This window comes from Oncorhynchus keta, unplaced genomic scaffold (assembly GCF_023373465.1).
Source record: "Oncorhynchus keta strain PuntledgeMale-10-30-2019 unplaced genomic scaffold, Oket_V2 Un_contig_462_pilon_pilon, whole genome shotgun sequence".
Classification (NCBI taxonomy): domain Eukaryota; kingdom Metazoa; phylum Chordata; class Actinopteri; order Salmoniformes; family Salmonidae; genus Oncorhynchus; species Oncorhynchus keta.
The window spans coordinates 153,240-297,418 of NW_026287878.1; positions in this window are offsets into that span (position 1 = coordinate 153,240).

Here is a 144,179-nt window from a genome sequence, read left to right on the forward strand (position 1 = left end):
TAGATCTACCTGGTCTGTCATAGTATAATAGAGACAGTAGATCTAGCTGGTCCGTCATAGTACAATAGAGACATAGAGACAGTAGATCTAGCTGGTCTGTCATAATATAATAGAGACAGTAGATCAAGCTGGTTTGTCATAATATAATAGAGACAGTAGATCTAGCTGGTCTGTCAAAATATAATAGAGACAGTAGATCTAGCTGGTCTGTCATAATATAATAGAGAAAGTATATCTACTTGGTCTGTCATAATATAATAGAGACAGTAGATCTAGCTGGTCTGTCATATTATAATAGGGACAGTAGATCTACCTGGTCTGTCATAGTATAATAGAAACAGTAGATCTAGCTGGTCTTTGATAATACAATAGAGACAGTAGATCTAGCTGGTCTGTCATAATATAATAGAGACAGTAGATCTACCTGGTCTGTCATAGTATAATAGAGACAGTAGATCTAGCTGGTCTGTCATAGTACAATAGAGACATAGAGACAGTAGATCTAGCTGGTCTGTCATAATATAATAGTGACAGTAGATCTAGCTGGTCTGTCATAATATAACAGAGACAGTATATCTAGCTGGTATGTCAAAATATAATAGAGACAGTATATCTAGCTGGTCTGTCATAATATAATAGAGACAGTAGATCTACCTGGTCTGTCATAGTATAATAGAGACAGTAGATCTAGCTGGTCCGTCATAGTACAATAGAGATATAGAGACAGTAGACCTAGCTGGTCTGTCATAATATAATAGAGACAGTAGATCTAGATGGTCTGTCATAGTACAATAGAGATATAGAGACAGTAGATCTAGCTGGTCTGTCATATTATAATAGAGACAGTAGATCTAGCTGGTATGTCATAATATAATAGGGACAGTAGATCTAGCTGGTCTGTCATAATATAATAGAGACAGTGTATCTACCAGGTCTCTCATAATATAACAGAGACAGTGTATCTACCAGGTCTGTCATAATATAACAGAGACAGTAGATCTAGCTTGTCTGTCATAATATAACAGAGACAGTAGATCTACCCGGTATGTCAAAATATAATAGAGACAGTAGATCTAGCTGGTCTGTCATAATATAATAGAGACAGTAGATCTAGCTGGTCTGTCATATTATAATAGAGACAGTGTATCTACCAGGTCTGTCATAATATAACAGAGACAGTAGATCTACCTGGTATGTCAAAATATAATAGAGACAGTATATCTAGCTGGTCCGTCATAGTACAATAGAGACATAGAGACAGTAGACCTAGCTGGTCTGTCATAATATAATAGAGACAGTAGATCAAGCTGGTCTGTCATAATATAATAGAGACAGTAGATCTAGCTGGTCTGTCATAATATAATAGAGACAGTAGATCTAGCTGGTCTGTCATATTATAATAGAGACAGTAGATCTAGCTGGTATGTCATAATATAATAGGGACAGTAGATCTAGCTGGTCTGTCATAATATAATAGAGACAGTAGATCTAGCTGGTCTGTCAAAATATAATAGAGACAGTAGATCTAGCTGGTCTGTCATATTATAATAGAGACAGTAGATCTAGCTGGTATGTCATAATATAATAGGGACAGTAGATCTAGCTGGTCTGTCAAAATATAATAGAGACAGTAGATCTAGCTGGTCTGTCATAATATAATAGAGACAGTAGATCTAGCTGGTCTGTCATATTATAATAGAGACAGTGTATCTACCAGGTCTGTCATAATATAACAGAGACAGTAGATCTACCTGGTATGTCAAAATATAATAGAGACAGTATATCTAGCTGGTATGTCATAATATAATAGAGACAGTAGATCTAGCTGGTCTGTCATAATATAATAGAGACAGTAGATCTACCTGGTCTGTCATAGTATAATAGAGACAGTAGATCTAGCTGGTCCGTCATAGTACAATAGAGACATAAAGACAGTAGACCTAGCTGGTCTGTCATAATATAATAGAGACAGTAGATCTAGATGGTCTGTCATAGTACAATAGATATATAGAGACAGTAGATCTAGCTGGTCTGTCATATTATAATAGATACAGTAGATCTAGCTGGTATGTCATAATATAATAGGGACAGTAGATCTAGCTGGTCTGTCATAATATAACAGAGACAGTGTATCTACCAGGTCTGTCATAATATAACAGAGACAGTAGATCTAGCTGGTCTGTCATAATATAACAGAGACAGTAGATCTACCTGGTATGTCATAATACAATAGAGACAGTAGATCTAGCTGGTCTGTCATTTTATAATGGAGACAGTAGATCTACCTGGTCTGTCATAATATAATAGAGGCAGTAGATCTAGCTGGTCTGTCATAATGTAATAGACAGTAGATCTAGCTAGTCTGTCATAATATAATATACACAGTAGATCTAGCTGGTCTGTCATAATACAATAGAGACAGTAGATATAGCTGGTCTGTCATAATATAATAGAGACAGTAGATCTAGCTGGTCTGTTATAATATAATAGAGACAGTAGATCTAGCTGGTCAGTCATAATACAATAGAGACAGTAGATCTAGCTGGTCTGTCATTTTATAATGGAGACAGTATATCTACCTGGTCTGTCATAATATAATAGAGGCAGTAGATCTAGCTGGTCTGTCATAATGTAATAGACAGTAGATCTAGCTGGTCTGTCATAATATAATATACACAGTAGATCTAGCTGGTCTGTCATAATACAATAGAGACAGTAGATTTAGCTGGTCTGTCATAACATAATAGAGACATAGAGACAGTAGATCTAGCTGGTCTTTCATAATATAATAGAGACAGTAGATCTACCTGGTCTGTCAAAATATAATAGAGACAGTAGATTTAGTTGGTCTGTCATAATATAATAGAGACAGTAGATCTAGCTGCTCTGTCATAATGTCATATTATAATAGAGACAATAGATCTAGCTGCTCTGTCATAATGTCATATTATAATAGAGACAATAGATCTAGCTGGTCTGTCATAATATAATAGAGACAGTAGATCTCGCTGGTCTGTCATAATATAATAGAGACAATAGATCTAGCTGGTCAGTCATAATACAATAGAGACAGTAGATATAGCTGGTCTGTCATTTTATAATGGAGACAGTAGACCTCGCTGGTCTGTCATAATATAATAGAGACAGTAGATCTAGCTGGTCTGTCATAATATAATAGACAGAAGATCTAGCTGGTCTGTCATAATATAATAGACACAGTAGATCTAGCTGGTCTGTCATAATATAATAGAGACAGTATATCTACCTGGTCTGTCATTTTATAATAGAGACAGTAGATCTAGCTGGTCTGTCATGATATAATAGACACAGTAGATCTAGCTGTTCTGTCAGAATATAATAGAGACTGTATATCTACCTGGTCTGTCATAATATAATAGAGACAGTAGATCTAGCTGGTCTGTCATAATATAATAGAGACACTAGATCTAGCTGGTCTGTCATAATATAATAGACAGTAGATCTAGCTGGTCTGTCATAATATAATAGACACAGTAGATATAGCTGGGTTGTCATTTTATAATGGAGACAGTATATCTACCTGGTCTGTCATAATATAATAGAGGCAGTAGATCTAGCTGGTATGTCATAATGTAATAGACAGCAGATCTAGCTGGTCTGTCATAATATAATATACACAGTAGATCTAGCTGGTCTGTCATAATACAATAGAGACAGTAGATTTAGCTGGTCTGTCATAACATAATAGAGACATAGAGACAGTAGATTTAGCTGGTCTGTCATAATATAATAGAGACAGTATATCTACCTGGTCTGTCATTTTATAATAGAGACAGTAGATTTAGTTGGTCTGTCATAATATAATAGAGACACTAGATCTAGCTGGTCTGTCATAATATAATATAGATAGTAGATCTAGCTGGTCTGTCATAATACAATAGAGACAGTAGATCTAGCTGGTCTGTCATAATGTCATATTATAATAGAGACAATAGATCTAGCTGGTCTGTCATAATGTCATATTATAATAGAGACAGTAGATCTAGCTGGTCTGTCACATTATAATAGAGACAATTGATCTAGCTGGTCTGTCATAATACAATAGCGAGAATAGATCTAGCTGGTCTGTCATTTTATAATGGAGTCGGTATATCTACCTGGTCTCTCATAATATAATAGAGACAGTAGATCTAGCTGGTCTGTCATAATACAATAGAGACAGTAGATCTAGCTGGTCTGTCATAATAAAATAGACAGTAGATCTAGCTGGTCTGTCATAATATAATAGACAGTAGATCTCGCTGGTCTGTCATAATATAATAGACAGTAGATCTCGCTGGTCTGTCATAATATAATAGACACAGTAGATCTAGCTGGTCTGTCATAATATAATAGAGACAGTATATCGACCTGGTCTGTCATAATATAATAGAGACAGTGTATCTACCTGGTCTGTCATAATATAATAGAGACAGTATATCGACCTGGTCTGTCATAATACAATAGAGACAGTAGATCTAGCTGGTCTGTCATAATATAATAGAGACAATTGATCTAGCTTGTCTGTCATAATACAATAGCGAGAATAGATCTAGCTGGTCTGTCATGTTATAATGGAGTCGGTATATCTACCTGGTCTCTCATAATATTATAGAGACAGTAGATCTAGCTGGTCTGTCATAATACAATAGAGACAGTAGATCTAGCTGGTCTGTCATAATAAAATAGACAGTAGATCTAGCTGGTCTGTCATAATATAATAGACAGTATATCTAGCTGGTCTGTCATAATATAATAGACACAGTAGATCTAGCTGGTCTGTCATAATATAATAGAGACAGTATATCTTTCTGGTCTGTCATAATGTAATAGAGACAGTATATCGACGTGGTCTGTCATAATATAATAGAGACGGTATATCGACCTGGTCTGTCATAATACAATAGAGACAGTAGATCTAGCTGGTCTGTCATAATATAATAGAGACAGTAGATCTACCTGGTCTGTCATAATATAATAGAGACAGTAGATCTACCTGGTCTGTCAAAATATAATAGAGACAGTAGATCTAGCTGGTCTCTCATTATATAATAGAGATAGTAGATCTAGCTGGTCTGTCATAATACAATAGAGACAGTAGATCTAGCTAGTCTGTCATAATAGAATAGAGACAGTAGATCTAGCTGGTCTGTTATAATATAATATAGACAGTAGATCTAGCTGGTCTGTCATAATATAATAGAGACAGTAGATCTAGCTGGTCTGTCATATTATAATAGAGACAATAGATCTAGCTGGTCTGTCATAATATAATAGACAGTAGATCTAGCTGGTCTGTCATAATACAATAGACACAGTAGATCTAGCTGGTCTGTCATAATATAATAGAGACAGTAGATCTAGCTGGTCTGTCATAATACAATAGAGACAGTAGATCTAGCTGGTCTGTCATAATATAATAGAGACAGTAGATCTACCTGGTCTGTCAAAATATAATAGAGACAGTAGATCTAGCTGGTCTGTCATAATATAATAGAGACAGTATATCTACCTGGTCTGTCATTTTATAATATAATAGAGACAGTAGATCTAGCTGGTCTGTCATAATATAATAGAGACAGTAGATCTAGCTGGTCTGTCATAGTATAATAGAGACAGTAGATCTAGCTGGTCTGTCATAATATAATAGAGACAGTAGATCTACCTGGTCTGTCAAAATATAATAGAGACAGTAGATCTAGCTGGTCTGTCATAATATAATAGAGACAGTATATCTACCTGGTCTGTCATTTTATAATAGAGACAGTAGATCTAGCTGGTCTGTCATAATATAATAGAGACAGTAGATCTACCTGGTCTGTCAAAATATAATAGAGACAGTAGATCTAGCTGGTCTGTCATAATATAATAGAGACAGTAGATCTACCTGGTCTGTCATTTTATAATAGAGACAGTAGATCTAGCTGGTCTGTCATAATATAATAGAGACAGTAGATCTACCTGGTCTGTCAAAATATAATAGAGACAGTAGATCTAGCTGGTCTGTCATAATATAATAGAGACAGTAGATCTACCTGGTCTGTCAAAATATAATAGAGATAGTAGATCTAGCTGGTCTGTCATAATATAATAGAGACAGTAGATCTAGCTGGTCTGTCATAATATAATAGAGACAGTAGATCTAGCTGGTCTGTCATAATATAATAGACAGAAGATCTAGCTGGTCTGTCATAATATAATAGAGACAGTAGATCTAGCTGGTCTGTCATAATACAATAGAGACAGTAGATCTAGCTGGTCTGTCATAATATAATAGAGACAGTAGATCTACCTGGTCTGTCAAAATATAATAGAGATATTAGATCTAGCTGGTCTGTCATAATACAATAGAGACAGTAGATCTAGCTGGTCTGCCATAATGTCATATTATAATAGAGACAATAGATCTAGCTGGTCTGTCATCATATAATAGAGACAGTAGATCTAGCTGGTCTGTCATAATATAATAGACACAGTAGATCTAGCTGGTCTGTCATAATATAATAGAGAGAGTAGATCTTGCTGGTCTGTCATAATACAATAGAGACAGTAGATCTTGCTGGTCTGTCATAATATAATAGACACAGTAGATCTAGCTGGTCTGTCATAATATAATAGAGAGAGTAGATCTTGCTGGTCTGTCATAATACAATAGAGACAGTAGATTTAGCTGGTCTGTCATAATATAATAGAGACAGTAGATCTAGCTGGTCTGTCATATTATAATAGAGACAATAGATCTAGCAGGTCTGTCATATTATAATAGAGACAATAGATCTAGCTGGTCTGTCATAACATAATAGACAGTAGATCTAGCTGGTCTGTCATAATATAATAGAGACAGTATATCTACCTGGTCTGTCATAATATAACAGAGACAGTAGATCTCGCTGGTCTGTCATAATATAACAGAGACAGTAGATCTACCTGGTATGTCAAAATATAATAGAGACAGTAGATCTACCTGGTCTGTCATAGTATAATTGAGACAGTAGATCTAGCTGGTCCGTCATAGTACAATAGAGACATAGAGACAGTAGATCTAGCTGGTCTGTCATAGTACAATAGAGACAGTAGATCTACCTAGTCTGTCATAATATAATAGAGACAGTAGATCTACCTGGTCTGTCATAGTATAATAGAGACAGTAGATCTAGCTGGTCTGTCATAATATAATAGAGACAGTAGATCTACCTAGTCTGTCATAGTATAATAGAGACAGTAGATCTAGCTGGTCCGTCATAGTACAATAGAGACAGTAGATCTAGCTGGTCTGTCAAAATATAATAGAGACAGTAGATCTAGCTGTTCTGTCATAATATAATAGGGACAGTAGATCTAGCTGGTCTGTCATAATATAATAGAGACAGTGTATCTACCAGGTCTGTCATAATATAACAGAGACACTAGATCTACCTGGTATGTCAAAATATAATAGAGACAGTAGATCTAGCTGGTCTGTCATAATATAATAGAGACAGTAGATCTAGCTGGGATGTCATATTATAATAGAGACAGTAGATCTAGCTGGTATGTCATAATATAATAGGGACAGTAGATCTAGCTGGTCTGTCATAATATAATAGAGTCAGTGTATCTACCAGGTCTGTCATAATATAACAGAGACAGTAGATCTCGCCGGTCTGTCATAATATAACAGAGACAGTAGATCTACCTGGTATGTCAAAATATAATAGAGACAGTAGATCTAGCTGGTCTGTCATATTATAATATAGACAGTAGATCTAGCTGGTATGTCATAATATAATAGAGATAGTAGATCTACCTGGTCTGTCAAATTAGAATGGAGACAGTAGATCTAGCTGGTCTGTCATAATATAACAGAGACAGTAGATCTACCTGGTATGTCAAAATATAATAGAGACAGTAGATCTAGCTGGTCTGTCATATTATAATAGGGACAGTAGATCTAGCTGGTCTGTCATAATATAATAGAGACAGTGTATCTACCAGGTCTGTCATAATATAACAGAGACAGTAGATCTACCTGGTATGTCAAAATATAATAGAGACAGTAGATCTAGCTGGTCTGTCATATTATAATAGGGACAGTAGATCTAGCTGGTCTGTCATAATATAATAGAGACAGTGTATCTACCAGGTCTGTCATAATATAACAGAGACAGTAGATCTACCTGGTATGTCAAAATATAATAGAGACAGTAGATCTACCTGGTCTGTCAAATTAGAATAGAGACAGTAGATCTAGCTGGTCTGTCATCAAATAATAGAGACAGTAGATCTAGCTGGTCTGTCATATTATAATAGAGACAGTAGATCTACCTGGTCTGTCATAGTATAATAGAAACTGTAGATCTAGCTGGTCTGTCATAATACAATAGAGACAGTAGATCTAGCTGGTCTGTCATAATATAATAGAGACAGTAGATCTACCTGGTCTGTCATCGTATAATAGAGACAGTAGATCTAGCTGGTCTGTCATAGTACAATAGAGACATAGAGACAGTAGATCTAGCTGGTCTGTCATAATATAATAGGGACAGTAGATCTAGCTGGTCTGTCATAATATAATAGAGACAGTGTATCTACCAGGTCTGTCATAATATAACAGAGACAGTAGATCTAGCTGGTCTGTCATCAAATAATAGAGACAGTACATCTAGCTGGTCTGTCATATTATAATAGAGACAGTAGATCTACCTGGTCTGTCATAGTATAATAGAAACAGTAGATCTAGCTGGTCTGTCATAATACAATAGAGACAGTAGATCTAGCTGGTCTGTCATAATATAATAGAGACAGTAGATCTACCTGGTCTGTCATAGTATAATAGAGACAGTAGATCTAGCTGGTCTGTCATAGTACAATAGAGACATAGAGACAGTAGATCTAGCTGGTCTGTCATAATATAATAGGGACAGTAGATCTAGATGGTCTGTCATAATATAATAGAGACAGTGTATCTACCAGGTCTGTCATAATATAACAGAGACAGTAGATCTAGCTGGTCCGTCATAATATAACAGAGACAGTAGATCTACCTGGTATGTCAAAATATAATAGAGACAGTAGATCTACCTGGTCTGTCATAGTATAATAGAGACAGTAGATCTACCTGGTCTGTCATAGTATAATAGAGACAGTAGATCTAGCCGGTCTGTCATAGTACAATAGAGACATAGAGACAGTAGATCTAGCTGGTCTGTCATAACATAATAGAGACAGTAGATCTAGCTGGTCTGTCAAAGAACAATAGAGACATAGAGACAGTAGATCTAGCTGGTCTGTCATAACATAATAGAGACAGTAGATCAAGCTGGTCTGTCATAATATAATAGAGACAGTAGATCTAGCTGGTCTGTCAAAATATAATAGAGACAGTAGATCTAGCTGGTCTGTCATAATATAATAGGGACAGTGTATCTACCAGGTCTGTCATAATATAACAGAGACAGTAGATCTAGCTGGTCTGTCATAATATAACAGAGACAGTAGATCTACCTGGTATGTCAAAATATAATAGAGACAGTAGATCTAGCTGGTCTGTCATAATATAATAGAGACAGTAGATCTAGCTGGTCTGTCATATTATAATATAGACAGTAGATCTAGCTGGTCTGTTTTAATATAATAGTGACAGTAGATCTAGCTGGTCTGTCATATTATAATGGAGACAGTAGATCTAGCCGGTCTGTCATAGTATAATAGAGACATAGAGACAGTAGATCTAGCTGGTCTGTCATAACATAATAGAGACAGTAGATCTAGCTGGTCTGTCATAATATAATAGAGACAGTAGATCTAGCTGGTCTGTCATATTATAATAGAGACAGTAGATCTAGCTGGTATGTCATAATATAATAGGGACAGTAGATCTAGCTGGTCTGTCATAAAATAATAGAGACAGTGTATCTACCAGGTCTGTCATAATATAACAGAGACAGTAGATCTAGCTGGTCTGTCATAATACAATAGAGACAGTAGATCTAGTTGGTCTGTCATAATAGAATAGAGACAGTAGATCTAGCTGGTCTGTCATAAGATAATAGAGATTGTAGTTTAACCTGGTCTGTCATAATAGAATAGAGACAGTAGATCTACCTGGTCTGTCATAGTATAATAGAGACAGTAGATCTAGCTGGTCTGTCATAGTACAATAGAGACATAGAGACAGTAGATCTAGCTGGTCTGTCATAACATAATAGAGACAGTAGATCAAGCTGGTCTGTCATAATATAATAGAGACAGTAGATCTAGCTGGTCTGTCATAGTACAATAGAGACATAGAGACAGTAGATCTAGCTGGTCTGTCATAACATAATAGAGACAGTAGATCAAGCTGGTCTGTCATAATATAATAGAGACAGTAGATCTAGCTGGTCTGTCAAAATATAATAGAGACAGTAGATCTAGCTGGTCTGTCATAATATAATAGAGACAGTATATCTACCTGGTCTGTCATAATATAACAGAGACAGTAGATCTCGCTGGTCTGTCATAATATAACAGAGACAGTAGATCTACCTGGTATGTCAAAATATAATAGAGACAGTAGATCTACCTGGTCTGTCATAGTATAATTGAGACAGTAGATCTAGCTGGTCCGTCATAGTACAATAGAGACATAGAGACAGTAGATCTAGCTGGTCTGTCATAATATAATAGAGACAGTAGATCAAGCTGGTCTGTCATAATATAATAGAGACAGTAGATCTAGCTGGTCTGTCAAAACATAATAGAGACAGTAGATCTAGCTGGTCTGTCATAATATAATAGGGACAGTAGATCTAGCTGGTCTGTCATAATATAATAGAGACAGTGTATCTACCAGGTCTGTCATAATATAACAGAGACAGTAGATCTAGCTGGTCTGTCATAATATAACAGAGACAGTAGATCTACCCGGTATGTCAAAATATAATAGAGACAGTAGATCTAGCTGGTCTGTCATAATATAATAGAGACAGTAGATCTAGCTGGTCTGTCATAATATAATAGAGACAGTGTATCTACCAGGTCTGTCATAATATAACAGAGACAGTAGATCTAGCTGGTCTGTCATAATATAACAGAGACAGTAGATCTACCGGGTATGTCAAAATATAATAGAGACAGTAGATCTAGCTGGTCTGTCATAATATAATAGAGACAGTAGATCTAACTGGTCTGTCATATTATAACAGAGACAGTAGATCTACCTGGTATGTCAAAATATAATAGAGACAGTATATCTAGCTGGTCTGTCATAATATAATAGAGACAGTAGATCTAGCTGGTCTGTCATAATATAATAGAGACAGTAGATCTACCTGGTCTGTCATAGTATAATAGAGACAGTAGATCTAGCTGGTCCGTCATAGTACAATAGAGACATAGAGACAGTAGATCTAGCTGGTCTGTCAAAATATAATAGAGACAGTAGATCTAGCTGGTCTGTCATAATATAATAGAGACAGTAGATCTACCTGGTCTGTCATAGTATAATAGAGACAGTAGATCTAGCTGGTCCGTCATAGTACAATAGAGACAGTAGATCTAGCTGGTCTGTCAAAATATAATAGAGACAGTAGATCTAGCTGTTCTGTCATAATATAATAGGGACAGTAGATCTAGCTGGTCTGTCATAATATAATAGAGACAGTGTATCTACCAGGTCTGTCATAATATAACAGAGACAGTAGATCTACCTGGTATGTCAAAATATAATAGAGACAGTAGATCTAGCTGGTCTGTCATAATATAATAGAGACAGTAGATCTAGCTGGTCTGTCATATTATAATAGAGACAGTAGATCTAGCTGGTATGTCATAATATAATAGGGACAGTAGATCTAGCTGGTCTGTCATAATATAATAGAGTCAGTGTATCTACCAGGTCTGTCATAATATAACAGAGACAGTAGATCTCGCCGGTCTGTCATAATATAACAGAGACAGTAGATCTACCTGGTATGTCAAAATATAATAGAGACAGTAGATCTAGCTGGTCTGTCATATTATAATATAGACAGTAGATCTAGCTGGTATGTCATAATATAATAGAGATAGTAGATCTACCTGGTCTGTCAAATTAGAATGGAGACAGTAGATCTAGCTGGTCTGTCATAATATAACAGAGACAGTAGATCTACCTGGTATGTCAAAATATAATAGAGACAGTAGATCTAGCTGGTCTGTCATATTATAATAGGGACAGTAGATCTAGCTGGTCTGTCATAATATAATAGAGACAGTGTATCTACCAGGTCTGTCATAATATAACAGAGACAGTAGATCTACCTGGTATGTCAAAATATAATAGAGACAGTAGATCTAGCTGGTCTGTCATATTATAATAGGGACAGTAGATCTAGCTGGTCTGTCATAATATAATAGAGACAGTGTATCTACCAGGTCTGTCATAATATAACAGAGACAGTAGATCTACCTGGTATGTCAAAATATAATAGAGACAGTAGATCTACCTGGTCTGTCAAATTAGAATAGAGACAGTAGATCTAGCTGGTCTGTCATCAAATAATAGAGACAGTAGATCTAGCTGGTCTGTCATATTATAATAGAGAGTAGATCTACCTGGTCTGTCATAGTATAATAGAAACTGTAGATCTAGCTGGTCTGTCATAATACAATAGAGACAGTAGATCTAGCTGGTCTGTCATAATATAATAGAGACAGTAGATCTACCTGGTCTGTCATCGTATAATAGAGACAGTAGATCTAGCTGGTCTGTCATAGTACAATAGAGACATAGAGACAGTAGATCTAGCTGGTCTGTCATAATATAATAGGGACAGTAGATCTAGCTGGTCTGTCATAATATAATAGAGACAGTGTATCTACCAGGTCTGTCATAATATAACAGAGACAGTAGATCTAGCTGGTCTGTCATCAAATAATAGAGACAGTACATCTAGCTGGTCTGTCATATTATAATAGAGACAGTAGATCTACCTGGTCTGTCATAGTATAATAGAAACAGTAGATCTAGCTGGTCTGTCATAATACAATAGAGACAGTAGATCTAGCTGGTCTGTCATAATATAATAGAGACAGTAGATCTACCTGGTCTGTCATAGTATAATAGAGACAGTAGATCTAGCTGGTCTGTCATAGTACAATAGAGACATAGAGACAGTAGATCTAGCTGGTCTGTCATAATATAATAGGGACAGTAGATCTAGATGGTCTGTCATAATATAATAGAGACAGTGTATCTACCAGGTCTGTCATAATATAACAGAGACAGTAGATCTAGCTGGTCCGTCATAATATAACAGAGACAGTAGATCTACCTGGTATGTCAAAATATAATAGAGACAGTAGATCTACCTGGTCTGTCATAGTATAATAGAGACAGTAGATCTAGCCGGTCTGTCATAGTACAATAGAGACATAGAGACAGTAGATCTAGCTGGTCTGTCATAACATAATAGAGACAGTAGATCTAGCTGGTCTGTCAAAGAACAATAGAGACATAGAGACAGTAGATCTAGCTGGTCTGTCATAACATAATAGAGACAGTAGATCAAGCTGGTCTGTCATAATATAATAGAGACAGTAGATCTAGCTGGTCTGTCAAAATATAATAGAGACAGTAGATCTAGCTGGTCTGTCATAATATAATAGGGACAGTGTATCTACCAGGTCTGTCATAATATAACAGAGACAGTAGATCTAGCTGGTCTGTCATAATATAACAGAGACAGTAGATCTACCTGGTATGTCAAAATATAATAGAGACAGTAGATCTAGCTGGTCTGTCATAATATAATAGAGACAGTAGATCTAGCTGGTCTGTCATATTATAATATAGACAGTAGATCTAGCTGGTCTGTTTTAATATAATAGTGACAGTAGATCTAGCTGGTCTGTCATATTATAATGGAGACAGTAGATCTAGCCGGTCTGTCATAGTACAATAGAGACATAGAGACAGTAGATCTAGCTGGTCTGTCATAATATAATAGAGACAGTAGATCTAGCTGGTCTGTCATATTATAATAGAGACAGTAGATCTAGCTGGTATGTCATAATATAATAGGGACAGTAGATCTAGCTGGTCTGTCATAAAATAATAGAGACAGTGTATCTACCAGGTCTGTCATAATATAACAGAGACAGTAGATCTAGCTGGTCTGTCATAATACAATAGAGACAGTAGATCTAGTTGGTCTGTCATAATAGAATAGAGACAGTAGATCTAGCTGGTCTGTCATAAGATAATAGAGATTGTAGTTTAACCTGGTCTGTCATAATAGAATAGAGACAGTAGATCTACCTGGTCTGTCATAGTATAATAGAGACAGTAGATCTAGCTGGTCTGTCATAGTACAATAGAGACATAGAGACAGTAGATCTAGCTGGTCTGTCATAACATAATAGAGACAGTAGATCAAGCTGGTCTGTCATAATATAATAGAGACAGTAGATCTAGCTGGTCTGTCATAGTACAATAGAGACATAGAGACAGTAGATCTAGCTGGTCTGTCATAACATAATAGAGACAGTAGATCAAGCTGGTCTGTCATAATATAATAGAGACAGTAGATCTAGCTGGTCTGTCAAAATATAATAGAGACAGTAGATCTAGCTGGTCTGTCATAATATAATAGGGACAGTAGATCTAGCTGGTCTGTCATAATATAATAGAGACAGTGTATCTACCAGGTCTGTCATAATATAACAGAGACAGTAGATCTAGCTGGTCTGTCATAATATAACAGAGACAGTAGATCTACCTGGTATGTCAAAATATAATAGAGACAGTAGATCTAGCTGGTCTGTCATAATATAATAGAGACAGTAGATCTAGCTGGTCTGTCATATTATAATAGAGACAGTAGATCTAGCTGGTATGTCATAATATAATAGGGACAGTAGATCTAGCTGGTATGTCATAATATAATAGGGACAGTAGATCTAGCTGGTCTGTCATAATATAATAGAGACAGTGTATCTACCAGGTCTGTCATAATATAACAGAGACAGTAGATCTAGCTGGTCTGTCATAATAGAATAGAGACAGTAGATCTAGCTGGTCTGTCATAAGATAATAGAGATTGTAGTTTAACCTGGTCTGTCATAATAGAATAGAGACAGTAGATCTTGCTGGTCTGTCATAATATAATAGAGACAGTAGATCTACCTGGTCTGTCATAGTATAATAGAGACAGTAGATCTAGCTGGTCTGTCATAGTACAATAGAGACATAGAGACAGTAGATCTAGCTGGTCTGTCATAACATAATAGAGACAGTAGATCAAGCTTATCTGTCATAATATAATAGAGACAGTAGATCTAGCTGGTCTGTCATAATATAATAGGGACGGTAGATCTAGCTGGTCTGTCATAATATAATAGAGACAGTGTATCTACCAGGTCTGTCATAATATAACAGAGACAGTAGATCTAGCTGGTCTGTCATAATATAACAGAGACAGTAGATCTACCTGGTATGTCAAAATATAATAGAGACAGTAGATCTAGCTGGTCTGTCATAATATAATAGAGACAGTAGATCTAGCTGGTCTGTCATATTATAATATAGACAGTAGATCTAGCTGGTCTGTTTTAATATAATAGTGACAGTGTATCTACCAGGTCTGTCATAATATAACAGAGACAGTAGATCTAGCTGGTCTGTCATAATACAATAGAGACAGTAGATCTAGTTGGTCTGTCATAATAGAATAGAGACAGTAGATCTAGCTGGTCTGTCATAAAATAATAGAGACAGTGTATCTACCAGGTCTGTCATAATATAACAGAGACAGTAGATCTAGCTGGTCTGTCATAATACAATAGAGACAGTAGATCTAGTTGGTCTGTCATAATAGAATAGAGACAGTAGATCTAGCTGGTCTGTCATAAGATAATAGAGATTGTAGTTTAACCTGGTCTGTCATAATAGAATAGAGACAGTAGATCTACCTGGTCTGTCATAGTATAATAGAGACAGTAGATCTAGCTGGTCTGTCATAGTACAATAGAGACATAGAGACAGTAGATCTAGCTGGTCTGTCATAACATAATAGAGACAGTAGATCAAGCTGGTCTGTCATAATATAATAGAGACAGTAGATCTAGCTGGTCTGTCATAGTACAATAGAGACATAGAGACAGTAGATCTAGCTGGTCTGTCATAACATAATAGAGACAGTAGATCAAGCTGGTCTGTCATAATATAATAGAGACAGTAGATCTAGCTGGTCTGTCAAAATATAATAGAGACAGTAGATCTAGCTGGTCTGTCATAATATAATAGGGACAGTAGATCTAGCTGGTCTGTCATAATATAATAGAGACAGTGTATCTACCAGGTCTGTCATAATATAACAGAGACAGTAGATCTAGCTGGTCTGTCATAATATAACAGAGACAGTAGATCTACCTGGTATGTCAAAATATAATAGAGACAGTAGATCTAGCTGGTCTGTCATAATATAATAGAGACAGTAGATCTAGCTGGTCTGTCATATTATAATAGAGACAGTAGATCTAGCTGGTATGTCATAATATAATAGGGACAGTAGATCTAGCTGGTATGTCATAATATAATAGGGACAGTAGATCTAGCTGGTCTGTCATAATATAATAGAGACAGTGTATCTACCAGGTCTGTCATAATATAACAGAGACAGTAGATCTAGCTGGTCTGTCATAATAGAATAGAGACAGTAGATCTAGCTGGTCTGTCATAAGATAATAGAGATTGTAGTTTAACCTGGTCTGTCATAATAGAATAGAGACAGTAGATCTTGCTGGTCTGTCATAATATAATAGAGACAGTAGATCTACCTGGTCTGTCATAGTATAATAGAGACAGTAGATCTAGCTGGTCTGTCATAGTACAATAGAGACATAGAGACAGTAGATCTAGCTGGTCTGTCATAACATAATAGAGACAGTAGATCAAGCTTATCTGTCATAATATAATAGAGACAGTAGATCTAGCTGGTCTGTCATAATATAATAGGGACGGTAGATCTAGCTGGTCTGTCATAATATAATAGAGACAGTGTATCTACCAGGTCTGTCATAATATAACAGAGACAGTAGATCTAGCTGGTCTGTCATAATATAACAGAGACAGTAGATCTACCTGGTATGTCAAAATATAATAGAGACAGTAGATCTAGCTGGTCTGTCATAATATAATAGAGACAGTAGATCTAGCTCGTCTGTCATATTATAATATAGACAGTAGATCTAGCTGGTCTGTTTTAATATAATAGTGACAGTGTATCTACCAGGTCTGTCATAATATAACAGAGACAGTAGATCTAGCTGGTCTGTCATAATATAACAGAGACAGTAGATCTACCTGGTATGTCAAAATATAATAGAGACAGTAGATCTAGCTGGTCTGTCATAATATAGAGACAGTAGATCTAGCTGGTCTGTCATATTATATTAGAGACAGTAGATCTAGCTGGTATGTCATAATATAATAGGGACAGTAGATCTAGCTGGTATGTCATAATATAATAGGGACAGTAGATCTAGCTGGTCTGTCATAATATAATAGAGACAGTGTATCTACCAGGTCTGTCATAATATAACAGAGACAGTAGATCTAGCTGGTCTGTCATAATACAATAGAGACAGTAGATCTAGCTGGTTGTCATAATAGAATAGAGACAGTAGATCTAGCTGGTCTGTCATACGATAATAGAGATTGTAGTTTAACCTGGTCTGTCATAATAGAATAGAGACAGTAGATCTAGCTGGTCTGTCATAATACAATAGAGACAGTAGATCTAGCTGGTCTGTCATAATAGAATAGAGACAGTAGATCTAGCTGGTCTGTCATAAGATAATAGAGATTGTAGTTTAACCTGGTCTGTCATAATAGAATAGAGACAGTAGATCTAGCTGGTCTGTCATAATATAATAGAGACAGTAGATCTACCTGGTCTGTCATAGTATAATAGAGACAGTAGATCTAGCTGGTCTGTCATAGTACAATAGAGACATAGAGACAGTAGATCTAGCTGGTCTGTCATAACATAATAGAGACAGTAGATCAAGCTGGCCTGTCATAATATAATAGAGACAGTAGATCTAGCTGGTCTGTCAAAATATAATAGAGACAGTAGATCTAGCTGGTCTGTCATAATATAATAGGGACGGTAGATCTAGCTGGTCTGTCATAATATAACAGAGACAGTAGATCTACCTCGTATGTCAAAATATAATAGAGACAGTAGATCTAGCTGGTCTGTCATAATATAATAGAGACAGTAGATCTAGCTGGTCTGTCATATTATAATATAGACAGTAGATCTAGCTGGTCTGTTTTAATATAATAGTGACAGTGTATCTACCAGGTCTGTCATAATATAACAGAGACAGTAGATCTAGCTGGTCTGTCATAATATAACAGAGACAGTAGATCTACCTGGTATGTCAAAATATAATAGAGACAGTAGATCTAGCTGGTCTGTCATAATATAATAGAGACAGTAGATCTAGCTGGTCTGTCATATTATAATAGAGACAGTAGATCTAGCTGGTATGTCATAATATAATAGGGACAGTAGATCTAGCTGTTATGTCATAATATAATAGGGACAGTAGATCTAGCTGGTCTGTCATAATATAATAGAGACAGTGTATCTACCAGGTCTGTCATAATATAACAGAGACAGTAGATCTAGCTGGTCTGTCATAATACAATAGAGACAGTAGATCTAGCTGGTTGTCATAATAGAATAGAGACAGTAGATCTAGCTGGTCTGTCATAAGATAATAGAGATTGTAGTTTAACCTGGTCTGTCATAATAGAATAGAGACAGTAGATCTAGCTGGTCTGTCATAATATAATAGAGACAGTAGATCTACCTGGTCTGTCATAGTATAATAGAGACAGTAGATCTAGCTGGTCTGTCATAGTACAATAGAGACATAGAGACAGTAGATCTAGCTGGTCTGTCATAACATAATAGAGACAGTAGATCAAGCTGGTCTGTCATAATATAATAGAGACAGTAGATCTAGCTGGTCTGTCATAGTACAATAGAGACATAGAGACAGTAGATCAAGCTGGTCTGTCATAATATAATAGAGACAGTAGATCTAGCTGGTCTGTCATAATATAATAGAGACAGTGTATCTACCAGGTCTGTCATAATATAACAGAGACAGTAGATCTAGCTGGTCTGTCATAATATAACAGAGACAGTAGATCTACCTGGTATGTCAAAATATAATAGAGACAGTAGATCTAGCTGGTCTGTCATAATATAACAGAGACAGTAGATCTACCTGGTATGTCAAAATATAATAGAGACAGTAGATCTAGCTGGTCTGTCATAATATAATAGAGACAGTAGATCTAGCTGGTCTGTCATAATATAATAGAGACAGTAGATCTAGCTGGTATGTCATAATATAATAGGGACAGTAGATCTAGCTGGTATGTCATAATATAATAGGGACAGTAGATCTAGCTGGTCTGTCATAATATAATAGAGACAGTGTATCTACCAGGTCTGTCATAATATAACAGAGACAGTAGATCTAGCTGGTCTGTCATAATACAATAGAGACAGTAGATCTAGCTGGTCTGTCATAATACAATAGAGACAGTAGATCTAGCTGGTCTGTCATAAGATAATAGAGATTGTAGTTTAACCTGGTCTGTCATAATAGAATAGAGACAGTAGATCTAGCTGGTCTGTCATAATATAATAGAGACAGTAGATCTACCTGGTCTGTCATAGTATAATAGAGACAGTAGATCTAGCTGGTCTGTCAAAATATAATAGAGACAGTAGATCTAGCTGGTCTGTCATAATATAATAGGGACGGTAGATCTAGCTGGTCTGTCATAATATAATAGAGACAGTGTATCTACCAGGTCTGTCATAATATAACAGAGACAGTAGATCTAGCTGGTCTGTCATAATATAACAGAGACAGTAGATCTACCTGGTATGTCAAAATATAATAGAGACAGTAGATCTAGCTGGTCTGTCATAATATAATAGAGACAGTAGATCTAGCTGGTCTGTCATATTATAATATAGACAGTAGATCTAGCTGGTCTGTTTTAATATAATAGTGACAGTGTATCTACCAGGTCTGTCATAATATAACAGAGACAGTAGATCTAGCTGGTCTGTCATAATATAACAGAGACAGTAGATCTACCTGGTATGTCAAAATATAATAGAGACAGTAGATCTAGCTGGTCTGTCATAATATAATAGAGACAGTCGATCTAGCTGGTCTGTCATATTATAATAGAGACAGTAGATCTAGCTGGTATGTCATAATATAATAGGGACAGTAGATCTAGCTGGTATGTCATAATATAATAGGGACAGTAGATCTAGCTGGTCTGTCATAATATAATAGAGACAGTGTATCTACCAGGTCTGTCATAATATAACAGAGACAGTAGATCTAGCTGGTCTGTCATAATACAATAGAGACAGTAGATCTAGCTGGTCTGTCATAATAGAATAGAGACAGTAGATCTAGCTGGTCTGTCATAGTATAATAGAGACAGTAGATCTGGCTGGTCTGTCATGTTATAATAGAGACAGTAGGTCTAGCTGGTCTGACATAGTATAATAGAGACAGTAGATCTGGCTGGTCTGTCATAATATAATAGAGACAGTAGATTGAGCTGGTTTGTCATAATATAATAGAGACATATAGGCAGTAGATCTAGCTGGTCTGTCATAGTATAATAGAGACAGTAGATCAAGCTGGTCTGTCATATTATAATAGAGACAGTTGATCTCGCTGGTCTGTCATATTATAATAGAGACAGTTGATCTCGCTGGTCTGTCATAATATAATAGAGACAGTAGATCTCGCTGGTCTGTCATAATATGATAGATACAGTAGATCTCGCTGGTCTGTCATTATATAATAGAGACAGTAGATCTAGCTGGTCTGACATAATATAATAGAGACAGGAGATCTAGCTGGTCTGTCATAATATTATAGAGACAGTAGATCTATCTGGTCTGTCATAATATAATAGATACAGTAGATCGCTGGTCTGTCATAATATAATAGAGACAGTAGATCTAGCTGGTTTGACATAATATAATAGAGACAGGAGATCTAGCTGGTCTGTCATAATATAATAGAGACAGTAGGTCTAGCTGGTCTGACATAGTATAATAGAGACAGTAGATCTGGCTGGTCTGTCATAATATAATAGAGACAGTAGATTGAGCTGGTTTGTCATAATATAATAGAGACATATAGGCAGTAGATCTAGCTGGTCTGTCATAATATAATAGAGACAGTAGATCTGGCTGGTCTGTCATAATATAATAGAGACAGTTGATCTTGCGGGTCTGTCATAATATAATAGAGAAAGTTGATCTAGCTCGTCTGTCATAGTATAATATAGACAGTAGATCTAGCTCGTCTCTCATGTTTTAATAGGGACAGGAGATCTAGCTGGTCTGTCATAGTATAATATAGACAGTAGATCTAGCTCGTCTCTCATGTTTTAATAGGGACAGTAGATCTAGCTGGTCTGTCATGTAATAGAGACAGTAGATCGAGCTGGTCTTTCATAGTATAATAGAGACAGTAGATCTGGCTGGTCTGTCATAATATAATAGAGACAGTAGATCTAGCTGGTCTGTCATAGTACAATAGAGACATAGAGACAGTAGATCTAGCTGGTCTGTCATAACATAATAGAGACAGTAGATCAAGCTGGTCTGTCATAATATAATAGAGACAGTAGATCTAGCTGGTCTGTCATAGTACAATAGAGACATAGAGACAGTAGATCAAGCTGGTCTGTCATAATATAATAGAGACAGTAGATCTAGCTGGTCTGTCATAATATAATAGAGACAGTGTATCTACCAGGTCTGTCATAATATAACAGAGACAGTAGATCTAGCTGGTCTGTCATAATATAACAGAGACAGTAGATCTACCTGGTATGTCAAAATATAATAGAGACAGTAGATCTAGCTGGTCTGTCATAATATAACAGAGACAGTAGATCTACCTGGTATGTCAAAATATAATAGAGACAGTAGATCTAGCTGGTCTGTCATAATATAATAGAGACAGTAGATCTAGCTGGTCTGTCATAATATAATAGAGATAGTAGATCTAGCTGGTCTGTCATATTATAATATAGACAGTAGATCTAGCTGGTCTGTTTTAATATAATAGTGACAGTGTATCTACCAGGTCTGTCATAATATAACAGAGACAGTAGATCTAGCTGGTCTGTCATAATATAACAGAGACAGTAGATCTACCTGGTATGTCAAAATATAATATAGACAGTAGATCTAGCTGGTCTGTCATAATATAATAGAGACAGTAGATCTAGCTGGTCTGTCATATTATAATAGAGACAGTAGATCTAGCTGGTATGTCATAATATAATAGGGACAGTAGATCTAGCTGGTATGTCATAATATAATAGGGACAGTAGATCTAGCTGGTCTGTCATAATATAATCATCTAATATAATAACAGAGACAGTAGACAGCTGGTCTGTCATAATCTAGAGACTGGTCTGTCATAATAGAATAGAGACAGTAGATCTAGCTGGTCTGTCATAAGATAATAGAGATTGTAGTTTAACCTGGTCTGTCATAATAGAATAGAGACAGTAGATCTAGCTGGTCTGTCATAATATAATAGAGACAGTAGATCTACCTGGTCTGTCATAGTATAATAGAGACAGTAGATCTAGCTGGTCTGTCAAAATATAATAGAGACAGTAGATCTAGCTGGTCTGTCATAATATAATAGGGACGGTAGATCTAGCTGGTCTGTCATAATATAATAGAGACAGTGTATCTACCAGGTCTGTCATAATATAACAGAGACAGTAGATCTAGCTGGTCTGTCATAATATAATAGAGACAGTAGATCTAGCTGGTCTGTCATAATATAATAGAGACAGTAGATCTAGCTGGTCTGTCATATTATAATATAGACAGTAGATCTAGCTGGTCTGTTTTAATATAATAGTGACAGTGTATCTACCAGGTCTGTCATAATATAACAGAGACAGTAGATCTAGCTGGTCTGTCATAATATAACAGAGACAGTAGATCTACCTGGTATGTCAAAATATAATAGAGACAGTAGATCTAGCTGGTCTGTCATAATATAAAAGAGACAGTAGATCTAGCTGGTCTGTCATATTATAATAGAGACAGTAGATCTAGCTGGTATGTCATAATATAATAGGGACAGTAGATCTAGCTGGTATGTCATAATATAATAGGGACAGTAGATCTAGCTGGTCTGTCATAATATAATAGAGACAGTGTATCTACCAGGTCTGTCATAATATAACAGAGACAGTAGATCTAGCTGGTCTGTCATAATACAATAGAGACAGTAGATCTAGCTGGTCTGTCATAATAGAATAGAGACAGTAGATCTAGCTGGTCTGTCATAGTATAATAGAGACAGTAGATCTGGCTGGTCTGTCATGTTATAATAGAGACAGTAGGTCTAGCTGGTCTGACATAGTATAATAGAGACAGTAGATCTGGCTGGTCTGTCATAATATAATAGAGACAGTAGATTGAGCTGGTTTGTCATAATATAATAGAGACATATAGGCAGTAGATCTAGCTGGTCTGTCATAGTATAATAGAGACAGTAGATCAAGCTGGTCTGTCATAATATAATAGAGACAGTAGATCTCGCTGGTCTGTCATAATATGATAGATACAGTAGATCTCGCTGGTCTGTCATTATATAATAGAGACAGTAGATCTAGCTGGTCTGACATAATATAATAGAGACAGGAGATCTAGCTGGTCTGTCATAATATAATAGAGACAGTAGATCTATCTGGTCTGTCATAATATAATAGATACAGTAGATCGCTGGTCTGTCATAATATAATAGAGACAGTAGATCTAGCTGGTTTGACATAATATAATAGAGACAGGAGATCTAGCTGGTCTGTCATAATATAATAGAGACAGTAGGTCTAGCTGGTCTGACATAGTATAATAGAGACAGTAGATCTGGCTGGTCTGTCATAATATAATAGAGACAGTAGATTGAGCTGGTTTGTCATAATATAATAGAGACATATAGGCAGTAGATCTAGCTGGTCTGTCATAATATAATAGAGACAGTAGATCTGGCTGGTCTGTCATAATATAATAGAGACAGTTGATCTTGCGGGTCTGTCATAATATAATAGAGAAAGTTGATCTAGCTCGTCTGTCATAGTATAATATAGACAGTAGATCTAGCTCGTCTCTCATGTTTTAATAGGGACAGGAGATCTAGCTGGTCTGTCATAGTATAATATAGACAGTAGATCTAGCTCGTCTCTCATGTTTTAATAGGGACAGTAGATCTAGCTGGTCTGTCATGTAATAGAGACAGTAGATCGAGCTGGTCTTTCATAGTATAATAGAGACAGTAGATCTGGCTGGTCTGTCATAATATAATAGAGACAGTAGATCAAGCTGGTCTGTCATAATATAATAGAGACAGTTGATCTAGCTGGTCTGTCATGTTATAATAGAGACAGTAGATCTCGCTGGTCTGTCATTATATAATAGAGACAGTAGATCTAGCAGGTCTGTTATAATATGATAGATACAGTAGATCTCGCTGGTCTGTCATAATATAATAGAGACAGGAGATCTAGCTGGTCTGTCATAATATAATAGAGACAGTAGATCTAGCTGGTCTGACATAATATAATAGAGACAGGAGGTCTAGCTGGTCTGACATGGTATAATAGAGACAGTAGATCTGGCTGGTCTGTCATAATATAATAGAGACAGTAGATTGAGCTGGTTTGTCATAATATAATAGAGACATATAGCAGTAGATCTAGCTGGTCTGTCATAGTATAATAGAGACAGTAGATCTAGCTGGTCTGTCATAGTATAATAGAGACAGTAGATCAAGCTGGTCTGTCATAATATGATAGATACAGTAGATCTAGCTCGTCTGACATAGTATAATAGAGACAGTTGATCTCGCTGGTCTGTCATAATATAATAGAGACAGTAGATCTAGCTGGTCTGTCATAGTATAATAGAGACAGTAGATCTGGCTGGTCTGTCATAATATAATAGAGACAGTAGATTGAGCTGGTTTGTCATAATATAATAGAGACATATAGGCAGTAGATCTAGCTGGTCTGTCATAGTATAATAGAGACAGTAGATCTAGCTGGTCTGTCATAATATAATAGAGACAGTAGATCTAGCTGGTCTGTCATAATATAATAGAGACAGTTGATCTAGCTGGTCTGTCATAATATAATAGATACAGTAGATCTTGCTGGTCTGTCATAATATAATAGAGAAAGTTGATCTAGCTCGTCTGTCATAGTATAATATAGACAGTAGATCTAGCTCGTCTCATGTTTTAAATGGGACAGTAGATCTTGCTGGTCTGTCATAATATAATAGAGAAAGTTGATCTAGCTCGTCTGTCATAGTATAATATAGACAGTAGATCAAGCTGGTCTGTCATAATATAATAGAGACAGTAGATCTAGCTGGTCTGTCATAATATGATATATACAGTAGATCTAGCTGGTCTGACATAGTATAATAGAGACAGTAGATCTGGCTGGTCTGTCATAATATAATAGAGACAGTAGATGGAGCTGGTTTGTCATAATATAATAGAGACATATAGGCAGTAGATCTAGCTGGTCTGTCATAATATAATAGAGACAGTAGATCTGGCTGGTCTGTCATAATATAATAGAGACAGTTGATCTTGCGGGTCTGTCATAATATAATAGAGAAAGTTGATCTAGCTCGTCTGTCATAGTATAATATAGACAGTAGATCTAGCTCGTCTCTCATGTTTTAATAGGGACAGTAGATCTAGCTGGTCTGTCATGTATAATATAGAGAGCTGGTCTCTCAGTAGACAGTAGATCGAGCTGGTCTGTCATAGTATAATAGAGACAGTAGATCTGGCTGGTCTGTCATAATATAATAGAGACAGTAGATCAAGCTGGTCTGTCATAATATAATAGAGACAGTAGATCTAGCTGGTCTGTCATAATATAATAGAGACAGTGATCTAGATCTCGCTGGTCTGTCATTATATAATAGAGACAGTAGATCTAGCAGGTCTGTTATAATATGATAGATACAGTAGATCTCGCTGGTCTGTCATAATATAATAGAGACAGGAGATCTAGCTGGTCTGTCATAATATAATAGAGACAGTAGATCTAGCTGGTCTGACATAATATAATAGAGACAGGAGGTCTAGCTGGTCTGACATGGTATAATAGAGACAGTAGATCTGGCTGGTCTGTCATAATATAATAGAGACAGTAGATTGAGCTGGTTTGTCATAATATAATAGGGACATATAGGCAGTAGATCTAGCTGGTCTGTCATAGTATAATAGAGACAGTAGATCAAGCTGGTCTGTCATAATATGATAGATACAGTAGATCTAGCTCGTCTGACATAGTATAATAGAGACAGTTGATCTCGCTGGTCTGTCATAATATAATAGAGACAGTAGATCTAGCTGGTCTGTCATAGTATAATAGAGACAGTAGATCTGGCTGGTCTGTCATAATATAATAGAGACAGTAGATTGAGCTGGTTTGTCATAATATAATAGAGACATATAGGCAGTAGATCTAGCTGGTCTGTCATAGTATAATAGAGACAGTAGATCTAGCTGGTCTGTCATAGTATAATAGAGACAGTAGATCTAGCTGGTCTGTCATAATATGATAGAGACAGTTGATCTAGCTGGTCTGTCATAATATGATAGATACAGTAGATCTTGCTGGTCTGTCATAATATAATAGAGAAAGTTGATCTAGCTCGTCTGTCATAGTATAATATAGACAGTAGATCTAGCTCGTCTCATGTTTTAATAGGGACAGTAGATCTTGCTGGTCTGTCATAATATAATAGAGATATAGGCAGTAGATCTAGCTGGTCTGTCATAGTATAATAGAGACAGTAGATCAAGCTGGTCTGTCATAATATAATAGAGACAGTAGATCTAGCTGGTCTGTCATAATATAATAGAGACAGTAGATCTAGCTGGTCTGACATAGTATAATAGAGACAGTAGATCTGGCTGGTCTGTCATAATATAATAGAGACAGTAGATGGAGCTGGTTTGTCATAATATAATAGAGACATATACAGTAGATCTAGCTGGTCTGTCATAGTATAATAGAGACAGTAGATCTGGCTGGTCTGTCATAATATAATAGACACAGTTGATCTAGCTGGTCTGTCATAATATAATAGAGACAGTAGATGGAGCTGGTTTGTCATAATATAATAGAGACATATAGGCAGTAGATCTAGCTGGTCTGTCATAGTATAATAGAGACAGTAGATCTGGCTGGTCTGTCATGTTATAATAGAGACAGTAGGTCTAGCTGGTCTGTCATAGTATAATAGAGACAGTAGATCTGGCTGGTCTGTCATAATATAATAGAGACAGTAGATCTGAGCTGGTCTGTCATAATATAATAGAGACAGGCAGTAGATCTAGCTGGTCTGTCATAGTATAATAGAGACAGTAGATCAAGCTGGTCTGTCATAATATAATAGAGACAGTAGATCTAGCTGGTCTGTCATAATATAATAGAGACAGTAGATCTAGCTGGTCTGTCATAATATGATAGATACAGTAGATCTCGCTGGTCTGTCATTATATAATAGAGACAGTAGATCTAGCTGGTCTGACATAATATAATAGAGACAGGAGATCTAGCTGGTCTGTCATAATATAATAGAGACAGTAGATCTAGCTGGTCTGTCATAATATGATAGATACAGTAGATCGCTGGTCTGTCATAATATAATAGAGACAGTAGATCTAGCTGGTCTGACATAATATAATAGAGACAGGAGATCTAGCTGGTCTGTCATAATATAATAGAGACAGTAGGTCTAGCTGGTCTGACATAGTATAATAGAGACAGTAGATCTGGCTGGTCTGTCATAATATAATAGAGACAGTAGATTGAGCTGGTTTGTCATAATATAATAGAGACATATAGGCAGTAGATCTAGCTGGTCTGTCATAGTATAATAGAGACAGTAGATCTGGCTGGTCTGTCATAGTATAATAGAGACAGTAGATCTGGCTGGTCTGTCATAACATAATAGAGACAGTTGATCTTGCGGGTCTGTCATAATATAATAGAGAAAGTTGATCTAGCTCGTCTGTCATAGTATAATATAGACAGTAGATCTAGCTCGTCTCTCATGTTTTAATAGGGACAGTAGATCTAGCTGGTCTGTCATGTAATAGAGACAGTAGATCGAGCTGGTCTTTCATAGTATAATAGAGACAGTAGATCTGGCTGGTCTGTCATAATATAATAGAGACAGTAGATCAAGCTGGTCTGTCATAATATAATAGAGACAGTAGATCTAGCTGGTCTGTCATAATATAATAGAGACAGTAGATCTAGCTGGTCTGTCATAGTATAATAGAGACAGTAGATCTGCTGGTCTGTCATAATATAATAGAGACAGTAGATCTAGCTGGTCTGTCATAATATAATAGAGACAGTAGATCTAGCTGGTCTGTCATGTTATAATAGAGACAGTAGATCTCGCTGGTCTGTCATTATATAATAGAGACAGTAGATCTAGCTGGTCTGTCATAATATGATAGATACAGTAGATCTCGCTGGTCTGTCATAATATAATAGAGACAGAGATCTCGCTGGTCTGTCATAATATAATAGAGACAGTAGATCTAGCTGGTCTGTCATAATATAATAGAGACAGGTAGATCTAGCTGGTCTGTCATAGTATAATAGAGACAGTAGATCTGGCTGGTCTGTCATAATATAATAGAGACAGTAGATCTGAGCTGGTTTGTCATAATATAATAGGGACATATAGGCAGTAGATCTAGCTGGTCTGTCATAGTATAATAGAGACAGTAGATCAAGCTGGTCTGTCATATTATAATAGAGACAGTAGATCTAGCTGGTCTGTCATAATATGATAGATACAGTAGATCTAGCTGGTCTGACATAGTATAATAGAGACAGTAGATCTGGCTGGTCTGTCATAATATAATAGAGACAGTTGATCTCGCTGGTCTGTCATAGTATGATAGATACAGTAGATCTGGCTGGTCTGTCATAATATAATAGAGACAGTAGATTGAGCTGGTTTGTCATAATATAATAGAGACATATAGGCAGTAGATCTAGCTGGTCTGTCATAGTATAATAGAGACAGTAGATCTAGCTGGTCTGTCATAATATAATAGAGACAGTTGATCTAGCTGGTCTGTCATAATATGATAGATACAGTAGATCTTGCTGGTCTGTCATAATATAATAGAGAAAGTTGATCTAGCTGGTCTGTCATAGTATAATATAGACAGTAGATCTAGCTGGTCTCATGTTTTAATAGGGACAGTAGATCTTGCTGGTCTGTCATAATATAATAGAGAAAGTTGATCTAGCTCGTCTGTCATAGTATAATATAGACAGTAGATCTAGCTGGTCTCATGTTTTAATAGGACAGTAGATCTTGCTGGTCTGTCATAATATAATAGAGACAGTAGATCTAGCTGGTCTGTCATAGTATAATATAGACAGTTGATCTAGCTGGTCTGTCATAGTATAATAGAGACAGTAGATCTAGCTGGTCTCTCATGTTTTAATAGGGACAGGAGATCTAGCTGGTCTGTCATAGTATAATATAGACAGTAGATCTAGCTGGTCTCTCATGTTTTAATAGGGACAGTAGATCTAGCTGGTCTGTCATAATATAATAGAGACAGTAGATCGAGCTGGTTTGTCATAATATAATAGAGACATTGAGGCAGTAGATCTAGCTGGTCTGTCATAGTATAATAGAGACAGTAGATCTGGCTGGTCTGTCATAATATAATAGAGACAGTTGATCTAGCTGGTCTGTCATAATATAATAGAGACAGTAGATCTGGCTGGTCTGTCATAATATAATAGAGACATAGAGGCAGTAGATCTAGCTGGTCTGTCATAGTATAATAGAGACAGTAGATCTGGCTGGTCTGTCATAATATAATAGAGACAGTAGATCTCGCTGGTCTGTCATAATATAATAGAGACAGTAGATCTAGCTGGTCTGTCATGTTATAATAGAGACAGTAGATCTAGCTGGTCTGTCATAATATAATAGAGACAGTAGATCGAGCTGGTCTGTCATGTTATAATAGAGACAGTAGATCTCGCTGGTCTGTCATAATATAATAGAGACAGTAGATCTAGCTGGTCTGTCATAATATGATAGATACAGTAGATCTCGCTGGTCTGTCATAATATAATAGATACAGTAGATCTAGCTGGTCTGACATAATATAATAGAGACAGTAGATTGAACTGGTTTGTCATAATATAATAGATACAGTAGATCTTGCTGGTCTGTCATAATATAATAGAGAAAGTTGATCTAGCTCGTCTGTCATAGTATAATATAGACAGTAGATCTAGCTCGTCTCATGTTTTAATAGGGACAGTAGATCTTGCTGGTCTGTCATAATATAATAGAGACAGTAGATCTAGCTGGTCTGTCATAGTATAATAGAGACAGTAGATCTAGCTGGTCTGTCATGTTATAATAGGGACAGTAGATCTTGCTGGTCTGTCATAATATAATAGAGACAGTTGATCTAGCTGGTCTGTCATAATATAATAGAGACAGTTGATCTAGCTGGTCTGTCATAGTATAATATAGACAGTAGATCTAGCTCGTCTCTCATGTTTTAATAGGGACAGGAGATGTAGCTGGTCTGTCATAGTATAATATAGACAGTAGATCTAGCTCGTCTCTCATGTTTTAATAGGGACAGTAGATCTTGCTGGTCTGTCATAATATAATAGAGAAAGTTGATCTAGCTCGTCTGTCATAGTATAATATAGACAGTAGATCAAGCTGGTCTGTCATAATATAATAGAGACAGTAGATCTAGCTGGTCTGTCATAATATGATATATACAGTAGATCTAGCTGGTCTGACATAGTATAATAGAGACAGTAGATCTGGCTGGTCTGTCATAATATAATAGAGACAGTAGATGGAGCTGGTTTGTCATAATATAATAGAGACATATAGGCAGTAGATCTAGCTGGTCTGTCATAGTATAATAGAGACAGTAGATCTGGCTGGTCTGTCATAATATAATAGACACAGTTGATCTAGCTGGTCTGTCATAATATAATAGAGACAGTAGATGGAGCTGGTTTGTCATAATATAATAGAGACATATAGGCAGTAGATCTAGCTGGTCTGTCATAGTATAATAGAGACAGTAGATCTGGCTGGTCTGTCATGTTATAATAGAGACAGTAGGTCTAGCTGGTCTGACATAGTATAATAGAGACAGTAGATCTGGCTGGTCTGTCATAATATAATAGAGACAGTAGATTGAGCTGGTTTGTCATAATATAATAGAGACATATAGGCAGTAGATCTAGCTGGTCTGTCATAGTATAATAGAGACAGTAGATCAAGCTGGTCTGTCATATTATAATAGAGACAGTTGATCTCGCTGGTCTGTCATAATATAATAGAGACAGTAGATCTAGCTGGTCTGTCATAATATAATAGAGACAGTAGATCTCGCTGGTCTGTCATTATATAATAGAGACAGTAGATCTAGCTGGTCTGTCATAATATAATAGAGACAGGAGATCTAGCTGGTCTGTCATAATATAATAGAGACAGTAGATCTATCTGGTCTGTCATAATATAATAGATACAGTAGATCGCTGGTCTGTCATAATATAATAGAGACAGTAGATCTAGCTGGTTTGACATAATATAATAGAGACAGGAGATCTAGTTGGTCTGTCATAATATAATAGAGACAGTAGGTCTAGCTGGTCTGACATAGTATAATAGAGACAGTAGATCTGGCTGGTCTGTCATAATATAATAGAGACAGTAGATTGAGCTGGTTTGTCATAATATAATAGAGACATATAGGCAGTAGATCTAGCTGGTCTGTCATAGTATAATAGAGACAGTAGATCTGGCTGGTCTGTCATAGTATAATAGAGACAGTAGATCTGGCTGGTCTGTCATAATATAATAGAGACAGTTGATCTTGCGGGTCTGTCATAATATAATAGAGAAAGTTGATCTAGCTCGTCTGTCATAGTATAATATAGACAGTAGATCTAGCTCGTCTCTCATGTTTTAATAGGGACAGTAGATCTAGCTGGTCTGTCATGTAATAGAGACAGTAGATCGAGCTGGTCTTTCATAGTATAATAGAGACAGTAGATCTGGCTGGTCTGTCATAATATAATAGAGACAGTAGATCAAGCTGGTCTGTCATAATATTATAGAGACAGTTGATCTAGCTGGTCTGTCATAATATTATAGATACAGTAGATCTAGCTGGTCTGACATAGTATAATAGAGACAGTAGATCTGTCTGGTCTGTCATAATATAATAGACACAGTTGATCTAGCTGGTCTGTCATAATATAATAGAGACAGTAGATCTAGCTGGTCTGTCATGTTATAATAGAGACAGTAGATCTCGCTGGTCTGTCATTATATAATAGAGACAGTAGATCTAGCTGGTCTGTCATAATATGATAGATACAGTAGATCTCGCTGGTCTGTCATAATATAATAGAGACAGGAGATCTAGCTGGTCTGTCATAATATAATAGAGACAGTAGATCTAGCTGGTCTGACATAATATGATAGAGACAGGAGGTCTAGCTGGTCTGACATAGTATAATAGAGACAGTAGATCTGGCTGGTCTGTCATAATATAATAGAGACAGTAGATTGAGCTGGTTTGTCATAATATAATAGGGACATATAGGCAGTAGATCTAGCTGGTCTGTCATAGTATAATAGAGACAGTAGATCAAGCTGGTCTGTCATATTATAATAGAGACAGTAGATCAAGCTGGTCTGTCATAATATGATAGATACAGTAGATCTAGCTCGTCTGACATAGTATAATAGAGACAGTTGATCTCGCTGGTCTGTCATAATATAATAGAGACAGTAGATCTAGCTGGTCTGTCATAGTATAATAGAGACAGTAGATCTGGCTGGTCTGTCATAATATAATAGAGACAGTAGATTGAGCTGGTTTGTCATAATATAATAGAGACATATAGGCAGTAGATCTAGCTGGTCTGTCATAGTATAATAGAGACAGTAGATCTAGCTGGTCTGTCATAATATGATAGAGACAGTTGATCTAGCTGGTCTGTCATAATATGATAGATACAGTAGATCTTGCTGGTCTGTCATAATATAATAGAGAAAGTTGATCTAGCTCGTCTGTCATAGTATAATATAGACAGTAGATCTAGCTCGTCTCATGTTTTAATAGGGACAGTAGATCTTGCTGGTCTGTCATAATATAATAGAGAAAGTTGATCTAGCTCGTCTGTCATAGTATAATATAGACAGTAGATCTAGCTCGTCTCATGTTTTAATAGGGACAGTAGATCTTGCTGGTCTGTCATAATATAATAGAGACAGTTGATCTAGCTGGTCTGTCATAGTATAATATAGACAGTTGATCTAGCTGGTCTGTCATAGTATAATATAGACAGTAGATCTAGCTCGTCTCTCATGTTTTAATAGGGACAGGAGATGTAGCTGGTCTGTCATAGTATAATATAGACAGTAGATCTAGCTCATCTCTCATGTTTTAATAGGGACAGTAGATCTAGCTGGTCTGTCATGTAATAGAGACAGTAGATCGAGCTGGTTTGTCATAATATAATAGAGACATTGAGGCAGTAGATCTAGCTGGTCTGTCATAGTATAATAGAGACAGTAGATCTGGCTGGTCTGTCATAATATAATAGACACAGTTGATCTAGCTGGTCTGTCATAATATAATAGAGACAGTAGATCTGGCTGGTCTGTCATAATATAATAGAGACATAGAGGCAGTAGATCTAGCTGGTCTGTCATAGTATAATAGAGACAGTAGATCTGGCTGGTCTGTCATAATATAATAGAGACAGTAGATCTCGCTGGTCTGTCATAATATAATAGAGACAGTAGATCTAGCTGGTCTGTCATGTTATAATAGAGACAGTAGATCTAGCTGGTCTGTCATAATATAATAGAGACAGTAGATCTAGCTGGTCTGTCATGTTATAATAGAGACAGTAGATCTCGCTGGTCTGTCATAATATAATAGAGACAGTAGATCTAGCTGGTCTGTCATAATATGATAGATACAGTAGATCTCGCTGGTCTGTCATAATATAATAGATACAGTAGATCTAGCTGGTCTGACATAATATAATAGAGACAGGAGATCTAGCTGGTCTGTCATAATATAATAGAGACAGTAGGTCTAGCTGGTCTGACATAGTATAATAGAGACAGTAGATCTGGCTGGTCTGTCATAATATAATAGAGACAGTAGATTGAACTGGTTTGTCATAATATAATAGATACAGTAGATCTTGCTGGTCTGTCATAATATAATAGAGAAAGTTGATCTAGCTCGTCTGTCATAGTATAATATAGACAGTAGATCTAGCTCGTCTCATGTTTTAATAGGGACAGTAGATCTTGCTGGTCTGTCATAATATAATAGAGAAAGTTGATCTAGCTCGTCTGTCATAGTATAATATAGACAGTAGATCTAGCTCGTCTCATGTTTTAATAGGGACAGTAGATCTTGCTGGTCTGTCATAATATAATAGAGACAGTTGATCTAGCTGGTCTGTCATAGTATAATATAGACAGTTGATCTAGCTGGTCTGTCATAGTATAATATAGACAGTAGATCTAGCTCGTCTCTCATGTTTTAATAGGGACAGGAGATGTAGCTGGTCTGTCATAGTATAATATAGACAGTAGATCTAGCTCGTCTCTCATGTTTTAATAGGGACAGTAGATCTAGCTGGTCTGTCATGTAATAGAGACAGTAGATCGAGCTGGTTTGTCATAATATAATAGAGACATTGAGGCAGTAGATCTAGCTGGTCTGTCATAGTATAATAGAGACAGTAGATCTGGCTGGTCTGTCATAATATAATAGACACAGTTGATCTAGCTGGTCTGTCATAATATAATAGAGACAGTAGATCTGGCTGGTCTGTCATAATATAATAGAGACATAGAGGCAGTAGATCTAGCTGGTCTGTCATAGTATAATAGAGACAGTAGATCTGGCTGGTCTGTCATAATATAATAGAGACAGTAGATCTCGCTGGTCTGTCATAATATAATAGAGACAGTAGATCTAGCTGGTCTGTCATGTTATAATATTGACAGTAGATCTAGCTGGTCTGTCATAATATAATAGAGACAGTAGATCGAGCTGGTCTGTCATGTTATAATAGAGACAGTAGATCTCGCTGGTCTGTCATAATATAATAGAGACAGTAGATCTAGCTGGTCTGTCATAATATGATAGATACAGTAGATCTCGCTGGTCTGTCATAATATAATAGAGACAGTAGATCTAGCTGGTCTGACATAATATAATAGAGACAGGAGATCTAGCTGGTCTGTCATAATATAATAGAGACAGTAGGTCTAGCTGGTCTGACATAGTATAATAGAGACAGTAGATCTGGCTGGTCTGTCATAATATAATAGAGACAGTAGATTGAACTGGTTTGTCATAATATAATAGAGACAGTTGATCTAGCTGGTCTGTCATAGTATAATATAGACAGTAGATCTAGCTCGTCTCTCATGTTTTAATAGGGACAGGAGATCTAGCTGGTCTGTCATAGTATAATATAGACAGTAGATCTAGCTCGTCTCTCATGTTTTAATAGGGACAGTAGATCTAGCTGGTCTGTCATGTAATAGAGACAGTAGATCGAGCTGGTTTGTCGTAATATAATAGAGACATTGAGGCAGTAGATCTAGCTGGACTGTCATAGTATAATAGAGACAGTAGATCTGTCTGGTCTGTCATAATATAATAGACACAGTTGATCTAGCTGGTCTGTCATAATATAATAGAGACAGTAGATCTAGCTGGTCTGTCATGTTATAATAGAGACAGTAGATCTAGCTGGTCTGTCATGTTATAATAGAGACAGTAGATCTAGCTGGTCTGTCATAATATAATAGAGACAGTAGATCTGGCTGGTCTGTCATAATATAATAGAGACATAGAGGCAGTAGATCTAGCTGGTCTGTCATAGTATAATAGAGACAGTAGATCTGGCTGGTCTGTCATAATATAATAGAGACAGTAGATCTCGCTGGTCTGTCATAATATAATAGAGACAGTAGATCTAGCTGGTCTGTCATATTATGATAGATACAGTAGATCTAGCTGGTCTGACATAGTATAATAGAGACAGTAGATCTGGCTGGTCTGTCATAATATAATAGAGACAGTAGATTGAGCTGGTTTGTCATAATATAATAGAGACATATAGGCAGTAGATCTAGCTGGTCTGTCATAGTATAATAGAGACAGTAGATCAAGCTGGTCTGTCATAATATAATAGAGACAGTCGATCTAGCTGGTCTGTCATATTATGATAGATACAGCAGATCTAGCTGGTCTGACATAATATAATATAGACTGCAGATCTTGCTGGTCTGTCATAATATAATAGAGACAGTAGATCTGGCTGGTCTGTCATAATATAATAGAGACAGTAGATCGAGCTGGTTTGTCATACTATAATAGAGACATAGAGGCAGTAGATCTAGCTGGTCTGTCATAGTATAATAGAGACAGTAGATCGAGCTGGTCTGTCATAATATAATAGAGACAGTTGATCTAGCTGGTCTGTCATAGTATAATATAGACAGTAGATCTAGCTGGTCTGTCATAATATGATAGATACAGTAGATCTCGCTGGTCTGTCATAATATAATAGAGACAGGAGATCTAGCTGGTCTGTCATAATATAATAGAGACAGTAGATCTAGCTGGTCTGACATAATATAATAGAGACAGTAGGTCTAGCTGGTCTGACATAGTATAATAGAGACAGTAGATCTGGCTGGTCTGTCATAATATAATAGAGACAGTAGATTGAGCTGGTTTGTCATAATATAATAGAGACATATAGGCAGTAGATCTAGCTGGTCTGTCATAGTATAATAGAGACAGTAGATCAAGCTGGTCTGTCATATTATAATAGAGACAGTTGATCTCGCTGGTCTGTCATAATATAATAGAGACAGTAGATCTAGCTGGTCTGTCATAATATGATAGATACAGTAGATCTCGCTGGTCTGTCATAATATAATAGAGACAGTAGATCTAGCTGGTCTGACATAATATAATAGAGACAGGAGATCTAGCTGGTCTGTCACAATATAATAGAGACAGTAGGTCTAGCTGGTCTGACATAGTATAATAGAGACAGTAGATCTGGCTGGTCTGTCATAATATAATAGACACAGTTGATCTAGCTGGTCTGTCATAATATAATAGAGACAGTAGATCTAGCTGGTCTGTCATAATATAATAGAGACAGTAGATCTAGCTGGTCTGTCATAATATGTTAGATAGAGTAGATCTTGCTGGTCTGTCAAAGTATAATAGAGACAGTAGATCTGGCTGTTCTGTCATAATATAATAGAGACAGTAGATCTACTTGGTCTGTCATAATATTATAGAGACAGTAGATCTTGCTGGTCTGTCAAAGTATAATAGAGACAGTAGATCTGGCTGGTCTGTCATTAATATAATAGAAACAGTAGATCTGGCTGGTCTGTCATAATATAATAGAGACAGTAGATTGAGCTGGTTTGTCATAATATAATAGAGACATATAGGCAGTAGATCTAGCTGGTCTGTCATAGTATAATAGAGACAGTAGATCAAGCTAGTCTGTCATAATATAATAGAGACAGTAGATCTAGCTGGTCTGTCATAATATGATAGATACAGTAGATCTAGCTGGTCTGACATAGTATAATAGAGACAGTAGATCTGGCTGGTCTGTCATAATATAATAGACACAGTTGATCTAGCTGGTCTGTCATAATATAATAGAGACAGTAGATATCGCTGGTCTGTCATAATATAATAGAGACAGTAGATCTAGCTGGTCTGTCATGTTATAATAGAGACAGTAGATCTAGCTGGTCTGTCATGTTATAATAGAGACAGTAGATCTAGCTGGTTTGTCATAATATAATAGAGACATTGAGGCAGTAGATCTAGCTGGTCTGTCATAGTATAATAGAGACAGTAGATCTAGCTGGTCTGTCATGTTATAATAGAGACAGTAGATCGAGCTGGTCTGTCATGTTATAATAGAGACAGTAGATCTGGCTGGTCTGTCATAATATAATAGAGACAGTAGATCTCTCTGGTCTGTCATGTTATAATAGAGACAGTAGATCTCTCTGGTCTGTCATAATATAATAGAGACAGTAGATCTAGCTGGTCTGTCATAATATGATAGATACAGTAGATCTAGCTGGTCTGTCATAGTATAATAGGGACAGGAGATCTAGCTGGTCTGTCATAGTATAATATAGACAGTAGATCTTGCTCATCTCTCATGTTTTAATAGGGACAGTAGATCTAGCTGGTCTGTCATGTAATAGAGACAGTAGATCGAGGTGGTTTGTCATAATATAATAGAGACATTGAGGCAGTAGATCTAGCTGGTCTGTCATAGTATAATAGAGACAGTAGATCTAGCTGGTCTGTCATAATATGATAGATACAGTAGATCTCGCTGGTCTGTCATAATATAATAGAGACAGTAGATCTAGCTGGTCTGACATAATATAATAGAGACAGGAGATCTAGCTGGTCTGTCATAATATAATAGAGACAGTAGGTCTAGCTGGTCTGACATAGTATAATAGAGACAGTAGATCTGGCTGGTCTGTCATAATATAATAGAGACAGTAGATCTAGCTGGTCTGTCATAGTATAATAGAGACAGTAGATCAAGCTGGTCTGTCATAATATAATAGAGACAGTAGATCTAGCTGTTCTGTCATAATATGATAGATACAGTAGATCTAGCTGGTCTGACATAGTATAATAGAGACAGTAGATCTGGCTGGTCTGTCATAATATAATAGACACAGTTGATCTAGCTGGTCTGTCATAATATAATAGAGACAGTAGATCTAGCTGGTCTGTCATGTTATAATAGAGACAGTAGATCTCGCTGGTCTGTCATAATATAATAGAGACAGTAGATCTAGCTGGTCTGTCATGTTATAATAGAGACAGTAGATCTAGCTGGTCTGTCATGTTATAATAGAGACAGTAGATCTAGCTGGTTTGTCATAATATAATAGAGACATTGAGGCAGTAGATCTAGCTGGTCTGTCATAGTATAATAGAGACAGTAGATCTAGCTGGTCTGTCATAATATAATAGACAGTAGATCAGCTGGTCTGTTATGTATAATAGAGACAGTAGATCTAGCTGGTCTGTCATAATATAATAGAGACAGTAGATCTAGCTGGTCTGTCATAATATAATAGAGACAGTAGATCTCAGTAGCTGGTCTGTCATAATATAATAGAGACAGTAGATCTAATATAATAGACAGTAGATCTAGCTGGTCTGCATAGTATAATAGAGACAGTAGATCTAGCTGGTCTGTCATAATATAATAGAGACAGTAGAGCTGGTTTGTCATAATATAATAGAGGCAGTAGATCTAGCTGGTCTGTCATAATATAATAGAGACAGTAGATCAAGCTGGTCTGTCATAATATAATAGAGACAGTAGATCTAGCTGGTCTGTCATATATAATAGAGACAGTAGATCTAGCTGGTCTGTCATAATATAATAGAGACAGTAGATCTTGCTGGTCTGTCATAATATAATAGAGACAGTAGATCTAGCTGGTCTGTCATAATATAATAGAGACAGTAGAGCTGGTCTGTCATAATATAATAGAGACATAGAGGCAGTAGATCTAGCTGGTCTGTCATAGTATAATAGAGACAGTAGATCGAGCTGGTCTGTCATAATATAATAGAGACAGTAGATCTAGCTGGTCTGTCATAATATAATAGAGACAGTAGCTGGTCTGTCATAATATAATAGAGACAGTAGATCGAGCTGGTCTGTCATAATATAATAGAGACAGTAGATCTGCTGGTCTGTCATAATATAATATAGATAAGCTGCTCTGTCATAATATAATAGAGACAGTAGATCTAGCTGGTCTGTCATAATATAATAGAGACATAGAGACAGTAGATCTAGCTGGTCTGTCATAATATAATAGAGACGGTAGATCTAGCTAGTCTTTCATAATATAATAGAGACAGTAGATCTAGCTGTTCTATCATAATATAATAGAGACAGTAGATCAAGCTGGTCTGTCATAATATAATAGAGACATAGAGACAGTAGATCTTGCTGGTATGTCATAATATAATAGAGGCATTAGACCTAGCTGCTCTGTCATAATATAATAGAGACAGTAGATCTAGCTAGTCTTTCATAATATAATGGAGACATAGACACAGTAGATCTAGCTGGTCTGTCATAATACAATAGAGACAGTAGATCTAGCTGGTCTGTCATAATATGATAGAAACAGTAGATCTTGCTGGTCTGACATAGTATAATAGAGACAGTAGATCTGGCTGGTCTGTCATAATATAAGAGCGACAGTAGATCTAGCTGGTCTGTCATAATATAATAGAGACAGGAGATCTAGCTGGTCTGTCATAATATAATAGAGACAGTAGATCTAGCTGGTCTGTCGTAATATGATAGAAACAGTAGATCTAGCTGGTCTGTCATGTTATAATAGAGACAGTAGATCTAGCTGGTCTGTTATGTTATAATAGAGACAGTAGATCTAGCTGGTCTGTCATAATATAATAGAGACAGTAGATCTAGCTGGTCTGTCATGTTATAATAGAGACAGTAGATCTCGCTGGTCTGTCATAATATAATAGAGACAGTAGATCTAGCTGGTCTGTCATATTATGATAGATACAGTAGATCTAGCTGGTCTGACATAGTATAATAGAGACAGTAGATCTGGCTGGTCTGTCATAATATAATAGAGACAGTAGATTGAGCTGGTTTGTCATAATATAATAGAGACATATAGGCAGTAGATCTAGCTGGTCTGTCAGAGTATAATAGAGACAGTAGATCAAGCTGGTCTGTCATAATATAATAGAGACAGTAGATCTAGCTGGTCTGTCATATTATGATAGATACAGCAGATCTAGCTGGTCTGACATAATATAATATAGACTGCAGATCTTGCTGGTCTGTCATAATATAATAGAGACAGTAGATCTGGCTGGTCTGTCATAATATAATAGAGACAGTAGATCGAGCTGGTTTGTCATACTATAATAGAGACATAGAGGCAGTAGATCTAGCTGGTCTGTCATAGTATAATAGAGACAGTAGATCGAGCTGGTCTGTCATAATATAATAAAGACAGTAGATCTAGCTGGTCTGTCATAATATAATAGAGACATTAGACCTCGCTGCTCTGTCATAATATAATAGATACAGTGGAACGAGCTGCTCCGTCATAACATAGAGACAGAGACAGTAGATATTGCTGGTCTGTCATAATATAATAGAGACATTAGACCTAGCTGCTCTGTCATAATATAACAGATACAGTAGAACGAGCTGCTCCGTCATAATATAATAGAGACATCGAGACAGTAGATCTAGCTGCTCAGTCATAATATAATAGAGACGGTAGATCTAGCTAGTCTTTCATAATATAATAGAGACAGTAGATCTAGCTGTTCTATCATAATATAATAGAGACAGTAGATCAAGCTGGTCTGTCATAATATAATAGAGACATAGAGACAGTAGATCTTGCTGGTATGTCATAATATAATAGAGGCATTAGACCTAGCTGCTCTGTCATAATATAATAGAGACAGTAGATCTAGCTAGTCTTTCATAATATAATGGAGACATAGACACAGTAGATCTAGCTGGTCTGTCATAATACAATAGAGACAGTAGATCTAGCTGGTCTGTCATAATATGATAGAAACAGTAGATCTTGCTGGTCTGACATAGTATAATAGAGACAGTAGATCTGGCTGGTCTGTCATAATATAAGAGCGACAGTAGATCTAGCTGGTCTGTCATAATATAATAGAGACAGGAGATCTAGCTGGTCTGTCATAATATAATAGAGACAGTAGATCTAGCTGGTCTGTCGTAATATGATAGAAACAGTAGATCTAGCTGGTCTGACATAGTATAATAGAGACAGTAGATCGAGCTGGTTTGTCATAATATAATAGAGACAGTAGATCTAGCTGGTCTGTCATGTTATAATAGAGACATATAGGCAGTAGATCGAGCTGGTCTGTCATAATATAATAGAGACAGTAGATCTAGCTTGTCTGTCATGTTATAATAGAGACATAGAGGCAGTAGATCTAGCTGGTCTGTCATAGTATAATAGAGACAGTAGATCTAGCTGGTCTGTCATAGTATAATAGAGACAGTAGATCTGGCTGGCCTGTCATAATATAATAGAGACAGTAGATCTCGCTGGTCTGTCATAATATAATAGAGACAGTAGATCTAGCTGGTCTGTCATAATATGATAGATACAGTAGATCTTGCTGGTCTGTCAAAGTATAATAGAGACAGTAGATCTGGCTGTTCTGTCATAATATAATAGAGACAGTAGATCTTGCTGGTCTGTCAAAGTATAATAGAGACAGTAGATCTGGCTGTTCTGTCATAATATAATAGAGACAGTAGATCTAGCTCGTCTGTTATAATATAATAGAGACAGTAGATCTAGCTGGTCTGTCATAATATGATAGATACAGTCGATCTAGCTGGTCTGACATAGTATAATAGAGACAGTAGATCTGGCTGGTCTGTCATAATATAATAGAGACAGTAGATCGAGCTGGTCTGTCATAATATAATAGAGACATATAGGCAGTAGATCGAGCTGGTCTGTCATAGTATAATAGAGACAGTAGATCTGGCTGGTCTGTCATAATATAATAGAAACATTGAGGCAGTAGATCGAGCTGGTCTGTCATAGTATAATAGAGACAGTAGATCTGGCTGGTCTGTCATAGTATAAAAGAGACAGTAGATCTGGCTTGTCTGTCATAATATAATAGAGACAGTTGATCTTGCGGGTCTGTCATAATATAATAGAGACAGTAGATCTAGCTCGTCTCTCATGTTTTAATAGGGACAGTAGATCTTGCTGGTCTGTCATAGTATAATAGAGACAGTAGATCTGGCTGGTCTGTCATAATATAATAGAGACAGTTGATCTAGCTGGTCTGTCATAATATGATAGATACAGTAGATCTTGCTGGTCTGTCAAAGTATAATAGAGACAGTAGATCTGGCTGTTCTGTCATAATATAATAGAGACAGTAGATCTTGCTGGTCTGTCAAAGTATAATAGAGACAGTAGATCTGGCTGTTCTGTCATAATATAATAGAGACAGTAGATCTAGCTCGTCTGTTATAATATAATAGAGACAGTAGATCTAGCTGGTCTGTCATAATATGATAGATACAGTCGATCTAGCTGGTCTGACATAGTATAATAGAGACAGTAGATCTGGCTGGTCTGTCATAGTATAATAGAGACAGTAGATCTGGCTGGTCTGTCATAGTATAATAGAGACAGTAGATCTAGCTCGTCTCTCATGTTTTAATAGGGTCAGTAGATCTAGCTGGTCTGTCATGTAATAGAGACAGTAGATCGAGCTGGTCTGTCATAGTATAATAGAGACAGTAGATCTGGCTGGTCTGTCATAGTATAATAGAGACAGTAGATCTGGCTGGTCTGTCATAGTATAATAGAGACAGTAGATCTAGCTCGTCTCTCATGTTTTAATAGGGTCAGTAGATCTAGCTGGTCTGTCATGTAATAGAGACAGTAGATCGAGCTGGTCTGTCATAGTATAATAGAGACAGTAGATCTGGCTGGTCTCTCATAATATAATAGAGACAGTAGATCTCGCTGGTCTGTCATAATATAATAGAGACAGTAGATCTAGCTGGTCTGTCATGTTATAATAGAGACAGTAGATCTAGCTGGTCTGTCATAATATAATAGAGACAGTAGATCGAGCTGGTCTGTCATGTTATAATAGAGACAGTAGATCTAGCTGGTCTGTCATAATATGATAGATACAGTAGATCTCGCTGGTCTGTCATAATATAATAGAGACAGTAGATCTAGCTGGTCTGACATAATATAATAGAGACAGGAGATCTAGCTGGTCTGTCATAATATAATAGAGACAGTAGATTGAGCTGGTTTGTCATAATATAATAGAGACATATAGGCAGTAGATCTAGCTGGTCTGTCATAGTATAATAGAGACAGTAGATCAAGCTGGTCTGTCATAATATAATAGAGACAGTAGATCTAGCTGGTCTGTCATAATATGATAGATACAGTAGATCTAGCTGGTCTGACATAGTATAATAGAGACAGTAGATCTGGCTGGTCTGTCATAATATAATAGACACAGTTGATCTAGCTGGTCTGTCATAATATAATAGAGACAGTAGATCTAGCTGGTCTGTCATAATATGATAGATACAGTAGATCTAGCTGGTCTGACATAGTATAATAGAGACAGTAGATCTGGCTGGTCTGTCATAATATAATAGAGACAGTAGATTGAGCTGGTTTGTCATAATATAATAGAGACATATAGGCAGTAGATCTAGCTGGTCTGTCATAGTATAATAGAGACAGTAGATCTGGCTGGTCTGTCATAGTATAATAGAGACAGTAGATCTGGCTGGTCTGTCATAATATAATAGAGACAGTTGATCTTGCGGGTCTGTCATAATATAATAGAGAAAGTTGATCTAGCTCGTCTGTCATAGTATAATATAGACAGTAGATCTACCTCGTCTCTCATGTTTTAATAGGGACAGGAGATCTAGCTGGTCTGTCATAGTATAATATAGACAGTAGATCTAGCTGGTCTGTCATGTAATAGAGACAGTAGATTGAGCTGGTCTGTCATAGTATAATAGAGACAGTAGATTTGGCTGGTCTGTCATAGTATAATAGAGACAGTAGATCTGGCTGGTCTGTCATAATATAATAGAGACAGTAGATCTCGCTGGTCTGTCATAATATAATAGAGACAGTAGATCTCGCTGGTCTGTCATGTTATAATAGAGACAGTAGATCTAGCTGGTCTGTCATAATATAATAGAGACAGTAGATCGAGCTGGTCTGTCATGTTATAATAGAGACAGTAGATCTAGCTGGTCTGTTATAATATAATAGAGACAGTAGATCTAGCTGGTCTGTCATAATATGATAGATACAGTAGATCTTACTGGTCTGTCATAATATAATAGAGACAGTAGATCTAGCTGGTCTGACATAATTTAATAGAGACAGGAGATCTAGCTGGTCTGTCATAATATAATAGAGACAGTAGATTGAGCTGGTTTGTCATAATATAATAGAGACATATAGGCAGTAGATCTAGCTGGTCTGTCATAGTATAATAGAGACAGTAGATCTAGCTGGTCTGTCATTATATAATAGAGACAGTAGATCTAGCTGGTCTGTCATAATATGATAGATACAGTAGATCTCGCTGGTCTGTCATAATATAATAGAGACAGGAGATCTAGCTGGTCTGTCATAATATAATAGAGACAGTAGATCTAGCTGGTCTGACATAATATAATAGAGACAGTAGGTCTAGCTGGTCTGACATAGTATAATAGAGACAGTAGATCTAGCTGGTCTGTCATAGTATAATAGAGACAGTAGATCAAGCTGGTCTGTCATATTATATTAGAGACAGTAGATCTAGCTGGTCTGTCATAATATGATAGATACAGTAGATCTAGCTGGTCTGACATAGTATAATAGAGACAGTAGATCTGGCTGGTCTGTCATAATATAATATAGACAGTTGATCTAGCTGGTCTGTCATAGTATGATAGATACAGTAGATCTAGCTGGTCTGACATAGTATAATAGAGACAGTAGATCTGGCTGGTCTGTCATAATATAATAGAGACAGTTGATCTAGCTGGTCTGTCATAGTATGATAGAGACAGTAGATCTGGCTGGTCTGTCATAATATAATAGAGACAGTTGATCTAGCTGGTCTGTCATAGTATAATATAGACAGTAGATCTAGCTGGTCTGTCATAATATGATAGATACAGTAGATCTCGCTGGTCTGTCATAATATAATAGAGACAGGAGATCTAGCTGGTCTGTCATAATATAATAGAGACAGTAGATCTAGCTGGTCTGACATAATATAATAGAGACAGTAGGTCTAGCTGGTCTGACATAGTATAATAGAGACAGTAGATCTGGCTGGTCTGTCATAATATAATAGAGACAGTTGATCTAGCTGGTCTATCATAGTATAATATAGACAGTAGATCTAGCTCGTCTCATGTTTTAATAGGGACAGGAGATCTAGCTGGTCTGTCATAATATAATAGAGACAGGAGATCTAGCTGGTCTGTCATAATATAGAGACAGTAGATCTAGCTGGTCTGTCATAATATAATAGAGACAGTAGATCTGGCTGGTCTGTCATAGTATAATAGAGACAGTAGATCTGGCTGGTCTGTCATAATATAATAGAGACAGTTGATCTAGCTGGTCTGTCATAGTATAATATAGACAGTAGATCTAGCTCGTCTCATGTTTTAATAGGGACAGGAGATCTAGCTAGTCTGTCATAATATAATAGAGACAGGAGATCTAGCTGGTCTGTCATAATATAGAGACAGTAGATCTAGCTGGTCTGTCATAATATAATAGAGACAGTAGATCTGGCTGGTCTGTCATAGTATAATAGAGACAGTAGATCTGGCTGGTCTGTCATAATATAATAGAGACAGTTGATCTTGCGGGTCTGTCATAATATAATAGAGAAAGTTGATCTTGCTCGTCTGTCATAGTATAATATAGACAGTAGATCTAGCTCGTCTCTCATGTTTTAATAGGGACAGGAGATCTAGCTGGTCTGTCATAGTATAATATAGACAGTAGATCTAGCTCGTCTCTCATGTTTTAATAGGGACAGTAGATCTAGCTGGTCTGTCATGTAATAGAGACAGTAGATCGAGCTGGTCTGTCATAATATAATAGAGACAGTAGATCTCGCTGGTCTGTCATAATATAATAGAGACAGTAGATCTAGCTGGTCTGTCATGTTATAATAGAGACAGTAGATCTAGCTGGTCTGTCATAATATAATAGAGACAGTAGATCGAGCTGGTCTGTCATGTTATAATAGAGACAGTAGATCTAGCTGGTCTGTCATAATATGATAGATACAGTAGATCTCGCTGGTCTGTCATAATATAATAGAGACAGTAGATCTAGCTGGTCTGACATAATATAATAGAGACAGGAGATCTAGCTGGTCTGTCATAATATAATAGAGACAGTAGATTGAGCTGGTTTGTCATAATATAATAGAGACATATAGGCAGTAGATCTAGCTGGTCTGTCATAGTATAATAGAGACAGTAGATCAAGCTGGTCTGTCATAATATAATAGAGACAGTAGATCTAGCTGGTCTGTCATAATATGATAGATACAGTAGATCTAGCTGGTCTGACATAGTATAATAGAGACAGTAGATCTGGCTGGTCTGTCATAATATAATAGACACAGTTGATCTAGCTGGTCTGTCATAATATAATAGAGACAGTAGATCTAGCTGGTCTGTCATAATATGATAGATACAGTAGATCTAGCTGGTCTGACATAGTATAATAGAGACAGTAGATCTGGCTGGTCTGTCATAGTATAATAGAGACAGTAGATCTGGCTGGTCTGTCATAATATAATAGAGACTGTTGATCTTGCGGGTCTGTCATAATATAATAGAGAAAGTTGATCTTGCTCGTCTGTCATAGTATAATATAGACAGTAGATCTAGCTCGTCTCTCATGTTTTAATAGGGACATGAGATCTAGCTGGTCTGTCATAGTATAATATAGACAGTAGATCTAGCTCGTCTCTCATGTTTTAATAGGGACAGTAGATCTAGCTGGTCTGTCATGTAATAGAGACAGTAGATCGAGCTGGTCTGTCATAATATAATAGAGACAGTAGATCTCGCTGGTCTGTCATAATATAATAGAGACAGTAGATCTAGCTGGTCTGTCATGTTATAATAGAGACAGTAGATCTAGCTGGTCTGTCATAATATAATAGAGACAGTAGATCGAGCTGGTCTGTCATGTTATAATAGAGACAGTAGATCTAGCTGGTCTGTCATAATATGATAGATACAGTAGATCTCGCTGGTCTGTCATAATATAATAGAGACAGTAGATCTAGCTGGTCTGACATAATATAATAGGGACAGGAGATCTAGCTGGTCTGTCATAATATAATAGAGACAGTAGATTGAGCTGGTTTGTCATAATATAATAGAGACATATAGGCAGTAGATCTAGCTGGTCTGTCATAGTATAATAGAGACAGTAGATCAAGCTGGTCTGTCATAATATAATAGAGACAGTAGATCTAGCTGGTCTGTCATAATATGATAGATACAGTAGATCTAGCTGGTCTGACATAGTATAATAGAGACAGTAGATCTGGCTGGTCTGTCATAATATAATAGACACAGTTGATCTAGCTGGTCTGTCATAATATAATAGAGACAGTAGATCTAGCTGGTCTGTCATAATATGATAGATACAGTAGATCTAGCTGGTCTGACATAGTATAATAGAGACAGTAGATCTGGCTGGTCTGTCATAGTATAATAGAGACAGTAGATCTGGCTGGTCTGTCATAATATAATAGAGACTGTTGATCTTGCGGGTCTGTCATAATATAATAGAGAAAGTTGATCTTGCTCGTCTGTCATAGTATAATATAGACAGTAGATCTAGCTCGTCTCTCATGTTTTAATAGGGACATGAGATCTAGCTGGTCTGTCATAGTATAATATAGACAGTAGATCTAGCTCGTCTCTCATGTTTTAATAGGGACAGTAGATCTAGCTGGTCTGTCATGTAATAGAGACAGTAGATCGAGCTGGTCTGTCATAATATAATAGAGACAGTAGATCTCGCTGGTCTGTCATAATATAATAGAGACAGTAGATCTAGCTGGTCTGTCATGTTATAATAGAGACAGTAGATCTAGCTGGTCTGTCATAATATAATAGAGACAGTAGATCGAGCTGGTCTGTCATGTTATAATAGAGACAGTAGATCTAGCTGGTCTGTCATAATATGATAGATACAGTAGATCTCGCTGGTCTGTCATAATATAATAGAGACAGTAGATCTAGCTGGTCTGACATAATATAATAGAGACAGGAGATCTAGCTGGTCTGTCATAATATAATAGAGACAGTAGATTGAGCTGGTTTGTCATAATATAATAGAGACATATAGGCAGTAGATCTAGCTGGTCTGTCATAGTATAATAGAGACAGTAGATCAAGCTGGTCTGTCATAATATAATAGAGACAGTAGATCTAGCTGGTCTGTCATAATATGATAGATACAGTAGATTTAGCTGGTCTGACATAGTATAATAGAGACAGTAGATCTGGCTGGTCTGTCATAATATAATAGACACAGTTGATCTAGCTGGTCTGTCATAATATAATAGAGACAGTAGATCTAGCTGGTCTGTCATAATATGATAGATACAGTAGATCTAGCTGGTCTGACATAGTATAATAGAGACAGTAGATCTGGCTGGTCTGTCATAATATAATAGAGACAGTAGATTGAGCTGGTTTGTCATAATATAATAGAGACATATAGGCAGTAGATCTAGCTGGTCTGTCATAGTATAATAGAGACAGTAGATCTGGCTGGTCTGTCATAGTATAATAGAGACAGTAGATCTGGCTGGTCTGTCATAATATAATAGAGACAGTTGATCTTGCGGGTCTGTCATAATATAATAGAGAAAGTTGATCTAGCTCGTCTGTCATAGTATAATATAGACAGTAGATCTAGCTGGTCTGTCATGTAATAGAGACAGTAGATCGAGCTGGTCTGTCATAGTATAATAGAGACAGTAGATTTGGCTGGTCTGTCATAGTATAATAGAGACAGTAGATCTGGCTGGTCTGTCATAATATAATAGAGACAGTAGATCTCGCTGGTCTGTCATAATATAATAGAGACAGTAGATCGAGCTGGTCTGTCATGTTATAATAGAGACAGTAGATCTAGCTGGTCTGTTATAATATAATAGAGACAGTAGATCTAGCTGGTCTGTCATAATATGATAGATACAGTAGATCTAGCTGGTCTGACATAGTATAATAGAGACAGTAGATCAAGCTGGTCTGTCATATTATATTAGAGACAGTAGATCGAGCTGGTCTGTCATTATATGATAGATACAGTAGATATAGCTGGTCTGTCATAGTATGATAGATACAGCAGATCTAGCTGGTCTGTCATAATATAATAGAGACATTAGACATCGCTGCTCTGTCATAATATAATAGATACAGTAGAACGAGCTGCTCCGTCATAACATAGAGACATAGAGACAGTAGATCTTGCTGGTCTGTCATAAGATAATAGAGACATTAGACCTAGCTGCTCTGTCATAATATAACAGATACAGTAGATCTCGCTGCTCAGTCATAATATAATAGAGACAGTAGATCTAGCTAGTCTTTCATAATATAATGGAGACATAGACACAGTAGATCTAGCTGGTCTGTCATAATATAATAGAGACAGTAGATCTAGCTGTTCTATCATAATATAATAGAGACAGTAGATCAAGCTGGTCTGTCATATTATAATAGAGACAGTAGATCTGGCTGGTCTGTCATAATATAATAGAGACATAGAGACAGTAGATCTTGCTGGTATGTCATAATATAATAGAGACAGTTGATCTAGCTGGTCTGTCATAGTATGATAGAGACAGTAGATCTGGCTGGTCTGTCATAATATAATAGAGACAGTTGATCTAGCTGGTCTGTCATAGTATAATATAGACAGTAGATCTAGCTGGTCTGTCATAATATGAAAGATACAGTAGATCTCGCTGGTCTGTCATAATATAATAGAGACAGGAGATCTAGTTGGTCTGTCATAATATAATAGAGACAGTAGATCTAGCTGGTCTGACATAATATAATAGAGACAGTAGGTCTAGCTGGTCTGACATAGTATAATAGAGACAGTAGATCTGGCTGGTCTGTCATAATATAATAGAGACAGTTGATCTAGCTGGTCTATCATAGTATAATATAGACAGTAGATCTAGCTCGTCTCATGTTTTAATAGGGACAGGAGATCTAGCTGGTCTGTCATAATATAATAGAGACATTAGACCTCGCTGCTCTGTCATAATATAATAGATACAGTAGAACGAGCTGCTCCGTCATAACATAGAGACATAGAGACAGTAGATCTAGTTGGTCTGTCATAGTATAATAGAGACAGTAGATCAAGCTGGTCTGTCATAATATAATAGAGACAGTAGATCTAGCTGGTCTGTCATATTATGATAGATACAGTAGATCTAGCTGGTCTGACATAGTATAATAGAGACAGTAGATCTGGCTGGTCTGTCATAATATAATAGAGACAGTAGATTGAGCTGGTTTGTCATAATATAATAGAGACAGTAGAGCTGGTCTGTCATATTATGATAGATACAGTAGATCTAGCTGGTCTGTCATAGTATAATAGAGACAGTACATCAAGCTGGTCTGTCATAATATAATAGAGACAGTAGATCTAGCTGGTCTGTCATATTATGATAGATACAGCAGATCTAGCTGGTCTGTCATAATATAATAGAGACATTAGACCTCGCTGCTCTGTCATAATATAATAGATACAGTAGAACGAGCTGCTCCGTCATAACATAGAGACATAGAGACAGTAGATCTTGCTGGTCTGTCATAAGATAATAGAGACATTAGACCTAGCTGCTCTGTCATAATAAAACAGATACAGTAGAACGAGCTGCTCCGTCATAATATAATAGAGACATCGAGACAGTAGATCTAGCTGCTCAGTCATAATATAATAGAGACAGTAGATCTAGCTAGTCTTTCATAATATAATGGAGACATAGACACAGTAGATCTAGCTGGTCTGTCATAATATAATAGAGACAGTATATCTAGCTGTTCTATCATAATATAATAGAGACAGTAGATCAAGCTGGTCTGTCATATTATAATAGAGACAGTAGATCTGGCTGGTCTGTCATAATATAATAGAGACATAGAGACAGTAGATCTTGCTGGTATGTCATAATATAATAGAGGCATTAGACCTAGCTGCTCTGTCATAATATAATAGAGACAGTAGATCTAGCTAGTCTTTCATAATATAATGGAGACATAGACACAGTAGATCTAGCTGGTCTGTCATTATATAAGAGACAGTAGATCTAGCTGGTCTGACATAGTATAATAGAGACTAGCTGGTCTGTCATAATATGATAGAAACAGTAGATCTAGCTGGTCTGACATAGTATAATAGAGACAGTAGATCTGGCTGGTCTGTCATAATATAAGAGCGACAGTAGATCGAGCTGGTTTGTCATAATATAATAGAGACAGTAGATCTTGCTGGTCTGTCATGTTATAATAGAGACAGTAGATCTAGCTGGTCTGTCATAATATAATAGAGACAGTAGATCTAGCTGGTCTGTCATAACATAATAGAGACAGGAGATCTAGCTGGTCTGTCATAATATAATAGAGACAGTAGATCTAGCTGGTCTGTCGTAATATGATAGAAACAGTAGATCTAGCTGGTCTGACATAGTATAATAGAGACAGTAGATCGAGCTGATTTGTCATAATATAATAGAGACAGTAGATCTAGCTGGTCTGTCATGTTATAATAGAGACAGTAGATCTAGCTGGTCTGTCATGTTATAATAGAGACATATAGGCAGTAGATCGAGCTGGTCTGTCATAATATAATAGAGTCAGTAGATCTAGCTGGTCTGTCATGTTATAATAGAGACATAGAGGCAGTAGATCTAGCTGGTCTGTCATAGTATAATAGAGACAGTAGATCTGGCTGGCCTGTCATAATATAATAGAGACAGTAGATCTAGCTGGTCTGTCATGTTATAATAGAGACAGTAGATCTAGCTGGTCTGTCATATTATAATAGAGACAGTAGATCTGGCTGGTCTGTCATAATATAATAGAGACAGTAGATCGAGCTGGTTTGTCATAATATAATAGAGACATAGAGGCAGTAGATCTAGCTGGTCTGTCATAATATAATAGAGACAGTAGATCTAGCTGGTCTGTCATGTTATAATAGAGACAGTAGATCTCGCTGGTCTGTCATAATATGATAGATACAGTAGATCTAGCTGGTCTGACATAGTATAATAGAGACAGTAGATCTAGCTGGTCTGTCATAATATAGAGACTGTAGATCTAGCTGGTCTGTCATTTTATAATGGAGTCGGTATATCTACCTGGTCTCTCATAATATAATAGAGACAGTAGATCTAGCTGGTCTGTCATAATACAATAGAGACAGTAGATCTAGCTGGTCTGTCATAATAAAATAGACAGTATATCTAGCTGGTCTGTCATAATATAATAGACAGTAGATCTAGCTGGTCTGTCATAATATAATAGACACAGTAGATCTGGCTGGTCTGTCATAATACAATAGAGACAGTAGATCTAGCTGGTCTGTCAAAATGTCATATTATAATAGAGACAATAAATCTAGCTGGTCTGTCATAATATATTAGAGACAGTAGATCTAGCTGGTCTGTCATAGTATAATAGGGACAGTAGATCTACCTGGTCTGTCAAAATATAATAGAGACAGTAGATCTAGCTGGTCTGTCATAATATAATAGAGACAGTAGATCTACCTGGTCTGTCAAAATATAATAGAGACAGTAGATTTAGTTGGTCTGTCATAATATAATAGTGACACTAGATCTAGCTGGTCTGTCATAATATAATAGAGATAGTAGATCTAGCTGGTCTGTCATAATATAATAGACACAGTAGATCTAGCTGGTCTGTCATAATATAATAGACAGTAGATCTAGCTGGTCTGTCATAATATAATAGACACAGTAGATCAAGCTGGTCTGTCATAATATAATAGAGACAGTATATCTACCTGGTCTGTCATAATATAATAGAGACAGTATATCGACCTGGTCTGTCATAATATAATAGAGACAGTATATCGACCTGGTCTGTCATAATACAGAAGAGACAGTAGATCTAGCTGGTCTGTCATAATATAATAGAGACAGTAGATCTAGCTGGTCTGTCATAATATAATAGAGACAGTATATCTACCTGGTCTGTCATTTTATAATAGAGACAGTAGATCTAGCTGGTCTGTCATAATATCATAGAGACAGTAGATCTAGCTGGTCTGTCATAATATAATAGAGACAGTAGATCTAGCTGGTCTGACATAGTATAATAGAGACAGTAGATCTGGCTGGTCTGTCATAATATAAGAGCGACAGTAGATCGAGCTGGTTTGTCATAATATAATAGAGACAGTAGATCTTGCTGGTCTGTCATGTTATAATAGAGACAGTAGATCTAGCTGGTCTGTCATAATATAATAGAGACAGTAGATCTAGCTGGTCTGTCATAACATAATAGAGACAGGAGATCTAGCTGGTCTGTCATAATATAATAGAGACAGTAGATCTAGCTGGTCTGTCGTAATATGATAGAAACAGTAGATCTAGCTGGTCTGACATAGTATAATAGAGACAGTAGATCGAGCTGATTTGTCATAATATAATAGAGACAGTAGATATAGCTGGTCTGTCATGTTATAATAGAGACAGTAGATCTAGCTGGTCTGTCATGTTATAATAGAGACATATAGGCAGTAGATCGAGCTGGTCTGTCATAATATAATAGAGACAGTAGATCTAGCTGGTCTGTCATGTTATAATAGAGACATAGAGGCAGTAGATCTAGCTGGTCTGTCATAGTATAATAGAGACAGTAGATCTGGCTGGCCTGTCATAATATAATAGAGACAGTAGATCTGGCTGGTCTGTCATAATATAGAGACAGTAGATCGAGCTGGTTTGTCATAATATAATAGAGACATAGAGGCAGTAGATCTAGCTGGTCTGTCATAATATAATAGAGACAGTAGATCTAGCTGGTCTGTCATGTTATAATAGAGACAGTAGATCTCGCTGGTCTGTCATAATATGATAGATACAGTAGATCTAGCTGGTCTGACATAGTATAATAGAGACAGTAGATCTAGCTGGTCTGTCATAATATAATAGAGACTGTAGATCTAGCTGGTCTGTCATTTTATAATGGAGTCGGTATATCTACCTGGTCTCTCATAATATAATAGAGACAGTAGATCTAGCTGGTCTGTCATAATACAATAGAGACAGTAGATCTAGCTGGTCTGTCATAATAAAATAGACAGTATATCTAGCTGGTCTGTCATAATATAATAGACAGTAGATCTAGCTGGTCTGTCATAATATAATAGACACAGTAGATCTGGCTGGTCTGTCATAATACAATAGAGACAGTAGATCTAGCTGGTCTGTCAAAATGTCATATTATAATAGAGACAATAAATCTAGCTGGTCTGTCATAATATATTAGAGACAGTAGATCTAGCTGGTCTGTCATAGTATAATAGGGACAGTAGATCTACCTGGTCTGTCAAAATATAATAGAGACAGTAGATTTAGTTGGTCTGTCATAATATAATAGTGACACTAGATCTAGCTGGTCTGTCATAATATAATAGAGATAGTAGATCTAGCTGGTCTGTCATAATATAATAGACACAGTAGATCTAGCTGGTCTGTCATAATATAATAGACAGTAGATCTAGCTGGTCTGTCATAATATAATAGACACAGTAGATCAAGCTGGTCTGTCATAATATAATAGAGACAGTATATCTACCTGGTCTGTCATAATATAATAGAGACAGTATATCGACCTGGTCTGTCATAATATAATAGAGACAGTATATCGACCTGGTCTGTCATAATACAGAAGAGACAGTAGATCTAGCTGGTCTGTCATAATATAATAGAGACAGTAGATCTAGCTGGTCTGTCATAATATAATAGAGACAGTATATCTACCTGGTCTGTCATTTTATAATAGAGACAGTAGATCTAGCTGGTCTGTCATAATATCATAGAGACAGTAGATCTAGCTGGTCTGTCATAATATAATAGAGACAGTAGATCTAGCTGGTCTGTCATAGTATAATAGGGACAGTAGATCTACCTGGTCTGTCAAAATATAATAGAGACAGTAGATCTAGCTGGTCTGTCATAATATAATAGAGACAGTAGATCTACCTGGTCTGTCAAAATATAATAGAGACAGTAGATTTAGTTGGTCTGTCATAATATAATAGAGACACTAGATCTAGCTGGTCTGTCATAATATAATAGAGACAGTAGATCTAGCTGGTCTGTCATAATATAATAGAGACAGTAGATCTACCTGGTCTGTCAAAATATAATAGAGACACTAGATCTAGCTGGTCTGTCATAATATAATAGAGATAGTAGATCTAGCTGGTCTGTCATAATACAATAGAAACAGTAGATATAGCTGGTCTGTCATATTATAATAGAGACAATTTATCTAGCTGGTCTCTCATAATATAATAGAGACAATTTATCTAGCTGGTCTCTCATAATATAATAGAGACAGTAGATCTAGCTGGTCTGTCATTATATAATAGAGACAGTATATCTACCTAGTCTGTCATAATATAATAGAGACAGTATATCTACCTAGTCTGTCATAATATAATAGAGACAGTATATCGACCTGGTCTGTCATAATATAATAGAGACAGTATATCGACCTGGTCTGTCATAATACAGAAGAGACAGTAGATCTAGCTGGTCTGTCATAATATAATAGACACAGTAGATCTAGCTGGTCTGTTATAATATAATAGAGACAGTAGATCTAGCTGGTCTGTCATAATACAATAGAGACAGTAGATCTAGCTGGTCTGTCATAATACAATAGAGACAGTAGATTTAGCTGCTCTGTCATACCATAATAGAGACATAGAGACAGTAGATTTAGCTGGTCTGTCATTTTATAATAGAGACAGTAGATCTAGCTGGTCTGTCATAATATAATAGAGACAGTAGATCTAGCTGGTCTGTCATAATATAATAGAGACAGTATATCTACCTGGTCTGTCATTTTATAATAGAGACAGTAGATCTAGCTGGTCTGCCATAATATCATAGAGACAGTAGATCTAGCTGGTCTGTCATAATATAATAGAGACAGTAGATCTAGCTGGTCTGTCATAATATAATAGAGACAGTAGATCTAGCTGGTCTGTCATAGTATAATAGGGACAGTAGATCTACCTGGTCTGTCAAAATATAATAGAGACAGTAGATCTAGCTGGTCTGTCATAATATAATAGAGACAGTAGATCTACCTGGTCTGTCATAATATAATAGAGACACTAGATCTAGCTGGTCTGTCATAATATAATAGAGACAGTATATCTACCTGGTCTGTCAAAATATAATAGAGACAGTAGATCTAGCTGGTCTGTCATAATATAGAGACAGTAGATCTACCTGGTCTGTCAAAATATAATAGAGACAGTAGATTTAGTTGGTCTGTCATAATATAATAGAGACTCTAGATCTAGCTTGCCTGTCATAATATAATAGAGATAGTAGATCTAGCTGGTCTGTCATAATACAATAGAGACAGTAGATTTAGTTGCTCTGTCATACCATAATAGAGACATAGAGACAGTAGATTTAGCTGGTCTGTCATTTTATAATAGAGACAGTAGATCTAGCTGGTCTGTCATAATATAATAGAGACAGTAGATCTAGCTGGTCTGTCATAATATAATAGAGACAGTATATCTACCTGGTCTGTCATTTTATAATAGAGACAGTAGATCTAGCTGGTCTGCCATAATATCATAGAGACAGTAGATCTAGCTGGTCTGTCATAATATAATAGAGACAGTAGATCTAGCTGGTCTGTCATAATATAATAGAGACAGTAGATCTAGCTGGTCTGTCATAGTATAATAGGGACAGTAGATCTACCTGGTCTGTCAAAATATAATAGAGACAGTAGATCTAGCTGGTCTGTCATAATATAATAGAGACAGTAGATCTACCTGGTCTGTCATAATATAATAGAGACACTAGATCTAGCTGGTCTGTCATAATATAATAGAGACAGTATATCTACCTGGTCTGTCAAAATATAATAGAGACAGTAGATCTAGCTGGTCTGTCATAATATAGAGACAGTAGATCTACCTGGTCTGTCAAAATATAATAGAGACAGTAGATTTAGTTGGTCTGTCATAATATAATAGAGACTCTAGATCTAGCTTGCCTGTCATAATATAATAGAGATAGTAGATCTAGCTGGTCTGTCATATTATAATAGAGACAATAGATCTAGCTGGTCTGTCATAATATAATAGAGACAGTAGATCTAGCTGGTCTGTCATAATATAATAGAGACAGTAGATCTAGCTGGTCTGTCATAGTATAATAGGGACAGTAGATCTACCTGGTCTGTCAAAATATAATAGAGACAGTAGATCTAGCTGGTCTGTCATAATATAATAGAGACAGTAGATCTACCTGGTCTGTCAAAATATAATAGAGACAGTAGATTTAGTTGGTCTGTCATAATATAATAGAGACACTAGATCTAGCTGGTCTGTCATAATATAATAGAGACAGTAGATCTAGCTGGTCTGTCATAATATAATAGAGACAGTAGATCTACCTGGTCTGTCAAAACATAATAGAGACACTAGATCTAGCTGGTCTGTCATAATATAATAGAGATAGTAGATCTAGCTGGTCTGTCATAATACAATAGAAACAGTAGATATAGCTGGTCTGTCATATTATAATAGAGACAATTTATCTAGCTGGTCTCTCATAATATAATAGAGACAATTTATCTAGCTGGTCTCTCATAATATAATAGAAACAGTAGATCTAGCTGGTCTGTCATTATATAATAGAGACAGTATATCTACCTAGTCTGTCATAATATAATAGAGACAGTATATCGACCTGGTCTGTCATAATATAATAGAGACAGTATATCGACCTGGTCTGTCATAATACAGAAGAGACAGTAGATCTAGCTGGTCTGTCATAATATAATAGACACAGTAGATCTAGCTGGTCTGTTATAATATAATAGAGACAGTAGATCTAGCTGGTCTCTCATAATATAATAGAGACAGTAGATCTAGCTGGTCTGTCATTATATAATAGAGACAGTATATCTACCTAGTCTGTCATAATATAATAGAGACAGTATATCTACCTAGTCTGTCATAATATAATAGAGACAGTATATCGACCTGGTCTGTCATAATATAATAGAGACAGTATATCGACCTGGTCTGTCATAATACAGAAGAGACAGTAGATCTAGCTGGTCTGTCATAATATAATAGACACAGTAGATCTAGCTGGTCTGTTATAATATAATAGAGACAGTAGATCTAGCTGGTCTGTCATAATACAATAGAGACAGTAGATCTAGCTGGTCTGTCATAATACAATAGAGACAGTAGATTTAGCTGCTCTGTCATACCATAATAGAGACATAGAGACAGTAGATTTAGCTGGTCTGTCATTTTATAATAGAGACAGTAGATCTAGCTGGTCTGTCATAATATAATAGAGACAGTAGATCTAGCTGGTCTGTCATAATATAATAGAGACAGTATATCTACCTGGTCTGTCATTTTATAATAGAGACAGTAGATCTAGCTGGTCTGCCATAATATCATAGAGACAGTAGATCTAGCTGGTCTGTCATAATATAATAGAGACAGTAGATCTAGCTGGTCTGTCATAATATAATAGAGACAGTAGATCTAGCTGGTCTGTCATAGTATAATAGGGACAGTAGATCTACCTGGTCTGTCAAAATATAATAGAGACAGTAGATCTAGCTGGTCTGTCATAATATAATAGAGACAGTAGATCTACCTGGTCTGTCATAATATAATAGAGACACTAGATCTAGCTGGTCTGTCATAATATAATAGAGACAGTATATCTACCTGGTCTGTCAAAATATAATAGAGACAGTAGATCTAGCTGGTCTGTCATAATATAGAGACAGTAGATCTACCTGGTCTGTCAAAATATAATAGAGACAGTAGATTTAGTTGGTCTGTCATAATATAATAGAGACTCTAGATCTAGCTTGCCTGTCATAATATAATAGAGATAGTAGATCTAGCTGGTCTGTCATAATACAATAGAGACAGTAGATTTAGTTGCTCTGTCATACCATAATAGAGACATAGAGACAGTAGATTTAGCTGGTCTGTCATTTTATAATAGAGACAGTAGATCTAGCTGGTCTGTCATAATATAATAGAGACAGTAGATCTAGCTGGTCTGTCATAATATAATAGAGACAGTATATCTACCTGGTCTGTCATTTTATAATAGAGACAGTAGATCTAGCTGGTCTGCCATAATATCATAGAGACAGTAGATCTAGCTGGTCTGTCATAATATAATAGAGACAGTAGATCTAGCTGGTCTGTCATAATATAATAGAGACAGTAGATCTAGCTGGTCTGTCATAGTATAATAGGGACAGTAGATCTACCTGGTCTGTCAAAATATAATAGAGACAGTAGATCTAGCTGGTCTGTCATAATATAATAGAGACAGTAGATCTACCTGGTCTGTCATAATATAATAGAGACACTAGATCTAGCTGGTCTGTCATAATATAATAGAGACAGTATATCTACCTGGTCTGTCAAAATATAATAGAGACAGTAGATCTAGCTGGTCTGTCATAATATAGAGACAGTAGATCTACCTGGTCTGTCAAAATATAATAGAGACAGTAGATTTAGTTGGTCTGTCATAATATAATAGAGACTCTAGATCTAGCTTGCCTGTCATAATATAATAGAGATAGTAGATCTAGCTGGTCTGTCATATTATAATAGAGACAATAGATCTAGCTGGTCTGTCATAATATAATAGAGACAGTAGATCTAGCTGGTCTGTCATAATATAATAGAGACAGTAGATCTAGCTGGTCTGTCATAGTATAATAGGGACAGTAGATCTACCTGGTCTGTCAAAATATAATAGAGACAGTAGATCTAGCTGGTCTGTCATAATATAATAGAGACAGTAGATCTACCTGGTCTGTCAAAATATAATAGAGACAGTAGATTTAGTTGGTCTGTCATAATATAATAGAGACACTAGATCTAGCTGGTCTGTCATAATATAATAGAGACAGTAGATCTAGCTGGTCTGTCATAATATAATAGAGACAGTAGATCTACCTGGTCTGTCAAAACATAATAGAGACACTAGATCTAGCTGGTCTGTCATAATATAATAGAGATAGTAGATCTAGCTGGTCTGTCATAATACAATAGAAACAGTAGATATAGCTGGTCTGTCATATTATAATAGAGACAATTTATCTAGCTGGTCTCTCATAATATAATAGAGACAATTTATCTAGCTGGTCTCTCATAATATAATAGAAACAGTAGATCTAGCTGGTCTGTCATTATATAATAGAGACAGTATATCTACCTAGTCTGTCATAATATAATAGAGACAGTATATCGACCTGGTCTGTCATAATATAATAGAGACAGTATATCGACCTGGTCTGTCATAATACAGAAGAGACAGTAGATCTAGCTGGTCTGTCATAATATAATAGACACAGTAGATCTAGCTGGTCTGTTATAATATAATAGAGACAGTAGATCTAGCTGGTCTGTCATAATACAATAGAGACAGTAGATCTAGCTGGTCTGTCATAATACAATAGAGACAGTAGATTTAGCTGCTCTGTCATACCATAATAGAGACATAGAGACAGTAGATTTAGCTGGTCTGTCATTTTATAATAGAGACAGTAGATCTAGCTGGTCTGTCATAATATAATAGAGACAGTAGATCTAGCTGGTCTGTCATAATATAATAGAGACAGTATATCTACCTGGTCTGTCATTTTATAATAGAGACAGTAGATCTAGCTGGTCTGCCATAATATCATAGAGACAGTAGATCTAGCTGGTCTGTCATAATATAATAGAGACAGTAGATCTAGCTGGTCTGTCATAATATAATAGAGACAGTAGATCTAGCTGGTCTGTCATAATATAATAGAGACAGTATATCTACCTGGTCTGTCAAAATATAATAGAGACAGTAGATCTAGCTGGTCTGTCATAATATAGAGACAGTAGATCTACCTGGTCTGTCAAAATATAATAGAGACAGTAGATTTAGTTGGTCTGTCATAATATAATAGAGACTCTAGATCTAGCTTGCCTGTCATAATATAATAGAGATAGTAGATCTAGCTGGACTGTCATATTATAATAGAGACAATAGATCTAGCTGGTCTGTCATAATATAATAGAGACAGTAGATCTAGCTGGTCTGTCATTTTATAATGGAGTCGGTATATCTACCTGGTCTCTCATAATATAATAGAGACAGTATATCTGGCTGGTCTGTCATAATATAAGAGCGACAGTAGATCGAGCTGGTTTGTCATAATATAATAGAGACAGTAGATCTTGCTGGTCTGTCATGTTATAATAGAGACAGTAGATTTAGCTGGTCTGTCATAATATAATAGAGACAGTAGATCTAGCTGGTCTGTCATAACATAATAGAGACAGGAGATCTAGCTGGTCTGTCATAATATAATAGAGACAGTAGATCTAGCTGGTCTGTCGTAATATGATAGAAACAGTAGATCTAGCTGGTCTGACATAGTATAATAGAGACAGTAGATCGAGCTGATTTGTCATAATATAATAGAGACAGTAGATATAGCTGGTCTGTCATGTTATAATAGAGACAGTACATCTAGCTGGTCTGTCATGTTATAATAGAGACATATAGGCAGTAGATCGAGCTGGTCTGTCATAATATAATAGAGACAGTAGATCTAGCTGGTCTGTCATGTTATAATAGAGACATAGAGGCAGTAGATCTAGCTGGTCTGTCATAGTATAATAGAGACAGTAGATCTGGCTGGCCTGTCATAATATAATAGAGACAGTAGATCTAGCTGGTCTGTCATGTTATAATAGAGACAGTAGATCTAGCTGGTCTGTCATGTTATAATAGAGACAGTAGATCTGGCTGGTCTGTCATAATATAGAGACAGTAGATCGAGCTGGTTTGTCATAATATAATAGAGACATAGAGGCAGTAGATCTAGCTGGTCTGTCATAATATAATAGAGACAGTAGATCTAGCTGGTCTGTCATGTTATAATAGAGACAGTAGATCTCGCTGGTCTGTCATAATATGATAGATACAGTAGATCTAGCTGGTCTGACATAGTATAATAGAGACAGTAGATCTAGCTGGTCTGTCATAATATAATAGAGACTGTAGATCTAGCTGGTCTGTCATTTTATAATGGAGTCGGTATATCTACCTGGTCTCTCATAATATAATAGAGACAGTAGATCTAGCTGGTCTGTCATAATACAATAGAGACAGTAGATCTAGCTGGTCTGTCATAATAAAGCTGGTCTAGACAGTAGATCTAGCTGGTCTGTCATAATATAATAGACACAGTAGATCTGGCTGGTCTGTCATAATACAATAGTGACAGTAGTTCTAGCTGGTCTGTCAAAATGTCATATTATAATAGAGACAATAAATCTAGCTGGTCTGTCATAATATATTAGAGACAGTAGATCTAGCTGGTCTGTCATAGTATAATAGGGACAGTAGATCTACCTGGTCTGTCAAAATATAATAGAGACAGTAGATTTAGTTGGTCTGTCATAATATAATAGTGACACTAGATCTAGCTGGTCTGTCATAATATAATAGAGATAGTAGATCTAGCTGGTCTGTCATAATATAATAGACACAGTAGATCTAGCTGGTCTGTCATAATATAATAGACAGTAGATCTAGCTGGTCTGTCATAATATAATAGACACAGTAGATCAAGCTGGTCTGTCATAATATAATAGAGACAGTATATCTACCTGGTCTGTCATAATATAATAGAGACAGTATATCGACCTGGTCTGTCATAATATAATAGAGACAGTATATCGACCTGGTCTGTCATAATACAGAAGAGACAGTAGATCTAGCTGGTCTGTCATAATATAATAGAGACAGTAGATCTAGCTGGTCTGTCATAATATAATAGAGACAGTATATCTACCTGGTCTGTCATTTTATAATAGAGACAGTAGATCTAGCTGGTCTGTCATAATATCATAGAGACAGTAGATCTAGCTGGTCTGTCATAATATAATAGAGACAGTAGATCTAGCTGGTCTGTCATAGTATAATAGGGACAGTAGATCTACCTGGTCTGTCAAAATATAATAGAGACAGTAGATCTAGCTGGTCTGTCATAATATAATAGAGACAGTAGATCTACCTGGTCTGTCAAAATATAATAGAGACAGTAGATTTAGTTGGTCTGTCATAATATAATAGAGACACTAGATCTAGCTGGTCTGTCATAATATAATAGAGACAGTAGATCTAGCTGGTCTGTCATAATATAATAGAGACAGTAGATCTAGCTGGTCTGTCATAGTATAATAGGGACAGTAGATCTACCTGGTCTGTCAAAATATAATAGAGACAGTAGATCTAGCTGGTCTGTCATAATATAATAGAGACAGTAGATCTACCTGGTCTGTCATAATATAATAGAGACACTAGATCTAGCTGGTCTGTCATAATATAATAGAGACAGTATATCTACCTGGTCTGTCAAAATATAATAGAGACAGTAGATCTAGCTGGTCTGTCATAATATAGAGACAGTAGATCTACCTGGTCTGTCAAAATATAATAGAGACAGTAGATTTAGTTGGTCTGTCATAATATAATAGAGACTCTAGATCTAGCTTGCCTGTCATAATATAATAGAGATAGTAGATCTAGCTGGTCTGTCATATTATAATAGAGACAATAGATCTAGCTGGTCTGTCATAATATAATAGAGACAGTAGATCTAGCTGGTCTGTCATAATATAATAGAGACAGTAGATCTAGCTGGTCTGTCATAGTATAATAGGGACAGTAGATCTACCTGGTCTGTCAAAATATAATAGAGACAGTAGATCTAGCTGGTCTGTCATAATATAATAGAGACAGTAGATCTACCTGGTCTGTCAAAATATAATAGAGACAGTAGATTTAGTTGGTCTGTCATAATATAATAGAGACACTAGATCTAGCTGGTCTGTCATAATATAATAGAGACAGTAGATCTAGCTGGTCTGTCATAATATAATAGAGACAGTAGATCTACCTGGTCTGTCAAAATATAATAGAGACACTAGATCTAGCTGGTCTGTCATAATATAATAGAGATAGTAGATCTAGCTGGTCTGTCATAATACAATAGAAACAGTAGATATAGCTGGTCTGTCATATTATAATAGAGACAATTTATCTAGCTGGTCTCTCATAATATAATAGAGACAATTTATCTAGCTGGTCTCTCATAATATAATAGAGACAGTAGATCTAGCTGGTCTGTCATTATATAATAGAGACAGTATATCTACCTAGTCTGTCATAATATAATAGAGACAGTATATCGACCTGGTCTGTCATAATATAATAGAGACAGTATATCGACCTGGTCTGTCATAATACAGAAGAGACAGTAGATCTAGCTGGTCTGTCATAATATAATAGACACAGTAGATCTAGCTGGTCTGTTATAATATAATAGAGACAGTAGATCTAGCTGGTCTGTCATAATACAATAGAGACAGTAGATCTAGCTGGTCTGTCATAATACAATAGAGACAGTAGATTTAGCTGCTCTGTCATACCATAATAGAGACATAGAGACAGTAGATTTAGCTGGTCTGTCATTTTATAATAGAGACAGTAGATCTAGCTGGTCTGTCATAATATAATAGAGACAGTAGATCTAGCTGGTCTGTCATAATATAATAGAGACAGTATATCTACCTGGTCTGTCATTTTATAATAGAGACAGTAGATCTAGCTGGTCTGCCATAATATCATAGAGACAGTAGATCTAGCTGGTCTGTCATAATATCATAGAGACAGTAGATCTAGCTGGTCTGTCATAATATAATAGAGACAGTAGATCTAGCTGGTCTGTCATAGTATAATAGGGACAGTAGATCTACCTGGTCTGTCAAAATATAATAGAGACAGTAGATCTAGCTGGTCTGTCATAATATAATAGAGACAGTAGATCTACCTGGTCTGTCATAATATAATAGAGACACTAGATCTAGCTGGTCTGTCATAATATAATAGAGACAGTAGATCTAGCTGGTCTGTCATAATATCTACCTGGTCTGTCAAAATATAATAGAGACAGTAGATTTAGCTGGTCTGTCATAATATAGAGACTCTAGATCTAGCTGGTCTGTCATAATATAATAGAGACAGTAGATTTAGTTGGTCTGTCATAATATAATAGAGACTCTAGATCTAGCTGGTCTGTCATAATATAATAGAGACAGTAGATCTAGCTGGTCTGTCATTTTATAATGGAGTCGGTATATCTACCTGGTCTCTCATAATATAATAGAGACAGTAGATCTGGCTGGTCTGTCATAATATAAGAGCAACAGTAGATCGAGCTGGTTTGTCATAATATAATAGAGACAGTAGATCTTGCTGGTCTGTCATGTTATAATAGAGACAGTAGATTTAGCTGGTCTGTCATAATATAATAGAGACAGTAGATCTAGCTGGTCTGTCATAACATAATAGAGACAGGAGATCTAGCTGGTCTGTCATAATATAATAGAGACAGTAGATCTAGCTGGTCTGTCGTAATATGATAGAAACAGTAGATCTAGCTGGTCTGACATAGTATAATAGAGACAGTAGATCGAGCTGATTTGTCATAATATAATAGAGACAGTAGATATAGCTGGTCTGTCATGTTATAATAGAGACAGTAGATCTAGCTGGTCTGTCATGTTATAATAGAGACATATAGGCAGTAGATCGAGCTGGTCTGTCATAATATAATAGAGACAGTAGATCTAGCTGGTCTGTCATGTTATAATAGAGACATAGAGGCAGTAGATCTAGCTGGTCTGTCATAGTATAATAGAGACAGTAGATCTGGCTGGCCTGTCATAATATAATAGAGACAGTAGATCTAGCTGGTCTGTCATGTTATAATAGAGACAGTAGATCTAGCTGGTCTGTCATGTTATAATAGAGACAGTAGATCTGGCTGGTCTGTCATAATATAGAGACAGTAGATCGAGCTGGTTTGTCATAATATAATAGAGACATAGAGGCAGTAGATCTAGCTGGTCTGTCATAATATAATAGAGACAGTAGATCTAGCTGGTCTGTCATGTTATAATAGAGACAGTAGATCTCGCTGGTCTGTCATAATATGATAGATACAGTAGATCTAGCTGGTCTGACATAGTATAATAGAGACAGTAGATCTAGCTGGTCTGTCATAATATAATACAGACTGTAGATCTAGCTGGTCTGTCATTTTATAATGGAGTCGGTATATCTACCTGGTCTCTCATAATATAATAGAGACAGTAGATCTAGCTGGTCTGTCATAATACAATAGAGACAGTAGATCTAGCTGGTCTGTCATAATAAAATAGACAGTATATCTAGCTGGTCTGTCATAATATAATAGACAGTAGATCTAGCTGGTCTGTCATAATATAATAGACACAGTAGATCTGGCTGGTCTGTCATAATACAATAGAGACAGTAGATCTAGCTGGTCTGTCATAATACAATAGAGACAGTAGATCTAGCTGGTCTGTCAAAATGTCATATTATAATAGAGACAATAAATCTAGCTGGTCTGTCATAATATATTAGAGACAGTAGATCTAGCTGGTCTGTCATAGTATAATAGGGACAGTAGATCTACCTGGTCTGTCAAAATATAATAGAGACAGTAGATTTAGTTGGTCTGTCATAATATAATAGTGACACTAGATCTAGCTGGTCTGTCATAATATAATAGAGATAGTAGATCTAGCTGGTCTGTCATAATATAATAGACACAGTAGATCTAGCTGGTCTGTCATAATATAATAGACAGTAGATCTAGCTGGTCTGTCATAATATAATAGACACAGTAGATCAAGCTGGTCTGTCATAATATAATAGAGACAGTATATCTACCTGGTCTGTCATAATATAATAGAGACAGTATATCGACCTGGTCTGTCATAATATAATAGAGACAGTATATCGACCTGGTCTGTCATAATATAATAGAGACAGTATATCTACCTGGTCTGTCATTTTATAATAGAGACAGTAGATCTAGCTGGTCTGTCATAATATAATAGACACAGTAGATCAAGCTGGTCTGTCATAATATAATAGAGACAGTATATCTACCTGGTCTGTCATAATATAATAGAGACAGTATATCGACCTGGTCTGTCATAATATAATAGAGACAGTAGATCTAGCTGGTCTGTCATAATATAATAGAGACAGTATATCTACCTGGTCTGTCATTTTATAATAGAGACAGTAGATCTAGCTGGTCTGTCATAATATCATAGAGACAGTAGATCTAGCTGGTCTGTCATAATATAATAGAGACAGTAGATCTAGCTGGTCTGTCATAGTATAATAGGGACAGTAGATCTACCTGGTCTGTCAAAATATAATAGAGACAGTAGATCTAGCTGGTCTGTCATAATATAATAGAGACAGTAGATCTACCTGGTCTGTCAAAATATAATAGAGACAGTAGATTTAGTTGGTCTGTCATAATATAATAGAGACACTAGATCTAGCTGGTCTGTCATAATATAATAGAGACAGTAGATCTAGCTGGTCTGTCATAATATAATAGAGACAGTAGATCTACCTGGTCTGTCAAAATATAATAGAGACACTAGATCTAGCTGGTCTGTCATAATATAATAGAGATAGTAGATCTAGCTGGTCTGTCATAATACAATAGAAACAGTAGATATAGCTGGTCTGTCATATTATAATAGAGACAATTTATCTAGCTGGTCTCTCATAATATAATAGAGACAATTTATCTAGCTGGTCTCTCATAATATAATAGAGACAGTAGATCTAGCTGGTCTGTCATTATATAATAGAGACAGTATATCTACCTAGTCTGTCATAATATAATAGAGACAGTATATCGACCTGGTCTGTCATAATATAATAGAGACAGTATATCGACCTGGTCTGTCATAATACAGAAGAGACAGTAGATCTAGCTGGTCTGTCATAATATAATAGACACAGTAGATCTAGCTGGTCTGTTATAATATAATAGAGACAGTAGATCTAGCTGGTCTGTCATAATACAATAGAGACAGTAGATCTAGCTGGTCTGTCATAATACAATAGAGACAGTAGATTTAGCTGCTCTGTCATACCATAATAGAGACATAGAGACAGTAGATTTAGCTGGTCTGTCATTTTATAATAGAGACAGTAGATCTAGCTGGTCTGTCATAATATAATAGAGACAGTAGATCTAGCTGGTCTGTCATAATATAATAGAGACAGTATATCTACCTGGTCTGTCATTTTATAATAGAGACAGTAGATCTAGCTGGTCTGCCATAATATCATAGAGACAGTAGATCTAGCTGGTCTGTCATAATATAATAGAGACAGTAGATCTAGCTGGTCTGTCATAATATAATAGAGACAGTAGATCTAGCTGGTCTGTCATAGTATAATAGGGACAGTAGATCTACCTGGTCTGTCAAAATATAATAGAGACAGTAGATCTAGCTGGTCTGTCATAATATAATAGAGACAGTAGATCTACCTGGTCTGTCATAATATAATAGAGACACTAGATCTAGCTGGTCTGTCATAATATAATAGAGACAGTATATCTACCTGGTCTGTCAAAATATAATAGAGACAGTAGATCTAGCTGGTCTGTCATAATATAGAGACAGTAGATCTACCTGGTCTGTCAAAATATAATAGAGACAGTAGATTTAGTTGGTCTGTCATAATATAATAGAGACTCTAGATCTAGCTTGCCTGTCATAATATAATAGAGATAGTAGATCTAGCTGGTCTGTCATATTATAATAGAGACAATAGATCTAGCTGGTCTGTCATAATATAATAGAGACAGTAGATCTAGCTGGTCTGTCATATTATAATAGAGACAGTAGATATAGCTGGTCTGTCATATTTACATTTACATTACATTTAAGTCATTTAGCAGACGCTCTTATCCAGAGCGACTTACAAATTGGTGCATACACCTTATGACATCCAGTGGAACAGCCACTTGCATCTAAATCTTTTAGGGGAGAAGGGGGTGAGAAGGATTACTTACCCTTACTTACCCTATCCTAGGTATTCCTTGAAGAGGTGGGGTTTCAGGTGTCTCCGGAAGGTGGTGATTGACTCCGCTGTCCTGGCGTCGTGAGGGAGTTTGTTCCACCATTGGGGGGCCAGAGCAGCGAACAGTTTTGACTGGGCTGAGCGGGAACTGTACTTCCTCAGTGGTAGGGAGGCGAGCAGGCCAGAGGTGGATGAACGCAGTGCCCTTGTTTGGGTGTAGGGCCTGATCAGAGCCTGGAGGTACTGAGGTGCCGTTCCCCTCACAGCTCCGTAGGCAAGCACCATGGTCTTGTAGCGGATGCGAGCTTCAACTGGAAGCCAGTGGAGAGAGCGGAGGAGCGGGGTGACGTATTATAATAGAGACAATTTATCTAGCTGGTCTGTCATAATACAATAGCGAGAATAGATCTAGCTGGTCTGTCATAATATAATAGACAGTAGATCTAGCTGGTCTGTCATAATATAATAGACACAGTAGATCTAGCTGGTCTGTTATAATATAATAGAGACAGTAGATCTACCTGGTCTGTCATAATATAATAGACACAGTAGATCTAGCTGGTCTGTTATAATATAATAGAGACAGTATATCGACCTGGTCTGTCATAATACAGAAGAGACAGTAGATCTAGCTGGTCTGTCATAATATAATAGACACAGTAGATCTAGCTGGTCTGTTATAATATAATAGAGACAGTAGATCTAGCTGGTCTGTCATAATACAATAGAGACAGTAGATCTATCTGGTCTGTCATAATAAAATAGACAGTAGATATAGCTGGTCTGTCATAATATAATAGACAGTAGATCTAGCTGGTCTGTCATAATATAATAGGCACAGTAGATCTAGCTGGTCTGTTATATTATAATAGAGACAGTAGATCTAGCTGGTCTGTCATAATACAATAGAGACAGTAGATCTAGCTGGTCTGTCATAATATAATAGAGACAGTAGATCTAGCTGGTCTGTCATAATACAATAGCGAGAATAGATCTAGCTGGTCTGTCATTGTATAATGGAGTCGGTATATCTACCTGGTCTCTCATAATATAATAGAGACAGTAGATCTAGCTGATCTTTCATAATATCATAGAGACAGTAGATCTAGCTGGTCTGTCATAATATAATAGAGACAGTAGATCTAGCTGATCTGTCATAGTATAATAGGGACAGTAGATCTAGCTGGTCTGTTATAATATAATAGAGACAGTAGATCTAGCTGGTCTGTCATAATACAATAGAGACAGGAGATCGAGCTGGTCTGTCATAATACAATAGAGACAGTAGATTTAGCTGCTCTGTCATACCATAATAGAGACATAGAGAAAGTAGATTTAGCTGGTCTGTCATAATATAATAGAGACAGTAGATCTAGCTGGTCTGTCATTTTATAATAGAGACAGTAGATCTAGCTGGTCTGTCATAATATCATAGAGACAGTAGATCTAGCTGGTCTGTCATAATATAATAGAGACATTAGATCTAGCTGGTCTGTCATAGTATAATAGGGACAGTAGATCTACCTGGTCTGTCAAAATATAATAGAGACAGTAGATCTAGCTGGTCTGTCATAATATAATGGAGACAGTAGATCTATCTGGTCTGTCAAAATATAATAGAGACAGTAGATTTAGTTGGTCTGTCATAATGTAATAGAGACACTAGATCTAGCTGGTCTGTCATAATATAATAGAGACAGTAGATCTAGCTGGTCTGTCATAATATAATAGAGACAGTAGATCTACCTGGTCTGTCAAAATATAATAGAGACACTAGATCTAGCTGGTCTGTCATAATATAATGGAGACAGTAGATCTATCTGGTCTGTCATAATAAAATAGACAGTAGATATATCTGGTCTGTCATAATATAATAGACAGTAGATCTAGCTGGTCTGTCATAATATAATAGGCACAGTAGATCTAGCTGGTCTGTCATAATGTCATATTATAATAGAGACAATAGATCTAGCTGGTCTGTCATAATATAATAGAGACAGTAGATCTAGCTGGTCTGTCATAATATAATAGAGACACTAGATCTAGCTGGTCTGTCATAATATAATAGAGACAGTATATCTACCTGGTCTGTCATTGTATAATAGAGACAGTAGATCTAGCTGGTCTGTCATAATATCATAGAGACAGTAGATCTAGCTGGTCTGTCATAATATCATAGAGACAGTAGATCTAGCTGGTCTGTCATAGTATAATAGGGACAGTAGATCTACCTGGTCTGTCAAAATATAATAGAGACAGTATATCTACCTGGTCTGTCATAATATAATAGAGACAGTATATCGACCTGGTCTGTCATAATACAGAAGAGACAGTAGATCTAGCTGGTCTGTCATAATATAATAGACACAGTAGATCTAGCTGGTCTGTTATAATATAATAGAGACAGTAGATCTAGCTGGTCTGTCATAATACAATAGAGACAGTAGATCAAGCTGGTCTGTCATAATACAATAGAGACAGTAGATCTATCTGGTCTGTCATAATAAAATAGACAGTAGATATATCTGGTCTGTCATAATATAATAGACAGTAGATCTAGCTGGTCTGTCATAATATAATAGGCACAGTAGATCTAGCTGGTCTGTCATAATGTCATATTATAATAGAGACAATAGATCTAGCTGGTCTGTCATAATATAATAGAGACAGTAGATCTAGCTGGTCTGTCATATTATAATAGAGACAGTAGATATAGCTGGTCTGTCATATTATAATAGAGACAATTTATCTAGCTGGTCTCTCATAATATAATAGAGACAGTAGATCTAGCTGGTCTGTCATTATATAATAGAGACAGTATATCTACCTAGTCTGTCATAATATAATAGAGACAGTATATCGACCTGGTCTGTCATAATATAATAGAGACAGTATATCGACCTGGTCTGTCATAATACAGAAGAGACAGTAGATCTAGCTGGTCTGTCATAATATAATAGACACAGTAGATCTAGCTGGTCTGTTATAATATAATAGAGACAGTAGATCTAGCTGGTCTGTCATAATACAATAGAGACAGTAGATCTAGCTGGTCTGTCATAATACAATAGAGACAGTAGATTTAGCTGCTCTGTCATACCATAATAGAGACAGTATATCTACCTGGTCTGTCATTTTATAATAGAGACAGTAGATCTAGCTGGTCTGTCATAATATAATAGAGACAGTAGATCTAGCTGGTCTGTCATAATATAATAGAGACAGTATATCTACCTGGTCTGTCATTTTATAATAGAGACAGTAGATCTAGCTGGTCTGTCATAATATCATAGAGACAGTAGATCTAGCTGGTCTGTCATAATATAATAGAGACAGTAGATCTAGCTGGTCTGTCATAGTATAATAGGGACAGTAGATCTACCTGGTCTGTCAAAATATAATAGAGACAGTAGATCTAGCTGGTCTGTCATAATATAATAGAGACAGTAGATCTACCTGGTCTGTCATAATATAATAGAGACACTAGATCTAGCTGGTCTGTCATAATATAATAGAGACAGTATATCTACCTGGTCTGTCATTGTATAATAGAGACAGTAGATCTAGCTGGTCTGTCATAATATCATAGAGACAGTAGATCTAGCTGGTCTGTCATAATATCATAGAGACAGTAGATCTAGCTGGTCTGTCATAGTATAATAGGGACAGTAGATCTACCTGGTCTGTCAAAATATAATAGAGACAGTATATCTACCTGGTCTGTCATAATATAATAGAGACAGTATATCGACCTGGTCTGTCATAATACAGAAGAGACAGTAGATCTAGCTGGTCTGTCATAATATAATAGACACAGTAGATCTAGCTGGTCTGTTATAATATAATAGAGACAGTAGATCTAGCTGGTCTGTCATAATACAATAGAGACAGTAGATCAAGCTGGTCTGTCATAATACAATAGAGACAGTAGATCAAGCTGGTCTGTCATAATATAATAGAGACAGTAAATCTAGATGGTCTGTCATAGTATAATAGGGACAGTAGATCTAGCTGGTCTGTCATAATATAATAGACACAGTAGATCTAGCTGGTCTGTTATAATATAATAGAGACAGTAGATCTAGCTGGTCTGTCATAATACAATAGAGACAGTAGATCTATCTGGTCTGTCATAATAAAATAGACAGTAGATATATCTGGTCTGTCATAATATAATAGACAGTAGATCTAGCTGGTCTGTCATAATATAATAGGCACAGTAGATCTAGCTGGTCTGTTATAATATAATAGAGACAGTAGATCTAGCTGATCTGTCATAATACAATAGAGACAGTAGATCTAGCTGGTCTGTCATAATATGATAGAGACAGTAGATCTAGCTGGTCTGTCATAATACAATAGCGAGAATAGCTCTAGCTGGTCTGTCATTTTATAATGGAGTCGGTATATCTACCTGGTCTCTCATAATATAATAGAGACAGTAGATCTAGCTGGTCTTTCATAATATCATAGAGACAGTAGATCTAGCTGGTCTGTCATAATATAATAGAGACAGTAGATCTAGCTGGTCTGTCATAGTATAATAGGGACAGTAGATCTAGCTGGTCTGTTATAATATAATAGAGACAGTAGATCTAGCTGGTCTGTCATAATACAATAGAGACAGTAGATCGAGCTGGTCTGTCATAATACAATAGAGACAGTAGATTTAGCTGCTCTGTCATACCATAATAGAGACATAGAGACAGTAGATTTAGCTGGTCTGTCATAATATAATAGAGACAGTAGATCTAGCTGGTCTGTCATAATATAATAGAGACAGTATATCTACCTGGTCTGTCATTTTATAATAGAGACAGTAGATCTAGCTGGTCTGTCATAATATAATAGAGACAGTAGATCTAGCTGGTCTGTCATAATATAATAGAGACAGTATATCTACCTGGTCTGTCATTTTATAATAGAGACAGTAGATCTAGCTGGTCTGTCATAATATAATAGAGACAGTAGATCTAGCTGGTCTGTCATAATATAATAGAGACAGTAGATCTAGCTGGTCTGTCATAGTATAATAGGGACAGTAGATCTACCTGGTCTGTCAAAATATAATAGAGACAGTAGATCTAGCTGGTCTGTCATAGTACAATAGAGACAGTAGATATAGCTGGTCTGTCATAATATAATAGACAGTAGATCTAGCTGGTCTGTCATAATATAATAGGCACAGTAGATCTAGCTGGTCTGTTATAATATAATAGAGACAGTAGATCTAGCTGGTCTGTCATAATACAATAGAGACAGTAGATCTAGCTGGTCTGTCATAATACAATAGAGACAGTAGATCTAGCTGGTCTGTCATAATACAATAGCGAGAATAGATCTCGCTGGTCTGTCATTTTATAATGGAGTCGGTATATCTACCTGGTCTCTCATAATATAATAGAGACAGTAGATCTAGCTGGTCTTTCATAATATCATAGAGACAGTAGATCTAGCTGGTCTGTCATAACATAATAGAGACAGTAGATCTAGCTGGTCTGTCATAGTATAATAGGGACAGTAGATCTAGCTGGTCTGTTATAATATAATAGAGACAGTAGATCTAGCTGGTCTGTCATAATACAATAGAGACAGTAGATCGAGCTGGTCTGTCATAATACAATAGAGACAGTAGATTTAGCTGCTCTGTCATACCATAATAGAGACATAGAGACAGTAGATTTAGCTGGTCTGTCATAATATAATAGAGACAGTAGATCTAGCTGGTCTGTCATAATATAATAGAGACAGTATATCTACCTGGTCTGTCATTTTATAATAGAGACAGTAGATCTAGCTGGTCTGTCATAATATAATAGAGACAGTAGATCTAGCTGGTCTGTCATAATATAATAGAGACAGTATATCTACCTGGTCTGTCATTTTATAATAGAGACAGTAGATCTAGCTGGTCTGTCATAATATCATAGAGACAGTAGATCTAGCTGGTCTGTCATAATATACTAGAGACAGTAGATCTAGCTGGTCTGTCATAGTATAATAGGGACAGTAGATCTACCTGGTCTGTCAAAATATAATAGAGACAGTAGATCTAGCTGGTCTGTCATAATATAATAGAGACAGTAGATCTACCTGGTCTGTCATAATATAATAGAGACACTAGATCTAGCTGGTCTGTCATAATATAATAGAGACAGTATATCTACCTGGTCTGTCAAAATATAATAGAGACAGTAGATCTAGCTGGTCTGTCATAATATAGAGACAGTAGATCTACCTGGTCTGTCAAAATATAATAGAGACAGTAGATTTAGTTGGTCTGTCATAATATAATAGAGACTCTAGATCTAGCTTGCCTGTCATAATATAATAGAGATAGTAGATCTAGCTGGTCTGTCATATTATAATAGAGACAGTAGATCTAGCTGGTCTGTCATATTATAATAGAGACAGTAGATATAGCTGGTCTGTCATATTATAATAGAGACAATTTATCTAGCTGGTCTGTCATAATACAATAGCGAGAATAGATCTAGCTGGTCTGTCATTTTATAATGGAGTCTGTATATCTACCTGGTCTCTCATAATATAATAGAGACAGTAGATCTAGCTGGTCTGTCATAATAAAATAGAGACAGTAGATCTAGCTGGTCTGTCATATTATAATAGAGACAGTAGATATAGCTGGTCTGTCATATTATAATAGAGACAATTTATCTAGCTGGTCTGTCATAATACAATAGCGAGAATAGATCTAGCTGGTCTGTCATTTTATAATGGAGTCTGTATATCTACCTGGTCTCTCATAATATAATAGAGACAGTAGATCTAGCTGGTCTGTCATAATACAATAGAGACAGTAGATCTAGCTGGTCTGTCATAATACAATAGAGACAGTAGATCTAGCTGGTCTGTCATAATACAATAGAGACAGTAGATTTAGCTGGTCTGTCATAATATAATAGAGACAGTATATCTACCTGGTCTGTCATTTTATAATAGAGACAGTAGATCTAGCTGGTCTGTCATAATATAATAGATACAGTAGATCGAGCTGGTCTGTCATAGTATAATAGATACAGTAGATCGAGCTGGTCTGTCATAGTATAATAGGGACAGTAGATCTAGCTGGTCTGTCATAATGTCATATTATAATTGAGACAATAGATCTAGCTGGTCTGTCATTTTATAATGGAGTCGGTATATCTACCTGGTCTCTCATAATATAATAGAGACAGTAGATCTAGCTGGTCTGTCATAATAAAGTAGACAGTAGATCTAGCTGGTCTGTCATAATATAATAGACAGTAGATCTAGCTGGTCTGTCATAATATAATAGACACAGTAGATCTAGCTGGTCTGTCATAATATAATAGAGACAGTATATCTACCTGGTCTGTCATAATATAATAGAGACAGTATATCTACCTGGTCTGTCATAATATAATAGAGACAGTAGATTTAGTTGGTCTGTCATAATATAATAGAGACTCTAGATCTAGCTTGCCTGTCATAATATAATAGAGATAGTAGATCTAGCTGGTCTGTCATATTATAATAGAGACAATAGATCTAGCTGGTCTGTCATAATATAATAGAGACAGTAGATCTAGCTGGTCTGTCATATTATAATAGAGACAGTAGATATAGCTGGTCTGTCATATTATAATAGAGACAATTTATCTAGCTGGTCTGTCATAATACAATAGCGAGAATAGATCTAGCTGGTCTGTCATTTTATAATGGAGTCTGTATATCTACCTGGTCTCTCATAATATAATAGAGACAGTAGATCTAGCTGGTCTGTCATAATAAAATAGAGACAGTAGATCTAGCTGGTCTGTCATATTATAATAGAGACAGTAGATATAGCTGGTCTGTCATATTATAATAGAGACAATTTATCTAGCTGGTCTGTCATAATACAATAGCGAGAATAGATCTAGCTGGTCTGTCATTTTATAATGGAGTCTGTATATCTACCTGGTCTCTCATAATATAATAGAGACAGTAGATCTAGCTGGTCTGTCATAATACAATAGAGACAGTAGATCTAGCTGGTCTGTCATAATACAATAGAGACAGTAGATTTAGCTGGTCTGTCATACCATAATAGAGACATAGAGACTGTAGATTTAGCTGGTCTGTCATAATATAATAGAGACAGTATATCTACCTGGTCTGTCATTTTATAATAGAGACAGTAGATCTAGCTGGTCTGTCATAATATAATAGATACAGTAGATCGAGCTGGTCTGTCATAGTATAATAGATACAGTAGATCGAGCTGGTCTGTCATAGTATAATAGGGACAGTAGATCTAGCTGGTCTGTCATAATGTCATATTATAATTGAGACAATAGATCTAGCTGGTCTGTCATTTTATAATGGAGTCGGTATATCTACCTGGTCTCTCATAATATAATAGAGACAGTAGATCTAGCTGGTCTGTCATAATAAAGTAGACAGTAGATCTAGCTGGTCTGTCATAATATAATAGACAGTAGATCTAGCTGGTCTGTCATAATATAATAGACACAGTAGATCTAGCTGGTCTGTCATAATATAATAGAGACAGTATATCTACCTGGTCTGTCATAATATAATAGAGACAGTATATCTACCTGGTCTGTCATAATATAATAGAGACAGTATATCTACCTGGTCTGTCATAATATAATAGAGACAGTATATCGACCTGGTCTGTCATAATACAGAAGAGACAGTAGATCTAGCTGGTCTGTCATAATATAATAGACACAGTAGATCTAGCTGGTCTGTTATAATATAATAGAGACAGTAGATCTAGCTGGTCTGTCATTTTATAATAGAGACAGTAGATCAAGCTGGTCTGTCATACTACAATAGAGACAGTAGATCAAGCTGGTCTGTCATTATATAATAGAGACAGTAGATCTAGATGGTCTGTCATAGTATAATAGGGACAGTAGATCTAGCTGGTCTGTCATAATATAATAGACACAGTAGATCTAGCTGGTCTGTTATAATATAATAGAGACAGTAGATCTAGCTGGTCTGTCATAATACAATAGAGACAGTAGATCTAGCTGGTCTGTCATAATATAATAGAGACAGTAGATCTAGCTGGTCTGTCATAATACAATAGCGAGAATAGATCTAGCTGGTCTGTCATTTTATAATGGAGTCGGTATATCTACCTGGTCTCTCATAATATAATAGAGACAGTAGATCTAGCTAGTCTTTCATAATATCATAGAGACAGTAGATCTAGCTGGTCTGTCATAATATAATAGAGACAGTAGATCTAGCTGGTCTGTCATAGTATAATAGGGACAGTAGATCTAGCTGGTCTGTTATAATATAATAGAGACAGTAGATCTAGCTGGTCTGTCATAATACAATAGAGACAGTAGATCGAGCTGGTCTGTCATAATACAATAGAGACAGTAGATTTAGCTGCTCTGTCATACCATAATAGAGACATAGAGACAGTAGATTTAGCTGGTCTGTCATAATATAATAGAGACAGTAGATCTAGCTGGTCTGTCATAATATAATAGAGACAGTATATCTACCTGGTCTGTCATTTTATAATAGAGACAGTAGATCTAGCTGGTCTGTCATTCTATTATAGAGACAGTAGATCTAGCTGGTCTGTCATAATACAATAGCGAGAATAGATCTAGCTGGTCTGTCATTTTATAATGGAGTCGGTATATCTACCTGGTCTCTCATAATATAATAGAGACAGTAGATCTAGCTGGTCTTTCATAATATCATAGAGACAGTAGATCTAGCTGGTCTGTCATAATACAATAGAGACAGTAGATCTAGCTGGTCTGTCATAATATAATAGAGACAGTAGATCTAGCTGGTCTGTCATAATACAATAGCGAGAATAGATCTAGCTGATCTGTCATTTTATAATGGAGTCGGTATATCTACCTGGTCTCTCATAATATAATAGAGACAGTAGATCTAGCTGGTCTTTCATAATATCATAGAGACAGTAGATCTAGCTGGTCTGTCATAATATAATAGAGGCAGTAGATCTAGCTGGTCTGTCATAGTATAATAGGGACAGTAGATCTAGCTGGTCTGTTATAATATAATAGAGACAGTAGATCTAGCTGGTCTGTCATAATACAATAGAGACAGTAGATCGAGCTGGTCTGTCATGATACAATAGAGACAGTAGATTTAGCTGCTCTGTCATACCATAATAGAGACATAGAGACAGTAGATTTAGCTGGTCTGTCATAATATAATAGAGACAGTAGATCTAGCTGGTCTGTCATAATATAATAGAGACAGTATATCTACCTGGTCTGTCATTTTATAATAGAGACAGTAGATCTAGCTGGTCTGTCATTTTATTATAGAGACAGTAGATCTAGCTGGTCTGTCATAATATAATAGAGACAGTAGATCTAGCTGGTCTGTCATAATATAATAGAGACAGTATATCTACCTGGTCTGTCATTTTATGATAGAGACAGTAGATCTAGCTGGTCTGTCATAATATCATAGAGACAGTAGATCTAGCTGGTCTGTCATAGTATAATAGGGACAGTAGATCTACCTGGTCTGTCAAAATATAATAGAGACAGTAGATCTAGCTGGTCTGTCATAATATAATAGAGACAGTAGATCTACCTGGTCTGTCAAAATATAATAGAGACAGTAGATTTAGTTGGTCTGTCATAATATAATAGAGACTCTAGATCTAGCTGGTCTGTCATAATATAATAGAGACAGTATATCTACCTGGTCTGTCAAAATATAATAGAGACAGTTGATCTAGCTGGTCTGTCATAATATAATAGAGACAGTAGATCTACCTGGTCTGTCATAATATAATAGAGACAGTAGATTTAGTTGGTCTGTCATAATATAATAGAGACACTAGATCTAGCTGGTCTGTCATAATATAATAGAGATAGTAGATCTAGCTATGCTGTCATAATACAATAGAGACAGTAGATCTAGCTGGTCTGTCATAATGTCATATTATAATAGAGACAGTAGATCTAGCTGGTCTGTCATATTATAATAGAGACAGTAGATCTAGCTGGTCTGTCATAATATAATAGACAGTAGATCTAGCTGGTCTGTCATAATATAATAGACACAGTAGATCTAGCTGGTCTGTTATAATATAATAGAGACAGTAGATCTAGCTGGTCTGTCATAATACAATAGATAGAATAGATCTAGCTGGTCTGTCATTTTATAATGGAGTCGGTATATCTACCTGGTCTCTCATAATATAATAGAGACAGTAGATCTAGCTGGTCTGTCATAATAAAATAGACAGTAGATCTAGCTGGTCTGTCATAATATAATAGACAGTAGATCTAGCTGGTCTGTCATAATATAATAGACACAGTAGATCTAGCTGGTCTGTCATAATATAATAGAGACAGTATATCTACCTGGTCTGTCATAATATAATAGAGACAGTATATCTACCTGGTCTGTCATAATATAATAGAGACAGTATATCTACCTGGTCTGTCATAATATAATAGAGACAGTATATCGACCTGGTCTGTCATAATACAGAAGAGACAGTAGATCTAGCTGGTCTGTCATAATATAATAGACACAGTAGATCTAGCTGGTCTGTTATAATATAATAGAGACAGTAGATCTAGCTGGTCTGTCATACTACAATAGAGACAGTAGATCAAGCTGGTCTGTCATACTACAATAGAGACAGTAGATCAAGCTGGTCTGTCATAATATAATAGAGACAGTAGATCTAGATGGTCTGTCATTATAATAGGGACAGTAGATCTAGCTGGTCTGTCATAATATAATAGACACAGTAGATCTAGCTGGTCTGTTATAATATAATAGAGACAGTAGATCTAGCTGGTCTGTCATAATACAATAGAGACAGTAGATCTAGCTGGTCTGTCATAATATAATAGAGACAGTAGATCTAGCTGGTCTGTCATAATACAATAGCGAGAATAGATCTAGCTGGTCTGTCATTTTATAATGGAGTCGGTATATCTACCTGGTCTCTCATAATATAATAGAGACAGTAGATCTAGCTAGTCTTTCATAATATCATAGAGACAGTAGATCTAGCTGGTCTGTCATAATATAATAGAGACAGTAGATCTAGCTGGTCTGTCATAGTATAATAGGGACAGTAGATCTAGCTGGTCTGTTATAATATAATAGAGACAGTAGATCTAGCTGGTCTGTCATAATACAATAGAGACAGTAGATCGAGCTGGTCTGTCATAATACAATAGAGACAGTAGATTTAGCTGCTCTGTCATACCATAATAGAGACATAGAGACAGTAGATTTAGCTGGTCTGTCATAATATAATAGAGACAGTAGATCTAGCTGGTCTGTCATAATATAATAGAGACAGTATATCTACCTGGTCTGTCATTTTATAATAGAGACAGTAGATCTAGCTGGTCTGTCATTCTATTATAGAGACAGTAGATCTAGCTGGTCTGTCATAATACAATAGCGAGAATAGATCTAGCTGGTCTGTCATTTTATAATGGAGTCGGTATATCTACCTGGTCTCTCATAATATAATAGAGACAGTAGATCTAGCTGGTCTTTCATAATATCATAGAGACAGTAGATCTAGCTGGTCTGTCATAATACAATAGAGACAGTAGATCTACCTGGTCTGTCAAAATATAATAGAGACAGTAGATTTAGTTGGTCTGTCATAATATAATAGAGACTCTAGATCTAGCTGGTCTGTCATAATATAATAGAGACAGTATATCTACCTGGTCTGTCAAAATATAATAGAGACAGTTGATCTAGCTGGTCTGTCATAATATAATAGAGACAGTAGATCTACCTGGTCTGTCATAATATAATAGAGACAGTAGATTTAGTTGGTCTGTCATAATATAATAGAGACACTAGATCTAGCTGGTCTGTCATAATATAATAGAGATAGTAGATCTAGCTATGCTGTCATAATACAATAGAGACAGTAGATCTAGCTGGTCTGTCATAATGTCATATTATAATAGAGACAGTAGATCTAGCTGGTCTGTCATATTATAATAGAGACAGTAGATCTAGCTGGTCTGTCATAATATAATAGACAGTAGATCTAGCTGGTCTGTCATAATATAATAGACACAGTAGATCTAGCTGGTCTGTTATAATATAATAGAGACAGTAGATCTAGCTGGTCTGTCATAATACAATAGATAGAATAGATCTAGCTGGTCTGTCATTTTATAATGGAGTCGGTATATCTACCTGGTCTCTCATAATATAATAGAGACAGTAGATCTAGCTGGTCTGTCATAATAAAATAGACAGTAGATCTAGCTGGTCTGTCATAATATAATAGACAGTAGATCTAGCTGGTCTGTCATAATATAATAGACACAGTAGATCTAGCTGGTCTGTCATAATATAATAGAGACAGTATATCTACCTGGTCTGTCATAATATAATAGAGACAGTATATCTACCTGGTCTGTCATAATATAATAGAGACAGTATATCTACCTGGTCTGTCATAATATAATAGAGACAGTATATCGACCTGGTCTGTCATAATACAGAAGAGACAGTAGATCTAGCTGGTCTGTCATAATATAATAGACACAGTAGATCTAGCTGGTCTGTTATAATATAATAGAGACAGTAGATCTAGCTGGTCTGTCATACTACAATAGAGACAGTAGATCAAGCTGGTCTGTCATACTACAATAGAGACAGTAGATCAAGCTGGTCTGTCATAATATAATAGAGACAGTAGATCTAGATGGTCTGTCATAGTATAATAGGGACAGTAGATCTAGCTGGTCTGTCATAATATAATAGACACAGTAGATCTAGCTGGTCTGTTATAATATAATAGAGACAGTAGATCTAGCTGGTCTGTCATAATACAATAGAGACAGTAGATCTAGCTGGTCTGTCATAATATAATAGAGACAGTAGATCTAGCTGGTCTGTCATAATACAATAGCGAGAATAGATCTAGCTGGTCTGTCATTTTATAATGGAGTCGGTATATCTACCTGGTCTCTCATAATATAATAGAGACAGTAGATCTAGCTAGTCTTTCATAATATCATAGAGACAGTAGATCTAGCTGGTCTGTCATAATATAATAGAGACAGTAGATCTAGCTGGTCTGTCATAGTATAATAGGGACAGTAGATCTAGCTGGTCTGTTATAATATAATAGAGACAGTAGATCTAGCTGGTCTGTCATAATACAATAGAGACAGTAGATCGAGCTGGTCTGTCATAATACAATAGAGACAGTAGATTTAGCTGCTCTGTCATACCATAATAGAGACATAGAGACAGTAGATTTAGCTGGTCTGTCATAATATAATAGAGACAGTAGATCTAGCTGGTCTGTCATAATATAATAGAGACAGTATATCTACCTGGTCTGTCATTTTATAATAGAGACAGTAGATCTAGCTGGTCTGTCATTCTATTATAGAGACAGTAGATCTAGCTGGTCTGTCATAATACAATAGCGAGAATAGATCTAGCTGGTCTGTCATTTTATAATGGAGTCGGTATATCTACCTGGTCTCTCATAATATAATAGAGACAGTAGATCTAGCTGGTCTTTCATAATATCATAGAGACAGTAGATCTAGCTGGTCTGTCATAATACAATAGAGACAGTAGATCTAGCTGGTCTGTCATAATATAATAGAGACAGTAGATCTAGCTGGTCTGTCATAATACAATAGCGAGAATAGATCTAGCTGGTCTGTCATTTTATAATGGAGTCGGTATATCTACCTGGTCTCTCATAATATAATAGAGACAGTAGATCTAGCTGGTCTTTCATAATATCATAGAGACAGTAGATCTAGCTGGTCTGTCATAATATAATAGAGGCAGTAGATCTAGCTGGTCTGTCATAGTATAATAGGGACAGTAGATCTAGCTGGTCTGTTATAATATAATAGAGACAGTAGATCTAGCTGGTCTGTCATAATACAATAGAGACAGTAGATCGAGCTGGTCTGTCATGATACAATAGAGACAGTAGATTTAGCTGCTCTGTCATACCATAATAGAGACATAGAGACAGTAGATTTAGCTGGTCTGTCATAATATAATAGACACAGTAGATCTAGCTGGTCTGTTATAATATAATAGAGACAGTAGATCTAGCTGGTCTGTCATAATACAATAGAGACAGTAGATCTAGCTGGTCTGTCATAATATAATAGAGACAGTAGATCTAGCTGGTCTGTCATAGTATAATAGGGACAGTAGATCTACCTGGTCTGTCAAAATATAATAGAGACAGTAGATCTAGCTGGTCTGTCATAATAAAATAGACAGTAGATATAGCTGGTCTGTCATAATATAATAGACAGTAGATCTAGCTGGTCTGTCATAATATAATAGACACAGTAGATCTAGCTGGTCTGTTATAATATAATAGAGACAGTAGATCTAGCTGGTCTGTCATAATACAATAGAGACAGTAGATCTAGCTGGTCTGTCATAATATAATAGAGACAGTAGATCTAGCTGGTCTGTCATAATATAATAGACACAGTAGATCTAGCTGGTCTGTCATAGTATAATAGGGACACTAGATCTAGCTGGTCTGTCATAATACAATAGAAACAGTAGATTTAGTTGGTCTGTCATAATATAATAGAGACACTAGATCTAGCTGGTCTGTCATAATACAATAGAGACAGTAGATTTAGCTGGTCTGTCATACCGTAATAGAGACATAGAGACAGTAGATTTAGCTGGTCTGTCATAATATAATAGAGACAGTAGATCTAGCTGGTCTGTCATAGTATAATAGGGACAGTAGATCTAGCTGGTCTGTCATAATGTCATGTTATACTTGAGACAATAGATCTAGCTGGTCTGTCATAATATAATAGAGACAGTAGATCTAGCCGGCCTGTCATATTATAATAGAGACAGTAGATCTAGCTGGTCTGTCATATTATAATAGAGACAATTGATCTAGCTGGTCTGTCATAATACAATAGCGAGAATAGATCTAGCTGGTCTGTCATAATGTCATGTTATACTTGAGACAATAGATCTAGCTGGTCTGTCATATTATAATAGAGACAGTAGATCTAGCTGGTCTGTCATAATATAATAGAGACAGTAGATCTAGCTGGTCTGTCATAATAAAATAGACAGTATATCTAGCTGGTCTGTCATAATATAATAGACAGTAGATCTAGCTGGTCTGTCATAATATAATAGACACAGTAGGTCTGGCTGGTCTGTCATAATATAATAGAGACAGTATATCTACCTGGTCTGTCATTTTATAATGGAGTCGGTATATCTACCTGGTCTCTCATAATATAATAGAGACAGTAGATCTAGCTGGTCTGTCATAATACAATAGAGACAGTAGATCTAGCTGGTCTGTCATATTATAATAGAGACAGTAGATCTAGCTGGTCTGTCATATTATAATAGAGACAATTGATCTAGCTGGTCTCTCATAATACAATTGCGAGAATAGATCTAGCTGGTCTGTCATTTTATAATGGAGTCGGTATATCTACCTGGTCTCTCATAATATAATAGAGACAGTAGATCTAGCTGGTCTGTCATAATACAATAGAGACAGTAGATCTAGCTGGTCTGTCATAATAAAATAGACAGTAGATCTAGCTGGTCTGTCATAATATAATAGACAGTTGATCTAGCTGGTCTGTCATAATATAATAGACACAGTAGATCTAGCTGGTCTGTCATAATATAATAGAGACAGTATATCTACCTGGTCTGTCATAATATGATAGAGACAGTAGATCTACCTGGTCTGTCAAAATATAATAGAGACAGTAGATCTACCTGGTCTGTCATAATATAATAGAGACAGTATATTTAGTTGGTCTGTCATAATATAATAGAGACAGTAGATCTACCTGGTCTGTCAAAATATAATAGAGACAGTAGATCTACCTGGTCTGTCATAATATAATAGAGACAGTATATTTAGTTGGTCTGTCATAATGTAATAGAGACAGTAGATCTACCTGGTCTGTCAAAATATAATAGAGACAGTAGATCTAGCTGGTCTGTCATTATATAATAGAGATAGTAGATCTAGCTGGTCTGTCATAATACAATAGAGACAGTAGATATAGCTGGTCTGTCATAATAGAATAGAGACAGTAGATCTAGCTGGTCTGTCATAATATAATAGAGACAGTAGATCTAGCTGGTCTGTCATATTATAATAGAGACAATAGATCTAGCAGGTCTGTCATATTATAATAGAGACAATAGATCTAGCTGGTCTGTTATAATATAATAGAGACAGTAGATCTAGCTGGTCTGTCATAATATAATAGAGACAGTAGATCTAGCTGGTCTGTCATATTATAATAGACAATAGATCTAGCAGGTCTGTCATATTATAATAGAGACAATAGATCTAGCTGGTCTGTCATAATATAATAGACAGTAGATCTAGCTGGTCTGTCATAATATAAGTAGACAGTAGATCTAGCTGGTCGGTCATTTTATAATGGAGACAGTATATCTACCTGGTCTGTCATAATATAATAGAGGCAGTAGATCTAGCTGGTCTGTCATAATGTAATAGACAGTAGATCTAGCTGGTCTGTCATAATATAATAGAGACAGTATATCGACCTGGTCTGTCATAATATAATAGAGACAGTAGATCTCGCTGGTCTGTCATAATACAGAAGAGACAGTAGATCTAGCTGGTCTGTCATAATATAATAGACACAGTAGATCTAGCTGGTCTGTTATAATATAATAGAGACAGTAGATCTAGCTGGTCTGTCATAGTATAATAGGGACAGTAGATCTACCTGGTCTGTCAAAATATAATAGAGACAGTAGATCTAGCTGGTCTGTCATATTATAATAGAGACAGTAGATCTAGCTGGTCTGTCATATTATAATATAGACAATTGATCTAGCTGGTCTCTCATAATACAATAGCGAGAATATATCTTGCTGGTCTGTCATAATACAATAGAGACAGTAGATCTAGCTGGTCTGTCATAATAAAATAGACAGTAGATCAAGCTGGTCTGTCAAAATATAATAGACAGTAGATCTAGCTGGTCTGTCATAATATAACAGACACAGTAGATCTAGCCGGTCTGTCATAATATAATAGAGACAGTAGATCTACCTGGTCTGTCAAAATATAATAGAGACAGTAGATCTAGCTGGTCTGTCAAAATATAATAGAGACAGTATATTTAGTTGGTCTGTCATAATATAATAGAGACACTAGATCTAGCTGGTCTGTCATAATATAATAGAGATAGTAGATCTAGCTGGTCAGTCATAATACAATAGAGACAGTAGATACAGCTGGTCTGTCATAATAGAATAGAGACAGTAGATCTAGCTGGTCTGTCATAATATAATAGAGACAGTAGATCTAGCTGGTCTGTCATAATAGAATAGACAGTAGATCTAGCTGGTCTGTCATAATATAATAGACACAGTAGATATAGCTGGTCTGTCATATTATAATAGAGACAATAGATCTACCTGGTCTGTCAAAATATAATAGAGACAGTAGATCTAGCTGGTCTGTCATTATATAATAGAGACAGTAGATCTACCTGGTCTGTCAAAATATAATAGAGACAGTAGATCTAGCTGGTCTGTCATTATATAATAGAGACAGTAGATCTACCTGGTCTGTCAAAATATAATAGAGACAGTATATTTAGTTGGTCTGTCATAATAGAATAGAGACAGTAGATCTAGCTGGTCCATTATAATATAATAGAGACAGTAGATCTAGCTGGTCTGTCATAATATAATAGAGACAGTAGATCTAGCTGGTCTGTCATATTATAATAGAGACAATAGATCTAGCAGGTCTGTCATATTATAATAGAGACAATAGATCTAGCTGGTCTGTCATAATATAATAGACAGTAGATCTAGCTGGTCTGTCATAATATAATAGAGACAGTATATCTAGCTGGTCTGTCATAGTATAATAGGGACAGTAGATCTACCTGGTCTGTCAAAATATAATAGAGACAGTAGATCTAGCTGGTCTGTCATAATAAAATAGACAGGAGATATAGCTGGTCTGTCATAATATAATAGACAGTAGATCTAGCTGGTCTGTCATAATATAATAGACACAGTAGATCTAGCTGGTCTGTTATAATATAATAGAGACAGTAGATCTAGCTGGTCTGTCATAATATAATAGAGACAGTAGATCTAGCTGGTATGTCATAGTATAATAGGGACAGTAGATCTACCTGGTCTGTCAAAATATAATAGAGACAGTAGATCTAGATGGTCTGTCATAATATAATAGAGACAGTAGATCTAGCTGGTCTGTCATAATACAATAGAGACAGTAGATTTAGCTGGTCTGTCATAGCATAATAGAGACATAGAGACAGTAGATCTACCTGGTCTGTCAAAATATAATAGAGACAGTAGATTTAGTTGGTCTGTCATAATATAATAGAGACACTAGATCTAGCTGGTCTGTCATAATATAATAGAGATAGTAGATCTAGCTGGTCTGTCATAATACAATAGAAACAGTAGATCTAGCTGGTCTGTCATAATGTCATATTATAATAGAGACAATAGATCTAGCTGGTCTGTCATAATATAATAGAGACAGTAGATCTAGCTGGTCTGTAATATTATAATAGAGACAGTAGATATAGCTGGTCTGTCATATTATAATAGAGACAATTTATCTCGCTGGTCTGTCATAATACAATAGCGAGAATAGATCTAGCTGGTCTGTCATTTTATAATGGAGTCTGTATATCTACCTGGTCTCTCATAATATAATAGAGACAGTAGATCTAGCTGGTCTGTCATAATACAATAGAGACAGTAGATTTAGCTGGTCTGTCATACCATAATAGAGACATAGAGACAGTAGATTTAGCTGGTCTGTCATAATATAATAGAGACAGTATATCTACCTGGTCTGTCATTTTATAATAGAGACAGTAGATCTAGCTGGTCTGTCATAATATAATAGAGACAGTAGATCTAGCTGGTCTGTCATAGTATAATAGGGACAGTAGATCTAGCTGGTCTGTCATAATGTCATGTTATACTTGAGACAATAGATCTAGCCGGTCTGTCATAATATAATAGAGACAGTAGATCTAGCCGGTCTGTCATATTATAATAGAGACAGTAGATCTAGCTGGTCTGTCATATTATAATAGAGACAATTGATCTAGCTGGTCTGTCATAATACAATAGCGAGAATAGATCTAGCTGGTCTGTCATAATACAATAGAGACAGTAGATCTAGCTGGTCTGTCATAATAAAATAGACAGTATATCTAGCTGGTCTGTCATAATATAATAGACAGTAGATCTAGCTGGTCTGTCATAATATAATAGACACAGTAGGTCTGGCTGGTCTGTCATAATATAATAGAGACAGTATATCTACCTGGTCTGTCATTTTATAATGGAGTCGGTATATCTACCTGGTCTCTCATAATATAATAGAGACAGTAGATCTAGCTGGTCTGTCATAATACAATAGAGACAGTAGATCTAGCTGGTCTGTCATAATAAAATAGACAGTATATCTAGCTGGTCTGTCATAATATAATAGACAGTAGATCTAGCTGGTCTATCATAATATAATAGACACAGTAGATCTAGCTGGTCTGTCATACTATAATAGAGACAGTATATCTACCTGGTCTGTCATAATATAATAGAGACAGTATATCGACCTGGTCTGTCATAATATAATAGAGACAGTATATCTACCTGGTCTGTCATAATTAAATAGAGACAGTATATCGACCTGGTCCGTCATAATACAGAAGAGACAGTAGATCTAGCTGGTCTGTCCTAATATAATAGACACAGTAGATATAGCTGGTCTGTTATAATATAATAGAGACAGTAGATCTAGCTGGTCTGTCATAATATAATAGACAATAGATCTAGCTGGTCTGTCATAATATAATAGACACAGTAGATCTAGCTGGTCTGTCATAATATAATAGACAGTATATCGACCTGGTCTGTCATAATACAGAAGAGACAGTAGATCTAGCTGGTCTGTCATAATATAATAGACACAGTAGATCTAGCTGGTCTGTTATAATATAATAGAGACAGTAGATCTAGCTGGTCTGTCATAATACAATAGAGACAGTAGATCTAGCTGGTCTGTCATAATATAATAGAGACAGTAGATCTAGCTGGTCTGTCATAATATAATAGAGACAGTAGATCTAGCTGGTCTGTCATAGTATAATAGGGACAGTAGATCTACCTGGTCTGTCAAAATATAATAGAGACAGTAGATCTAGCTGGTCTGTCATAATAAAATAGACAGAAGATATAGCTGGTCTGTCATAATATAATAGACAGTAGATCTAGCTGGTCTGTCATAATATAATAGACACAGTAGATCTAGCTGGTCTGTTATAATATAATAGAGACAGTAGATCTAGCTGGTCTGTCATAGTATAATAGGGACAGTAGATCTACCTGGTCTGTCAAAATATAGTAGAGACAGTAGATCTAGATGGTCTGTCATAATATAATAGAGACAGTAGATCTAGCTGGTCTGTCATAATACAATAGAGACAGTAGATTTAGCTGGTCTGTCATAGCATGATAGAGACATAGAGACAGTAGATTTAGCTGGTCTTTCATAATATAATAGAAACAGTATATCTACCTGGTCTGTCATTTTATAATAGAGACAGTAGATCTAGCTGGTCTGTCATAATATAATAGAGACAGTAGATCTAGCTGGTCTGTCATAATATAATAGAGACAGTAGATCTAGCTGGTCTGTCATAGTATAATAGGGACAGTAGATCTACCTGGTCTGTCAAAATATAATAGAGACAGTAGATCTAGCTGGTCTGTCATAATATAATAGAGACAGTAGATCTGCCTGGTCTGTCAAAATATAATAGAGACAGTAGATTTAGTTGGTCTGTCATAATATAATAGAGACACTAGATCTAGCTGGTCTGTCATAATTTAATAGAGATAGTAGATCTAGCTGGTCTGTCATAATACAATAGAAACAGTAGATCTAGCTGGTCTGTCATAATGTCATATTATAATAGAGACAATAGATCTAGCTGGTCTGTCATAATATAATAGAGACAGTAGATCTAGCTGGTCTGTCATATTATAATAGAGACAGTAGATCTAGCTGGTCTGTCATATTATAATAGAGACAATTGATCTAGCTGGTCTGTCATAATACAATAGCGAGAATAGATCTAGCTGGTCTGTCATAATACAATAGAGACAGTAGATCTAGCTGGTCTGTCATAATAAAATAGACAGTATATCTAGCTGGTCTGTCATAATATAATAGACAGTAGATCTAGCTGGTCTGTCATAATATAATAGACACAGTAGGTCTGGCTGGTCTGTCATAATATAATAGAGACAGTATATCTACCTGGTCTGTCATTTTATAATGGAGTCGGTATATCTACCTGGTCTCTCATAATATAATAGAGACAGTAGATCTAGCTGGTCTGTCATAATACAATAGAGACAGTAGATCTAGCTGGTCTGTCATATTATAATAGAGACAGTAGATCTAGCTGGTCTGTCATATTATAATAGAGACAATTGATCTAGCTGGTCTCTCATAATACAATTGCGAGAATAGATCTAGCTGGTCTGTCATTTTATAATGGAGTCGGTATATCTACCTGGTCTCTCATAATATAATAGAGACAGTAGATCTAGCTGGTCTGTCATAATAAAATAGACAGTATATCTAGCTGGTCTGTCATAATATAATAGACAGTAGATCTAGCTGGTCTGTCATAATATAATAGACACAGTAGATCTAGCTGGTCTGTCATAATATAATAGAGACAGTATATCTACCTGGTCTGTCATAATATAATAGAGACAGTAGATCTACCTGGTCTGTCAAAATATAATAGAGACAGTAGATCTACCTGGTCTGTCATAATATAACAGAGACAGTATATTTAGTTGGTCTGTCATAATATAATAGAGACAGTAGATCTACCTGGTCTGTCAAAATATAATAGAGACAGTAGATCTACCTGGTCTGTCATAATATAATAGAGACAGTATATTTAGTTGGTCTGTCATAATGTAATAGAGACAGTAGATCTACCTGGTCTGTCAAAATATAATAGAGACAGTAGATCTAGCTGGTCTGTCATTATATAATAGAGATAGTAGATCTAGCTGGTCTGTCATAATACAATAGAGACAGTAGATATAGCTGGTCTGTCATAATAGAATAGAGACAGTAGATCTAGCTGGTCTGTCATAATATAATAGAGACAGTAGATCTAGCTGGTCTGTCATATTATAATAGAGACAGTAGATCTAGCTGGTCTGTCATAATATAATAGAGACAGTAGATCTAGCTGGTCTGTCATAATAGAATAGACAGTAGATCTAGCTGGTCTGTCATAATATAACAGACACAGTAGATATAGCTGGTCTGTCATATTATAATAGAGACAATAGATCTACCTGGTCTGTCAAAATATAATAGAGACAGTAGATCTAGCTGGTCTGTCATTATATAATAGAGACAGTAGATCTACCTGGTCTGTCAAAATATAATAGAGACAGTAGATCTAGCTGGTCTGTCATTATATAATAGAGACAGTAGATCTACCTGGTCTGTCAAAATATAATAGAGACAGTATATTTAGTTGGTCTGTCATAATATAATAGATACACTAGATCTAGCTGGTCTGTCATAATATAATAGAGATAGTAGATCTAGCTGGTCTGTCATAATAGAATAGAGACAGTAGATCTAGCTGGTCCATTATAATATAATAGAGACAGTAGATCTAGCTGGTCTGTCATAATATAATAGAGACAGTAGATCTAGCTGGTCTGTCATATTATAATAGAGACAATAGATCTAGCAGGTCTGTCATATTATAATAGAGACAATAGATCTAGCTGGTCTGTCATAATATAATAGACAGTATATCTAGCTGGTCTGTCATAATATAATAGACACAGTAGATATAGCTGGTCTGTCATAATATAATAGAGACAGTAGATCTAGCTGGTCTGTCATAATATAATAGAGACAGTAGATCTAGCTGGTCAGTCATAATACAATAGAGACAGTAGATCTAGCTGGTCTGTCATTTTATAATGGAGACAGTATATCTACCTGGTCTGTCATAATATAATAGAGGCAGTAGATCTAGCTGGTCTGTCATAATGTAATAGACAGTAGATCTAGCTGGTCTGTCATAATATAATATACACAGTAGATCTAGCTGGTCTGTCATAATACAATAGAGACAGTAGATTTAGCTGGTCTGTCATAACATAATAGAGACATAGAGACAGTAGATTTAGCTGGTCTGTCATTATATAATAGAGACAGTAGATCTACCTGGTCTGTCATAATATAATAGAGACAATAGATCTAGCTGGTCTGTCATATTATAATAGAGACAGTAGATCTAGCTGGTCTGTCATATTATAATAGAGACAATTGATCTAGCTGGTCTGTCATAATACAATAGCGAGAATAGATCTAGCTGGTCTGTCATTTTATAATGGAGTCGGTATATCTACCTGGTCTCTCATAATATAATAGAGACAGTAGATCTAGCTGGTCTGTCATAATACAATAGAGACAGTAGATCTAGCTGGTCTGTCATAATAAAATAGACAGTAGATCTAGCTGGTCTGTCATAATATAATAGACAGTAGATCTAGCTGGTCTGTCATAATATAATAGACACAGTAGCTCTAGCTGGTCTGTCATAATATAATAGAGACAGTATATCTACCTGGTCTGTCATAATATAATAGAGACAGTATATCGACCTGGTCTGTCATAATACAATAGAGACAGTAGATCTAGCTGGTCTGTCATAATATAATAGAGACATTATATTTAGTTGGTCTGTCATAATATAATAGAGACACTAGATCTGGCTGGTCTGTCATAATATAATAGAGATAGTAGATCTAGCTGGTCTGTCATAATACAATAGAGACAGTAGATCTAGCTGGTCTGTCATAATATAATAGAGACAGTAGATCTACCTGGTCTGTCAAAATATAATAGAGACAGTAGATCTACCTGGTCTGTCAAAATATAATAGAGACAGTAGATTTAGTTGGTCTGCCATAATATAATAGAGACACTAGATCTAGCTGGTCTGTCATAATATAATAGAGAAAGTAGATCTAGCTGGTCTGTCATAATACAATAGAGACAGTAGATCTAGCTGGTCTGTCATAATGTCATATTATAATTGAGACAAACGATCTAGCTGGTCTGTCATAATATAATAGAGACAGTAGATCTAGCTGGTCTGTCATATTATAATAGAGACAATTGATCTAGCTGGTCTGTCATAATACAATAGCGAGAATAGATCTAGCTGGTCTGTCATTTTATAATGGAGTCGGTATATCTACCTGGTCTCTCATAATATAATAGAGACAGTAGATCTAGCTGGTCTGTCATAATACAATAGAGACAGTAGATCTAGCTGGTCTGTCATAATAAAATAGACAGTATATCTAGCTGGTCTGTCATAATATAATAGACATTAGATCTAGCTGGTCTGTCATAATATAATAGACACAGTAGATCTAGCTGGTCTGTCATAATATAATAGAGACAGTATATCTACCTGGTCTGTCATAATATAATAGAGACAGTATATCGACCTGGTCTGTCATAATATAATAGAGACAGTATATCGACCTGGTCTGTCATAATACAGAAGAGACAGTAGATCTAGCTGGTCTGTCATAATATAATAGACACAGTAGATCTAGCTGGTCTGTTATAATATAATAGAGAAAGTAGATCTAGCTGGTCTGTCATAGTATAATAGGGACAGTAGATCTACCTGGTCTGTCATAATATAATAGAGACAGTATATCGACCTGGTCTGTCATAATATAATAGAGACAGTATATCGACCTGGTCTGTCATAATACAGAAGAGACAGTAGATCTAGCTGGTCTGTCATAATATAATAGACACAGTAGATCTAGCTGGTCTGTTATAATATAATAGAGAAAGTAGATCTAGCTGGTCTGTCATAGTATAATAGGGACAGTAGATCTACCTGGTCTGTCAAAATATAATAGAGACAGTAGATCTAGCTGGTCTGTCATATTATAATAGAGACAGTAGATCTAGCTGGTCTGTCATATTATAATAGAGACAATTGATCTAGCTGGTCTCTCATAATACAATAGTGAGAATAGATCTAGCTGGTCTGTCATAATATAATAGACACAGTAGATCTAGCTGGTCTGTCATAATACAATAGAGACAGTAGATCTAGCTAGTCTGTCATAATAAAATAGACAGTAGATCTAGCTGGTCTGTCATAATATAATAGACAGTAGATCTAGCTGGTCTGTCATAATATAATAGACACAGTAGATCTAGCCGGTCTGTCATAATATAATAGAGACAGTAGATCTACCTGGTCTGTCAAAATATAATAGAGACAGTAGATCTAGCTGGTCTGTCAAAATATAATAGAGACAGTATATTTAGTTGGTCTGTCATAATATAACAGAGACACTAGATCTAGCTGGTCTGTCATAATATAATAGAGATAGTAGATCTAGCTGGTCTGTCATAATACAATAGAGACAGTAGATATAGCTGGTCTGTCATAATAAAATAGACAGTAGATCTAGCTGGTCTGTCATAATATAATAGACAGTAGATCTAGCTGGTCTGTCATAATATAATAGACACAGTAGATCTACCTGGTCTGTCAAAATATAATAGAGACAGTAGATCTAGCTGGTCTGTCAAAATATAATAGAGACAGTATATTTAGTTGGTCTGTCATAATATAATAGAGACACTAGATCTAGCTGGTCTGTCATAATATAATAGAGATAGTAGATCTAGCTGGTCTGTCATAATACAATAGAGACAGTAGATATAGCTGGTCTGTCATAATAGAATAGAGACAGTAGATCTAGCTGGTCTGTCATAATATAATAGAGACAGTAGATCTAGCTGGTCTGTCATAATATAATAGACAGTAGATCTAGCTGGTCTGTCCTAATATAATAGAGACAGTAGATCTAGCTGGTCTGTCATAATATAATAGAGACAGTATATCGACCTGGTCTGTCATAATACAGAAGAGACAGTAGATCTAGCTGGTCTGTCATAATATAATAGACACAGTAGATCTAGCTGGTCTGTTATAATATAATAGAGAAAGTAGATCTAGCTGGTCTGTCATAGTATAATAGGGACAGTAGATCTACCTGGTCTGTCAAAATATAATAGAGACAGTAGATCTAGCTGGTCTGTCATATTATAATAGAGACAGTAGATCTAGCTGGTCTGTCATATTATAATAGAGACAATTGATCTAGCTGGTCTCTCATAATACAATAGTGAGAATAGATCTAGCTGGTCTGTCATAATATAATAGACACAGTAGATCTAGCTTATCTGTCATAATACAATAGAGACAGTAGATCTAGCTGGTCTGTCATAATAAAATAGACAGTAGATCTAGCTGGTCTGTCATAATATAATAGACAGTAGATCTAGCTGGTCTGTCATAATATAATAGACACAGTAGATCTAGCCGGTCTGTCATAATATAATAGAGACAGTAGATCTACCTGGTCTGTCAAAATATAATAGAGACAGTAGATCTAGCTGGTCTGTCAAAATATAATAGAGACAGTATATTTAGTTGGTCTGTCATAATATAATAGAGACACTAGATCTAGCTGGTCTGTCATAATATAATAGAGATAGTAGATCTAGCTGGTCTGTCATAATACAATAGAGACAGTAGATATAGCTGGTCTGTCATAATAGAATAGAGACAGTAGATCTAGCTGGTCTGTCATAATATAATAGAGACAGTAGATCTAGCTGGTCTGTCATAATATAATAGACAGTAGATCTAGCTGGTCTGTCATAATATAATAGAGACAGTAGATCTAGCTGGTCTGTCATAATATAATAGAGACAGTAGATCTAGCTGGTCTGTCATAATACAATAGAGACAGTAGATCTAGCTGGTCTGTCATAATAAAATAGACAGTATATCTAGCTGGTCTGTCATAATATAATAGACATTAGATCTAGCTGGTCTGTCATAATATAATAGACACAGTAGATCTAGCTGGTCTGTCATAATATAATAGAGACAGTATATCTACCTGGTCTGTCATAATATAATAGAGACAGTATATCGACCTGGTCTGTCATAATATAATAGAGACAGTATATCGACCTGGTCTGTCATAATACAGAAGAGACAGTAGATCTAGCTGGTCTGTCATAATATAATAGACACAGTAGATCTAGCTGGTCTGTTATAATATAATAGAGAAAGTAGATCTAGCTGGTCTGTCATAGTATAATAGAGACAATAGATCTACCTGGTCTGTCAAAATATAATAGAGACAGTAGATCTAGCTGGTCTGTCATTATATAATAGAGACAGTAGATCTACCTGGTCTGTCAAAATATAATAGAGACAATTGATCTAGCTGGTCTCTCATAATACAATAGTGAGAATAGATCTAGCTGGTCTGTCATAATATAATAGACACAGTAGATCTAGCTGGTCTGTCATAATACAATAGAGACAGTAGATCTAGCTGGTCTGTCATAATAAAATAGACAGTAGATCTAGCTGGTCTGTCATAATATAATAGACAGTAGATCTAGCTGGTCTGTCATAATATAATAGACACAGTAGATCTAGCCGGTCTGTCATAATATAATAGAGACAGTAGATCTACCTGGTCTGTCAAAATATAATAGAGACAGTAGATCTAGCTGGTCTGTCAAAATATAATAGAGACAGTATATTTAGTTGGTCTGTCATACTATAATAGAGACACTAGATCTAGCTGGTCTGTCATAATATAATAGAGATAGTAGATCTAGCTGGTCTGTCATAATACAATAGAGACAGTAGATATAGCTGGTCTGTCATAATAGAATAGAGACAGTAGATCTAGCTGGTCTGTCATAATATAATAGAGACAGTAGATCTAGCTGGTCTGTCATAATATAATAGACAGTAGATCTACCTGGTCTGTCAAAATATAATAGAGACAGTAGATCTAGCTGGTCTGTCATATTATAATAGAGACAGTAGATCTAGCTGGTCTGTCATATTATAATAGAGACAGTAGATCTACCTGGTCTGTCAAAATATAATAGACAGAGTAGATCTAGCTGGTCTGTCATAATATAATAGAGATAGTAGATCTAGCTGGTCTGTCATAATACAATAGAGACAGTAGATCTAGCTGGTCTGTCATAATGTCATATTATAATTGAGACAATAGATCTAGCTGGTCTGTCATAATATAATAGAGACAGTAGATCTAGCTGGTCTGTCATATTATAATAGAGACAATTGATCTAGCTGGTCTGTCATAATATAATAGAGACAGATGATCTAGCTGGTCTGTCATAGTATAATAGGGACAGTAGATCTACCTGGTCTGTCAAAATATAATAGAGACAGTAGATCTAGCTGATCTGTCATAATATAATAGAGATAGTAGATCTAGCTGATCTGTCATAATATAATAGAGATAGTAGATCTAGCTGGTCTGTCATAATACAATAGAGACAGTAGATTTAGTTGGTCTGTCATAATATAATAGAGACACTAGATCTAGCTGATTTGTCATAGTATAATAGAGATAGTAGATCTAGTTGATCTGTCATAATATAATAGAGACAGTAGATCTAGCTGGTCTGTCATTATATAATAGAGACAGTAGATCTACCTGGTCTGTCAAAATATAATAGAGACAGTATATTTAGTTGGTCTGTCATAATATAATAGAGACACTAGATCTAGCTGGTCTGTCATAATATAATAGAGATAGTAGATCTAGCTGGTCTGTCATAATACAATAGAGACAGTAGATATAGCTGGTCTGTCATAATATAATAGACAGTAGATCTAGCTGGTCTGTCATAATATAATAGAGACAGTAGATCTAGCTGGTCTGTCATAATATAATATAGACAGTAGATCTAGCTGGTCAGTCATAATATAATAGAGACAGTAGATCTAGCTGGTCTGTCATTTTATAATGGAGACAGTATATCTACCTGGTCTGTCATAATATAATAGAGGCAGTATATCTAGCTGGTCTGTCATAATGTAATAGACAGTAGATCTAGTTGGTCTGTCATAATATAATATACACAGTAGATCTAGCTGGTCTGTCATAATACAATAGAGACATAGAGACAGTAGATTTAGCTGGTCTGTCATTATATAATAGAGACAGTAGATCTACCTGGTCTGTCAAAATATAATAGAGACAGTAGATCTAGCTGGTCTGTCATAATACAATAGAGACATAGAGACAGTAGATTTAGCTGGTCTGTCATTATATAATAGAGACAGTAGATCTACCTGGTCTGTCATAATATAATATACACAGTAGATCTAGCTGGTCTGTCATAATACAATAGAGACATAGAGACAGTAGATTTAGCTGGTCTGTCATTATATAATAGAGACAGTAGATCTACCTGGTCTGTCAAAATATAATAGAGACAGTATATTTAGTTGGTCTGTCATAATATAATAGAGACACTAGATCTAGCTGGTCTGTCATAATATACTATAGATAGTAGATCTAGCTGGTCTGTCATAATAGAATAGAGACAGTAGATCTAGCTGGTCTGTTATAATATAATAGAGACAGTAGATCTAGCTGGTCTGTCATAATATAATAGAGACAGTAGATCTAGCTGGTCTGTCATATTATAATAGAGACAATAGATCTAGCAGGTCTGTCATATTATAATAGAGACAATAGATCTAGCTGGTCTGTCATAATATAATAGACAGTAGATCTAGCTGGTCTGTCATAATATAATAGAGACACTAGATCTAGCTGATTTGTCATAGTATAATAGAGATAGTAGATCTAGCTGATCTGTCATAATATAATAGAGACAGTAGATCTAGCTGGTCTGTCATTATATAATAGACAGTAGATCTACCTGGTCTGTCAAAATATAATAGAGACAGTATATTTAGTTGGTCTGTCATAATATAATAGAGACACTAGATCTAGCTGGTCTGTCATAATATAATAGAGATAGTAGATCTAGCTGGTCTGTCATAATACAATAGAGACAGTAGATATAGCTGGTCTGTCATAATAGAATAGAGACAGTAGATCTAGCTGGTCTGTCATAATATAATAGAGACAGTAGATCTAGCTGGTCTGTCATAATATAATAGACAGTAGATCTAGCTGGTCTGTCATAATATAATAGAGACAGTAGATCTAGCTGGTCTGTCATAATATAATATAGACAGTAGATCTAGCTGGTCAGTCATAATATAATAGAGACAGTAGATCTAGCTGGTCTGTCATTTTATAATGGAGACAGTATATCTACCTGGTCTGTCATAATATAATAGAGGCAGTATATCTAGCTGGTCTGTCATAATGTAATAGACAGTAGATCTAGTTGGTCTGTCATAATATAATATACACAGTAGATCTAGCTGGTCTGTCATAATACAATAGAGACATAGAGACAGTAGATTTAGCTGGTCTGTCATTATATAATAGAGACAGTAGATCTACCTGGTCTGTCAAAATATAATAGAGACAGTAGATCTAGCTGGTCTGTCATTATATAATAGAGACAGTAGATCTACCTGGTCTGTCAAAATATAATAGAGACAGTATATTTAGTTGGTCTGTCATAATATAATAGAGACACTAGATCTAGCTGGTCTGTCATAATATACTATAGATAGTAGATCTAGCTGGTCTGTCATAATAGAATAGAGACAGTAGATCTAGCTGGTCTGTTATAATATAATAGAGACAGTAGATCTAGCTGGTCTGTCATAATATAATAGAGACAGTAGATCTAGCTGGTCTGTCATATTATAATAGAGACAATAGATCTAGCAGGTCTGTCATATTATAATAGAGACAATAGATCTAGCTGGTCTGTCATAATATAATAGACAGTAGATCTAGCTGGTCTGTCATAATATAATAGACACAGTAGATATAGCTGGTCTGTCATAATATAAGTAGACAGTATATCTACCTGGTCTGTCATAATATAATAGACACAGTAGATATAGCTGGTCTGTCATAATATAATAGAGACAGTAGATCTAGCTGGTCAGTCATAATATAATAGAGACAGTAGATCTAGCTGGTCTGTCATAATGTAATAGACAGTAGATCTAGCTGGTCTGTCATAATATAATATACACAGTAGATCTAGCTGGTCTGTCATAATACAATAGAGACAGTAGATTTAGCTGGTCTGTCATAACATAATAGAGACATAGAGACAGTAGATTTAGCTGGTCTGTCATTATATAATAGAGACAGTAGATCTACCTGGTCTGTCATAATATAATAGAGACAGTAGATCTAGCTGGTCTGTCATATTATAATAGAGACAGTAGATCTAGCTGGTCTGTCATATTATAATAGAGACAATTGATCTAGCTGGTCTGTCATAATACAATAGCGAGAATAGATCTAGCTGGTCTGTCATTTTATAATGGAGTCGGTATATCTACCTGGTCTCTCATAATATAATAGAGACAGTAGATCTAGCTGGTCTGTCATAATAAAATAGACAGTAGATCTAGCTGGTCTGTCATAATATAATAGACAGTAGATCTAGCTGGTCTGTCATAATATAATAGAGACAGTATATCGACCTGGTCTGTCATAATACAATAGAGACAGTAGATCTAGCTGGTCTGTCATAATATAATAGAGACATTATATTTAGTTGGTCTGTCATAATATAATAGAGACACTAGATCTAGCTGGTCTGTCATAATATAATAGAGATAGTAGATCTAGCTGGTCTGTCATAATATAATAGACATTAGATCTAGCTGGTCTGTCATAATACAATAGAGACAGTAGATTTAGCTGGTCTGTCATAACATAATAGAGACATAGAGACAGTAGATTTAGCTGGTCTGTCATTATATAATAGAGACAGTAGATCTACCTGGTCTGTCATAATATAATAGAGACAGTAGATCTAGCTGGTCTGTCATATTATAATAGAGACAGTAGATCTAGCTGGTCTGTCATATTATAATAGAGACAATTGATCTAGCTGGTCTGTCATAATACAATAGCGAGAATAGATCTAGCTGGTCTGTCATTTTATAATGGAGTCGGTATATCTACCTGGTCTCTCATAATATAATAGAGACAGTAGATCTAGCTGGTCTGTCATAATAAAATAGACAGTAGATCTAGCTGGTCTGTCATAATATAATAGACAGTAGATCTAGCTGGTCTGTTATAATATAATAGAGACAGTATATCGACCTGGTCTGTCATAATACAATAGAGACAGTAGAACTAGCTGGTCTGTCATAATATAATAGAGACATTATATTTAGTTGGTCTGTCATAATATAATAGAGACACTAGATCTAGCTGGTCTGTCATAATATAATAGAGATAGTAGATCTAGCTGGTCTGTCATAATATAATAGACATTAGATCTAGCTGGTCTGTCATAATATAATAGACACAGTATATCTAGCTGGTCTGTCATAATATAATAGAGACAGTATATCTACCTGGTCTGTCATAATATAATAGAGACAGTATATCGACCTGGTCTGTCATAATATAATAGAGACAGTATATTGACCTGGTCTGTCATAATACAGAAGAGACAGTAGATCTAGCTGGTCTGTCATAATATAATAGACACAGTAGATCTAGCTGGTCTGTTATAATATAATAGAGAAAGTAGATCTAGCTGGTCTGTCATAGTATAATAGGGACAGTAGATCTACCTGGTCTGTCAAAATATAATAGAGACAGTAGATCTAGCTGGTCTGTCATATTATAATAGAGACAGTAGATCTAGCTGGTCTGTCATATTATAATAGAGACAATTGATCTAGCTGGTCTCTCATAATACAATAGCGAGAATAGATCTAGCTGGTCTGTCATAATATAATAGACACAGTAGATCTAGCTGGTCTGTCATAATACAATAGAGACAGTAGATCTAGCTGGTCTGTCATAATAAAATAGACAGTAGATCTAGCTGGTCTGTCATAATATAATAGACAGTAGATCTAGCTGGTCTGTCATAATATAATAGACACAGTAGATCTAGCCGGTCTGTCATAATATAATAGAGACAGTAGATCTACCTGGTCTGTCAAAATATAATAGAGACAGTAGATCTAGCTGGTCTGTCAAAATATAATAGAGACAGTATATTTAGTTGGTCTGTCATAATATAATAGAGACACTAGATCTAGCTGGTCTGTCATAATATAATAGAGATAGTAGATCTAGCTGGCCTGTCATAATACAATAGAGACAGTAGATATAGCTGGTCTGTCATAATACAATAGAGACAGTAGATATAGCTGGTCTGTCATAATAGAATAGAGACAGTAGATCTAGCTGGTCTGTCATAATATAATAGAGACAGTAGATCTAGCTGGTCTGTCATAATATAATAGACAGTAGATCTAGCTGGTCTGTCATAATATAATAGACACTGTAGATATAGCTGGTCTGTCATAATATAAGTAGATAGTATATCTACCTGGTCTGTCATAATATAATAGAGACAGTAGATCTAGCTGGTCTGTCATAATATAATAGAGACAGTAGATCTAGCCGGTCTGTCATAATATAATAGAGACAGTAGATCTACCTGGTCTGTCAAAATATAATAGACACAGTAGATCTAGCTGGTCTGTCATAATATAATAGAGATAGTAGATCTAGCTGGTCTGTCATAATACAATAGAGACAGTAGATCTAGCTGGTCTGTCATAATGTCATATTATAATTGAGACAATAGATCTAGCTGGTCTGTCATAATATAATAGAGACAGATGATCTAGCTGGTCTGTCATAGTATAATAGGGACAGTAGATCTACCTGGTCTGTCAAAATATAATAGAGACAGTAGATCTAGCTGGTCTGTCATAATATAATAGAGACAGTAGATCTACCTGGTCTGTCAAAATATAATAGAGACAGTATATTTAGTTGGTCTGTCATAATATAATAGAGACACTAGATCAAGCTGGTCTGTCATAATATAATAGAGATAGTAGATCTAGCTGGTCTGTCATAATACAATAGAGACAGTAGATATAGCTGGTCTGTCATAATAGAATAGAGACAGTAGATCTAGCTGGTCTGTTATAATATAATAGAGACAGTAGATCTAGCTGGTCTGTCATAATATAATAGAGACAGTAGATCTAGCTGGTCTGTCATATTATAATATAGACAATAGATCTAGCAGGTCTGTCATATTATAATAGAGACAATAGATCTAGCTGGTCTGTCATAATATAATAGACACAGTAGATATAGCTGGTCTGTCATAATATACTTAGACAGTATATCTACCTGGTCTGTCATAATATAATAGAGACAGTAGATCTAGCTGGTCAGTCATAATACAATAGAGACAGTAGATCTAGCTGGTCTGTCATTTTATAATGGTGACAGTATATCTACCTGGTCTGTCATAATATAATAGAGGCAGTAGATCTAGCTGGTCTGTCATAATGTAATAGACAGTAGATCTAGCTGATCTGTCATAATATAATATACACAGTAGATCTAGCTGGTCTGTCATAATACAATAGAGACAGTAGATTTAGCTGGTCTGTCATTATATAATAGAGACAGTAGATCTACCTGGTCTGTCATAATATAATGGAGACAGTAGATCTAGCTGGTCTGTCATATTATAATAGAGACAATTGATCTAGCTGGTCTGTCATGATACAATAGCGAGAATAGATCTAGCTGGTCTGTCATTTTATAATGGAGTCGGTATATCTACCTGGTCTCTCATAATATAATAGAGACAGTAGATCTAGCTTGTCTGTCATAATACAATAGAGACAGTAGATCTAGCTGGTCTGTCATAATAAAATAGACAGTAGATCTAGCTGGTCTGTCATAATATAATAGACACAGTAGATCGAGCTGGTCTGTCGAGCTGGTCTGTCATAATGCCATATTATAATTGAGACAATAGATCTAGCTGGTCTGTCATAATATAATAGAGACAGTAGATCTACCTGGTCTGTCATAATATAATAGAGACAGTATATCGACCTGGTCTGTCGTAATATAATAGAGACAGTATATCTAGCTGGTCTGTCATAATATAATAGAGACAGTATATCGACCTGGTCTGTCATCATACAATAGAGACAGTAGATCTAGCTGGTCTGTCATAATATAATAGAGACAGTATATTTAGTTGGTCTGTCATAATATAATAGAGACACTAGATCTAGCTGGTCTGTCATAATATAATATAGATAGTAGATCTAGCTGGTCTGTCATAATACAATAGAGAAAGTAGATCTAGCTGGTCTGTCATAATATAATAGAGACAGTAGATCTACCTGGTCTGTCAAAATATAATAGAGACAGTAGATCTACCTGGTCTGTCAAAATATAATAGAGACAGTAGATTTAGTTGGTCTGTCATAATATAATAGAGGCACTAGATCTAGCTGATCTGTCATAATATAATAGAGATAGTAGATCTAGCTGGTCTGTCATAATATAATAGAGATAGTAGATCTAGCTGGTCTGTCATAATATAATAGACAGTAGATCTAGCTGGTCTGTCATAATATAATAGACACAGTAGATATAGCTGGTCTGTCATAATTTAAGTAGATAGTATATCTACCTGGTCTGTCATAATATAATAGAGACAGTAGATCTAGCTGGTCTGTCATAATATAATAGAGACAGTAGATCTAGCCGGTCTGTCATAATATAATAGAGACAGTAGATCTACCTGGTCTGTCAAAATATAATAGACACAGTAGATCTAGCTGGTCTGTCATAATATAATAGAGATAGTAGATCTAGCTGGTCTGTCATAATACAATAGAGACAGTAGATCTAGCTGGTCTGTCATAATGTCATATTATATTTGAGACAATAGATCTAGCTGGTCTGTCATAATATAATAGAGACAGTAGATCTAGCTGGTCTGTCATAATACAATAGAGACAGTAGATCTAGCTGGTCTGTCATAATGTCATATTATAATTGAGACAATAGATCTAGCTGGTCTGTCATAATATAATAGAGACAGTAGATCTAGATGGTCTGTCATAATATAATAGAGACAGTATATCGACCTGGTCTGTCATAATATAATAGAGACAGTATATCGACCTGGTCTGTCATAATACAGAAGAGACAGTAGATCTAGCTGGTCTGTCATAATATAATAGACACAGTAGATCTAGCTGGTCTGTTATAATATAATAGAGAAAGTAGATCTAGCTGGTCTGTCATAGTATAATAGGGACAGTAGATCTACCTGGTCTGTCAAAATATAATAGAGACAGTAGATCTAGCTGGTCTGTCATATTATAATAGAGACAGTAGATCTAGCTGGTCTGTCATCATACAATAGAGACAGTAGATCTTGCTGGTCTGTCATAATATAATAGAGACAGTATATTTAGTTGGTCTGTCATAATATAATAGAGACACTAGATCTAGCTGGTCTGTCATAATATAATAGAGATAGTAGATCTAGCTGGTCTGTCATAATACAATAGAGAAAGTAGATCTAGCTGGTCTGTCATAATATAATAGAGACAGTAGATCTAGCTCGTCTGTCATAATACAATAGAGACAGTAGATCTAGCTGGTCTGTCATAATAAAATAGACAGTAGATCTAGCTGGTCTGTCATAATATAATAGACAGTAGATCTAGCTGGTCTGTCATAATATAATAGACACAGTAGATCGAGCTGGTCTGTCGAGCTGGTCTGTCATAATGCCATATTATAATTGAGACAATAGATCTAGCTGGTCTGTCATAATATAATAGAGACAGTAGATCTACCTGGTCTGTCATAATATAATAGAGACAGTATATCGACCTGGTCTGTCATAATATAATAGAGACAGTATATCTAGCTGGTCTGTCATAATATAATAGAGACAGTATATCGACCTGGTCTGTCATCATACAATAGAGACAGTAGATCTTGCTGGTCTGTCATAATATAATAGAGACAGTATATTTAGTTGGTCTGTCATAATATAATAGAGACACTAGATCTAGCTGGTCTGTCATAATATAATAGAGATAGTAGATCTAGCTGGTCTGTCATAATACAATAGAGAAAGTAGATCTAGCTGGTCTGTCATAATATAATAGAGACAGTAGATCTACCTGGTCTGTCAAAATATAATAGAGACAGTAGATCTAGATGGTCTGTCATTATATAATAGAGACAGTAGATCTACCTGGTCTGTCAAAATATAATAGAGACAGTGTATTTAGTTGGTCTGTCATAATATAATAGAGACACTAGATCTAGCTGGTCTGTCATAATAGAATAGAGACAGTAGATCTAGCGGGTCTGTTATAATATAATATAGACAGTAGATCTAGCTGGTCTGTCATAATATAATAGAGACAGTAGATCTAGATGGTCTGTCATATTATAATAGAGACAATAGATCTAGCTGGTCTGTCATAATATAATAGAGATAGTAGATCTAGCTGGTCTGTCATAATACAATAGAGACAGTAGATATAGCTGGTCTGTCATAATAGAATAGAGACAGTAGATCTAGCTGGTCTGTCATAATATAATAGAGACAGTAGATCTAGCTGGTCTGTCATAATATAATAGACAGTAGATCTAGCTGGTCTGTCATAATATAATAGACACAGTAGATAAATCTGGTCTGTCATAATATAAGTAGATAGTATATCTACCTGGTCTGTCATAATATAATAGAGACAGTAGATCTAGCTGGTCTGTCATAATATAATAGAGACAGTATATCGACCTGGTCTGTCATAATATAATTGAGACAGTATATCGACCTGGTCTGTCATAATACAGAAGAGACAGTAGATCTAGCTGGTCTGTCATAATATAATATAGACAGTAGATCTAGCTGGTCTGTCATAATATAATAGAGACAGTAGATCTAGATGGTCTGTCATATTATAATAGAGACAATAGATCTAGCTGGTCTGTCATAATATAATAGAGATAGTAGATCTAGCTGGTCTGTCATAATACAATAGAGACAGTAGATATAGCTGGTCTGTCATAATAGAATAGAGACAGTAGATCTAGCTGATCTGTCATAATATAATAGAGACAGTAGATCTAGCTGGTCTGTCATAATATAATAGACAGTAGATCTAGCTGGTCTGTTATAATATAATAGAGACAGTATATCGACCTGGTCTGTCATAATACAATAGAGACAGTAGAACTAGCTGGTCTGTCATAATATAATAGAGACATTATATTTAGTTGGTCTGTCATAATATAATAGAGACACTAGATCTAGCTGGTCTGTCATAATATAATAGAGATAGTAGATCTAGCTGGTCTGTCATAATATAATAGACATTAGATCTAGCTGGTCTGTCATAATATAATAGACACAGTATATCTAGCTGGTCTGTCATAATATAATAGAGACAGTATATCTACCTGGTCTGTCATAATATAATAGAGACAGTATATCGACCTGGTCTGTCATAATATAATAGAGACAGTATATTGACCTGGTCTGTCATAATACAGAAGAGACAGTAGATCTAGCTGGTCTGTCATAATATAATAGACACAGTAGATCTAGCTGGTCTGTTATAATATAATAGAGAAAGTAGATCTAGCTGGTCTGTCATAGTATAATAGGGACAGTAGATCTACCTGGTCTGTCAAAATATAATAGAGACAGTAGATCTAGCTGGTCTGTCATATTATAATAGAGACAGTAGATCTAGCTGGTCTGTCATATTATAATAGAGACAATTGATCTAGCTGGTCTCTCATAATACAATAGCGAGAATAGATCTAGCTGGTCTGTCATAATATAATAGAGACAGTAGATCTAGCTGGTCTGTCATAATACAATAGAGACAGTAGATCTAACTGGTCTGTCATAATAAAATAGACAGTAGATCTAGCTGGTCTGTCATAATATAATAGACAGTAGATCTAGCTGGTCTGTCATAATATAATAGACACAGTAGATCTAGCCGGTCTGTCATAATATAATAGAGACAGTAGATCTACCTGGTCTGTCAAAATATAATAGAGACAGTAGATCTCGCTGGTCTGTCAAAATATAATAGAGACAGTATATTTAGTTGGTCTGTCATAATATAATAGAGACACTAGATCTAGCTGGTCTGTCATAATATAATAGAGATAGTAGATCTAGCTGGTCTGTCATAATACAATAGAGACAGTAGATATAGCTGGTCTGTCATAATAGAATAGAGACAGTAGATCTAGCTGGTCTGTCATAATATAATAGAGACAGTAGATCTAGCTGGTCTGTCATAATATAATAGACACAGTAGATCTAGCTGGTCTGTTATAATATAATAGAGACAGTAGATCTAGCTGGTCTGTCATAGTATAATAGGGACAGTAGATCTAGCTGGTCTGTCATAATACAATAGAGACAGTAGATCTAGCTGGTCTGTCATAATAAAATAGACAGTAGATCTAGCTGGTCTGTCATAATATAATAGACAGTAGATCTCGCTGGTCTGTCAAAATATAATAGAGACAGTATATTTAGTTGGTCTGTCATAATATAATAGAGACACTAGATCTAGCTGGTCTGTCATAATATAATAGAGATAGTAGATCTAGCTGGTCTGTCATAATACAATAGAGACAGTAGATATAGCTGGTCTGTCATAATAGAATAGAGACAGTAGATCTAGCTGGTCTGTCATAATATAATAGAGACAGTAGATCTAGCTGGTCTGCCATAATATAATAGACAGTAGATCTAGCTGGTCTGTCATAATATAATAGACACAGTAGATATAGCTGGTCTGTCATAATATAATAGAGACAGTAGATCTAGCTGGTCTGCCATAATATAATAGACAGTAGATCTAGCTGGTCTGTCATAATATAATAGACACAGTAGATATAGCTGGTCTGTCATAATACAGAAGAGACAGTAGATCTAGCTGGTCTGTCATAATATAATAGACACAGTAGATCTAGCTGGTCTGTTATAATATAATAGAGACAGTAGATCTAGCTGGTCTGTCATAGTATAATAGGGACAGTAGATCTAGCTGGTCTGTCATAATACAATAGAGACAGTAGATCTAGCTGGTCTGTCATAATAAAATAGACAGTAGATCTAGCTGGTCTGTCATAATATAATAGAGACAGTAGATCTAGCTGGTCAGTCATAATATAATAGAGACAGTAGATCTACCTGGTCTGTCATAATATAATAGAGGCAGTAGATCTAGCTGGTATGTCATAATGTAATAGACAGTAGATCTAGCTGGTCTGTCATAATATAATATACACAGTAGATCTAGCTGGTCTGTCATAATACAATAGAGACAGTAGATTTAGCTGGTCTGTCATAACATAATATAGACATAGAGACAGTAGATCTAGCTGGTCTGTCATAATATAATAGACACAGTAGATATAGCTGGTCTGTCATAATATAAGTAGATAGTATATCTACCTGGTCTGTCATAATATAATAGAGACAGTAGATCTAGCTGGTCTGTCATAATATAGAGACAGTAGATCTAGCCGGTCTGTCATAATATAATAGAGACAGTAGATCTGGCTGGTCTGTCAAAATATAATAGACACAGTAGATCTAGCTGGTCTGTCATAATATAATAGAGACAGTATATCGACCTGGTCTGTCATAATATAATAGAGGCAGTATATCAACCTGGTCTGTCATAATACAGAAGAGACAGTAGATCTAGCTGGTCTGTCATAATATAATATACACAGTAGATCTAGCTGGTCTGTCATAATACAATAGAGACAGTAGATTTAGCTGGTCTGTCATAACATAATATAGACATAGAGACAGTAGATTTAGCTGGTCTGTCATTATATAATAGAGACAGTAGATCTACTTGGTCTGTCAAAATATAATAGAGACAGTAGATCTAGCTGGTCTGCCATTATATAATAGAGACAGTAGATCTACCTGGTCTGTCAAAATATAATAGAGACAGTATATTTAGTTGGTCTGTCATAATATAATAGAGACACTAGATCTAGCTGGTCTGTCATAATATAAAAGAGATAGTAGATCTAGCTGGTCTGTCATAATACAATAGAGACAGTAGATATAGCTGGTCTGTCATAATAGAATAGAGACAGTAGATCTAGCTGGTATGTCATAATGTAATAGACAGTAGATCTAGCTGGTCTGTCATAATATAATATACACAGTAGATCTAGCTGGTCTGTCATAATACAATAGAGACAGTAGATTTAGCTGGTCTGTCATAACATAATATAGACATAGAGACAGTAGATTTAGCTGGTCTGTCATTATATAATAGAGACAGTAGATCTACTTGGTCTGTCAAAATATAATAGAGACAGTAGATCTAGCTGGTCTGCCATTATATAATAGAGACAGTAGATCTACCTGGTCTGTCAAAATATAATAGAGACAGTATATCTAGCTGGTCTGTCATAATATAATATACACAGTAGATCTAGCTGGTCTGTCATAATACAATAGAGACAGTAGATTTAGCTGGTCTGTCATAACATAATAGAGACATAGAGACAGTAGATTTAGCTGGTCTGTCATTATATAATAGAGACAGTAGATCTATCTGGTCTGTCAAAATATAATAGAGACAGTATATTTAGTTGGTCTGTCATAATATAATAGAGACACTAGATCTAGCTGGTCTGTCATAATATAAAAGAGATAGTAGATCTAGCTGGTCTGTCATAATACAATAGAGACAGTAGATATAGCTGGTCTGTCATAATAGAATAGAGACAGTAGATCTAGCTGGTCTGTTATAATATAATAGAGACAGTAGATCTAGCTGGTCTGTCATAATATAATAGAGACAGTAGATCTAGCTGGTCTGTCATATTATAATAGAGACAATAGATCTAGCTGGTCTGTCATAATATAATAGACAGTAGATCTAGCTGGTCTGTCATAATATAATAGACAGTAGATCTCGCTGGTCTGTCATAATATAATAGACACAGTAGATCTAGCTGGTCTGTCATAATATAATAGAGACAGTAGATCTAGCTGGTCAGTCATAATACAATAGAGACAGTAGATCTAGCTGGTCTGTCATTTTATAATGGAGACAGTATATCTACCTGGTCTGTCATAATATAATAGAAGCAGTAGATCTAGCTGGTCTGTCATAATGTAATAGACAGTAGATCTAGCTGGTCTGTCATAATATAATATACACAGTAGATCTAGCTGGTCTGTCGTAATACAATAGAGACAGTAGATTTAGCTGGTCTGTCATAACATAATAGAGACATAGAGACAGTAGATTTAGCTGGTCTGTCATAATATAATAGAGACAGTAGATCTACCTGGTCTGTCAAAATATAATAGAGACAGTAGATTTAGTTGGTCTGTCATAATATAATAGAGACACTAGATCTAGCTGGTCTGTCATAATATAATAGAGATAGTAGATCTAGCTGGTCTGTCATAATACAATAGAGACAGTAGATCTAGCTGGTCTGACATAATGTCATATTATAATAGAGACAATAGATCTAGCTGGTCTGTCATAATATAATAGAGACAGTAGATCTAGCTGGTCTGTCATATTATAATAGAGACAGTAGATCTAGCTGGTCTGTCATATTATAATAGAGACAATTGATCTAGCTGGTCTGTCATAATACAATAGCGAGAATAGATCTAGCTGGTCTGTCATTTTATAATGGAGTCGGTATATCTACCTGGTCTCTCATAATATATTAGAGACAGTAGATCTAGCTGGTCTGTCATCATAAAATAGACAGTAGATCTAGCTGGTCTGTCATAATATAATAGACAGTAGATCTAGCTGGTCTGTCATAATATAATAGACACAGTAGATCTAGCTGGTCTGTCATAATATAATAGAGACAGTATATCTACCTGGTCTGTCATAATATAATAGAGACATTATATCGACCTGGTCTGTCATAATATAATAGAGACAGTATATCTAGCTGGTCTGTCATAATATAATAGAGACAGTATATCGATAGGTCCTTCTGTAGCTCAGTTGGTAGAGCATGGCGCTTGTAACGCCAGGGTAGTGGGTTCGATTCCCGGGACCACCCATACATAGAATGTATGCACACATGACTGTAAGTCGCTTTGGATAAAAGTGTCTGCTAAATGGCATATATTATCGACCTGGTCTGTCATAATACAATAGAGGCAGTAGATCTAGCTGGTCTGTCATAATATAATAGAGACAGTAGATCTACCTGGTCTGTCAAAATATAATAGAGACAGTAGATCTAGCTGGTCTGTCATTATATAATAGAGACAGTAGATTTAGTTGGTCTGTCATAATATAATAGAGACACTAGATCTAGCTGGTCTGTCTTAATATAATAGAGATAGTAGATCTAGCTGGTCTGTCATAATACAATAGAGACAGTAGATCTAGCTGGTCTGTCATAATAGAATAGAGACAGTAGATCTAGCTGGTCTGTTATAATATAATATAGACAGTAGATCTAGCTGGTCTGTCATAATATAATAGAGACAGTAGATCTAGATGGTCTGTCATAGTATAATAGAGACAATAGATCTAGCTGGTCTGTCATAATATAATAGACAGTAGATCTAGCTGGTCTGTCATAATATAATAGACAGTAGATCTAGCTGGTCTGTCATAATATAATAGACAGTAGATCTAGCTGGTCTGTCATAATATAATAGACAGTAGATATAGCTGGTCTGTCATCATATAATAGAGACAGTATATCTACCTGGTCTGTCATAATATAATAGAGACAGTATATCTAGCTGGTCTGTCATAATATAATAGAGACAGTATATCGACCTGGTCTGTCATAATACAATAGAGGCAGTAGATCTAGCTGGTCTGTCATAATATAATAGAGACAGTATATTTAGCTGGTCTGTCATAATATAATAGAGACACTAGATCTAGCTGGTCTGTCATAATATAATAGAGATAGTAGATCTAGCTGGTCTGTCATAATAAAATAGAGACAGAAGATCTAGCTGGTCTGTCATAATATAATAGAGACAGTAGATCTACCTGGTCTGTCAAAATATAATAGAGACAGTAGATCTAGCTGGACTGTCATTATTTAATAGAGGCAGTAGATCTACCTGGTCTGTCAAAATATAATAGAGACAGTATATTTAGTTGGTCTGTCATAATATAATAGAAACACTAGATCTAGCTGGGCTGTCATAATATAATAGAGATAGTAGATCTAGCTGGTCTGTCATAATACAATAGAGACAGTAGATCTAGCTGGTCTGTCATAATAGAATAGAGACAGTAGATCTAGCTGGTCTGGTATAATATAATATAGACAGTAGATCTAGCTGGTCTGTCATAATATAATAGAGACAGTAGATCTAGATGGTCTGTCATATTATAATAGAGACAATAGATCTAGCTGGTCTGTCATAATATAATAGACAGTAGATCTAGCTGGTCTGTCATAATATAATAGACACAGGAGATATAGCTGGTCTGTCATCATATAATAGAGACAGTATATCTACCTGGTCTGTCATAATATAATAGAGACAGTAGATATAGCTGGTCTGTCATTTTATAATGGAGACAGTAGATCTAGCTGGTCTGTCATAATACAATAGAGACAGTAGATCTAGCTGGTCTGTCATAATATAATAGAGACAGTAGATCTAGCTGGTCTGTCATAATATAATAGAGACAGTATATCTACCTGGTCTGTCATTTTATAATAGAGACAGTAGATCTAGCTGGTCTGTCATGATATAATAGACACAGTATATCTAGCTGTTCTGTCATAATATAATAGAGCCTGAATATCTACCTGGTCTGTCATAATATAATAGAGACAGTAGATCTAGCTGGTCTGTCATAATATAATAGACAGAAGATCTAGCTGGTCTGTCATAATATAATAGACACAGTAGATCTAGCTGGTCTGTCATAATATAATAGAGAGAGTAGATCTTGCTGGTCTGTCATAATACAATAGAGACAGTAGATCTAGCTGGTCTGTCATAATATAATAGAGACAGTAGATCTAGCTGGTCTGTCATATTATAATAGAGACAATAGATCTAGCTGGTCTGTCATAATATAATAGACATTAGATCTAGCTGGTCTGTCATAATATAATAGTCAGTAGATCTAGCTGGTCTGTCATAATATAATAGACACAGTAGATATAGCTGGTCTGTCATAATATAATAGAGACAGTAGATCTAGCTGGTCTGTCATAATATAATAGAGACAGTAGATCTAGCTGGTCAGTCATAATACAATAGAGACAGTAGATATAGCTGGATTGTCATTTTATAATGGAGACAGTATATCTACCTGGTCTGTCATAATATAATAGAGGCAGTAGATCTAGCTGGCCTGTCATAATGTAATAGACAGTAGATCTAGCTGGTCTGTCATAATATAATATACACAGTAGATCTAGCTGGTCTGTCATAATTACAATAGAGACAGTAGATTTAGCTGGTCTGTCATAACATAATAGAGACATAGAGACAGTAGATTTAGCTGGTCTGTCATAATATAATAGAGACAGTATATCTACCTGGTCTGTCATTTTATAATAGAGACAGTAGATTTAGTTGGTCTGTCATAATATAATAGAGACACTAGATCTAGCTGGTCTGTCATAATATAATAGAGATAGTAGATCTAGCTGGTCTGTCATAATACAATAGAGACAGTAGATCTAGCTAGTCTGTCATAATAGAATAGAGACAGTAGATCTAGCTGGTCTGTTATAATATAATATAGACAGTAGATCTAGCTGGTCTGTCATAATACAATAGAGACAGTAGATCTAGCTGGTCTGTCATATTATAATAGAGACAATTGATCTAGCTGGTCTGTCATAATACAATAGCGAGAATAGATCTAGCTGGTCTGTCATTTTATAATGGAGTCGGTATATCTACCTGGTCTCTCATAATATAATAGAGACAGTAGATCTAGCTGGTCTGTCATAATACAATAGAGACAGTAGATCTAGCTGGTCTGTCATAATAAAATAGACAGTAGATCTAGCTGGTCTGTCAGAATATAATAGACACAGTAGATATAGCTGGTCTGTCATTTTATAATGGAGACAGTAGATCTAGCTGGTCTGTCATAATACAATAGAGACAGTAGATCTAGCTGGTCTGTCATAATATAATAGAGACAGTAGATCTAGCTGGTCTGTCATAATATAATAGAGACAGTATATCTACCTGGTCTGTCATTTTATAATAGAGACAGTAGATCTAGCTGGTCTGTCATGATATAATAGACACAGTAGATCTAGCTGTTCTGTCATAATATAATAGAGACTGTATATCTACCTGGTCTGTCATAATATAATAGAGACAGTAGATCTAGCTGGTCTGTCATAATATAATAGACAGAAGATCTAGCTGGTCTGTCATAATATAATAGACACAGTAGATCTAGCTGGTCTGTCATAATATAATAGAGAGAGTAGATCTTGCTGGTCTGTCATAATACAATAGAGACAGTAGATCTAGCTGGTCTGTCATAATATAATAGAGACAGTAGATCTAGCTGGTCTGTCATATTATAATAGAGACAATAGATCTAGCTGGTCTGTCATAATATAATAGACATTAGATCTAGCTGGTCTGTCATAATATAATAGACAGTAGATCTAGCTGGTCTGTCATAATATAATAGACACAGTAGATATAGCTGGTCTGTCATAATATAATAGAGACAGTAGATCTAGCTGGTCTGTCATAATATAATAGAGACAGTAGATCTAGCTGGTCAGTCATAATACAATAGAGACAGTAGATATAGCTGGATTGTCATTTTATAATGGAGACAGTATATCTACCTGGTCTGTCATAATATAATAGAGGCAGTAGATCTAGCTGGCCTGTCATAATGTAATAGACAGTAGATCTAGCTGGTCTGTCATAATATAATATACACAGTAGATCTAGCTGGTCTGTCATAATTACAATAGAGACAGTAGATTTAGCTGGTCTGTCATAACATAATAGAGACATAGAGACAGTAGATTTAGCTGGTCTGTCATAATATAATAGAGACAGTATATCTACCTGGTCTGTCATTTTATAATAGAGACAGTAGATTTAGTTGGTCTGTCATAATATAATAGAGACACTAGATCTAGCTGGTCTGTCATAATATAATAGAGATAGTAGATCTAGCTGGTCTGTCATAATACAATAGAGACAGTAGATCTAGCTAGTCTGTCATAATAGAATAGAGACAGTAGATCTAGCTGGTCTGTTATAATATAATATAGACAGTAGATCTAGCTGGTCTGTCATAATACAATAGAGACAGTAGATATAGCTGGTCTGTCATATTATAATAGAGACAATTGATCTAGCTGGTCTGTCATAATACAATAGCGAGAATAGATCTAGCTGGTCTGTCATTTTATAATGGAGTCGGTATATCTACCTGGTCTCTCATAATATAATAGAGACAGTAGATCTAGCTGGTCTGTCATAATACAATAGAGACAGTAGATCTAGCTGGTCTGTCATAATAAAATAGACAGTAGATCTAGCTGGTCTGTCATAATATAATAGACACAGTACATCTCGCTGGTCTGTCATAATATAATAGAGACAGTATATCTACCTGGTCTGTCATGATATAATAGAGACAGTATATCGACCTGGTCTGTCATAATATAATAGAGACAGTATATCTACCTGGTCTGTCATAATATAATAGAGTCAGTATATCGACCTGGTCTGTCATAATACAATAGAGACAGTAGATCTAGCTGGTCTGTCATAATATAATAGAGACAGTAGATCTACCTGGTCTGTCAAAATATAATAGAGGCAGTAGATCTAGCTGGTCTGTCAAAATATAATAGAGATAGTAGATCTAGCTGGTCTGTCATAATACAATAGAGACAGTAGATCTAGCTAGTCTGTCATAATAGAATAGAGACAGTAGATCTAGCTGGTCTGTTATAATATAATATAGACAGTAGATCTAGCTGGTCTGTCATAATATAATAGAGACACTAGATCTAGCTGGTCTGTCATAATATAATAGAGATAGTAGATCTAGCTGGTCTGTCATAATACAATAGAGACAGTAGATCTAGCTAGTCTGTCATAATAGAATAGAGACAGTAGATCTAGCTGGTCTGTTATAATATAATATAGACAGTAGATCTAGCTGGTCTGTCATAATATAATAGAGACAGTAGATCTAGCTGGTCTGTCATATTATAATAGAGACAATAGATCTAGCTGGTCTGTCATAATATAATAGACAGTAGATATAGCTGGTCTGTCATAATACAATAGACACAGTAGATCTAGCTGGTCTGTCATAATATAATAGAGACAGTAGATCTAGCTGGTCTGTCATAATACAATAGAGACAGTAGATCTAGCTGGTCTGTCATAATATAATAGAGACAGTAGATCTACCTGGTCTGTCAAAATGTAATAGAGACAGTAGATCTAGCTGGTTTGTCATAATATAATAGAGACAGTATATCTACCTGGTCTGTCATTTTATAAGAGAGACAGTAGATCTAGCTGGTCTGTCATAATATAATAAAGACAGTAGATCTAGCTGGTCTGTCATAATATAATAGAGACAGTAGATCTAGCTGGTCTGTCATAGTATAATAGGGACAGTAGATCTACCTGGTCTGTCAAAATATAATAGAGACAGTGGATCGAGCTGGTCTGTCATAATATAATAGAGACAGTAGATCTAGCTGGTCTGTCATAGTATAATAGGGACAGTAGATCTACCTGGTCTGTCAAAATATAATAGAGACAGTGGATCGAGCTGGTCTGTCATAATATAATAGAGACAGTAGATCTACCTGGTCTGTCAAAATATAATAGAGATAGTAGATCTAGCTGGTCTGTCATAATACGATAGAGACAGTAGATCTAGCTGGTCTGTCATAATGTCATATCATAATAGAGACAATAGATCTAGCTGGTCTGTCATAATATAATAGAGACAGTAGATCTAGCTGGTCTGTCATAATATAATAGACAGAAGATCTAGCTGGTCTGTCATAATATAACAGACACAGTAGATCTAGCTGGTCTGTCATAATATAATAGAGAGAGTAGATCTTGCTGGTCTGTCATAATAGAATAGAGACAGTAGATCTAGCTGGTCTGTCATAATATAATAGAGACAGTAGATCTAGCTGGTCTGCCATAATATAATAGAGACAGTATATTTAGTTGGTCTGTCATAATATAATAGAGACACTAGATCTAGCTGGTCTGTCATAATATAATAGAGATAGTAGATCTAGCTGGTCTGTCATAATACAATAGAGACAGTAGATATAGCTGGTCTGTCATAATAGAATAGAGACAGTAGATCTAGCTGGTCTGCCATAATATAATAGACAGTAGATCTAGCTGGTCTGTCATAATATAATAGACACAGTAGATATAGCTGGTCTGTCATAATATAAGTAGATAGTATATCTACCTGGTCTGTCATAATATAATACAGACAGTAGATCTAGCTGGTCTGTCATAATATAGAGACAGTAGATCTAGCCGGTCTGTCATAATATAATAGAGACAGTAGATCTAGCTGGTCTGTCATAATACAATAGAGACAGTAGATCTAGCTGGTCTGTCATAATATAATAGAGACAGTAGATCTACCTGGTCTGTCAAAATGTAATAGAGACAGTAGATCTAGCTGGTTTGTCATAATATAATAGAGACAGTATATCTACCTGGTCTGTCATTTTATAAGAGAGACAGTAGATCTAGCTGGTCTGTCATAATATAATAAAGACAGTAGATCTAGCTGGTCTGTCATAATATAATAGAGACAGTAGATCTAGCTGGTCTGTCATAGTATAATAGGGACAGTAGATCTACCTGGTCTGTCAAAATATAATAGAGACAGTGGATCGAGCTGGTCTGTCATAATATAATAGAGACAGTAGATCTAGCTGGTCTGTCATAGTATAATAGGGACAGTAGATCTACCTGGTCTGTCAAAATATAATAGAGACAGTGGATCGAGCTGGTCTGTCATAATATAATAGAGACAGTAGATCTACCTGGTCTGTCAAAATATAATAGAGATAGTAGATCTAGCTGGTCTGTCATAATACGATAGAGACAGTAGATCTAGCTGGTCTGTCATAATGTCATATCATAATAGAGACAATAGATCTAGCTGGTCTGTCATAATATAATAGAGACAGTAGATCTAGCTGGTCTGTCATAATATAATAGACAGAAGATCTAGCTGGTCTGTCATAATATAACAGACACAGTAGATCTAGCTGGTCTGTCATAATATAATAGAGAGAGTAGATCTTGCTGGTCTGTCATAATAGAATAGAGACAGTAGATCTAGCTGGTCTGTCATAATATAATAGAGACAGTAGATCTAGCTGGTCTGCCATAATATAATAGAGACAGTATATTTAGTTGGTCTGTCATAATATAATAGAGACACTAGATCTAGCTGGTCTGTCATAATATAATAGAGATAGTAGATCTAGCTGGTCTGTCATAATACAATAGAGACAGTAGATATAGCTGGTCTGTCATAATAGAATAGAGACAGTAGATCTAGCTGGTCTGCCATAATATAATAGACAGTAGATCTAGCTGGTCTGTCATAATATAATAGACACAGTAGATATAGCTGGTCTGTCATAATATAAGTAGATAGTATATCTACCTGGTCTGTCATAATATAATACAGACAGTAGATCTAGCTGGTCTGTCATAATATAGAGACAGTAGATCTAGCCGGTCTGTCATAATATAATAGAGACAGTAGATCTACCTGGTCTGTCAAAATATAATAGACACAGTAGATCTAGCTGGTCTGTCATAATATAATAGAGACAGTATATCTACCTGGTCTGTCATATTATAATAGAGACAATAGATCTAGCTGGTCTGTCATAATATAAGTAGACAGTATATCTACCTGGTCTGTCATAATATAATAGAGACAGTAGATCTAGCTGGTCTGTCATAATACAATAGAGACAGTAGATATAGCTGGTCTGTCATAATACAATAGAGGCAGTAGATCTAGCTGGTCTGTCATAATGTAATAGACAGTAGATCTAGCTGGTCTGTCATAATATAATATACACAGTAGATCTAGCTGGTCTGTCATAATACAATAGAGACAGTAGATTTAGCTGGTCTGTCATAACATAATATTGACATAGAGACAGTAGATTTAGCTGGTCTGTCATTATATAATAGAGACAGTAGATCTACCTGGTCTGTCAAAATATAATAGAGACAGTAGATCTAGCTGGTCTGTCATTATATAATAGAGACAGTAGATCTACCTGGTCTGTCAAAATATAATAGAGACAGTATATTTAGTTGGTCTGTCATAATATAATAGAGACACTAGATCTAGCTGGTCTGTCATAATACAATAGAGACAGTAGATATAGCTGGTCTGTCATAATAGAATAGAGACAGTAGATCTAGCTGGTCTGTTATAATATAATAGAGACAGTAGATCTAGCTGGTCTGTCATAATATAATAGAGACAGTAGATCTAGCTGGTCAGTCATAATACAATAGAGACAGTAGATCTAGCTGGTCTGTCATTTTATAATGGAGACAGTATATCTACCTGGTCTGTCATAATATAATAGAAGCAGTAGATCTAGCTGGTCTGTCATAATGTCATATTATAATAGAGACAATAGATCTAGCTGGTCTGTCATAATATAATAGAGACAGTAGATCTACCTGGTCTGTCAAAATATAATAGAGACAGTAGATCTAGCTGGTCTGTCATTATATAATAGAGACAGTAGATCTACCTGGTCTGTCAAAATATAATAGAGACAGTATATTTAGTTGGTCTGTCATAATATAATAGAGACACTAGATCTAGCTGGTCTGTCTTAATATAATAGAGATAGTAGATCTAGCTGGTCTGTCATAATACAATAGAGACAGTAGATCTAGCTGGTCTGTCATAATAGAATATAGACAGTAGATCTAGCTGGTCTGTCATAATATAATAGAGACAGTAGATCTAGATGGTCTGTCATATTATAATAGAGACAATAGATCCAGCTGGTCTGTCATAATATAATAGACAGTAGATCTAGCAGGTCTGTCATAATATAATAGACAGTAGATCTCGCTGGTCTGTCATAATATAATAGACACAGTAGATATAGCTGGTCTGTCATCATATAATAGAGACAGTATATCTACCTGGTCTGTCATAATATAATAGAGACAGTATATCGACCTGGTCTGTCATAATATAATAGAGACAGTATATCTAGCTGGTCTGTCATAATATAATAGAGATAGTAGATCTAGCTGGTCTGTCATAATACAATAGAGACAGTAGATCTAGCTGGTCTGTCATAATATAATAGAGACAGTAGATCTAGCTGGTCTGTCACATTATAATAGAGACAATAGATCTAGCTGGTCTGTCATAATATAATAGACACAGTAGATATAGCTGGTCTGTCATAATATAATAGAGACAGTAGATCTAGCTGGTCTGTCACATTATAATAGAGACAATCGATCTAGCTGGTCTGTCATAATATAATAGACACAGTAGATATAGCTGGTCTGTCATAATATAATAGAGACAGTAGATCTAGCTGGTCTGTCATAATATAATAGAGACAGTAGATCTAGCTGGTCAGTCATAATACAATAGAGACAGTAGATATAGCTGGATTGTCATTTTATAATGGAGACAGTATATCTACCTGGTCTGTCATAATATAATAGAGGCAGTAGATCTAGCTGGTCTGTCATAATGTAATAGACAGTAGATCTAGCTGGTCTGTCATAATATAATAGAGACAGTATATTTAGTTGGTCTGTCATAATATAATAGAGACACTAGATCTAGCTGGTCTGTCATAATATAATAGAGATAGTAGATCTAGCTGGTCTGTCATAATATAATAGAGACAGTAGATCTACCTGGTCTGTCAAAATATAATAGAGACAGTATATTTAGTTGGTCTGTCATAATATAATAGAAACACTAGATCTAGCTGGGCTGTCATAATATAATAGAGATAGTAGATCTAGCTGGTCTGTCATAATACAATAGAAACAGTAGATCTAGCTGGTCTGTCATAATAGAATAGAGACAGTAGATCTAGCTGGTCTGTTATAATATAATATAGACAGTAGATCTAGCTGGTCTGTCATAATATAATAGACAGTAGTTCTAGCTGGTCTGTCATAATATAATAGACACAGTAGATATAGCTGGTCTGTCATCATATAATAGAGACAGTATATCTACCTGGTCTGTCATAATATAATAGAGACAGTAGATATAGCTGGTCTGTCATAATATAATAGAGACAGTAGATCTAGCTGGTCAGTGATAATACAATAGAGACAGTAGATATAACTGGTCTGTCATTTTATAATGGAGACAGTCGATCTAGCTGGTCTGTCATAATATAATAGAGACAGTAGATCTAGCTGGTCTGTCGTAATACAATAGAGACAGTAGATCTAGCTGGTCTGTCATAATATAATAGAGACAGTAGATCTACCTGGTCTGTCAAAATATAATAGAGACAGTATATTTAGTTGGTCTGTCATAATATAATAGAAACACTAGATCTAGCTGGGCTGTCATAATATAATAGAGATAGTAGATCTAGCTGGTCTGTCATAATATAATAGAGACAGTAGATCTAGCTGGTCTGTCACATTATAATAGAGACAATAGATCTAGCTGGTCTGTCATAATATAATAGACACAGTAGATATAGCTGGTCTGTCATAATATAATAGAGACAGTAGCTCTAGCTGGTCTGTCACATTATAATAGAGACAATAGATCTAGCTGGTCTGTCATAATATAATAGACACAGTAGATATAGCTGGTCTGTCATAATATAATAGAGACAGTAGATCTAGCTGGTCTGTCATAATATAATAGAGACAGTAGATCTAGCTGGTCAGTCATAATACAATAGAGACAGTAGATATAGCTGGATTGTCATTTTATAATGGAGACAGTATATCTACCTGGTCTGTCATAATATAATAGAGATAGTAGATCTAGCTGGTCTGTCATAATGTAATAGACAGTAGATCTAGCTGGTCTGTCATAATATAATAGAGACAGTATATTTAGTTGGTCTGTCATAATATAATAGAGACACTAGATCTAGCTGGTCTGTCATAATATAATAGAGATAGTAGATCTAGCTGGTCTGTCATAATATAATAGAGACAGTAGATCTACCTGGTCTGTCAAAATATAATAGAGACAGTAGATCTACCTGGTCTGTCAAAATATAATAGAGACAGTATATTTAGTTGGTCTGTCATAATATAATAGAGACACTAGATCTAGCTGGTCTGTCATAATATAATAGAGATAGTAGATCTAGCTGGTCTGTCATAATATAATAGAGACAGTAGATCTACCTGGTCTGTCAAAATATAATAGAGACAGTAGATCTAGCTGGGCTGTCATTATATAATAGAGACAGTAGATCTAACTGGTCTGTCAAAATATAATAGAGACAGTATATTTAGTTGGTCTGTCATAATATAATAGAAACACTAGATCTAGCTGGTCTGTCATAATAGAATAGAGACAGTAGATCTAGCTGGTCTGTTATAATATAATATAGACATTAGATCTAGCTGGTCTGTCATAATATAATAGACAGTAGTTCTAGCTTCTGGTCAGCGGGGTGGTGGCACCGGGATCCTCATCTCTCCCAAGTGGTCTTTCTCTCTTTCTCCCCTTACCCATCTGTCTATTGCCTCCTTTGAATTCCATGCTGTCACAGTTACCAGCCCTTTCAAGCTTAACATCCTTATCATTTATCGCCCTCCAGGTTCCCTCGGAGAGTTCATCAATGAGCTTGATGCCTTGATAAGCTCCTTTCCTGAGGACGGCTCACCTCTCACAGTTCTGGGCGACTTTAACCTCCCCACGTCTACCTTTGACTCATTCCTCTCTGCCTCCTTCTTTCCACTCCTCTCCTCTTTTGACCTCACCCTCTCACCTTCCCCCTACTCACAAGGCAGGCAATACGCTTGACCTCATCTTTACTAGATGCTGTTCTTCCACTAACCTCATTGCAACTCCCCTCCAAGTCTCCGACCACTACCTTGTATCCTTTTCCCTCTCGCTCTCATCCAACACTTCCCACACTGCCCCTACTCGGATGGTATCGCGCCGTCCCAACCTTCGCTCTCTCCCCCGCTACTCTCTCCTCTTCCATCCTATCTTCTCTTCCCTCTGCTCAAACTTTCTCCAACCTATCTCCTGATTCTGCCTCCTCAACCCTCCTCTCCTCCCTTACTGCATCCTTTGACTCCCTATGTCCCCTATCCTCCAGGCCGGCTCGGTCCTCCCCTCCCGCTCCGTGGCTAGACGACTCATTGCGAGCTCACAGAACAGGGCTCCGGGCAGCCGAGCGGAAATGGAGGAAAACTCGCCTCCCTGCGGACCTGGCATCCTTTCACTCCCTCCTCTCTACATTTTCCTCCTCTGTCTCTGCTGCTAAAGCCACTTTCTACCACTCTAAATTCCAAGCATCTGCCTCTAACCCTAGGAAGCTCTTTGCCACCTTCTCCTCCCTCCTGAATCCTCCCCCTCCCTCCTCCCTCTCTGCAGATGACTTCGTCAACCATTTTGAAAAGAAGGTCGATGACATCCGATCCTCGTTTGCTAAGTCAAACGACACTGCTGGTTCTGCCCACACTGCCCTACCCTATGCTCTGACCTCTTTCTCCCCTCTCTCTCCAGATGAAATCTCGCGTCTTGTGACGGCCGGCCGCCCAACAACCTGCCCGCTTGACCCTATCCCCTCCTCTCTTCTCCAGACCATTTCCGGAGACCTTCTCCCTTACCTCACCTCGCTCATCAACTCATCCCTGACCGCTGGCTACGTCCCTCCCGTCTTCAAGAGAGCGAGAGTTGCACCCCTTCTGAAAAAACCTACACTCGATCCCTCCGATGTCAACAACTACAGACCAGTATCCCTTCTCTCTTTTCTCTCCAAAACTCTTGAGCGTGCCGTCCTTGGCCAGCTCTACCGCTATCTCTCTCAGAATGACCTTCTTGATCCAAATCAGTCAGGCTTCAAGACTAGTCATTCAACTGAGACTGCTCTTCTCTGTATCACGGAGGCGCTCCGCACTGCTAAAGCTAACTCTCTCTCCTCTGCTCTCATCCTTCTAGACCTATCGGCTGCCTTCGATACTGTGAACCATCAGATCCTCCTCTCCACCCTCTCCGAGTTGGGCATCTCCGGCGCGGCCCACGCTTGGATTGCGTCCTACCTGACAGGTCGCTCCTACCAGGTGGCGTGGCGAGAATCTGTCTCCTCACCACGCGCTCTCACCACTGGTGTCCCCCAGGGCTCTGTTCTAGGCCCTCTCTTATTCTCGCTATACACCAAGTCACTTGGCTCTGTCATAACCTCACATGGTCTCTCCTATCATTGCTATGCAGACGACACACAATTAATCTTCTCCTTTCCCCCTTCTGATGACCAGGTGACGAATCGCATCTCTGCATGTCTGGCAGACATATCAGTGTGGATGACGGATCACCACCTCAAGCTGAACCTCAGCAAGACGGAGCTCCTCTTCCTCCCGGGGAAGGACTGCCCGTTCCATGATCTCGCCATCACGGTTGACAACTCCATTGTGTCCTCCTCCCAGAGCGCTAAGAACCTTGGCGTGATCCTGGACAACACCCTGACGTTCTCAACTAACATCAAGGCGGTGTCCCGTTCCTGTAGGTTCATGCTCTACAACATCCGCAGAGTACGACCCTGCCTCACACAGGAAGCGGCGCAGGTCCTAATCCAGGCACTTGTCATCTCCCGTCTTGATTACTGCAACTCGCTGTTGGCTGGGCTCCCTGCCTGTGCCATTAAACCCCTACAACTCATCCAGAACGCCGCAGCCCGTCTGGTGTTCAACCTTCCCAAGTTCTCTCACGTCACCCCGCTCCTCCGCTCTCTCCACTGGCTTCCAGTTGAAGCTCGCATCCGCTACAAGACCATGGTGCTCGCCACGGAGCTGTGAGGGGAACGGCACCTCAGTACCTCCAGGCTCTGATCAGGCCCTACACCCAAACAAGGGCACTGCGTTCATCCACCTCTGGCCTGCTCGCCTCCCTACCACTGAGGAAGTACAGTTCCCGCTCAGCCCAGTCAAAACTGTTCGCTGCTCTGGCCCCCAATGGTGGAACAAACTCCCTCACGACGCCAGGACAGCGGAGTCAATCACCACCTTCCGGAGACACCTGAAACCCCACCTCTTCAAGGAATACCTAGGATAGGGTAAGTAAGGGTAAGTAATCCTTCTCACCCCCCTTCTCACCCCCCAACAAGATTCAGATGCAAGTGGCTGTTCCACTGGTTGTCATAAGGTGTATGCACCAATTTGTAAGTCGCTCTGGATAAGAGCGTCTGCTAAATGACTTAAATGTAATGTAAATGTAGCTGGTCTGTCATAATATAATAGACACAGTAGATATAGCTGGTCTGTCATCATATAATAGAGACAGTATATCTACCTGGTCTGTCATAATATAATAGAGACAGTAGATATAGCTGGTCTGTCATAATATAATAGAGACAGTAGATCTAGCTGGTCAGTGATAATACAATAGAGACAGTTGATATAACTGGTCTGTCATTTTATAATGGAGACAGTCGATCTAGCTGGTCTGTCATAATATAATAGAGACAGTAGATCTAGCTGGTCTGTCGTAATACAATAGAGACAGTAGATCTAGCTGGTCTGTCATAATATAATAGAGACAGTAGATCTACCTGGTCTGTCAAAATATAATAGAGACAGTATATTTAGTTGGTCTGTCATAATATAATAGAAACACTAGATCTAGCTGGGCTGTCATAATATAATAGAGATAGTAGATCTAGCTGGTCTGTCATAATACAATAGAAACAGTAGATCTAGCTGGTCTGTCATAATAGAATAGAGACAGTAGATCTAGCTGGTCTGTTATAATATAATATAGACAGTAGATCTAGCTGGTCTGTCATAATATAATAGAGACAGTAGATCTAGATGGTCTGTCATATTATAATAGAGACAGTAGATCTAGCTGGTCTGTCATAATATAATAGAGACAGTAGATCTAGCTGGTCTGTCATATTATAATAGAGACAATAGATCTAGCTGGTCTGTCATAATATAATAGACAGTAGATATAGCTGGTCTGTCATAATATAATAGAGACAGTATATCTACCTGGTCTGTCATAATATAATAGAGACAGTAGATCTAGCTGGTCTGTCATAATATAATAGAGGCAGTAGATCTAGCTGGTCTGTCATAACATAATAGAGACATAGAGACAGTAGATTTAGCTGGTCTGTCATAATATAATAGAGACAGTATATCTACCTGGTCTGTCATTTTATAATAGAAACAGTAGATTTAGTTGGTCTGTCATAATATAATAGAGACACTAGATCTAGCTGGTCTGTCATAATACAATAGAGACAGTAGATCGAGCTGGTCTGTCATATTATAATAGAGACAATTGATCTAGCTGGTCTGTCATAATACAATAGCGAGAATAAATCTAGCTGGTCTGTCATTTTATAATGGAGTCGGTATATCTACCTGGTCTCTCATAATATAATAGAGACAGTAGATCTAGCTGGTCTGTCATAATACAATAGAGACAGTAGATCTAGCTGGTCTGTCATAATAAAATAGACAGTAGATCTAGCTGGTCTGTCATAATATAATAGAGACAGTAGATCTACCTGGTCTGTCAAAATATAATAGAGGCAGTAGATCTAGCTGGTCTGTCAAAATATAATAGAGGCAGTAGATCTAGCTGGTCTGTCATTATATAATAGAGACAGTAGATCTACCTGGTCTGTCAAAATATAATAGAGACAGTATATTTATTTGGTCTGTCATAATATAATAGAGACACTAGATCTAGCTGGTCTGTCATAATATAATAGAGACAGTAGATCTAGCTAGTCTGTCATAATAGAATAGAGGCAGTAGATCTAGCTGGTCTGTTATAATATAATATAGACAGTAGATCTAGCTGGTCTGTCATAATATAATAGAGACAGTAGATCTAGCTGGTCTGTCATATTATAATAGAGACAATAGATCTAGCTGGTCTGTCATAATATAATAGACAGTAGATCTAGCTGGTCTGTCATAATATAATAGAGACAGTAGATCTAGCTGGTCTGTCATAATACAATAGAGACAGTAGATCTAGCTGGTCTGTCATAATATAACAGAGACAGTAGATCTACCTGGTCTGTCATAATTACAATAGAGACAGTAGATTTAGCTGGTCTGTCATAACATAATAGAGACATAGAGACAGTAGATTTAGCTGGTCTGTCATAATATAATAGAGACAGTATATCTACCTGGTCTGTCATTTTATAATAGAGACAGTAGATTTAGTTGGTCTGTCATAATATAATAGAGACAGTAGATCTAGCTGGTCTGTCATAATATAATAGACACAGTAGATATAGCTGGTCTGTCATCATATAATAGAGACAGTATATCTACCTGGTCTGTCATAATATAATAGAGACAGTAGATATAGCTGGTCTGTCATAATATAATAGAGACAGTAGATCTAGCTGGTCAGTGATAATACAATAGAGACAGTTGATATAACTGGTCTGTCATTTTATAATGGAGACAGTCGATCTAGCTGGTCTGTCATAATATAATAGAGACAGTAGATCTAGCTGGTCTGTCGTAATACAATAGAGACAGTAGATCTAGCTGGTCTGTCATAATATAATAGAGACAGTAGATCTACCTGGTCTGTCAAAATATAATAGAGACAGTATATTTAGTTGGTCTGTCATAATATAATAGAAACACTAGATCTAGCTGGGCTGTCATAATATAATAGAGATAGTAGATCTAGCTGGTCTGTCATAATACAATAGAAACAGTAGATCTAGCTGGTCTGTCATAATAGAATAGAGACAGTAGATCTAGCTGGTCTGTTATAATATAATATAGACAGTAGATCTAGCTGGTCTGTCATAATATAATAGAGACAGTAGATCTAGATGGTCTGTCATATTATAATAGAGACAGTAGATCTAGCTGGTCTGTCATAATATAATAGAGACAGTAGATCTAGCTGGTCTGTCATATTATAATAGAGACAATAGATCTAGCTGGTCTGTCATAATATAATAGACAGTAGATATAGCTGGTCTGTCATAATATAATAGAGACAGTATATCTACCTGGTCTGTCATAATATAATAGAGACAGTAGATCTAGCTGGTCTGTCATAATATAATAGAGGCAGTAGATCTAGCTGGTCTGTCATAACATAATAGAGACATAGAGACAGTAGATTTAGCTGGTCTGTCATAATATAATAGAGACAGTATATCTACCTGGTCTGTCATTTTATAATAGAAACAGTAGATTTAGTTGGTCTGTCATAATATAATAGAGACACTAGATCTAGCTGGTCTGTCATAATACAATAGAGACAGTAGATCGAGCTGGTCTGTCATATTATAATAGAGACAATTGATCTAGCTGGTCTGTCATAATACAATAGCGAGAATAAATCTAGCTGGTCTGTCATTTTATAATGGAGTCGGTATATCTACCTGGTCTCTCATAATATAATAGAGACAGTAGATCTAGCTGGTCTGTCATAATACAATAGAGACAGTAGATCTAGCTGGTCTGTCATAATAAAATAGACAGTAGATCTAGCTGGTCTGTCATAATATAATAGAGACAGTAGATCTACCTGGTCTGTCAAAATATAATAGAGGCAGTAGATCTAGCTGGTCTGTCAAAATATAATAGAGGCAGTAGATCTAGCTGGTCTGTCATTATATAATAGAGACAGTAGATCTACCTGGTCTGTCAAAATATAATAGAGACAGTATATTTATTTGGTCTGTCATAATATAATAGAGACACTAGATCTAGCTGGTCTGTCATAATATAATAGAGACAGTAGATCTAGCTAGTCTGTCATAATAGAATAGAGGCAGTAGATCTAGCTGGTCTGTTATAATATAATATAGACAGTAGATCTAGCTGGTCTGTCATAATATAATAGAGACAGTAGATCTAGCTGGTCTGTCATATTATAATAGAGACAATAGATCTAGCTGGTCTGTCATAATATAATAGACAGTAGATCTAGCTGGTCTGTCATAATATAATAGAGACAGTAGATCTAGCTGGTCTGTCATAATACAATAGAGACAGTAGATCTAGCTGGTCTGTCATAATATAACAGAGACAGTAGATCTACCTGGTCTGTCATAATTACAATAGAGACAGTAGATTTAGCTGGTCTGTCATAACATAATAGAGACATAGAGACAGTAGATTTAGCTGGTCTGTCATAATATAATAGAGACAGTATATCTACCTGGTCTGTCATTTTATAATAGAGACAGTAGATTTAGTTGGTCTGTCATAATATAATAGAGACAGTAGATCTAGCTGGTCTGTTATAATATAATAGAGATAGTAGATCTAGCTGGTCTGTCATAATACAATAGAGACAGTAGATCTAGCTGGTCTGTCATATTATAATAGAGACAATTGATCTAGCTGGTCTGTCATAATACAATAGCGAGAATAAATCTAGCTGGTCTGTCATTTTATAATGGAGTCGGTATATCTACCTGGTCTCTCATAATATAATAGAGACAGTAGATCTAGCTGGTCTGTCATAATACAATAGAGACAGTAGATCTAGCTGGTCTGTCATAATAAAATAGACAGTAGATCTAGCTGGTCTGTCATAATATAATAGACAGTAGATCTAGCTGGTCTGTCATATTATAATAGAGACAATAGATCTAGCTGGTCTGTCATAATATAATAGACAGTAGATCTAGCTGGTCTGTCATCATACAATAGAGACAGTAGATCTAGCTGGTCTGTCATATTATAATAGAGACAATTGATCTAGCTGGTCTGTCATAATACAATAGCGAGAATAAATCTAGCTGGTCTGTCATTTTATAATGGAGTCGGTATATCTACCTGGTCTCTCATAATATAATAGAGACAGTAGATCTAGCTGGTCTGTCATAATACAATAGAGACAGTAGATCTAGCTGGTCTGTCACAATAAAATAGACAGTAGATCTAGCTGGTCTGTCATAATAAAATAGACAGTAGATCTAGCTGGTCTGTCATAATATAATAGAGACAGTAGATCTAGCTGGTCTGTCATATTATAATAGAGACAATAGATCTAGCTGGTCTGTCATAATATAATAGACAGTAGATCTAGCTGGTCTGTCATAATACAATAGACACAGTAGATCTAGCTGGTCTGTCATAATATAATAGAGACAGCTGGTCTGTATATCTACCTGGTCTGTCATTTTATAATAGAGACAGTAGATCTAGCTGGTCTGTCATAATATAATGGAGACAGTATATCTACCTGGTCTGTCATTTTTATAATAGAGACAGTAGATTTAGTTGGTCTGTCATAATATAATAGAGACACTAGATCTAGCTGGTCTGTCATAATATAATAGAGATAGTAGATCTAGCTGGTCTGTCATAATACAATAGAGACAGTAGATCTAGCTAGTCTGTCATAATAGAATAGAGACAGTAGATCTAGCTGGTCTGTTATAATATAATATAGACAGTAGATCTAGCTGGTCTGTCATAATACAATAGAGACAGTAGATCTAGCTGGTCTGTCATATTATAATAGAGACAATTGATCTAGCTGGTCTGTCATAATACAATAGCGAGAATAAATCTAGCTGGTCTGTCATTTTATAATGGAGTCGGTATATCTACCTGGTCTCTCATAATATAATAGAGACAGTAGATCTAGCTGGTCTGTCATAATACAATAGAGACAGTAGATCTAGCTGGTCTGTCATAATAAAATAGACAGTAGATCTAGCTGGTCTGTCATAATATAACAGAGACAGTAGTTCTACCTGGTCTGTCATAATTACAATAGAGACAGTAGATTTAGCTGGTCTGTCATAACATAATAGAGACATAGAGACAGTAGATTTAGCTGGTCTGTCATAATATAATAGAGACAGTATATCTACCTGGTCTGTCATTTTATAATAGAGACAGTAGATTTAGTTGGTCTGTCATAATATAATAGAGACAGTAGATCTAGCTGGTCTGTTATAATATAATAGAGATAGTAGATCTAGCTGGTCTGTCATAATAAAATAGACAGTAGATCTAGCTGGTCTGTCATAATATAATAGAGACAGTAGATCTAGCTGGTCTGTCATATTATAATAGAGACAATAGATCTAGCTGGTCTGTCATAATATAATAGACAGTAGATCTAGCTGGTCTGTCATAATACAATAGAGACAGTAGATCTAGCTGGTCTGACATATTATAATAGAGACAATTGATCTAGCTGGTCTGTCATAATACAATAGCGAGAATAAATCTAGCTGGTCTGTCATTTTATAATGGAGTCGGTATATCTACCTGGTCTCTCATAATATAATAGAGACAGTAGATCTAGCTGGTCTGTCATAATACAATAGAGACAGTAGATCTAGCTGGTCTGTCATAATAAAATAGACAGTAGATCTAGCTGGTCTGTCATAATATAATAGAGACAGTAGATCTAGCTGGTCTGTCATATTATAATAGAGACAATAGATCTAGCTGGTCTGTCATAATATAATAGACAGTAGATCTAGCTGGTCTGTCATAATACAATAGACACAGTAGATCTAGCTGGTCTGTCATAATATAATAGAGACAGTATATCTACCTGGTCTGTCATTTTATAATAGAGACAGTAGATCTAGCTGGTCTGTCATAATATAATGGAGACAGTATATCTACCTGGTCTGTCATTTTATAATAGAGACAGTAGATTTAGTTGGTCTGTCATAATATAATAGAGACACTAGATCTAGCTGGTCTGTCATAATATAATAGAGATAGTAGATCTAGCTGGTCTGTCATAATACAATAGAGACAGTAGATCTAGCTAGTCTGTCATAATAGAATAGAGACAGTAGATCTAGCTGGTCTGTTATAATATAATATAGACAGTAGATCTAGCTGGTCTGTCATAATATAATAGAGACAGTAGATCTAGCTGGTCTGTCATATTATAATAGAGACAATAGATCTAGCTGGTCTGTCATAATATAATAGACAGTAGATCTAGCTGGTCTGTCATAATACAATAGACACAGTAGATCTAGCTGGTCTGTCATAATATAATAGAGACAGTAGATCTAGCTGGTCTGTCATAATACAATAGAGACAGTAGATCTAGCTGGTCTGTCATAATATAATAGAGACAGTAGATCTACCTGGTCTGTCAAAATATAATAGAGACAGTAGATCTAGCTGGTCTGTCATAATATAATAGAGACAGTATATCTACCTGGTCTGTCATATTATAATAGAGACAATAGATCTAGCTGGTCTGTCATAATATAATAGAGACAGTAGATCTAGCTGGTCTGTCATAATATAATAGACAGAAGATTTAGCTGGTCTGTCATAATATAATAGACACAGTAGATCTAGCTGGTCTGTCATAATATAATAGAGACACTAGATCTAGCTGGTCTGTCATAATATAATAGAGATAGTAGATCTAGCTGGTCTGTCATAATACAATAGAGACAGTAGATCTAGCTGGTCTGTCATAATGTCATATTATAATAGAGACAATAGATCTAGCTGGTCTGTCATAATATAATAGAGACAGTAGATCTAGCTGGTCTGTCATAATACAATAGAGACAGTAGATCTAGCTGGTCTGTCATATTATAATAGAGACAGTAGATCTAGCTGGTCAGTCATAATATAATAGAGATAGTAGATCTACCTGGTCTGTCATAATACAATAGAGACAGTAGATCTAGCTGGTCTGTCATAATGTCATATTATAATAGAGACAATAGATCTAGCTGGTCTGTCATAATATAATAGAGACAGTAGATCTAACTGGTCTGTCATAATACAATAGAGACAGTAGATCTAGCTGGTCTGTCATATTATAATAGAGACAGTAGATCTAGCTGGTCAGTCATAATATAATAGAGATAGTAGATCTACCTGGTCTGCCATAATATAATAGAGATAGTAGATCTAGCTGGTCTGTCATATTATAATAGACGCAGTAGATCTACCTGGTCTGTCATAGTATAATAGAAACAGTAGATCCAGCTGGTCTGTCATAATACAATAGACACAGTAGATCTAGCTGGTCTGTCATAATACCATAGAGACAGTAGATTTAGCTGGTCTGTCATAATGTCATATTATAATAGAGACAATAGATCTAGCTGGTCTGTCATAATATAATAGAGACAGTAGATCTTGCTGGTCTGTCATAATATAATAGACATAAGATCTAGCTGGTCTGTCATAATATAATAGACACAGTAGATCTAGCTGGTCTGTCATAATATAATAGAGAGAGTAGATCTTGCTGGTCTGTCATAATACAATAGAGACAGTAGATCTAGCTGGTCTGTCATAATATAATAGAGACAGTAGATCTAGCTGGTCTGTCATATTATAATAGAGTCAATAGATCTAGCTGGTCTGTCATAATATAATAGACAGTAGATGTAGCTGGTCTGTCATAATATAATAGAGACAGTAGATCTAGCTGGTCAGTCATAGTACAATAGAGACAGTAGATATCGCTGGTCTGTCATTTTATAATGGAGACAGTATATCTACCTGGTCTGTCATAATATAATAGAGGCAGTAGATCTAGCTGGTCTGTCATAATGTAATAGACAGTAGATCTAGCTGGTCTGTCATAATATAATATACACAGTAGATCTAGCTGGTCTGTCATAATACAATAGAGACAGTAGATTTAGCTGGTCTGTCATAACATAATAGAGACATAGAGACAGTAGATTTAGCTGGTCTGTCATAATAAAATAGAGACAGTATATCTACCTGGTCTGTCATTTTATAATAGAGACAGTAGATCTAGCTGGTCTGTCATAATATAATAGACACAGTAGATCTAGCTGGTCTGTCATAATACCATAGAGACAGTAGATCTAGCTGGTCTGTCATAATACAATAGAGACAGTAGATCTAGCTGGTCTGTCATAATATAATAGAGACAGTAGATCTAGCTGGTCTGTCATATTATAATAGAGACAATACATCTAGCTGGTCTGTCATATTATAATAGAGACAATAGATCTAGCTGGTCTGTCATAATATAATAGACAGTAGATCTAGCTGGTCTGTCATAATATAATAGACAGTAGATCTAGCTGGTCTGTCATAATATAATAGAGACAGTATATCTACCTGGTCTGTCATAATATAATAGAGACAGTAGATCTAGCTGGTCAGTCATAATACAATAGAAACAGTAGATCTAGCTGGTCTGTCATAATGTAATAGACAGTAGATCTAGCTGGTCTGTCATAATATAATATACACAGTAGATCTAGCTGGTCTGTCATAATACAATAGAGACAGTAGATGTAGCTGGTCTGTCATAATACAATAGAGACAGTATATCTACCTGGTCTGTCATAATATAATAGAGGCAGTAGATCTACCTGGTCTGTCATAATATAATAGAGGCAGTAGATCTAGCTGGTCTGTCATAATGTAATAGACAGTAGATCTAGCTGGTCTGTCATAATATAATATACACAGTAGATCTAGCTGGTCTGTCATAATACAATAGAGACAGTAGATTTAGCTGGTCTGTCATAACATAATAGAGACATAGAGACAGTAGATTTAGCTGGTCTGTCATAATAAAATAGAGACAGTATATCTACCTGGTCTGTCATTTTATAATAGAGACAGTAGATCTAGCTGGTCTGTCATAATATAATAGACACAGTAGATCTAGCTGGTCTGTCATAATACCATAGAGACAGTAGATCTAGCTGGTCTGTCATAATACAATAGAGACAGTAGATCTAGCTGGTCTGTCATAATATAATAGAGACAGTAGATCTAGCTGGTCTGTCATATTATAATAGAGACAATAGATCTAGCTGGTCTGTCATAATATAATAGACAGTAGATCTAGCTGGTCTGTCATAATATAATAGACAGTAGATCTAGCTGGTCTGTCATAATATAATAGACACAGTAGATATAGCTGGTCTGTCATAATATAATAGAGACAGTATATCTACCTGGTCTGTCATAATATAATAGAGACAGTAGATCTAGCTGGTCAGTCATAATACAATAGAAACAGTAGATCTAGCTGGTCTGTCATAATGTAATAGACAGTAGATCTAGCTGGTCTGTCATAATATAATATACACAGTAGATCTAGCTGGTCTGTCATAATATAATAGAGACAGTAGATCTACCTGGTCTGTCATTTTATAATAGAGACAGTATATCTAGCTGGTCTGTCATAATATAATAGAGACAGTAGATCTACCTGGTTTGTCAAAATATAATAGAGACAGTAGATCTACCTGGTCTGTCAAAATATATTAGAGACAGTAGATTTAGTTGGTCTGCCATAATATAATAGAGACACTAGATCTAGCTGGTCTGTCATAATATAATAGAGATAGTAGATCTAGCTGGTCTGTCATAATACAATAGAGACAGTAGATCTAGCTGGTCTGTCATAATACAATAGAGACAGTAGATCTACCTGGTCTGTCATAATATAATAGAGACAGTAGATCTACCTGGTCTGTCATAGTATAATAGAAACAGTAGATCTAGCTGGTCTGTCATAATACAATAGACACAGTAGATCTAGCTGGTCTGTCATAATATAATAGAGACAGTAGATCTACCTGGTCTGTCATAGTATAATAGAAACAGTAGATCTAGCTGGTCTGTCATAATACAATAGAGACAGTAGATCTACCTGGTCTGTCATAGTATAATAGAAACAGTAGATCTAGCTGGTCTGTCATAATATAATAGAGTAAGTAGATCTACCTGGTCTGTCATAGTATAATAGAGACAGTAGATCTAGATGGTCTGTCATAGTACAATAGAGATATAGAGACAGTAGATCAAGCTGGTCTGTCATAATATAATAGAGACAGTGAATCTACCAGGTCTGTCATAATATAACAGAGACAGTAGATCTAGCTGGTCTGTCAAAATATAATAGAGACAGTAGATCTAGCTGGTCTGTCATAATATAATAGATACAGTGTATCTACCAGGTCTGTCATAATATAACAGAGACAGTAGATCTACCTGGTATGTCAAAATATAATAGAGACAGTAGATCTAGCTGGTCTGTCATAATATAATAGAGACAGTAGATCTAGCTGGTCTGTCATATTATAATAGAGACAGTAGATCTAGCTGGTCTGTCATAATATAATAGAGATTGTAGTTTAACCTAGTCTGTCATAATAGAATAGAGACAGTAGATCTAGCTGGTCTGTCATAATATAATAGAGACAGTGTATCTACCAGGTCTGTCATAATATAACAGAGATAGTAGATCTAGCTGGTCTGTCATAATATAACAGAGACAGTAGATCTACCTGGTATGTCAAAATATAATAGAGACAGTAGATCTAGCTGGTGTGCCATAATATAATAGAGACAGTAGATCTAGCTGGTCTGTCATATTATAATAGAGACAGTAGATCTAGCTGGTCTGTCAAAATATAATAGAGATTGTAGTTTAACCTGGTCTGACATAATAGAATAGAGACAGTAGATCTAACTGGTCTGTCATAATATAATAGAGACAGTAGATCTACCTGGTCTGTCATAGTATAATAGAGACAGTAGATCTAGCTGGTCTGTCATAATATAATAGAGACAGTAGATCTACCTGGTCTGTCATAGTATAATAGAGACAGTAGATCTAGATGGTCTGTCATAGTACAATAGAGATATAGAGACAGTAGATCTAGATGGTCTGTCATAGTACAATAGAGATATAGAGACAGTAGATCTAGCTGGTCTGTCATAATACAATAGAGACAGTAGAACTAGCTGGTCTGTCATATTATAATAGAGACAGTAGATCTACCTGGTCTGTCATAGTATAATAGAGATAGTAGATCTAGATGGTCTGTCATAGTACAATAGAGATATAGAGACAGTAGATCTAGCTGGTCTGTCATAATATAATAGAGACAGTAGATCAAGCTGGTCTGTCATAATATAATAGAGACAGTAGATCTAGCTGGTCTGTCAAAATATAATAGAGACAGTAGATCTAGCTGGTCTGTCATAATATAATAGAGACAGTGTATCTACCAGGTCTGTCATAATATAACAGAGCCAGTAGATCCAGCTGGTCTGTCATAATATAACAGAGACAGTAGATCTACCTGGTATGTCAAAATATAATAGAGACAGTAGATCTAGCTGGTCTGTCATAATCTAATAGAGACAGTAGATCTAGCTGGTCTGTCATATTATAATAGAGACAGTAGATCTAGCTGGTCAGTCATAATATAATAGAGATAGTAGATCTACCTGGTCTGTCATAATACAATAGAGACAGTAGATCTACCTGGTCTGTCATAATAAAATAGACACAGTAGATCTAGCTGGTCTGTCATATTATAATAGAGACAGTAGATCTACCTGGTCTGTCATAGTATAATAGAAACAGTAGATCTAGCTGGTCTGTCATAATACAATAGACACAGTAGATCTAGCTGGTCTGTCATAATATAATAGAGACAGTATATCTACCTGGTCTGTCATAATATAATAGAGACAGTAGATCTAGCTGGTCTGTCATAGTATAATAGAAACAGTAGATCTAGCTGGTCTGTCATAATACAATAGAGACAGTAGATCTACCTGGTCTGTCATAGTATAATAGAAACAGTAGATCTAGCTGGTCTGTCATAATACAATAGAGACAGTAGATCTAGCTGGTCTGTCATAATATAATAGAGACAGTAGATCTACCTGGTCTGTCATAGTATAATAGAGACAGTAGATCTAGATGGTCTGTCATAGTACAATAGAGATATAGAGACAGTAGATCTAGCTGGTCTGTCATAATATAATAGAGACAGTGTATCTACCAGGTCTGTCATAATATAACAGAGACAGTAGATCTACCAGGTCTGTCATAATATAACAGAGACAGTAGATCTAGCTTGTCTGTCATAATATAACAGAGACAGTAGATCTACCTGGTATGTCAAAATATAATAGAGACAGTAGATCTAGTTGGTCTGTCATAATATAATAGAGACAGTAGATCTAGCTGGTCTGTCATATTATAATAGAGACAGGAGATCTAGCTGGTCAGTCATAATATAATAGAGATAGTAGATCTACCTGGTCTGACATAATATAATAGAGACAGTAGATCTAGCTGGTCTGTCATGTTATAATAGAGACAGTAGATCTAGCTGGTCTGTCATAGTATAATAGAGACAGTAGATCTAGATGGTCTGTCATAGTACAATAGAGATATAGAGACAGTAGATCTAGCTGGTCTGTCATAATATAATAGAGACAGTAGATCAAGCTGGTCTGTCATAATATAATAGAGACAGTAGATCTAGCTGGTCTGTCAAAATATAATAGAGACAGTAGATCTACCTGGTCAGTCATAATATAATAGAAACAGTAGATCTAGCTGGTCTGTCATAATACAATAGACACAGTAGATCTAGCTGGTCTGTCATAATATAATAGAGACAGTATATCTACCTGGTCTGTCATAATATAATAGAGACAGTAGATCTAGCTGGTCTGTCATATTATAATAGAGACAGTAGATCTACCTGGTCTGTCATACTATAATAGAAACAGTAGATCTAGCTGGTCTGTCATAATACAATAGAGCCAGTAGATCTACCTGGTCTGTCATAGTATAATAGAAACAGTAGATCTAGCTGGTCTGTCATAATACAATAGAGACAGTAGATCTAGCTGGTCTGTCATAATATAATAGAGACAGTAGATCTACCTGGTCTGTCATAGTATAATAGAGACAGTAGATCTAGCTGGTCTGTCATAGTACAATAGAGATATAGAGACAGTAGATCTAGCTGGTCTGTCATAATATAATAGAGACAGTGTATCTACCAGGTCTGTCATAATATAACAGAGACAGTAGATCTAGCTGGTCTGTCATAATATAATAGAGACAGTAGATCTAGCTGGTCTGTCATAATACAATAGAGACAGTAGATCTACCTGGTCTGTCATAGTATAATAGAGACAGTAGATCTAGATGGTCTGTCATAGTACAATAGAGATATAGAGACAGTAGATCTAGCTGGTCTGTCATAATATAATAGAGACAGTAGATCAAGCTGGTCTGTCATAATATAATAGAGACAGTAGATCTAGCTGGTTTGTCAAAATATAATAGAGACAGTAGATCTACCTGGTCTGTCATAGTATAATAGAGACAGTAGATCTAGATGGTCTGTCATAGTACAATAGAGATATAGAGACAGTAGATCTAGCTGGTCTGTCATAATATAATAGAGACAGTGTATCTACCAGGTCTGTCATAATATAATAGAGACAGTAGATCTACCTGGTCTGTCATAGTATAATAGAGACAGTACATCTAGATGGTCTGTCATATTATAATAGAGACAGTAGATCTACCTGGTCTGTCATAGTATAATAGAGACAGTAGATCTAGATGGTCTGTCATAGTACAATAGAGATATAGAGACAGTAGATCTAGCTGGTCTGTCATAATATAATAGAGACAGTAGATCAAGCTGGTCTGTCATAATATAATAGAGACAGTAGATCTAGCTGGTCTGTCAAAATATAATAGAGACAGTAGATCTACCTGGTCAGTCATAATATAATATAAACAGTAGATCTAGCTGGTCTGTCATAATACAATAGACACAGTAGATCTAGCTGGTCTGTCATAATATAATAGAGACAGTATATCTACCTGGTCTGTCATAATATAATAGAGACAGTAGATCTAGCTGGTCTGTCATATTATAATAGAGACAGTATATCTACCTGGTCTGTCATAGTATAATAGAAACAGTAGATCTAGCTGGTCTGTCATAATACAATAGAGACAGTAGATCTACCTGGTCTGTCATAGTATAATAGAAACAGTAGATCTAGCTGGTCTGTCATAATACAATAGAGACAGTAGATCTAGCTGGTCTGTCATAATATAATAGAGACAGTAGATCTACCTGGTCTGTCATAGTATAATAGAGACAGTAGATCTAGATGGTCTGTCATAGTACAATAGAGATATAGAGACAGTAGATCTAGCTGGTCTGTCATAATATAATAGAGACAGTGTATCTACCAGGTCTGTCATAATATAATAGAGACAGTAGATCTACCTGGTCTGTCATAGTATAATAGAGACAGTAGATCTAGATGGTCTGTCATATTATAATAGAGACAGTAGATCTACCTGGTCTGTCATTGTATAATAGAGACAGTAGATCTAGATGGTCTGTCATAGTACAATAGAGATATAGAGACAGTAGATCTAGCTGGTCTGTCATAATATAATAGAGACAGTAGATCTAGCTGGTCTGTCAAAATATAATAGAGACAGTAGATCTACCTTGTCAGTCATAATATAATATAAACAGTAGATCTAGCTGGTCTGTCATAATACAATAGACACAGTAGATCTAGCTGGTCTGTCATAATATAATAGAGACAGTATATCTACCTGGTCTGTCATAATATAATAGAGACAGTAGATCTAGCTGGTCTGTCATATTATAATAGAGACAGTATATCTACCTGGTCTGTCATAGTATAATAGAAACAGTAGATCTAGCTGGTCTGTCATAATACAATAGAGACAGTAGATCTACCTGGTCTGTCATAGTATAATAGAAACAGTAGATCTAGCTGGTCTGTCATAATACAACAGAGACAGTAGATCTAGCTGGTCTGTCATAATATATTAGAGACGGTAGATCTACCTGGTCTGTCA